The sequence below is a fragment of the Pseudopodoces humilis genome, chromosome 4, assembly GCF_049639895.1.
Source record: "Pseudopodoces humilis isolate 2021_Gansu_Grassland_sample_001 chromosome 4, ASM4963989v1, whole genome shotgun sequence".
NCBI lineage: Eukaryota > Metazoa > Chordata > Aves > Passeriformes > Paridae > Pseudopodoces > Pseudopodoces humilis.
Genome location: NC_142203.1, coordinates 52,082,794 through 52,226,972, shown reverse-complemented (window position 1 = coordinate 52,226,972; position 144,179 = coordinate 52,082,794). Strand labels below are relative to the sequence as shown.

Here is a 144,179-nt window from a genome sequence, read left to right as displayed (position 1 = left end):
ACATGCACTGTAGAGGAAACCTGGACAATTCAGGCTGAATTTTTGATTTCAATCCAGACAGACTGGTGTTCCCCTCATTTCTGTCATCTTTCATTCTTTATTTTGTTGCAGTCTCATGATTTTATGGGGTGAGAATCTGTGATTTTTATTTCCCCCAAGTAGGCTGCACATTGCAATATATCCCTGCATTGTTCACTTCAGGATTAGATTTCTCTTGAATCCTGCTTCTGGACACTTGTCCTGAACACCATACATGTCAATCTACTCCTCCGCCAAAAAACTTTGTGTGCATGATTTAAGATTGGCAGTGGTTCTCAATTTTGTCCTAGGGCCAACACATAGCATTGGCCTGCCTGATGACTTGAAATCCTGTCCCAGCCTCTCTCTTCATATCACCTCCTCAGTGACACCATTGGCTGCGGAAGAAGACCCAACATCTCTGAGTTTGGTGCAAGGAGAGATAGAGGTGCCTTTCTTTAAAAACTTTTAGTGAAGAATCATGATGGCACCAATTTTGGTGTGCCCTGTGGTAGACTTCTCTGAGAAGTGTATGGACTCTGATCTGTTACAGAATATGTTGGAAACCTCAGAAGTGGCTAGGGAAATCCAAGCAGAAGTCAATAATGAATATCAGATCACTCCTTCAGATCTGGCACTTTTTTTTTATTCCCTATGTACTTTTAAGACCTAAGGGCATTAATAAATTAAAGAAATATTGCAGTAATCCTGTCTGTTATTTGTCAGCAATCTGAAACTGCAGGTGAAAGGTATGATGGATGCCAAAATGAGTATGCAATGCATATTTGGCCTGGTTTTGCTATGCCAAGAACAAGGCTTATATGAATGAGTCACTGCAGTCACACAGCACCAGCAAAACCAACAGGGCAGCTGTTTGCATGCAACAGGGTGAGGGCCACAAGTCCTGATGTGCACACAGTTACACACAACTTTACACTGGTGAATGATTTCCTTAATTTTTATTACCTCTGCAACAGAGAGAATTCTCTTCCTTATTTCTTGTATGTTGTAAATATAAAGTTGCTTGCTATCTCTTAGCCCTGGCAGGATCCTGGCCTCCAGCAATAAATTAAACAAATAATTTATTGTAAGTCACTGTTTATTTTTAAGAATTCCAGTCACCTGTGAGCATCTGGTGTAACAGTCCATGTTTTATTAGTGTGTTCTAACTTTCTTTCACTTGGGTTTCAAAGTCCACTTGCTAGACAGAGTCAGCAAATCCCTTATTTCCACTGTCATAGGAACCCTACAATTTTTAGAACTCCACAGAAACGCTTGTGCTTGGAGAATGAGTATAGTTTTGTTAGTTAGTCAGTTTGTTTTGTTGGTGGTGGTTTTGTTTGCTTTGTTTTGTCCTGTTCTGTTTTTCCAGTGAGATATTTTACATATTCGGCCACAACATCTTGTCTTTATAGATGGCTCATTCACTTTTTCATTTGATATAAAGTCGTGATTGCTCTCTGTCCAGCTTTTCCTCCTCTCACTGGGACACAGTAGGGCAAGGAAACGCTGTGCAATACTGACACCTGCCAATATCTGTCTGAAGAGCATTAAGCAATTTACCAGCGTTTCCTCATGACCTGACCCTTCTGTACGGACAAAAATCCCCGTGACTTAATCAACAGTTTAAGAAGACAGGCAGAAATGTTAGAGTCTTCTATACTTTTCTCTTTTTTCCCCCCTTCAACTGGGGAAAATAAGTGCAAGGAAGTCTTCCAAACCAAAGAGAAATTTAGAATCATTGACGTTAAATACATATGTATCCAATCATTTTTGTGATATATTACTTTGCCTAATCATTAACTTAAAATGTCATATAAGAATTTGTAATCCACAGTAAATCATTTAGTAAGAATGATTTAAATGTACTTCTGGCTAATATAAAACAGTCTAGTTTCCACACTCGGTTGGCTGCCAAACATTGTTTAAGAAAGAGGGGAGTGTGTGATCCAAGTTGACATAAGTTATAGCAGATATAATGCTCCAATATAGTGGTGGTTTGCAGATTATTGCATTTAAGAGATAGGAAGAAGATGACATATTAAGTACTATGAAGATTGCCAGGCCTATTTTGTGCCTTAATTAGGATGCTTTGCAACTGTGTTTAATTCTTCTCAAAGTCTACTTAAAAATGCCTTTATGACTATCTTATCTGCAGTGGCATTGGAAAAGTGAAATGCTGGTTGATTTACTAACACAATAAGAAAATAAAGAGACTACTATTATGGTAGATACACAAAGTTGCTCTTTTCTGTGTGATGGTGGAGGAGTTAATGTTTAAAAAACAGTTGAACCTAGTATGCTCTGTGCTGAAGTTCAGAAGGAAACAAGGAGCAGTGAGAGGTGCCATGTCAAGTGGATGTGTGATTGAGGAGGATGACAGGGAATGGCCTTGGGCTTAAAGAAAAGTAGTATGTGACACACAGTAAACAGTAGTAAACAGAGAGGGGATGAAAGATACCTTATGCATTCACAAGTTCCTTAGTTTAGCTTTTTATTTGAAAGTAAAGGAGAAACCAGGGATATGTAAATACTGATTTTAGTATAGAGAACAGTCCCTTCTGTTAAACGCTTGCTATTCACAATTTGTAACAAATATATTATTTCTGCTGTCACAATCACAATCTTCTGGAAAATGGGACACTTGTGGATTGACTAGCATTTTCTATTTTTTATCTTTTTGTAAACTAAGATTATATTTTCCCCATGCTGGTGCAAAACGCTGGTGGCAGATCTGTTTAATTGCCACTACAACATGATGCAGCACAGCTAAAAAATTCTGTGATACTCTTTGTAGTCCAGCTGTAGCATCATGGATGAACTCTTTGAGTATTTACTTAGCTTTTTGAACAGTTTGTTTTTCCCTCCATGCTGCTCCCTCTACATGATTTCCAGTGCCTGAGGCTCTAACCTTGCTGGAACTTCTCCCTTTTGTAATGCAGTCGCAGAGACCAGCCATGTGGACAGGATATTTATGATCTCAGATCCCTCTGATGGATTGGAAAATGTCTATCTCGTGGTGCATGTCTGCAAATCACCCTGTCACAACTTTGCTTGTGTGAGGTTTGAGAGCACATTCCCAGCGGAGGAATGATACAGAACCCAGCTCATTCTGCAGTCACTGTGCAGTTCCTGCAGACATTCCCCCTGTGCCACCACCTCCGATGCTCTGTTTAAAAGTACATCATAGTCAAATGGGTGTAACTCCTTTAAACACTATGCAGTGAATAGAAAACTTTGCAAAAAAGTTTGCAAACTCGGGTGTTAATACAACAGAATTGGTGGGTTTACAGAAAAGCATATTTTAACAACATTAAGAAAACTGCATATGAGAGTATGGAAAGCAAGGCTATTCCTTAGGAAGTTAAAAATATCCATTTAATTAATATATTATAGAGCTCAAATGGCCACAAGTGAATAATGACTTTTAAATTAATATTTTTTTGAGTACTCAGCTATAAGAGCTTAGAACTATGTATTTTTAGAGTGTTATTGAGCATTTTCTGACAGTTTTGCTGCTTGTAGTAGAGGTACTAAAAAGCAGATGCCTCCTAGTGTTAGGATGCAGACAGCAAAGAGGGGAGGAGGCTTGTTAGAATTTTTCCAAGAGTAGGTGACTTTGAAGGGGGCAGGAAGGTTTTGTGCAGCAGGAAACAGGACAACCAGGCAATTAAAATTAAATTAAGATAAACAGTTTTGTGAGAACTATTTGACCTGACTCCTGCCATATCAATGACCAGCATCTGTACACCTAGTATTAACTTACCTTCTGCATGGTGCAGCATCTATTTATGTGGAGCTCTATCCCTCCTGCTTACAGGTCAGAAACCCCCAGCCAGCCTTACTTGATGTAAGGTTGTGTGTGACCATGGCTGGAGTAACAGAGCAGAGCCCTGGGGAAGAATACACAAACTTGAGTCCAGCTGCAAATACTATTAGTGCAGATCCAAAGGAGAGGACAGCAGAGGACAGACAGCCCTGCCCTTTTGGCATTTATGTGTCAGGTCAGACAAACTGGTGGATGTGAGCGCTACTCACACTGAGTGGGGAGGCTTGGCAATGACCTTGCTGGGGAGTCAATCATCTTTGGGGAGGAGTAAGTCACCTTTTCCCCTGCTCTGGGCACTGCACTGGCACCTGACCAGGTCACTTGCAAAGCTCCTGGATCACATACATCTTGGAGTGAGGACTTGGTGAGGTTTGGTGCCACTGCCTCTCCTCCCTCTCTTCTACCCTCTGCAGGTGATGATGCAGTAGAGGTCTCATCTTAGCTCAGCTAAAACTGGCCAGTAGGATCTCATAGGACCTTGAAGGTCAGGAGTAGGGCATTGTCTCTGTGACTGGAGACAGATGGTGTCTGCTGGGCATACCAGATTTACCTGCAGCAGAAGAGCAGAAATTGTTTTCTGCTCTGGTGCTTCAGCTCCCTCCAGGAGGATTCAGGTATTCAGGAGCCTTCTGTCTAGGAGTCAGGATCTGCAGCTATCTTCCACACCATTCCCTCATCACTATTTTTCAACAGTTCTTGGCTCAAAAGAAAGCCATCTAGGCAAGGCTCCTTCAAGGTCCCTCTGCCTGAAATTCTTGCCTGTCCTTTGTTACCATTTCCTTTAATCCTGTGTCTGAACCTGCCATAAGATCTAGCAGCAGAGGGCTGTCCTTCCATCCCAGTGCATCCTGTCGTGCTCCTGACTGCTTGGCCTGTTCCTATAGTTTGCACACCCCCAGCTGCAGGCAGGAAACCCTGCAAAATGGCACTCTGGGCCATAGATTTCCTTTGGCTACCTCCAAAAATCTTACCTGCTCAGCTGATAGCCTTGCTAGCTGTGTAGACATTCATGTGTAAGAGGAGCCACATCTGCATGTATGTACACCACCCTATCTTGTCTAAACAGCGACACCTCCTGATACCCAGGCTGCAGCTGCGTTAGTGGGTTACTATCCAATAAAGTTGTTGTTGTTGTTACACACAGTAAATGACCTCCCGAGGGCCACCCTTAACAAGAACCATGTCTGCTCCTGCGTTTCATTCAGTGCCAAGCACGCTGTCAGCACTTAACAGCTATTAATAATAACAGAAGGAATTACAAAGCTTCATGGGATAGAATAAAGCCTGCTTAAAGGCAGTTCTTTGAGGGCTGTCCTACATTGCTTGTATTCATACATCCAAATTGGATCTATTTAAGATGACAAAGTTAAAATTACCAGTGTAATGCAATTCTAAGTTTGAAGCTTTGCCAACCATTAACTGCTAAGACTATTTCTATAAACAAAGAGCACTTTCTAAAGGAACATTCACTTCAGCTTTTAACTGTGATTTCCTGGGGGAAACAGTTGTGTTGGTGAAAATTCAAATATGCAGTTTATTCATATGTTAATTAAAAAGTGTTTATAAAAGTAGTGAAGATTTCTGTTTTGGGTATTTTCTGGCAGCTATTTGATTAAAACTGGATTGAAGCATTCATCCTATTCTTCAGGTTCTGTAGCTGTCTGGAAAATGACAACAAATACCTGATATGAAAGTAATGATTTTTCAGATGCATTGCATCAGCCTGGTGTAACTGTGGGCAAGTAACATTATTTTAATTGGTTGCATCTATGGAACCATGGCTGAATTCATTCCAGTTTTCTTGATAATGAGCATCTTAGAAGTTTCTACAGAGAGCTGAAAAAACATACTCCTGTATGAAGCTTGAAAAGCAGTGTGTAATTTGTCACTTTTGAAACAGATGGGTTTCTTTCAGTTTTCTGTGGCAGGTCAGGCAAAGTTTACTCTCATGATGGTGAGAGAAAAGAGAGCTGGGTAATATAATATTCAGTTGTTGAAAGGTGTCAAATTAGGATTAGGTGGTTCTTTAGTAAGTGAAAGATGAAAAATTCAACTGCAAGATACAAGTTATTAAATACTTATATATATATAATTATTATTATTATTATTATAAAATGTATTGTGATGCCAATTAAATGAACAATGAAAATAATTTATCCTCTGATAATGAACAATAACATCAGTTTCTGAAAAATACCAATGGATACTTTTTCCTAGTATTTCCACTCTTGCTTTTCAGTCTTCAGTGACTTAATCACTGTGTCATTAGGTTAAATCAAGATGTGAGCATTTCAGGCATGTCCGCATGTGATTATCAATTACACTCAATCATACAACCCAAGATGTTCTAAATGGGCTCGTGACACGACTCTGCAATCACACACTTTCTTCTGACCTCATTGCTTGTGTATTTAACTTGACTAAAATATGTGTCCAGTGCAGCAGAGAAGAATACAAGCAGAGATCCTGTGCTACGTTTAGGAAGCTGCTATCACCTCTATGCCTTTGACAGTGAGCTCTTCAGGCTAGCCTACTTATCTTATATTTTCACATCGATTTTCATACACTATTGGAACAATAGCAACAATAGTAGCCAGAGAGAAAGTGTTATAGTCAGTTCTGTTTGCTGGATGTATAAAAGCACATGGTGAATCTGGCAACCACAACATTTTTGTTAGTTTTTTTATGGGGTCTAAGGATAATCTCTGATTTATGTTATGCTCTGTGACAGTTTAATGGTGTTGCTTGTTATGAAAAATTGGGGGACCTAATGCTCCCAACACCAATATAACCTACTAAGTGCCAGATAAAATGAGCCTGAATTCATTAAGTTACACCTGCACCAACAATACTTATGCTGATGTAGATTCTGACCTGATGATATTACAAGTGAATTATTGTCCAGTTAGATCACACGTACAGTTTTGGTTATGATGGCATGTTTATTCACATTAAGGTTTCACTACTTGTTTGGAAATAGGGATATAGTTTTGCAGCTAATTTGGATTTTTTTTCCTAAACAGATGGAGGAGAGGCTGGTTTTTGTGAAAATAACAGGAAGGTAACATAAAATACTTGAACATATACCATAAAAAAAAAACATTTCAGTAATGCTACCCTCTGGGTCACCACCTTGGTCTGTATGGCCAAGTAAACATAAAAGATTAACACATTTGTTGCTTGATTTTGATTAACTGTCAAGAGCAACACACAGAGCATGACCTGAGAAGGCAAAGGCATTAAAACAGATATCATAATATGTAAAAGGAGTTTATTTTTCCCCCCCTAACCATTACCTGGCTTTTTCTTTTCTGCCATGTTAAGTCTGTCTTTCCCGTCTTGACTTTTTCCTAACTTCCATTAAAAGCAAGGCCAAATCCTAACTAATTCTTACATGGACCTTGAACAATTTATGAGAGGGCTTGTGCAGTTGCCTACCGCAGCAGGAGTCGTGCAAATATTTTCCACTTTGATGCTCCCAGTGCTGCATTCTCTCATCAACTGGCACATTAGTCCAGTTCCCACTGACACAGCCTTACAGAAGCTGATTTTAAACAAACCATTCTGCTCTTTGCATGTGTGTACTGGGTTCATGTGTATCTATGTTTGCTCCTTTGGCAGCACAGTGCTGTCTGTAGGTGTCTTGATCTGTCTGTGTTTAGTCAGTGTGGAGGGCAGAAGGACAAAGCACCTGTCAGTCTGCAAAAGACCAAAACAACATAGAAAGCTCTACAATAGTGCACTGCTGGCACATTGCAAAACGCTCAAGTACCTCTGATTTGAGAGCAAAATCTGGGGAAGTGGAATAGAATAAGAATAAGAATATTGCCTTATCTGAACTGATACAGGAAAAATAATATTTATCTTCTTTTTATATTTTAGCAAAATAAGTAAGGTCACATATTGATGGATTATATATGTATATTTACAATAGTTTGTTTCTTTCTGTACATTTTCATGAAAGATTTTGCAGGGAACTGCTGTTTAGTGTCAAAAAAAGAATCCTACAGCACCTCTAGAGTTCAGAAGAGATTAATTTTTGCTGAAGTCAGTTTATTTTCTTCCCTCCCTTAAGAGTGCTGAAGCAGAGTGAGGTCAAATGGTTATCTAATGCATGTGTTTTTTGAAAAAGATAATGAAACAGTTTTCATGATGCAAGTCCTGTGGCAACTGCGGTCCTGCTCTACATAAATCCAGAAGGTGTCATGTTAAATGGTGAAAAACAAATGGTGACCAACAAAGATAGCAAAGAGGTGCAAATCGCAGCCTTCTCAAACTGCCAGCTTTTTTCTGGCCTCTGTGTGGGGCAAAGATCTGTCAGCTGACCATGGGGATGTGTGGCAGGTGCCTGGGGACAAAAGACAGTGTGACAAGTCAATTCTGCCTTGAATGCCAGTGTTGATTGTTTCTGGCTGGGTTTGGGCTGCAGAACAGAAGAAAAGAAGGGTACAAGAAGGGTACCCCAAGCAGCACCCATTACCATGGAAGCTACTGCCAGTTTCATGGTTAGAAGTTTAAAATTTACACCTCTTTGTTTTGAGTTTGGTTGTTTGTCAGTTTGTTTTGGAAATCATGACCTTGGACTACATTGTTGTTCTGTATTTCTTTAGGTATGTCTTCAGCTGACAGAGCATGAAGCTTTACCTTAGAGCTAAGCTCTTGAGCAGACTCACTGAACTGTAAATAAAGAGGACGCTGCAGCTATGCAAAACATGAAATTATCGAATCATCTGCCCAGGGCTGTTAAATAGCCTGCCCTGTTCCCTAAGAAGCAAGTACAGCATCTTACATATAGAGCAATGATTCAGCTGCAAAAAATAAACAAAATAAAATCTGGCATGACATAACCCAAACAAGAGAGCAATAATCTCATCCTAGGGTTTTATAAGAGAAGTACAGCAGCTAATCTGCTAAAACGTGTCCCTGGTGTTTGCTAAATAGCGTGTGTAGATATAATCAATTGCTCATTAGAGATGCCACACACGACACAGATACAAACAATCATGCCATTACTGATTTACCCTTGACCCTGTGCTGCTATCACATAAGGAATGAGGTACAAGACTACAAGAGCTAGTGAGTAATTTTCCCTGTTCCCCATGGGAAAACTTCTTCACCACTTTGCAATTATTATTCAGGAAGGCACAAACCTGCTACATCTCAAAATTAGACTACATGTGCCTTTGGAGGTGTCAACACTACTCTGTGAGGTCTCTCAAAGTAACCTGTCAGTACTGGGAAAGGCTCTCCCATGAGCTCACTGCTGTCAGAAAATTGAGAGAAGCCTCTCTGCTCTACAACGTGCAACTCCTGCAGCTGCTGCAAGTCATCCCATATCTGCGGGGCAACAAGTGTCTGTAAATCAGGTGCTATTGAAGAGACTCCCTACACTCCTCACCTGCTCTGTGGGGCTTTTCATCACATCATCACATCACACCACATCACAGGTGTGATATGAATAATTTCTATTGGATGAAGCTGTACCAGAAAATACACCATAGGAGAACAGTGTATTTCAACTGCTAATCAGCATCAAGTCCACTGGAGTAAGTCTGATATAAACCTCTCCACCATGCAGTGCATGTGGTCACCGGGTTCTCTGCACCTGTTGCTTCTCTTTCAGACCCTCTCCTGCTGAGCAGCGCTGCTCAGCTAATGCAGGCACAGCCCATGGGATTCCCACCTGGCTCTGCTGTATGCTTCTCTGACAGACACACTGATTCACATTGGGGATAGGGCAGCAACAGCGACGTTCAGCACGTCCTGCTGATGTCTATTCACCCTGACAGCTAAAGTGGAGCCAATAATGATACTTCCAGCAGGCACAGATTATCTTAGGTGCTGTGTACAAACAGCATGCCCTAGTTCTTTGCAAATGACCCTTGGATTCCCCCCTGCTCCTTCATGCAGACAGAAACTTGTCCCATTAGGTCACAGCCGTGAGGAGGTGACGGGGGTGCATGTAAATGTACTGTGTAGAGTCTACCCCCAAGCCGCAGTCCTTCCAGATGTCCCCACTCCTGCTGCGAGAGCGGGGATGGGTACCCTATTCTTCGGCGAATTCACTGGGTCTTTCACCACGAGTTTTTTGGGTTTTTTTTTCTATTTTCAACTCGGTTGTGAGAGAGCACGGCGTACTTGTCAACGGCGTTTTTAGTATTCTTAGCAAAGGACAAAAGCTTCGGCTCCCTGGGCTGAAATGCCAGGTGTCTCACAACGAGGGTACGCTTACAAACTGCCGGCTCTGCACTTCTGACACCCGTCGGGTCAGCGGGGGAACAGATCTCCTGAAACCCGCGCAGTTTTAACTCGGGCGGTCCGCACAGCACAGCATCTCCGCGTCTGCGCCCGGGCGGTCCCGGCGCCCTCTGGCGCTGCCGGCGCGGCGGGACAGCCGGGCAAGCTCCGCTCCTGCCCGGGGGGAGCCCCTCGGCCGCCGTCCGGCTGGGACACGGCCCCGAGGGAGCGGGGGCTCGGGGCTCCCCGCGGGTTGGAGGCTGCAGCCCCCTCCCCGCGGGGAGGGGCCGCCGCGCTGAGGGCCTGCTGTGTGCGTCACCAGCGCTCTCTGGAGAGGAAAGAGACCTACTTACAGGTTTATTATTTTTTTTTTTTTTCCCCGAGACCCAGATTTCCTAAATCCCCATCCAGTTTAAAAATAGCTCTTCGAGGGATTTCAGCGCCCCCGCCCTTGCGCGGTCTGCGCTGGCGAGCATCCCTCGCACGGGAGCACTGGGGTCAGGAACGGCGGCGGATGGTGAAATTGGGCTGCTGGGGGAAAGGGCTGCTAAAGCACAGCGAACCGAACCCTGCCGGTGCACTCCCGTACTGGTCGCAGATACGGCAGGGCCGGCGTTAAAAAGCAGACTTTGGATTTAATCTGAGATGAAATTCCCGCGCTGCACCATGTGGCTTTCAATGTCTGGAAATGGCTCCTTGATCTTAGAGAAGCTGCGTGCAGAGTTTTTACTGAGATGAATAGATCATGCTCAGTTTCTTGTCAATAGACATGTCTCTGCTCATTCCATAGGTTAACCAGTTTATGATCAAAATCTTAGAGAGTTATATAAGGAAAATCCCAAGAACCCACGGAGGGTTACATAGCTGAAAATGCATACAACATTCTATCACTACGACTAGAATGCAAGACACCTGAGACTACTAAACCCCCAATATTCTGCAGGTCTGCATTAGCACCGAAGGCAATGTGGGAGAAAGCAATTTTGCTTAAAGAGCACCATCTTAAACTAAAAATGGATTGAGCAAAATCTCAAATACAGTCTTCCAGGTGCTTTGTGAAGTTACATCAGTATAATCTAGAAGGGCTGTGACAGTTCACCCTGGTTGAAGACTTGGCCAAAAAGGTTGGTTCTTTCACTCATCATGGGGCAGAAAGAATTCTTAATGCTAAGAAGTGAATTCATGTGATGGTTACATCACATGTAAAACAAATCAACCAACCAAAAACTCCAAAATCCAAACAAAGAAAATACACACCCCCAGCAACCCCACCAAACCCTGAAGTTGAAAAGACTCCCATAGAATTCAGCAAGAATTCATCTGATGGCTAAAGATAATTTCAATATGTAGCTATTTAAATTTAATATTCAAACTTCTCTTTAAAGAGAAACTCAGGACTCTTCCAATTCTTTTTAGTGAATATAGTGTCACTAGAAGTAAACTTTAAAATCAATATGGAGTCCACAGCCAAGTTCAGCCTTCCGAGTTTTCTTCCATTTACTCCGTCAGTATTATTTGATGTAATAGAAATAAAGATATTATTACCTCATGACATTTAGGCTGGGGGGCAGGGGGCAGAGGGAGGGAGGGAGGGAGGGAAGAGCAGCAGGAAAAATATGTGGTGTCTGACTGAAGGAATTTTTTGTTGTGGGGGAGGGTGACTGGACAGAAATTTTGACCCTAGTCCTGCAACTGGATCCATCAAGCCTGACCTCTGTGCTACTGCAGTGCTTGCTGGAGTCAGCAGAACTACGTGCTAAGTGCAGGGCTCTGTCCATGTGGAACTAACTGGGGATTTGGGACCATTCTGTTTCCTACTGTGGAGGGAGGATGAGTTCACCTCTGTGTAAATTCCAGAAAAGGAGTAAGACACTTTCATAAGAGAAACTTGCATTTTTAGATCCTCTCTTCTCTCACTTAATTCCACAGAGATCATGCTGAACACAGCATGTCTCTCCTTCTCCAACTACCTGCTAACACCAGGCCAACACTGCTGAAAAACAGTGTGTCCCATATTCCTCTAATGAGAAAAACCTCCCACAAAGTTTGCAGTCACTGTTCAGTAGCTGCTGCTGCAGTTGCTAATCCAGCTTTGAGTCTGTTTAAATGAGTCCCAAATACGACTTCTGTCACAGTTTTGTCCATCACTGCAAAACACAGTGGTTGTTTTGTGTGCCCCCAAATGCTTTTTTTCTTGGCAGCCTCTAAGACAGCACAGGGAGGTGTGTACCTGCAGGTCTGTACAGCTGGACAATGTTCTGAATGCACATCTCCATCCAGAACTATGTCTCCTGATTGCTACAGGAGCTGCAGAAACTCTGAGACTTCCAGCTGTCAGGTACATCATGTTGGTGTGCAGCTGTCTGTGCTCAAGTGCCAGGCTTCTCCAGCCCCCAGGAATGAGATCAATCACATGGATGAAATCTGGCAAGAGCTGAGACAGCTGCATTGACAAATAAGAGAAAGTTGACACATTCCATAATGGACAGCTGCTTTTAGCTGTGCCAGGCTAGGAGACTGACCCACAGGCACAGCGCACCACTTGGTTACTTGGGACATTGACCATTGCCCTCCAGGGTGTTTTGTGTGGTGCCCACTCCAGCAGGTGAGAGCTGAGATCAACTTTTGGTTTGAGCCCTCTGAGGGAGATAAGCAAACCTAATGGGATCATCATAGGGAAATACTGGCTTGTCCAGCTCTGTCACACTTCTAGGCACATTCAAAAGCAGAACCTGAAATACATGTAGAAAAACAAACAAAAAAAAATTTAGAGACTCATAGCACAGTCATTGTCCTGGGGTTTAAAAAGCTCCTGAGCAAAGCTGTGTTGGATCCTCATTCTGGATTGCAAAATTTCAGAGCTAATACACTTCATCTTCTGTTAAATATAGTTGTAAATACATTTCACAGAATCACAGAATATTGTTAATTGGAAGGGACCTACAAGGATCAAGTTCAAATCTTAAGTGAATGGCCCATACACGGATCAAACCCACAGTCTTGGTGCTCAGCAACACCATTCTCTAGTCAAATCTGCTAATCTCAAATTGTTGTGGTTTCAATGTGTGGAAGCAAGCTGAACTTGAGCAAGAAAGTTTACCACAGCCCACAGTTGTCTAGATACTCTGGGGGCAACCTGCAGTCTGGGTTGTGTGCCAAAGACCCACATCCAGGTAAGAAGGGACCTCAGAGGTGTTTCACCACAGCCCTCCCACAGAGGGGGTGTGCAGCAGCTGTGATTGTCGAAGTCCTTAACAGTGGGAGGATCACACATCTCTGTTGAGGCTTCAGAAAAATGCCATTTCCTTTAGTGACATTAACCTCACAGTTATTAGGACTCCTGGTGGGAGATCATGCTTTGCCTCCCATCAGGCAGGGAAGGGAACTGAATTTGATGCATGCAGGATGTCTTAGAGATGTATGTCAAAGTGGGCAGAAGTCATAATTTGTATTCTCTGTTCTGAGATGCTGTGGTTCAAGCAGGATGCTGCAAAAAATGCCTACAGGACTGGGTTGTGCAACAGGACTGGGTTGTCCAGGTAAAGCAAGCTGAGGAAGTCTAATCTGTATACTGGAGTTACTAAAGAGTAAGCTCTTCTAAAGAATCAGACAAAATTAAAACAAAAAATGCATTTTCAAGGATCAGACACTTGAGGTTTCCCAAGCAGTCAAAAATTAAAATACATCAAGAAAAAAATCAAGTATTTTCTAAAGATCCTGAATGTCCAGGAGCAACCATGATCTTCCACAAACATCTTGTGCATTCACAGTTCCCACTATTTTCAGCAGGTCTGAAAATCAAGCTTCTTATTGGAGAATCCTAATATGGATTTAGATCCTTGAGTTTAATAGCTTTGCTATGAGTAGTTTTGCTACTAAATAATTAATAGCTGTGCTATTAAGCTGCATTACAAAGGGCTAATGAATTTTGACAGAGAAAAAGGAAGGGATCAGTTAAATATCTTCAGTGATAATGAACTGTGTATAAATACCAAGATCTTCCTCACACCGTCTTATCACACAAGTGTTTAAAGAAAATATTTTTTTTGATTCTTGCTGGCATCTCTTAGGATTGTTGTCCCTTGTCCTCGATGATTTTATGAAGACAAAGGGTATATTTCCTCATAACGTGGAGGTGACAAGTTATTACAGGCAAAGTCTTCCAGCCGTCCTGATGGTTCATCAGAACTGTCTTCTGACCTGAAAAGAGGAAGAGGAGCAGATGCAAAAAGAATTTATCAAACACAGAGCGTGTAAGTAATTTCAGTGTTTCATCCTCCCAGCCTTATCTAGGAAAAGTACTCCCTGGCTTCTTGAGAAAATGCTATGAGATGAAGTTTCACTGAGACTCAGCTGTTTGCTGTGTTTTTTCATGAAGTTTAAAAGTGTCAGGAGGTGACCTTTTTCTTCACCTAGCCTGTGCCTGTCACCCATATTGCTGAGGACAATGGGTCACTCAGCAGTTTTTCAAAAAGACTTTGATAAATGAACTAACAGTGTTGTAGAACTTGTGTTGCAGAAAGGATATAATTATGAGTAATTCCCATAATTAGAATATTTTTCCTTAGAGGAAAGAACTATATAAAATTATTTTGTGTACAATTTGAGCAGCTCCATACTGCTGTGCAACATGAGCAATACTGTTTATGCCTCAAAACTAGGAAAAGAGGAAAAGCTGGAAGGCTGTTACAGTGAGAGAGCAGCATGTTGTGACCAGGTGTACTCAGGAGGGAGAGTATCTGGAAACAAGCTGATTCTTGCATTGTTGCAGAAATGCTGATGAGTGCTGACTTGTGCGTTGTGATTGTGATTGAGTGGAAGCCTCGGGCTCTACATGATGTCTTTTTCTGGTCTTAAAAAATTGAGAGCCAGACGTGGTTAAGGGATAAGGGTTTTTTACCTTGGTATTTCAATAAGGATCCTTATGGGTGCACCATTTCCCCAAAGTGGATGTGCCGCGGTGCACACCCACGACAGATCGCCTATACAATTTATGGACCTTACAAATTAATTAACACAGATGCCCCAGTGGAAGGCCTGGATGAATGGTGTGATATTCCCCTGAGGAATTCCCCCCTGGATGGGCCAAGCCTCTAGATTACAGGATATGTTCTAGATAGTGCAGGGTTTTCTGGTTTCCTACTATGAGGCCTTTAGGATGTTTGGTCTCCTGGCCTAACAGAACACTAGTTATGCTAAATTATCAGATTTAAGAAATTACAGGTATGCGTGCTAAGAATACTAAGGATACATAAAAGGTATAAAAGGTATAAAAGAAAAGCCAAAAAATAATCTTGGCATCATACCCATAATAACGTAAAGGTGGTAAGAAAAACATAAGAAAACCTCAAACAGAAGTACATATATCTTAAAAAGTAACAAAAGATTTAGTTGACTGAAAATTGAAGGACATTTATAAAAGAATTTAAATTATATAAAAACACTTTCTAGTTTCCTCACTCAAGAAGAATTCCTAACAAAGACAAAAAAAGTCTGAGAAGGGTAATACCCTGAACTAGCTGTAGTTTCTTATGAAACCACACATAGTACTTAAAATATTCAGAAGCCTGTGTCCAAACAGACTAAGGCATTTCAGAAGACTTACCTCTGATTCCTGGAATTCTCTGCAGGATAAGTAGTGTAGCTCTCATCTCCAGTAAAAGCCAGGTTATCCAGGGTGTAGGCAGGGCAGCAGTGAGGAGAACCCATGGTGAGAACTGGCGAGGGGCTGGGGGGACCAGCACTGCAGCAGCTGAGCACTGGGTGAAGGTAGCCAGGACTCACAGCAGCACCTTCCTGGGACGGGTAGGGTGGGGGAATGTACTGTACCACTGTGGCACCATGGAAAGTTATAGGCTGGTTAATCCCAGTGAAGACAAAGGACTGTCCGCTTGCAGTCTGGTCAAGTTCCGATGTATTTTCCTCTCCTTCTTTACAGGGCTTGCACGTAAGCATGTTAAATTTACAAACAGCAATCAGAATAAAAGTCACTCCAACAGACAGGAGAATAGGCCCTAGTAACTGAGTCCACTCCAGGTGAGTAATGCCATCATATTTTATCCATCCCATCACAGTGAAAGTGATCCCCACGAGTCCCAAAAACACACCTGAAAAGAGCAGAGTGGTGCCAGCTTTATCCCCATCTGACACCAGGGCATCAGATCTGTTTGGCTGACAAGGAGTGACAGAAAAGACATTCAAGGAGAAATCTTCTACATTGTTGTTGTTTTGCTCCATTACTGAGTATACCGTATCTTCTCTCTCAAGAGAAAGGGGCTTGTAAAGGACTCGGCAGAGCATTTAAAGTCGAAGGTTCAGGTTAGTTATACAAGAACTTTGTGTGTGTATGGTTAACAGAGTCTATGCTTTGAAAGAATAAACTTTGCTTGGAAGAACAAAGGTCTGGGAAGTGAAGCCTGAAGCCATCCCTAAAGATTTCTTGAATTACCACCATCACTTCCGAAATGGATTCACCCCTGCATGACTGCCTGTCTTTTTGTGTTTCTTCTTTAATTTAGCACCCATGATACTGTTCTCATTCTGGATAGCAGAAAAAGCAAGCTGGAGGTATTGCAGCTTTTCCGTGGCCCTGCCTAGCTGATGGATCCAACATATGGACAGCATATGTTTAGTCAACAGCAGAGAGGAGATTCTTGCTCTCCACTTCCTGCTCCATTTTCTGCAGGGAAATTCCACATGCCATTGCAAGGAATACCTTTCCATGCTCTGAAGCTTGACATTTATAGTCGTGCCTGGACCTCTGTTGCAGCTCATTTTGCAGTTCATGGTTTAAAAAAAATATCAATGTAAGCTTTGATATTTTTCTGGGGCAACCACTAGGTGAGCAGGAGGATAAGTAGCAACAGGATGGTAAGAGCTAAAAAGACTGAGAGAGCTCTTGGCTGTGGGAGAAACGTTATTTCAAGACAGTCAAAGCTTTCCAGATGGTTGAAGACACCATAATTACGCTATAATTTCCCCTAAATTCTTGGGCATTTTTTGTTGTTGGTTTTAAGGTTTACAGAGAATAATACCCAAATTCCCTGAATAGCACATCACTGCAGGAATGAGAAAGCATCTCCTGTAATGCTAAACTTGACAGAGTGAGGAATCTTATCCTGTTCTCACAGGTACCTAAGATACTTCTTCATATCATATAATGAATTGTTCTGCTGAACTCATGTCTCATATATTAAACAGACCGATCATTGAATTTTGAAATTTTCTGTTTTCTAACAGCTTCAGACTAAAGTAATTGCTGCTGGAGGGTTCTGGTAGAGTGTCTTTGTATAATTCCCTCAGGAGGAAAGATCTCCAACTACTCTGTCTGTTCTGACTAGCATGGCAGGGTACACTACACACAGGACATTGATTACTGCTCAGGCAGTAGAACACATAATGCTATTTCCTGCTACTGGCAGCCCTGGGGAAGCAAGCTTATCCTGAGATTTATAAGACCAGCAATGGCTCTAGAACTAGAAAATTTACCTTTCAGACTGCTTCTTCAAAGTCAGTAAAAGTGCCTTTAGTCTACTGTGCATTCACATCACACTGTGTGACAACAGCTCTCTCCTGGAAAGGGCTATTCACCAGGTTTGGCACCTTCAGAACTGATGCTGAATGCAATTGCAGATGTCTTTCCTATTTTTTGGCGCATAGACCTTGAGGAATATTAGTGCTGGATTCCTTAAAAAAACAGCTGTGAAGCTTCCAAATTCAGCATTGTTAAGTCGCCCCTGTTACCCAGGGAGTCAAAAAATTTTCTGAGAAATACACTCAAGATCAGCCTTTCCCACCACACTAAGTCAGGTTAGGATTCTCTGCACCTCTTGAGCAGAGATCAGTCCCACACAATGCACTGGTTTTGTATGCTGACAACTAAACTAGAAAGTGCTCAAATACTAGATAAACTGTCCTTGCATTGGTAATTACAGCCAAAGTCTAAGTCACCTTTAACCTTACATTTGTTAAACTTCATGTAATGAACTGTTACTACTCTTTATAAGTCACGTTTTTCCATACCATGAATCATCCTTGCCACTGCTGAATCTTTCAGACTTTCCAACATCCTTTTAAAAGCAGCACTATATTATAACAGCTGTCTAGCTAATAGTTTATACAGATGTAGTATCACCTTGCTTCTTTCATTCATTCAAGAACTCTGCAACTGCTATTTGCAATCGGATCGTGCTGGAGCACTTCCTCAATCCCATAGAATGGTCCTTAGATCCTGTCTGGAATCGGAATTTTCCAAGTTGGGTGTTATGTAATCCCACAGCTCTCTCTTTGCCTCTGGTCTAGGACATGACTTCATGATTGTTGAACAAGTGCACAGTAGAGCTGGAGAATACAGGCTCCTTTTTTTCTTTCCAAAGCTACATGCCACTTGAACTTTTAAAACAGGATGGAAAACACTCTTCATTTGGTGTGCTAGGATCTACATTAAAATTACTCCTGGCCCTGTAAACTGTTCCCTCTCTGTAAGACAGTTTCCTCTATGTCTCCCTACATTTCTCCAATTTTTTACCCAGAGTGGTAATGCTGCAGTCAGGCAGCTGTCAAGGTCTTAAGACATGACTGGATCACACTGATTTTTTTAAGACCAGTGCATTTCTTTGCCAGTAAGTTGTGTTCTGGGGACTCATTTAAAAATGTCAATTTAATAAATACATCCCTTTTACCTGGTATGACTCCTAAGCAAAAGAGTTTTGTGAAACCAAGGAAAGATGGACAAAGTGAGGTTTTTCAGAATGAGTGCTGTTTTCAGATCTCAATAAAGTTTTGTTCCCATATGCTTCAGACTTACCCTTGAACACAAGCACTGCCACCGCTTTGCTTTCTGTTCCTCCACCTAATTTTCTATTACCAGTGCAGACTTCCCCTGCAGTGCTTGTTGCTGGAAGCAGGTGCTCTGCAACCCCCCTCAGCTCTCTAACCTGTTTGAAGAGTCATGCTAGTGAACACTGACAGGCCATTCCTTAACCCTTTTTTTCTTTTCCTTATGTTACCTATTCTTACACAGTCGTTCACATTATCAGCCTGTTGTAGGAAGGTTTTATTTTCTTAAACGCCAGTTATACAAGCAGGGACTTAGAGAAAGAACATGCAAAAGAAATTGCACAACACATGGTATTGCACATTGATTAGCTTTAAAATGAATAAATGCAACTTACCACTCCATAATGTAGGGGGATTAAGAAGCCAGTGAGTTTAGTTAGTGGGACCTGTCCCTAGAGAAAGGTAACTGCACATGGCATCATTAATGGAAAACATGAATTACATGTGTAAGAGCAATGCATGAAGAACCACTGTGAGTGGGCTTTTCAGCCCTGCACTATTGCACTGCCACCCCTGAACAACTGCACTGCCAGCCTCAAAGCAGAAATAAATTGTGAGGAGCAGGTTCAGCCAGCTGCCCACAACTGCATTTACCAGCAAGGTGGCTTTATATGCTCTGGAGAATGTTGTCTTGTGAGCAGGCACACCAAAATTAAGGTTTGTCCATGCCTAATTGTTGAGATGCATGCGTGATGGAGGAGCACTGATCCTCCAGATGAAATCTGCCATGCTCACTGCAGAAATGTGGAGGTATTGGCACTACAAGTCATGACTCTGAAGTGATAGGATGGAAAAGGGATAAATTGATACAGCAACACAAACCATAAAGGGCAAAGAAGGGGTAGGTGCAATGCACCAAGTGCTGCTATCACAAAAACATAGCAGCATTGCAAAGATCTGTGCAAGAGTTAACTTCATTTTTTTTAGCTGCTGTTGATGCAGGAAGGAAGGCTTTTCCTAGAGAAAAGGCATTCATTTATATTTTTGTGAATCCCTCTCATATGCAAAGGATTGCAGTGTTGCAGTTAGAAGCGGAGCAAGGTCAGCAAAGGTAGCAAGGAAGAGAGAACTTCACTTAGAGAGGGCAAGTAACCCTTACCTCCCACTTTGCCTGTTTAAGTAAGTGTGAATCAGTAACCAACTTGATTTGCTCCCTAGCATTTATATGTCAAACACTTAAGTTAACCTTAGGGCAGAAAGAGGGTTATAGCACCATTAGTGGGACAGTAAAGTATCTCACTTCCTCAATAAAAATGCTATTCTGTATTATTTTAAGCTACTTTTACAGTTTTACAAGGTGTTGCTTCCTTTCTAATACAGACATTTCACTCCTACTCCCCACATCAAAAATTCCTCCTTCTAATGCTGTTCATCCAGTGATAGCCTTCAGTGGAGAGGGCAGACCTGCTAGCCTCTTATATTTTCTGACCTTGCTGCAACAGATTTCAACAACACAGTAAGCAAATACTGTTGCACTGGCCATGTTAACTACTTCAGTGCTGAGTAGCTCATGGAGATGCACTCAGTGTTCAAGTACTGATTTTCTAAGACAAAAATAAAGGATGCTAATACAACTGTAAACTGATCTATTTCCTAAGCATCTTCTCAAAATTACACAGAGATAAATTCCATTTTCAATCCTTGTTTTCAGTGTTAACACCTATCCTTCCCAGGAAACTCAAATGCTGAATCTGAAGTCAGGTCAGCAGCTCTCTGAACCAGTTTCTGTGAAGACTGCTTTTTTAGAAATAAAGTGATCCACACTGAAGACTCTGTAGTAGATGATCAAAATACAATAACCTTGAAGGAAAACAAGATTATGTTTCTGTTACAGAGAATTCAGATGAATCAATGTATTCTGCTTGATTTGTCTGGTCTCTTGGGTCCATCTTGGAAACAACTGACTGAGCAAATTGAAGGCAGCAGAAAAGGCTGATACTTTTTCAGTTCACCACCAGATACAACTGCTTTCTTTTTTCAAGATGGTGAAGTGCTTCCAGAGTTGTTTAAACATGTTTTGATATTAAGCCTTTTCAGAAAATACAACAGCATAAAGATAACATGGGTTTTGTTGCATGGGATCTTTCCAGTAAAATATGCTAGCTTCTGTTCATGTTATACAACAGAAGGATAAACTGAGAGATAAACAGGCTCCTTAGACATATGCAAAGCTTTGTATGGACAAATCATGCATGGTAGTGGGGCCCATTGTTTAAATAGTAGAAGCAAAAGCTTAAAAAAATAATCACAAAGGTGGCAAACTATAGCTTGTATTGCAGATTGCATATATGGAGAAACATCCTTGAAAGATTCACTGGGTAAAAAGCATATGAGAGAAAAAATGACAAAATGCCTACTGGCTTTTGTGGTTTCCCTTTTATCATACAGACATTTCCCATGGCTGAGTCATGCCAGTTTAATCAGCTCCTACACACTAAATCCCCCTCTGTGCCACGTTTGCTCATTACTCTGCGTGCATAAGCCCCTCAGCTCTATTGCTGGCTAAATATACTTCCCTTGCTGGCTGGTTTGTTTTTGTGTGCCTGCACAAAGAGCTGTTCTAGCATAACTGAGGGAATGACACTGAATGGAAATAAATGGCAAATGCAGGAGCTCCTAAGCTTCTCTCTAAAGCAGTCAGCAGGTGAGAGGCATGTTCATAGAAAGCTGACAAAGCAATCACCTTTCCGTAGGCACAGGAGGGAATTTAAGCTCTTAATTCATAGTTTTGCGTTGTTACAGCCAAGTTCTCTGAAATTAAGCATGGTACACCTACAAGTGGAGGTGTAACTCAGGTCCCAAAAGCACACAGGTGTTCAGAGACTCAGCTGAACAATTCAGAAATAAGTTTTATTGCTGGCAAATTCACCAGGCTGAAGCAAGACCAAAGTGTAGCCCTGCCACTTTTCTGGGCACAGAATCCGGTCTGTTTTTCTCAAACAGCAGTCAGAGCAAATTGTAAAATGTCAAAGATTAGCAGCAATTCAATTCCTCCCAATTATCTTCACCTACTACAAGCTAATCCTTCAGTTTGGGAACAGGTGCAAACAAACAGAATTAGAACCTCCATCCACTACCACTACCCTGGAGTTGCAGCAGGATGGGTGAGCTAAGAGGGTTGTGTCTCTGAAGGGTCTGTCAAGCGCTGTGTCAGTTAAACCCATTTACTGCATGGGGTTTCCATGAAACTGTCTCTCGTGCATCTGCTGATAAGTAGTGTCTGCACCTCAAAGATACCATTGCTTTGCGGTGCTCACTCCCACACAATAAGCACTCCTTCTGTAATCCATGAATGATGATATAAACCAGCAGAATAATCCCTCTGAAACCAGTCATTACCACAGTTAAACTGTTAGCCTATTAACTATCCTCAGGGCTGCCTTTGGGCTCTTAACTGCAGCTAAAACTGATTTTCATAGGGATTATACTTACATAAGGACCAGAGATAGTCTAAATATGAAGTGTTTGTTATCAGGCAGACAAAAAGGTAGCCATTGAAGCTCTTCATAGCATCTTTGGTACCAGCACTAACATCCCTGTATGTGAATGCTCCCCGAGTTCTTGTAAAGGCCATAACTTTGCAAACAAGTATTTTCCACAAAAGACATGCAAAAATTGAAATAAAAACACTTCCTAATTATTTCTTTCTTTGAAATTCCAAACAGATTTAATTAAAATAATCAAAAAAGTTGGTTTCTACTTAGTGGCTTCATTATAAAAAGAACAGCTATAAATAGAAACTGAAACTGTAACAGAACAAGATGAGTGTTTAATGAATGTTCTTGCAGTGAACTCCCTTCGGACTACTTTAGCAGAGGCCCAGCCTTCTCTAGTATTTCTTGAAATCCAAGCTCACTGTTTATTCTTTCTGATGAAAAAATTAGACACAGCCAACATTATTGCTTTTATTATAAAATGTAAATAAATTCAAAAATTGTAAATCTCTGTGTACATTTTAATTAAAAATTAAGTGAACTGACAGTCCTTTATGAGCTGGTGTCAGATGTGGCTAATGAAATAGATGAAAAAGATGAGGAAGAAGATGGCAAATATTCATTATTTGTTATTGATGCTTTTTCTTCATATTTTGGTGGTGATTCAGAAGAAAGGTATAGCATTGGTAAAATATCTGAAGGTGAGTTGCTTCCAGAAATTGTATATATGGATTCATAGTCTCTAACAGCAACTGTTCTTTCGTCATCAGCAAGCTGCGCTCTATAAAACACAAAACTATGTATTAGCACAATTAATTTATCTACAGTGAGTGAAATTTGACTTGATTTACATAAACATACATGTATGCACACACTTCCTAAAAATCCCTGAATCAAAGAACTTGCATAAGCATTAGGATTCTTTGGGCTACATTATGACTCATGAAAATTCTGTAATTTCAGAGGGGAAGAGCAAAACAAGTTCCCTTCTACCTTTCACCAGTCACAGCCTGGCTTATGGGTATTAGGTGCTTCTGGCTGGGCTGTTTCACAATCTTACTAAATCTTCTTCTGATCCTTAGCTTCTAAAGATCTTCCCTTTTGTAATGTATCACATACACAGTTCCCATCCCTCATGTACGACAGTTACTTAGATTTAGAACTGCATAAAAAAAAATCGCAATCCCTAGCCTTTTGATATCTTACATGAAAAGCAATCAAACTTTTTTTAGGCATTCCATGACAGACATAAGGAGTCATATTCTCACTCAAAGCTGGAAAAACAAAAACGACTGGACATAACCAGACTGCAAAGTTCCCAGTGACATTCAAGGTGAGCAGCCAAGTATTTCCTGTCCTCCCCTAGCCATCATAGCTGTATCAAAATTGGTTGAACCCACATTGTTCTGCTACATTGCTCATCTCATCTGGGAGCTGGCCCGCAGCATATTGCTTCAGCTGCTTCCCAAGGAAAGGAAAGAACTCCTTGCTCCTCATGATTCACTCCCAGAGCTGACTCATGCTTTTGTACATACATCTGTATCAATATCAATACTGAGTGAGGACCTCAAAAACAGAGCACAGTCACCTCATCTTCAATGCTGTTACTGGTCTGTGAGGGTTTTCAAAGGAGAGAGAAATACTACAAGACAAATGCTCAGGTGTTATGCAGCAGATTTCAGGAAAAATGCAAGCAATTCTAGGATGAGACCATGACTCAGCTTACTAATAGACCTCTCATCCAGCACAGGCTCCAGCACAGTGCTTGCTGACAACACTGAGCAGTGGATCAACGAGGCAAATCAGTTTTGTCCAGTAGCCACCAACATATAAAGTGTGTGTCCCCTGCTACATTTGGGATCTTCAACCTCAGTTCACTGTTATGAATGAGGCCATTGCTTCTCTTCCATGAAGGTGCACAGGAAGCAGTTGACACAAGTCAAGATGCCCTGACTGCCAGCAACTGCTGAGCCATGAGAGAGAGGGATTGAGTGAAACACCCAGAGGTGGCGTCAGCTCAGCAGGTCTCTGTGAGGACGCTGGGAAGCATGGAAGGGAAACAGCTAGAGCATCCCCATCAGAAAACACCACAGGGTGAGGTCAGGCATTTTGGTTTCTGTATCCAACCAAGCCTGAGGTGTTTTATCCACTCCACTATATACTATCCCAACAAACTGCCTCTTTATATACATATGTTCACAAGACAAATCCACACAGGCATTAAACCATATCCACATGATTTTCCAACAGTTCCAGGGATGGTGACTCCATCACTTTCCAGAGCAGCCTGTTCCAATTCTTTACATACCTTCTCACAAAAAAACCCCTTCCTAATAGCTAAGATAAACCTTTCCTGGCACAGCTTGAGGCCAGGAGCTCTTGTCCAGTCACTTGTTATCTAGCAAAAGAGGCCAATACCCATCTTGCCACAACCTCCTTTCCAACAACTGAGAACAATAAGATCAAGCCTCCTTTTCCCCAGAATGAAAAACTCCAGCTGCCTCAGTGACACCTCACTTGACATCTGCTTCAGATCCTTCAGCAGCTGTACTGACCTTTTGTCACACTCCAGAACCTCTGTGTCCTTCTCATTGAGAAGAACCCAAAACTGAACCACAGATTCACAGAACAGCCTGTGTTGGAAGGGATGTTAAAGATCATCTATTTCCAACCTCCCATGCCTTGGACAGGGACATCTTTCACTAGACCAGGTTGCTCAGACACCCATCCAATCTGGCATTAAACAATTTTCTGGATGGGACATCTACAACTACTCTGGGTGACCTGTTCCAGTGTCTCACCACTCTTACAGTAACTAAATTCTTCCTAATATCTATTGTAAAATTGGTTTCAGTTTGAAATTGATTCCCCTTGTCCTGTCACTACATGCTCTTATAAAAAGTCCCTCTCCATCTTTCTTGTAAGCTCCCTTCAGGTATTGGAAGACTGCAATTAGCTCACCCTGAAGCCTTCTCTTTCATAAGCCCAACAAGCCCAATTCTCCTAGCCTTTCCTCACAGGAGAGGTACTCCAGACCTCTGTCATCTTAGTGGCCTCCTCTGGACTTGCTAAAACATCTTTATATCCTTCCTGTGCAGGGACCCCAGAGCTGATGCAGCACTGCAGTGGGGTCTCAGCAGAGCAGAGCAGAGGGGCAGAATCCCCTCCCTGGCCCTGCTGCCCACGCTGCTCTGGATGCAGCCCAGACACGTTTGGCTCTCTGGGCTGGGAGTGCCCATGGCTGGGTCATGTCCAGTCTCCCAACCACCAGCACCCCCAAGCCCCTCTGGGTAGGGCTGCTGTGATCTGTTCACCACAGCCTGGGCTGAAACCAGTGTTGCCCTGACCCAGCTTTAGCACCTTGCACGTGGCCTTGTTAAAACACATGAGATTACCATAGACTCACTTCTCCATCTTGTCAGGGTCCCTCTGGATAGCATCCCATACTTCAAGTCTGACAACTACACCACTCAGCTTGGAGTCATCTGCAAATCCATTCACATATGTCATTAATGAAGATATTTAATAACACTGGTCTGAATATGGACCCCTGAAGGACACCGCTTGTCACTGAAGTCCATTGGGACTCTGAACCATTGACCACTACTCTCTGGATGTGATGTCAAACCAATTCCTCATCCACCAGACAGTCCACCCATTGAATCCATCTCTCTCCAATCAAGAGAGAAGGTTGTTGTGGGGGATTGTGCCAAAGGCTTTACAGTAAAATGACAGATAAATGACATCTGTAACCCTTCCCTTGTCCACTGCTGCACACAGTCACCACATCATAGAAAGCCACTGGGTTGATCAGGCAGGACCTGCCCTTGGTGCAGCTGTGTCATCTGTCCTGAATCACCTCCCTGTCCTACGTGTGCACAGCTCTAGGGGCATCTGTTCCATGATCTTCCCAGGCAGAGGTGAGGCTGACAGGCCAGTATTTCTCAGTATTCCTCTTTTCTAACCTTCATAAAGGTGGGTACAATGTTTTTCCCTTTTTCCAGTCTCCTGGGATTTGCTCTGACTGCCATGACTTTTCAAATATCATGAAGAGTGGCTTGGCAACTACATCTAACTGACATCTACTGACCACATCTAGGGACAACTCCCTCAGGACTCTGGGATGCAGCTCATTGGGTGTCAGAGACTTATGTACATTCCAGTTCCTCAGACAGCCATGAACCTGGTCTCTTACAGTGGGAGAGACTTTGCTCCCCCAGTCCCCATCCTGCTGTCCATCTACCCCTGAGTGGGAAAAGAGACATTTAAGACAGAGGCAAAAAAGTTGTTAAGTACCTCAGCTTCTCATCCACCGTCACCATTTTTCCAGCATTCTTCATTGGGGGATATCCTTTATTTGATCTTCCATTTCTAGTCAATGTACTGTACCTGTAGAAGCCCTTCCTGTTATTCTTTGTGTCCCTTGCTGGGTTCAGTTCCAGATTTGCCTCGAGCTTTCTCCCTACACAATGGTTCTTCATCTCTAAACTCTTCCTAGGTCACCTGTCCTGGTTTCCACTGCCTGTGCATTTGCTTCTTTCCCTTAATTTTGACCAGCAAGTTCCTACTCAGCCATGCCGGTCTCTTGCCCTCCTTGTCCGATTTCTTGCTCCTGGGGATTGCCAGCTCTTGTGCTCTATAGAAGAGCTCCTTAAAGATCTGCCAGCTCTCTTCTACTCCCTTGTTCCTGAGACAGACTGACTAGATTCCCAGAGGACTGAAATTCTGCTTTCCTAAAGTTCAAGAGCCAGACTTCTACTCCTTACCCAACCCCTATCCCTCAGCCCTGCACACTTCACAAATGCACAACCCCTGCAGCCCAGGCTGCCTCCAGTCTTGGTGTCCCGGTTAGCTCACCTGCACTGGTGACCAACAGATCCTATAAAACATTCCCTCAGCAGGGCTGTCTGTCACCTGGGTCAGGATATTATCCTCCACACACTCCAGGAGTCTCCTGGATTGCCTACAGCCCTCCAAGCTACTTTCCCAACAGCTGCTGGGGTGGTTGAGCTGCCCCTGCAGGACAAGATCCTGTGGGCTCAATGCCTCCTGTGGCTGGAGCAGGAAGGTCTGGTCAATGGGCTCCTCTTGGTCAGGCAGCTGTAGCAGACCCCAGCCACAGGGTTCCCTTTGCTGCCTCAGTCTCTACTCCTACCCACAGGCTTTCCACCTAAACTAAGACACACCTGCTCGTGGTATTCTGCAGGGACTGCTCTTCACATTCAACCCACCTCTTGCTGTAAAAAGCAATCCCTCACCCCCTGTCTCTTCTGAACAGCCTGAAGCCACTATAAGTCACATTCCAGAAAAAGGATTCATTCCCACAAAGGAATAGCAACAAGGTCATAGGTCTTCCAGCAGCACAGTGGCTTCCAACTGTTCCAGTTTGTGCCCATGCTGTGTGCATTGGTGTAAAGGCACCTTAGCTGAGATGCTGGCCATGTTGCCTTCCTAGAGGAACATCCCTTAGTTCTTTGAGATAGCTCTCCAATGTTTCCTTCCTGGCTTCTCTCACCTTAGAAGCTCTTGGCTCAACTGCTAAGACTGCAAGTGTGTTCCAGTGTGGCCAGAACACTCCAAATTCAGAAGCAGAGGACCCTTGCAAGCATCTTGTCCTTCTAATCTTTGCCTCCCATCCCACAGTTTTCCAGGAACGAGCCACTTACTGTCCCACTCCCCTTGAACATTTAGGTGCCCTGGTCCCGCTGGTCGCGCTATTGTTGATAGAAGCCTGGATGCAGCTGACTGCCTTGGCCACCTGGGCACACTGATGGCTCATGTTCAGGCGCTGTTGGCCACCATTCCGAGGTCCTTTCCTGCCAGACAACTTTCCAGACACTCATCAACAATGGCAGTGATGGTGCTTCCAACTGTTACCAAACAGGGTATATTTCTGTCTACACAGAAGATGTAGAAGGGGAACATGTTGGAAAATTCTGTTAACTTTAGCGTAGTAAGTATATTCATGGTTAATGCTTATTTTGTCCCATACAGTGCTTAGTACAAATACCAGAGACAACGTGACCTTGAGTTAATTCCCTAATCTGTGACTAATAAGTCTTTTTCCAGTTAATGCTTCCTTGGTAAGAGAAATACATTATGACTTGATGACTGATTTGAGATTCTCTCAAGGAGACATCAGAAGATCTGGAACCATATCCAAACAAGTCCATGGAAATAATTAGCATATATGCATGTATTCAAGAATGTGATGAATATATGTGATAGTTTCAGGAATATAAACAGATCTGTTAGGTTACTGAGCATACATGCTTTGTGGAGAATTCCATGCCTCCAGCACTGTTAATAAACTGATGTTGGCTTTGTAACCTAACAAATTGGTTGGAGAGTTTATTTCCCAGTTTTCAGTGACACAATGATGCATGCAGAGTCCAGTGAATAAAGGTCATTAAATGATAGCCCCACATAGCTTATTGACTCACAGCTCAAACCCAGGCTCATGTAGGACTATTCTAAAGATATTATATCAAGTCATTTCTGAACCATTAAGGGCCTGAAAGTAAGTTAGCAACTCTAGACATGTTACACCTAGCTCTTCTGGCCAGACCTAGCTCTGCCTTCTAGTATGTGGCCCTTGCAGTGACCTTTTTTACCATCAAGTTACCACCCACAGGGGATAAATAACCCCACTACTTGTCACGGCACAGACAAATCTTTGGTAAGCTGGCAGCTCCTGACCCCTGAGCTTGGTGGTGTCAATATCAGGCAATTCTGTCATAATTCATGTATGTAAGGTACAAGATCTTGAAATGAAACTGGCTTTGCAGCCTCCCTAATCAGCATGCTGGAGCCTTCTGTGATATCAAGGAATCTTTTAACCTTGACACATGGCCACAGCAGGAACAAGGCAGACCAGCACAGCAGGTCTCACTTCCTCAAGGCAGAGGTAAGGGACATGGGAGAAATGAATACATTGGCAGATAAAGTAACATTCCAGGGTCTGTGGGTAGGTGTCATATAATACTTGCTGCTCTGTTTCTACAGAGGCTCCTAAAATCTGGCAATATGGATATCATTTCACTACCACACTGCTGTCAGTGCCACCTTCTCTTGGACAATCTCTGGAAGAAATTTATTAAGGACCATTGATTTAAGAACCTCAGAAGTTATGTCCAGTCATAATAATAACAATTTAATCCTCATAAAGAACATTCCGCAGTTTGTAGTTCCCCTAGTATACTACAACATTCTAATGCCAATTCAAGTAAAGTATCTGAAGTAAGTTGAGTTATTAATGAGAAAACTTTGTCATGGCAAGTAGTTCATTCACAGTGATTATATAATAACATGGTCTTGGACATCTAAAGAAATATCTCAGATTTCTAAAGTGAGAGATGAACACAGTCTTACCCATCACTGAAGATAGAGTGGTATGGCGGAGGATTTTCACTTGTAGGTAAAACACTTGACAAAAGACAATGTGTCACAGCTGGTGACATAGGGTCAGCAAAATATGGAGGTGGTGGGGGTGGGAATAACATCACAGCATCACCTAGAGGAAAGTACACCAATTAGAAAAGAACTACCTCTGAAGAACTGAGCGCCTCTGGTTATACTAACAGCAGCCTATAATTTTTACTTGCCTAGCTTTTAAGATAAATGATCCCACATACAGAATTGATACATTCTGGGCTGTTGGAGCAGGTTGGAGCTACATTCAAAACCTAAATAATCCCAAAATAAAGATGCAGCATATTTATAAATGAAGGATTTCATTTAGACAATACAGCTGACAAGGAGGAGTATTTATCTAGCTAAGAGACACAAATATGGTTGGCTGTCTACAAGAATCAGAAGTGTAAAGCACACAGTTACTGTTGGAACATTTTAAGGATAGGAGAGTATTTAGTTTCCCTCCCAAATGTAAAACAGGTCATTCTGAGTTTCTCCATAAGTACTGCAGTGCTATAATGGGAGTCATTAATGGCTCTGAGGACTGATTTTGTGTGCCGTGACAGTTTCCCTACTGAGTTACTTGTAGCTTAAGGCACACTAATCGTGTCTACTGATACACAGTTCACTACGGCAATATATTGTACAGCAAAAGAATCTACCAATTACCACTCTGTAACTGAAGAGTTTAAAACTTGTAATTTTATCTCTGACTGGTTGAGGATGTGGCCACAATTTAAAAAATACAGTACATTGGTTACAAATCAGAATCTTCTGTTTAAGGACTCAAGGCTAAAATAAATCTTAAATATAGTCATACAAGTCTGTGATCTGCATCAATTACAGTGTTTGAGAACAGAACCGGGGTTAGACTCATTTGTCTCAGGTTCTGTTGCTTTACACAGTCAGACCTTTCTGTCTGTGCCAAAGAGAGATTCTGCCTTTTTGGTAAAGGAAACTGAACTGACCATACAGAAAGCATATGAGACAAAGTAATATTATCCTATTTCGGCTGTCTTGACATGGCAGAACTGACATGCTTAGAGCTCAAATAAGTGATATCCAGATGTAAATTATCAGTGGAAAAAACCCCCACTAATTCCCAGTGTAAAGTTCCAACATTTTTTACTCACCTACTGTAACCTGAAAAGATTCAGGGCTCTGAGGATGTTCTTCACTTTCACAGGATTCTTGGTTGAGATTTAAGTTTTGCTTCTTTTTAACATGAGCTATCACGAAGAAACACAACCCAGTGAGCACAATCAAAGGTCCCATGATTTGAAGTGACAGGAATCCACAGCCCTGGAGGTCCATGTCAGAAGTGCCAGTGTGGTTGAGCTGTATCGTATGCCAGCCAGGGCTGCAACCAGGAACCCAAATGCCCAGGATGCTAATTAACATTCCACTAGTTAAAAACAGGAATCCAAATATGAGAAACTGGGCAAACTGGCAGTTCCCACGACAAAACACAAGGCTGTACACCTGCTCATTTTGCAATTGTCTTTGTCTTATATACATCCTGGCCCTTGATCGTGCCAGTAAAACACAAACCAGTCCAGTTACAGCCAACACTGGCCCAGCAGCCTTAAGGACCTCGTTACAGTCACTGAAGCTTCCAGATGGACATGACTGGAGAATAAAGACTGAAAGAAGGAATCCAGCACACAGCAACACAGCTCCAAAAACAAAAAGGAAAAAAATAAGTTTCCCATGTTGTCCATTACTTCCTTCACCTCCTGGTGCAGGAACAGCCACTGGATACATTACAACAGAATCTCCTCAAGATGGGTTGTTAGAATTAAATGGCAGCAAATTACCACCTGTGAACATGAAAATACACAAACTAAAAGAAGAAAAAAACCCATCAAGAATAGCTACATTAAATTTCTTACTTTCATATTTGTTACTCAGCCTTTATTGTATATGCTCCTGTATTTTCTGTTTTGCAGTATCTCCACTATGGATTACAGGGCTTGCTCAAGTTTGCTGATGTTAAATGCTTATGAAAAGACAGAACTTGCTTTACAGTTCAACTTAGACCAACTGTAATTGCTGTTGCACAGCTAAATTAATTGTTTCTTTAGAGAAATAGTCTTACTATTAAAAGGACACTATTTTGAAAGTTTGAATATTTGGAATGAGGACAGATTAGCTTTCCCTTTCAAAAGAGAAAGCTATGGGAAATTTCTGTGCTGAACCACAGGAAGTGACAGCTTGTGAGAGATAGTACTTTAATGCAAATGAGCAGTGACTAGTGGACTTCTTAACCAGGTAAATTTTCTATTACATGCCTTCTCAAAGCATACAAATCTTGCTTCTCTTTCCACAGGTAGTAAAGACCTTTCTGTTACTTTAAATGAGCCTCCTGTCCTAGGCTGCTGCAAAAGCAAGTACTGAGAAGATTTTTGATTCCGTTCTGAAATGACAAAGACAGAAAATAAAAAAAAACAAAAAGAAGAAAATTAAAAAAACCCAACATTCTAAAGGCCAGTTCAAGTCTCACTGATTTCCTAGTTAAAGTTGGTAAGCATAGTGCTCCTACATTTCCTTTCAACTCGCCCTCCTTCTGAATACTTTGTCTTTGCTCAAAAGATCTTTAAAAAGGAATTAATGAAGGTGGCTCCCAGAAGGATTCTGAGCCCACAAGACTCTAGATTCAGAAGTGAAAAAGAAGAAAACAGAAAACAGTTTTGAGGCCAATAACAGTCCAAATGGTAGTATGGATAACAAATCAGGTGGATGTGCATTTAGTGGGGCATGGGAAGCCTAACTGAAAGCCAGGACACTGCTCCAGTCAGTGAGCTCTAGTACAAAAAAAAAAAAATAAACTGTGCTGTTACCTACAAGGAAGTTTCTGCTACTCTGACACTCTGGCCCACAGAACCAGACGGATACCAGCCACCAGATGGTGACTAGCAACCATGGAGATCTTGGCTAACATCCATCAAAAGCCAACCTGAAATGCAGGGGAAGTTCAGACTATGGAAAATAACAAGTCTCATGGATAGATCACGAGAAAGGTGTTTCCTACCAAGTGTAGGAAAGTACTGGAAGTGTAGGAAGTACTGAAGCATGCTTGTGCTGCAGTGTTTTGACTCTGCCCTCTTGCCCTCATGAGCAGCTTCCCAACACAGACAATTTAACCTGTGTCTTGGATATATAAGACCAATATATAGGGACTGGCGGAGTTAGTCATGGATGGAAGCAGAGAATCAGCTTAGTACTGCTGCTTGTTAGTTAACCTTCAGCCTTTTCTCTACCAGCTTCTACTGTCCTGCTAGTAATTCAGATGACTGGAAGATAAAAGATCAAATTAGATTGGATCCTCTTTACATATGCCTCTGGTACACTTATTCCACAAGAAAACAAGGTATATGTGATTTCTGGAAGCAAATTGTTGAACATGTGTCAGCTACAAGTAAGACAAGGTTTGTGTCACTCCCCAGTAACTGCAGTGCCCCACTGGGACAAAAATAAAACACAACCATAGAACCCACTAGTGACTCAAACAATTATTAAACACATATTTATCTGCAATGCAAGGTATTGAGTCACTACTCAGCCATTTTTACGAGTAGAACCCAATTAAAGAACGGGCTGAACAGATCCACAAATGATGAAGTTATTACACGTTTAACTGCTGAACATCAAACCAGGCCCCCCAAAAGCACAGGAGAAAGCAGGGTGCATCATACGGTAAAAGGCACAATAATCACAAGATCTGAGCAGCATGAAACACAGCAAGAAGGCCACTGCAGGAAGCAACTAAGTCTCTTAGCTGGCCATCTTGAACACCAAAACTGAGGGAACGCCCCTTAATGCATTCCATTACTGTGCAAGGTAGTTACCTTGCAAACTGTGACTGCTAAGTGGTTCTTCAGTGTTTTGAATTCAGTTTACTGAGAACCCTTTACTAAGATTGGTTTGAAAAACTGCTAACTACTGGTCCCTTGGGAGAAGAGTCAGATTTACTCTGGGAGAAAAAAAAGCTATAGAGAGCACAAAAGATAGGACAGCATGTCACACACAAAAAAATTTAAAAAAATTAAAAAAAATGAATGTATCCTGATCGATTTCAAACTGAACACCTTTAGCTCAGCACACTTTCAATGCTGCATGAGCTGAAGTCAGTCTGAAGGCTCTACTGGGCAGAAAAAAATGCACTGAGATGGTCACTTCTTTGATATCAGTGGACTTTGCTAAATTAATAAAATTATTTCTCATAACTGCATATGCCCTATTCTCATAAATTATTTGAGCTGGCTCAGGTGTCCTGACTGTCCTAGCTATCACCTTATGACACTGACTTACCAAATAAGCAAAGCTGAGTAAAACACCTCTGAAACACACAAACACATAAATAAATACATATAAATAAATAAATCCCCCACCAACACTCTAGAGAGAACTCTTGCAGGATTCTTTTTTGCAGAACTCTGAACTCCTTCTTTCCCTCTAGAAAAGAAAACATGGACTTAAATACACGCAAATTAGAACAAAGTAAAATAATGTGAAGGCAAAAAAAATATAAATTCAAATATATATCCATTACAAAAAAAGGTCTGGAGATGTGTCCTACTTACTCCAACACAGTGTCTGCTTCTTTTCTACCAATCTTGTTGTTATGAGATTAAGCTAAAACACACATTAGAAATTAAGCATGTACATATTTTCTTCATTCTTTCAGGCCACAAAAGAAGGAACACTCAGAACAGTCTGTTGTGCTTTGAAGACAAAAGCCATAGATTTTATGCTGGAAAATCCAAGGGAATTTCAATTTATATTACCATTAAATTTTACCAAAAAACCAAAAGCAAGATCAAATTTATTTCTTGTGTTTCAAGAAAAAGTATTTTAACAAAGAGGCAAGTCTTTTATTGTCTATGTGCTTGAAATACTTCCACCAGATCTCATATCTCCATAGGCATATTGATGTAAAGGAATTCTCCCTTCATATTAAACTCAAGTCTGAAAGCAGACATGGAAATAACAGGTCAGAAACCATTAAAACATAATCCAGTAGAGTAGAGGTTGTTAAGTATGTTGGGAAGAGCAAACTAGAAACACAGCTTATAAAGGAAGTCTGGTTATAAGCTCAACCTAAATGATATAGAGCTTTACCTTTTTGTAAATCAGGCCTATGCCAGGTACATAGAACCAGAAATAGCTTTGCAATTTCTTGTAATTTTTCTGTGTAACACTTGTATTACAACTTTCATATTATGGACAACTCCAAGAATTTAAAAAAAAAAATCCTACAATTCTTCTTGAGCCTTCAGAGTTCACATTTTCCAAGATTCCCACTGCAAACACCAGGGTTATGAATTTACTCACCCTTACTCATAAGAAATTTGATAGCTTCGTGCAGACATCATGAATTCAGGAACAGAATTAGAAGAAAAGTATTGGAAGAATTAAAACATTGCCTCCCTCTGTTTTATCCTTCCCAAGGTAGGTCCCATTCCCCTTCTTTTTGCTTACGAAAGTACACAAATCATTTAATGCAGAAGTTTCAGGTCTAGTCTGTGTTATTTAAAAACTATAATACTCTGTCAGTTGTAGTCCACAATGGAAATCCTGTTAGAATTCATAAGCCATCCTTTACAAGGACTTCAATTTTTCCATTTTTTCACCTGTGTTTTGAACTACTACCAGGAAGTTGCCACTACCATTGTGCAATTATTTTTGTGATACTTTTTTCCCCCAGGTTTCAAATAAAATCATGACTTATTGGTCAAGCTACTTGCAAGGAAAAATGCTCTCAACTTCATTCAGTTTAATTTCCATATCAAAACATGAATTTTTGATACCCCTGAATTTTCTGCTTTGCTCGTATCTGCTTCTGTACCCACACCATTTTCTGTTCTTCATTAAATCCCAGCTTCCCCCTGTACTGGACTCTTAACCTGGCATTCAGAGACACTCATACATGAGTACAGCTGGTTGAACTAAACTGTAATGCGCAACCTTCTTTCCAACACTCCTCCCCCCCATGGTGTTTTTAACTTATTTGAAGAGCTAGTGGGAAATGTCAACAGGATGTACTTTCAATTTTCTACTTTTAAGAAACAAAACTATAAGCAGTAACAAGTTCTGAGATGCTAAATACATGCAATTTATGCACATATGTAGTTGCTAATTAGTACCTGACAGTGCTCTTATCTCACAGAACATAAGACTCAGATATTGTAAAAGACTTCAAGATTTAGACAAGCGTATAAAGATTCCTAAGCTGGGAGTGGATGCCACAAGAACTCTGCCCATATGGGTCAACAAAATTATTGTTTCAGCCTACAGTATAGGAAAAGTAATGCTGTGGTGTTATTTATGATCATTGCAGGTGGGCAGAAGCTACTTGGAGAAGAATTGGAATGCAGCTGCAGTAGGAAATTCCACAAAGTGGGATGAATCCTGCCACCCTCCAGAGATACGTGCACCAGAGATCCTTCTCACTACAAATCAGCAGTCAGGGTTTCTGACGGTGCCACAGAACTGCATTCTGCAAAGCTGCCAATTCCAGTCCCTGCAGGCTACAAGAACAAAGCAGCTGCAGCAAAAGATGGCCCACAAATGTTCCTCACTCACTTAACCAGGAAGAATACTGACACAACAGTTGGACAGGAAGACCCCAACAGTCTGTTTGAAAAGTGAGGAGCTTGCAAAGCAAAGCTTAGTAACCCACTGACTGGATGCCATTCAGGCAACTAGGACAGCACCTAGATGCAAAAATGAGCTCTGAAGGGTCCCATGCTTGTTGGTGGGATGCTTTTTACGTGAGACACTAGTGGCACACAAGAGCTGTGGCAAAGAATATTCTGAAGAACGGCAGGGAGACTAGGGAGAAAGCAGACACATACAGTTAACACCAGAGCTGATGTTTTTCAAACAGCTAACACATGACAGACCAGCTTCTGGAAATTCACAGTAAGGTCTGTTCTAGGGTGCTGACATATCTCAAAGCAGCAAAAGGCACAAGACAAAAAGACTTACAGTTCTTTGACCACAGGACAGGCCATAGTAACCATCAGGGAAACGTAAGGCTGCAAAAGCTACCTAAAGCCATCCTGTCCCAGTTTCCTGAGGCTGGCCTGGGGCATTAAGCCAGACAATTTAATGGACAAGCAATTAAGCTCTACTCCGTCTAGGAAAAGCAGCATTCCATAGCACACTCCTCCTCATGCACCAGTCCATCAGGCATAGTCTATTCTAAGTCACTTAGTTTTCTAAGTCACAGTAAGGACTTCAGGAAGATGGACCATGCCCCAAAAGCTGCCATGCATCACACCGGTGCAAGGAGCAACGCAGGGCAACCTCTCCACCACCTCTCCGTGACGGAGCAGCACCTGAACCTCCTCACCTGTGCCGTCCCAGCTGTACACCAGCATCAGCCACGAGAGCACTGCATGCCAGAATAACTGCAGAAGCCCCTTCAGAGATATTCCATCCTCCCTCAGGGCTGGCGTAGAGGTCGCAGTGTGGAAGCGGTGTGGAGAGCGGTGGGCTCTCCAGGGAGAAGACAGGCCACTTACACCCCGGATAATTCTCACACACACTGGATAAGGGCGAAAACACGGGAATGGCGGCGGCTGAGGGGAGAGGCGGCGCGGCCCCGCCCGCCGGCGGCGGCCCCTGGGGGGGGCAGCTGCAGGACGAGCCCCCCGCCGCGCCGCCCCTCACCCCCGCGGGCCCGGCCGGGGCCGCCCGCTCGCTCTCTGCCTCCCAGCCGCCCGTCACGGCTGCACAGCCGCAAGGCCCCGCGGCCGCCCGGTCGGAAAGGGGCTCCAGGCACCCGCCCCTTACCTGCGGCGCGAAGGACGCAGCGGCGGGGCAGGCGCCGCTATTTAAGCACCTGCGGCCGGCGGCGCGGCACAGGGCCGGGCCAGGCCCAGCCGAGCAGCCCCGGGGGAGCGCGGGCGCGGCGGCACCGCCCCGCCTGTGGCCAGCGCCCCGCCCGGCCGAGGCCCCAGCCGGGCCGGCCCGCAGCTCCCGGCGGCACCGGGGCGGGGCGGGTGCCTCGCTGCCGTGCCGGGAGAGAGGAGAGATCCTGGCCGATGCGCAGGGTGTCGGTGCAGCCCGCAGGGCACGGCAACTCTGGAGTCGGGGGTACGTGGCCGAAGTCAAGTGTGCCCCTGAAATACGAGCGGTTTCGAGGTGAGGCAGGTGAGCAGTCCCTCTCAGGATGCTAGTGCCACCTCTCCCATTTCACAGAATCACAGAATATTCTGAGTTAAAAGGAACCCGTAAGGAAAATTGGGTGCACCTCTCCAGTGAATGGCCCATACACGCATTGAACCCACAGCCTTGGGCTCTATTTCAGGAGCCCTTTGTGTTGTCGTCTCTTAACAACACTTGCCTTACTCCACACGCTTGGGAACTTGTTAGTCAACCTAAAGACAGGCTGAGCCTAGATGTGACAGATCTCCCTCAGTGGTGAGCCACTTTAGCTGGTGGAAATGGAAGAAGATGGTTTCTTGCCAGATACAGGCAGTGGAAGGACAAAGAAGCTGGCTTTGGTAAAGAAGCTGAGACGAGGGTTGTGAGGTGCAAGGAGCAGCTGTGTGAGTAGACAAGGAGCCAGGGAAGAAAGATCAAGTTGAGCCATTTTTAAGTGCTGTAGCAGTGGCAGGACCAGGACAATGTGACTGCAGTTTGCCCAGCTGGTTAGCAGCAGCCTGGTAGCCAGTGAAGTGGGGGTGAATCTGTTTGGGTTTATGTGAATCAAGAGAAGGAAGAGCCAGAATAGGGTTGGAGTGATGCTGGGAAAATAGATGGCAAGAGGAAAAGAGAGTGAGTAGTCTTGCTTGACAGAGAGATGCTTTGGTTAGACAGTACAGTTGGGTGAAAATTCTATGTTGCTTCTCATAGGCAATCTGCATTTGGGTAAAGAGCAAGGGAAATTTGGAACTGATTGAATAGCCAATGAGTGTATGAAAATATACGTTGGGTGTAGGAAGGAGCTTGTAATGGAGTAGCAGGCTTCAAGGTTTCCAGAACTGTAGACCCTTTGGTTTCTCAACTGTTTTGTCCTGGCTCAGCTACCATTGACTGGAAGGGCTTCAGTTGTATAACACTCACAATATTACTGTGAAGGGTCTCATGGTAAGGAGACTGGGAAGTAACAATTCCTATATTCTATGAAAAGGGAAATATTCCAGTGAAGAATTTGGGAAAAAAAATCTGAAGACAGCAAAAGAAAATGAGCTGCGCTTGTTTAAAAACACAAGCTGAAAATTAATTCTTGCCAATAGAATCAGACTATTTTATGAAGTCTGACAACAGTGACACAAGGAAATTTAGTTATGTTTATATGTCAGTTTTCTAATACCTGATTCTGGTTCTATTGTTTTTTCAACATAGAGTTTAAAGAATTAATAAAAACACTTATATAGTGCACATTTTTTATGAAGTGTTTTGTTAGACTAAGCTTTCTTCGGTTCTCTGATACTAGTAAATTATTGGCCCACTGCTGTGATATATGTTCTCTTTTCCTGTTACATAGATAGTTTTTTATTTTATGTAAATACCTCTTGTACCAAACCTAACATGTCAAGAATTTCACTTAAAAAAAAAAAGTCAGTCATAACAGTTAACAAGCTTGTATCTACCTAAAAATTATTTCTGTCTACAAAGCCTGTCATCAGCTTTTCCCCTCCATCCACCACTTGGGTTTCTTGTAGTCTTGGGCTTAAGGACTTGACCTCCATAATGAAAGAAGGGATTAAAAGATTGAAAGATTCTTCAGTTTTTGAGATTCTGACTCAGCTGGTTTGAGTTTTCAATTCGTTAAGTGGCTGTTGATTCCTGCCATGGGACTGCAGTCATAAAACTGTAATCTTGAGCCATATACTGTGATTTAAGATAAGAATTATTTTTTAACTGTATTTTTTTTAACTTTTAAAATAGTACCTGTTGAACTACAACTAATGTATATTTTAAGTGCACACCGTAAGTGGTAGTATTTGGCAAAAACGGAGCCATACTGGTTTTTACTATACAGGAAAGTACTGAGAGAGTTTTTTATGTTTAGACTGGATATAGTTGTATGACAGAAGTTTCTGGATGTTAGTGCTAGTAGAGAAAATAAAGTATTTTTGACTGTCATGGAAAACAATGCTAGAGCTATGAAAAAATGCAGTGGATTCACAGCTGGAGTATGACAGGGAACCCAGAGCTATCAGAAAGTCACTGCTTTTGAAATCGTTTCTTGGTTTACAGTCAATAATACTTATGAAGACACTGACAAAATTACCATTTGAGATGATGAGCAGAGAAATGTAATTGCTTATGATTTATTGATCGGGAATTAGGCTATTTTGATGGAAGCCACTACTTATAGCAATAATCTGATGAAATATAAATGAAAGTTACTAACTTTGCATTCATCTTATTTTTTTTTTTTTTTAATTAAGCAAACTTGTTTATAAATGCCAAAGACAGTTGGTTTGAATTGTTTGCCTAAAGATGATGAACTCTAGAAACAGGGGCACAAATGTAAGACTAAATGCTGGTCACTTCTAGATTAGTATTCCACTGTGTGGAAGAGATGTTGGTATGTTGTGTGCAATATAAGATGGGTCAATAAAACCACAGCTGTTATAATTAGACATGTGGCATACTGGATGTGCTGAGACTGTGCTTCAGCTCAAAACATTAAGTACAATCTGCAGAATATTTTCAGAAGCTTGAAAACCCACTGAGAGATTCCAGATTTTTCTAAACTGTCCTAATGAAAATGTAGCCATCATAGACATACCTAGTATTTATAATTCACAGCTTAAATCAAGGCTGATGCTACTTGCTTTGTTTCAATGACAGCTGACCCTGTGTTGGTGTACTTTGAAGGAGGAGCTGCTAAGGAGTGCATGGAGGAAATGCATGGTAAATCTAACTTTTTAATCGCTACTTGCTTGCTGTGATGGTATCTAAATGAGATAATGATGCAGAAGTCAAGAGTCCCACAGCTCTCCAGTTCCCACCAAGTTGTGTGCAGGCAGTTCACATTAAGAAGTTGATGTGCACAGAAAGTGCAAAGCTCAACTGAATAACGAACTGTGTGTTTTGGTTTATTTAGGTTCTGGTAGACTCAAAGTAGCTATACTTAGAAATACAAATCTATAAAATGTTTATTTTATTAAAATTGTCAATTTATAGGCATAGAAATGACAAAACCATTGCTGCCAACATTCGTTAAGCTTTGGAACCAAACTTAATTAATCCTGAAATAGTTATTCTGTGTAGTCCAGCAGATAGCTCCAAAAGAACCACAGGAAAGAGTATGTTGCTGCCTCTACTATAAGGGAGGATAAATGGGGGACTGACACCCTCCCCACAAAACAGCCGCTACCTGTGTCTTTGTACTCTCATGTAGTGCATCCTAGTGAGCTGTGATGATGCCTTCTCAGGAGCAACAGAGAAAGACACAAGAAGACCAAGCTGACTGCTCTCTTCAGAGCCTGGTCATGCCAGGAGTGTCCATGACTTGGCTGACGGTCACCATCTCCTCCTAATAAGTCATCTTTCCCAACCTCTTTGCTCCACACATCTAAAAGTGTGTGAATGAAACGGACTTGTTCAGTATTTTTCTTAGTAAATCACAGAACCACAGAACCAGAATGGTTTGGGTTGGAAGGAACCTTTAAAGTTCATCTATCCTAGCCTCCCTATAATGAGCAGGGTCATCTCCAACTAGATCAGGTTGCTCAGAGCCCTGTCACATCTGACTGTGAATGGTTCCATGTATGGGGCAGCTACCACTGCTCTGGACAACCTGTTCCAGTGCTGTATCACCATCACCAATAAATAGCTCTTCCTTAAACCTACTCTACATCTACCCATAGTTCACTTTAAAACCATTACCCTTCATCCTATTGCAACAGGCCCTGCTGAAAGGTCTATACCCATTTGTCTTATAAGCCCCCTGTAAGTATTGAAAGGAAGCGAGAGAGAAGAGATTAAAAATTAATGAAATTCAGAGAGGTTATGCATTAACCCTCATAAAAATCAAATAGCTGTGTTTTTTCCAGGAGAGGTAGATCCATATCTCAAATCTGTATCTTAATGTGTTGGGTTTGTTCATTGTGCTTGCATTTGTTTTTTAAGAGAAAGGCATGACAGCTATTTCAGTTGGTGGCACTGGAAACAGATAAGCTTTATCACTGTGCTGTGATGACACTGGGATGAGGAAGTGAGCCTAAGGCAATGTGCTGCACCCCTCAGAACAGGGGTCTGGGGCAGACAGTCTTCCTGGGCTGAAGGCTATGCTGCTTCTCACAATCAGGAATTGAATCCTGCAGAAGGGCAGCTCAGTCATGCGGAGGAGGAAAGGAAAGAGGAATGCAAAAGTCTTCTATTACTTCTCATCCAGTGCATGTAGAGATGCAGTCTGAACTTGAGGAACTACTTCCATGTGTTAGAAGGGCATTTTTGAAATCTTAAAACACATGTAATTTTCTGTTCAAGGTTTTATCATAGGTGCCCTTATTTAAAAGGACTACAAGACCAGTAGGTTGGATATACACTTAACCAGGAAAAAAATGCCCATTGATTGTGTGCATATGTGTGATATTGACTGAGTTCCCTTAGCTTTTAAATGTACATGAGTAAGCATCACAAGTTCAGGAGAAAGTACAAGAAAGACATTGAGGTGCTGGAGCATGTCGAAAGAAGGACAAAAAGGCTGATTAAGGGGTCTGGAGCAGAACTCCTGTGAGGAGCAGCTGAGCAAGCTGGTGTTGTTTAGTCTGGGGAGAAGGAGACCTTATCACTCTCTACAGCTGCCTGAAAGGAGTGAGGAGGTGGTGGTTGATGTCTTCTCCTGGGTGATAAGCAATAGGACAAGAGGAAAAAGTCTTGACTTGTTACAGGGGAAATTTAGTTTAGATATCAAGAAATACTTCTTCACCAAAAGGGTTGCCAAGCCTTGGAATGATCTGCTTAAGAAAATGGTGGGGAAACCATCCCTGCAGGAAATTTAAAGATATGCAGACATGGCACTTGGGACATGATTTAATGGTTGACTTGCCAGTGCTGGCTTATTGGTTGGACTTGACCATAAGTCTTTTCCAGTTCTGTGATTCTGTGGCTCCAGGGACTGATTGTTCATTTCTAGGCTATAAGGTTAGACTGCTTACTTTGTGTGACCTGGGACATTTGTATTTTGGTTTACTAGAAATCTGCATCCAGATGTTTTTGTACTCCCACCCAAATCTGTTTTACAGAGCTGTAGATGCTGGTTTTGTGCTTGCCCAAATTACAGCATAGTTTAAATAAAAGTGAGACCTTGAATTCTCGGACTAAGAACAGGTCCCAACTGAGAGGTGAGGATTTGTTTTCAAGCATACAATGAGATCTATAGTTTTGATTTTTGCACTACCAAAAATGATTGAGTGGTTAAAATGTGCTGGTTTACATCTATCTTAGTGAAAGGATCAATGTTTATACAAGAGACATAGTCACCCTCTACCATCAGTGTGCTATATCAGACCGAAGAATGCTGTACTTGGCCCTCTTGGATAGTCACAACACATTGAATAGAAAATAATATCTCTTGAATAGAAAATAATCTCTATCAAAGTAGAGAGCAGAACTTTATGAGGTTGTGCACCAAACATTATTGGCTTGATAAATATTTGGTTCACTTCCTGGCTGGAGGTCCTGCATGCACCAAAGGTGCTCTGCAATTCTCCTCCTCAGCTGGACAGGGAAGAGAGGATATAACAATTCTCCTGGATTGACATAAGGACAGGGAGAGACCATTTATTTATTGCTGTCATTGGCAAAGCACACTTGACTCGGGGAAATTAACTGAATTTATTACCACTCAAAATCAGAGCAGAGCAATGAGAAGTAAAACAAGTCTTAAAACCACTTTCCCCTCAGGCTCTGTCTCCTCACAGCAGTGCAGAGATGGGGGATGAGGGTTACAATCACACTTTGTTCCTGCCCGTCAGGTAGAGGAGTCCTTCTCCCGCTCCCACAGGGGATCCTTCCTACAGGAGACAGTTCTCTGTGAACTTATGAAATGTGGGTCCCTCTTCCACCGGGTGCAGTTCTTCAAGGCCAGGCTGCTCCAGTGTGGGTTCTCCACAGGGTCACAAGTCCTTCCATGACTATGGATCTCAAGTTCCTCCATTCTTCCATGGCTGCAACTTTATCTGTGCAATAATTTTTTTAGTTTTTCTTCTTAAATATGTGACCCTAGAGGTTCTGCCACAGTCAGTGATGGCCTTGGCCTTGTCCAGTAGCAGGTCCATCTTGGAGCTGGCTGGCATTGGCTCTATAGAGCATGGGGAGACCTGACAACTTTTTTTTCTGACAACAGTGCTTTTGCCATTCATGGAATACTGTTTTTCTACCTAGGTTCATATCAGCTGAGATGAAGTAACTCCTTAGACTGACAGAAGAAATAGACTCAAATCACTGGTGTTCTATTCCACTGGTTTTGGAAGTCCCACAGCTTTTTGTTCAATAGCCTCCATATTGATTTTAAAAGAGGGTAAATAATAGCAAGATTAATGTGTCTAGGTCTGCATTTAACATGTTAGTGCTTTCTTTAAAAATTAAAAAAAGAAATAAAGATTTTTATCTTTCTCATGGCTAGTACATTCACACATGATTATAAATGCAGTATGTTATTTTGATTGGATTATTTTGGTTTTTTTTTTTGTATGGGGGGGCTTGTCTAAGCTGATTTTTTGGTGATATTTTGCTTACTTTATCTATTTATTTTGCTGTTATAGATGATGAGAATTCATTTCCATGCAGTCTCAAAGTTTGTTTTCTCTAATGGAGTAATTCATCATCACAGAAGTAAGCAGATTATTGTTTCTTCTGAGTGTTGCAGGTGCATGTCTGTGCATGGATGTATCCAGGAAGCTGAAAGCCTTTCTTTAGCTAACAGTACCTATGGGATGCTGCTGCCACACACCTAAGCTACCTGCTTCCCAATGTTAAAATATATTAAATGTCTGTGTGGCACTACAGGTTGTTGAATTCTCTCAAACTCAAGATTTATCTTATTTATTCAGGAAACTTTTAGCCAGAAGTAATTTCTGAAAGCCTTGAGACAAAGGGAGAGATTTGAGATTTGAGAGATGAGAAGATTGGTCTATGTGCCGTGACAAATTTCTGAGTATTGATCATATCTTTTTTTCTGACAAATGGTCCATTTCCCTTTTTACACTATACTCCAAACAGGGAATCGCTAATACATCTTGGATTATCCGAGGAAAGATTTCAGAAACATAAGAAGGTGCCTAGGACACTGCTCCACCAAGGTTTGTGTCTTCTCTGCACAGAACATGACTATATTATAGTATGTAGAATTCAGTTTTGTGATAGAGCTCTTACTGAAGGTGTAAGAACATTTGACTTGGTCCATAATATGTGCCTGAATCACATCAGACATCTTACTTGTCTTTAAGGGTCTCATCTGCACACTTTTCACAAGATCTAGTGCTGGATGGCTTTTTAAGGATAGTTCAGGAAAGTTCTTAGTTATCCCAAAGGGATGTTCTTTTCTCCCTACTTATTTGATACTATAACATTCTCCTGCTCTTTTGGATGATAGTGAAGTGGCTAAGAATTGCTCTTGAGACCTAGCTTATTTTTTTGTCCTCCAGCCTTCTGTCATTTGCAAAGCTTCAGGTTTTTTAACATCAGTAACTGGAAAAATATTAGATATTATGAAGTCTGCAGGAGTCTACCAGAATGGTGTTTAAAGTTGATTCTCTCTTCAGTTACATCTTAAGACTAATTTTTAAATTATGTTTTGCATTGCTCTAGTTATAAACCCAATGTTACGCACTTCTAAATCAGGCATCTTACATAAATCCTTTTTTTCCTTTGACCCTATTATTCTTCTGATCCAGATTTTAATCCTAAATTAGTTTAAGACCTTTATTTGGTACATCCATGATTGACACTAATTATCTTAAATTTTTTTTTTTTCATTTTCTCACCAAGTTCCATATTACAGTTATTTGGATTGACACTTTTTTTTCCCCCCCTATAATGGTGTTATCTTTCTTTTAATCTTCTAATCCTTTCCAGTATTTGAGAATCACTGATATAAAAATTAATGATCCATAGTATGGCATATTGAACTTCCTAATTGGATGTTGTTTATCTGATATGCTGGTTTAAAAATATTTAGTTTTAGTAGATGATGTATTAATATCTCTCTTTAGATATTCTTGGATTGCAAAGTATTTTCACCATGTGACTACATGATCTAGATAGCCTTTAAGAGATGTGGCAAAAAATTTACTGAATGCTTTTCTTTCTCACTCTTTTTGTTTTTACAATTCTGGCATTTCCAGCTAGTATGGATCCCATAACACAGTAGAAGTTAAACATTTTTGTTGTTTTTTTGCAGCAAACACCTATTTATCACCCTCAGTCAAACTATCTCCATGGATTTTTCTACCCCTGTGTTTAATTTTCTTTTCTTACCAATCTTGTATATAATCCTGAATAATTTCAGGATTTAAAGCCACTTTTAAGAGAAGCTTTTCCTTAAATCATTGGAACCAGCTGCTTTTAGTTCCCTTCTCTGACTGTGATTTAGTGAACTGGTGGCCTGGGCTGGTGATGTTGCTGTCTAAATTGCGAGATCTTATTCCCTATCCCATCTCTACTCCTATGTCAGGAATCCCTATTTGCCAGATCCTCCTGCAAGTACAGTTGGCTTAATTTAGAACTGAATTTTCTTGTTTTCTGGCTTTGACTTATGTTTGGTTGGTAAACTGAGTCACAAGCAGATATGTACAGAGGTGGTACAAAGCTGATACAAGTGGTGTTGAGTGAAGATGAGTAGCTTGGCCCATGCCTTTTGACAATATTTAGCTATTGAAGAAACTGGCTCATCAAGAAGTAGTGGAAACCAGTTGGGTTGTGTTCAATTACAGCAGACATCTCAATCAAGGGATTACGCTTTATGAGCTTTTTGGATTATGCTTTATGAGCATATCCAAAAATCTAAAAGTTGACCATTTGTAGTAGCACCTGGCCCTACCCCTTGAACCTGATTACTAACAACAAATGCAATCAAGTAATTCTGACTTGGTTGTCACTAATGTTTGGTTGTGTGGTTCATGTAGGCAATTTGAGGTATCATTTATGATTCTTTGTCAACTGCATCAGAGAGCATTTCATTTATGCTTATTTATTTTCACAACTGCTATGCTCCCACCCCCACTTTTGAGCTCATTCTAGCACTAAAAATGAATTGCCCGTAATCTGCTGAAGCCAGCAAGTGTGGCAGCTTCTGCAGAGTCTAGGATCTTCCTGGAAGAAAACATGTTGCTGTACCAGAGCACTGAATTTTTTAATTCAGGCAAGTGTTCAAAGGGGTTCTCCAAGGTGGCTAATAGAAGACCACATGAAAGTGAACAGTATCTCTGTAAATCAAGGTGTAAGCAGACTGTAAGTAGTTCCAAAATAATCTCTACCAGCAGCTGTGTGTTTTTCTGATTTTTTTCATGAGGCTTACATCAGTTTCTTCACCATAGAAATAATCCCACATTATTTTTAACATGTTCCTCACCTTGACCCGATTGCTACTACTACTGTAGTTGGGTTATGGAGATGACAGTGGAGTATACGCTAACAGTATTCTGTATAGATCCAGTAACATCTATGGAGAACAATGAAAGACATACATGATGTGATCTGATACTCATTTGAATTATTACTTGCAAATATCTGGTTAGATATGATTGTGTATCTGTTGTAAATATACAATTCACTTGTGTTTAAGTATAGATAGTGGCAACAATAACCATTAAAATACCTACCTTGCTGGGAGAGAGACAAAGAAGGACTTCCTAAGCTTTAATGGAAGTACAGAGCAAGTATGGAACACTTTTAAATGTTGAAGAGAATAGAAGATCCTTTAACTAAAGGCAAGTGTCCAAAAGAGACGTAAACAAGAATTTTAAAACAATTGTATAACCAATCTTTGACTGAACAGATAAAATACTGTTCCTTACAAACACCAACCAAGGTCTTGACAATATTCTATTGCTTTTACAATTCCAGAAAAAAACCAACTGCTAAGACCACAGAATGGAGTAGCAGAAGATTACAAGTTACCGCCAAGCTTTTACAGGTTTGATGCAGAAATCTGTCTTCTGTTCAGAATCTGTTGTGTTTAGCACCATATGCTGTGAATACTTTACAGCTTCTGTGAAGAGGACATAGCAGATACTGCTGCTGCTTGTCATACAAACAAGGTCTTTTTGCTCCACATACTAAAATAATGGCAACAGTAGACTGTTGTCAGTAGTTAAAATAGTGAACATATCTTCTACAAATACCTTTACTGATGACCTGCACAGAAGGTATAGCTAAGTCTATGTTCCTGGGCCCAGAAGGACTCTTAACAGGTAAAACTCAGAACATTTTTTTGCTTATAAACTGATGCTGAGGTAACAGTTACCACTTCAAGAATAGTGTAACACTTCTTTGAAAGCTTGTTTTACAACTTGTGACAACAGCTGGTTTTTCCTAACCTTCAGTAGCATGAAAAGCCAGACACTGCACTGTTGCTACCTACATGAGGGATGAACTCCTTCCTGTAACACATATGGTTTCACATTTGTTTATCAAAACCATGTTACTGTAGGACTGTTTTGAGCTGAAGAATCACTTGGAGGAATGACTAGAAAATGCTATTTGCCAAAAATGTCTTGAATTCTAATGCATGTTTTTGTGGCATCCCTTGGGCAGCAGCTGGCAAAAGCACTGCCACCTTAAGCAATCTGGAAAGGACATAGCTGAGGAAAATTAGGGTACTGGTTCCATATTTCTCTCACTGGGAAACTTACTGTTTCCTGTAAGCAAAGGCTGGTAATTAGGCGTGTGCAGTAGTGACAAGTTTTAGGTCATAGCTAAGACAGGAGACATCCTCCATGTTCTCCCATCATTTTAAAGATACAGCTTCTATTTAGTTTGATGGTCTTCTCAAGTATCTTGCAAAATGCCAAGAAATTAGCTCTAATGGCCCATCATCCTGAATTTTTTTTGTGTTTTCTCCTCTGTGAGAAAGCTGTGGGAAATACATATTCTTCCCCTTAATCTGTAGAGAATACTTGTGCCCACATTCATTTTTCCCTGTAATTTCCTTATTCTATCTCCTGTGAGTGTAGTGTTTGCTCTATACTACCTCTATACTGTCTAAAAAAATTATGCCAGACTAACAATGGCTCTCTGAAGCCTGAGTTTCTTGTGCTAGATGTACAAGATGCAGTTTTTACATTGAGAAATTTTCTGCATTTTAATCCTGAAATAAAAATGTATTTTTTCTGTAATCCCACTAGAAACAGACATCCAGTCTACTGTTTCTAATCAAGTGACTCAGAGCATGGAACTTTGATATTCAGCAGGGAAAAAGGTGTGATAGTACTCGGCCCACCCATGGGAATAGACTGGTGAGACTTCAGAGGGATGTCAGCTGCAGAGATGACAGATCACAGACTACAAGACTCCTCCTGTACTCAGGTACCTGAGCACTTAAGAGTGTGCTGTCAGTCTAGGGACTGCTCAGATGTAAAAAGGGATTCACGTACACAGGCCAAGGGTTTCTCACCTGTGAAGGAGAAACATGTGTTGAATAATGAGGTCAGGTGTTTAAGGGCTGAAAGTTCTGCCATCTGTCTCTGATTCTCTGACTAAATCCATAGTCCTGTAAGGTGCCAGAGAAAGAGAATTCAACACAGGTGGAAGGTAAACAACAGTTTTTGAGCTTACACTGTTGGGTTTTGGTTTTCTTCCATCCCACTTTGCATTTGTGCATCCTACCTGAACACAATGTCATCAGTACTAACACTGGGTCAGCCTTAATGTTTCTGTATTAGTGATGACTATTTATATAATCTACCAATGACAAGAGTGGGAAACAGAAGGGAAGGCTGTGGATATTGTAAAGGAACTTACCAAATAGCAAAGTAGGAGGGGGCATCTGGACGGGAGAATCAGCAGTTACAAAAATGGGCTGCTTCCTTAACCAGGATGGAGTAAGATTTGAGTCATTGCTGAACACATTACCACTGCTAACTTTCTGAAGCATAAACTCAGAACAGGAGTTCAAGGAGACAGGTTGGGACATGATAAAAGGAAAAGTTAAATAATTAGAGTAGTGAAATTGGCATGATTTATGGCTTATGATTATTAACTTTTTAAAAAAAACCTCTTAAGTAATAATAACTCTTAAGTAATAATAATAAAAATAATATAACTCTTAAGTAATAATTAATTATTTTTAGTAGTAATATTTTAAGTAATAAAATAATAATAATAATTAAAAATAAGTTACAGAACAAGACCTTTAAAAATAAATTCAGCTGAGACAATGGCAAACAAAAAAAATATTTTAGATTACAGTAATTAAAATAGTAATCCCAGATTTAAAAACAAAAACAATCTATTCAAAGGAAATAAAAAAAAAGCATTAACAGAAAATGCAGAATTAGAGTATTAAATGTTCAGTAAGTAATCCAGAAGAGGCCTATGATGTTTTAAGATTATTTTATTCTTTGTAGACTGTATGCCTTATATTGGTTATTGAATGAACTAAGGGAGAATCCAAAAATCAACATGTCAGTAAACATGGAGGTCATGAGCTGAGAAGGATTACTTACTGGTGTAATAATATGTAAAATTAAAGATAAAAATTATGCTTTCAGTTGAAAGTCTTTGAAATCAATCCAGTCAGGGGTACCTCAACAGTAGATATGTTAACTGATGCTTTACTAAACTGAACTGTTCACTAACTTTGAACTGTTTTTAGCTTATGCTATGCTTGGAGGAATTACTGCGTTTTTTTCTTGCATGCTTCTTAAGTATAATTTCCATTTCATAACAAATGAAAAGCAAACCAATTATCTAGCAATTGCAAAACTAAAGATAGACATCTTAACATCTGTGTATCTTAAGCTTTGCAAACTTACAAGACTTGAAATGTAATCCTTTTTGCCATGATGTAAGACCTTCCTTTTTAGTTAAACAGCAAGACTTACCACATATGTAACCCGCATACTGTTCCAGTTCATAATCAAATACCTTAGCTCCTTCAAATACCCTACATAAATGTTATTTGGCAGCAGTAGAGATAGGTTTCCCTGAAAAACTACCTGATTGTATACTTAGATAATCACAAACCTGCTTGGACAGTAATGATCCAGTTTGCAGCAGTTGTGAGCAGTACGTGGGTACAAGTCAAGAGTTAACAGACATGCCAGAGCAGCCTCTGTCAGGTATATTACACTTTAAGTTCAATGAATACTAGAAGAACTGAGCAGCTCCTTTTTAAATCCCTAACCAATAAAGGAGATGCTGGGGGAGCAGGAAGCAAATGACACTTTAGCTCCAAGGCCTGTTCTTTGGCCAGTGTTGAAGACCAGACTACTGTGTTAGATTGACCATTCAGTCTGAACACTAAGCACTTGTGTTCTTCATTCCTGCCTGCCAGGAGAAGATAAGAATAAAGCCCTTGGACTACTGCTTTCCTGCATGACAAGAATGGTACCTCTATTGCAGCCATATCCAACCAGTTGAGAAAGTGAATTTAATAAGTCATTACTTACTAAACTTCTACAGGTCTTGGGATTAGTAGGAAACAGATTCAAAAACATTTGTTCAGTTTCAACTTCTATTCCGTGCTCAAAGCTTAGAAGGACTGAACGATACAAACTGCTGAAGAAGTACTAAATTGTCTACTCTTTTTGACTGGTGGAACATTAGAAATTAGAAAGAATTACTTTAATCTTGTCATTAATTCTTCTGCACACAAAACAAGATACAGGCTTATTAACGAAGACGTAATGTACAGAATTTGATAGCACTACAGACAGCATATCTACAAGTCAAGATTTTTCTCAAATATATCCACAGTTTTGCCTAATCTAATTTATTAGTGAAGCAAATCAATTCAGTAAAGACATAGGGCACTACGGACACCTCAGTTTAGTAAAGATGAAAGGTTTTGGAGAAATCATCTTTCTATCCACCTTCTCTGTGATGATTTTAAATACACGAAAGAGTTCATAATGATCACTATCCTTTATCACTTAAAAATCAATCTTTTCAAATGCTCAATACAGGCATGGTTTCGCTCTGTTACCTTATTGCTTAGAAGAACTTTGGAACTCAACTGCAAAAGTACAGGCAATATAAATCAGCATTTAAATTATATATTACATGTTTATTATGGGTGCAAATTTTTGAAATTTACATTTTATGAAAATTCAGATTATTTACAATTTTTGAAAGATAAACTTGTATGCTCTAATTTACAGTCTAGCATAGTAACAATTCATACAAATTCAGATCCTTTAGAGTTGTGTTTACAAATTAATTTTCTTAGGAGGCAGCTACGAGTGATATTGCTGTATACACAAGCAAGAACCAGCTTGCTACATACTTTTTTTATTCAAAATCAGATAACTACATGTACTTATTACATTGTTTTTGAGTTTCTTTACAAAATGTCTATATAAACTTGTATGGCTTCAAAATTGTAACCTGCACCCAATGCAAATGTGTGAAAAACACCTGAATGAAGGCTAGTTTAAAAGTGCTGAAACATTAACTACTTCATTTGACTTAGAAATTAATGTAATACTTGATTAAAAATGGCAATAATAGGTTTGGGTTTCCATTAATAAAATATTGTTGTGTTAATCAGTTTGATTGTAAAGCAGGTTACAATTAAAATTCCAATAAAAAGACTAACATTTTATGAGTTGTAAATTTACCGTCAATAAGATTAGCAAAATATAGGAGCCAAATACACTCTTCCAATCAAATCTGCAGTACAATATGTTCTTAGTACTAAAAATGAAAATCTCTCTGGCAAAAGTGTTAAGCGTACATGACGATTTATGCAGCTTCTACAAAGGCATAATTTCATGTAAAGCTTCAGCAGTCCAATTCATTACTGGCTTTGCATGAATTAACTCAAGCATGTTTTTCTGTTTTAATAGAGAATTTGAAATAGATAGATGGTACGCTAAATGTTCACTTGAAATTGCCACATGCAGGTTATTGAACTATTTTGCCCCAATGCTTATGATTTCAACATTACAAAAAAAACCAACTTGGTAATACAAATACATAGAAAATTTTCTAAATTACTGACTTGCTTTAAAAAATTGTTACTGATGTGTCACATCCCTGTGCTTAGGCTGTAGCAAGCAGATTAGATTACAATACAAATATTAAAATCGTAGCTATAAAAAAAATGAACATATGACAGGATTTGTCATCCTGCAGCCATAAAATATCCTTTTAAAATGCCTCCTGAAGTACTATGTGTACATTCACATCACACATCCCCAAAAGCACTCAAAGTCTGAAGACTTATAGCCAAAGCAAACAGTAACACTGTTTACTTTTAGAAGTTTGTTTTTCCTACCTTCACTGATTTTTCAGATTCTCCTCTTTGGTGACATTCAAATTACTTAATAAAAGAGTTTCTGAGTCCTGCAAGATGCAGCTCCCTTTACTAAAGCCACATTTAATTGCAATTATTCCTTGAGGAAGTAATTCAGTGTTTTAAATTTATTTTAATACAAACTACAGTTTTTGCCAACCTGCCTTCTAAATAAATTGCAGTGAAAATAATTTTTATAAACCTGTGTGTGTAATACAAACACCATGCTTTTTTGATCAAGAGCCAAACTTTGAAAAAGGAAGTGAGGCACGTAACAAATTGAATAGGCACAGGCTTTTTTGAAAGGCACGAATGTTATGCAATTAATATAAAAATAAATTAAATCTACTGCATTAACTCAAACAATCACAAGGCCCAAAAAATTTTACTAACTGCAGAAGTAAATTTCTGCTGTGTTTTGCAATTTGTAGCACATTGCACTTAGTGAAAAAAAAAACCCTACATAAAACAACTTACATTTTAATAATATCTGATACATGGACATCAAGTTACTTTTACACATCTCTAACTCAGCTGGTCTTGTGGTATGAATGGAAAGAAGAACTACATGGGACTTAGACTCTGCTATCTTTATGAACTGTCAATTAAAAGCTGTTATTAAAGAATCTGAAAAATGAGTACTATTTATGAAAAGCTCAAATATTTCTTACTAGCTCTCCTACATTTTAGTTTTAATGTTTACAGTACAACATAAAATTTCATACTTCCATTACAACTGTGGATTACTATTTTGACCTCATCTATATAAAGTTATTAAATTTTCAACAAATTTTCCCAAGTATTGCAGTTGATCATTTACAGACAGTGTTGAAGTTAACTTCAGTGCTATTGTAAATTAATAAAAAGTTTTCAAAATGACTCTTAAAAGTGCATTTACTTTCTGTAGTTTAGCCTCAAAGTAGGTCAATATTTTGGAAAAATTAATGCATGTTAAAATAGTGTTTGAAAAGTAGAGCTGGCAGAGTGTGTTTCTTGCACTCCTGATCTGATGATTTTCACAGGTACATCAACAGTCTGCCATATACCGTCCTGAAAAACAAAGGTAAGATTTTTGCAGTTAGTAGATAAACCAGATTTTGTCAATATTTTCCTTGAAGCAGTCTGAATAACTATGGAAAACAAAACTGACTTGCCAGAAGTCTTTCAATAAAGAGTCAACTGTTTATACATCACTCATTTGAACAGTTTCATTTTTTAGAATTTAATACTAATTAATTTGAATATTTAAGCGTGTCAGTGTCTTACCAGTGGCAAATCTCTTCTTAAGAAGGGAAAGCCTATAGCCAGTGCCTACGAGTTCCACATCTGCTCCTGAAAGGGTGCTTCCTTCACTGATGAATTGCACTGCAAGTGTTGCGGGTTTACTGGGTCCTCCTGAAAGCTCAAATTTTGCCCTGAGGGATCCAGAACCTATAAAAACAACAAAACTGAGAAGCTGATTGTTTTGCAAGAACAAAATGATTTCCCCAAATTTTTAGTAGTAAGAAGTGAAACTAATATAGTGACCTTTCAGATCTATTCGCAGTGGCAGTCCTATATACTTTCAAAAGAGGTAAGTGTACAAGTCTGTTTTTTCCAACAGTCTCTTTAAGACAATGACTAATGAATTACTTAAAGAGAAACGGTATAATTCCTGCAAGATTATCCAAAATGTGGGTATCAGCCTGGTAATCACTACTTATCTGATCGGTCCCTATAATCATTTATGCTTACTGGTCCCTACCTATCTTGTGGCAGATGGTATCTGATTGATAGATAGGAGATACTATTTACTTTTCACTAGCAGATTTGAAATCACATCAGAACATTTAAGAGTTGTCACGATCTGTCTGGATGAAAGTACATGAACAAAAACATTGGAAGAAATGCAGTTCTACAGTAATGTACCCAGAGAAAAGAAATTACTATGTTTCTATTAAAGACAAAGTCTGATTAAATACTTCTTACAAATTTCAGTTGATTTTTTCAGACAGTGGTGAAGTGGCATCACTTGGATACTGTTATAAAGCAGTAATAGTTCAAAGTTACTTTAAGTACATTTCTGTAGGCAATGAAATGCATTTTCAAAATTCCCACATTGCTACTACTTTCTAGTTTTAAAACAGGTCTTTTCTTGTTCTTGCAAAATGTGCTGGTAAAATGAGATTTAAATTAAAATTAATGGAATAATTTTACTTTAAAACAACTTGCTAATCCTATCAATAAGAGCTGATAAATTACAAGGAAAGGTAGTAACTGAAATGATAATACAGAGGTAAAAGCAGGAACCAAAAGAAATTATTTCACACAGTGGCTTGTTCTTGATAAATTTAGCTTAAGATCAATTTATTTTTTTCAGTAGGTCTGCCTTATTTCTGTAAACTGGAAATTCTTTCTACTCTAGTATGGACACTCATATTCAAGTGCTTTGAAAGTTTGTTCTGTGTTTTATCTCTCTCCAGCTGAGAGATCGCAAAATGTGTTGCACCATAAAAAAAACCCCAAAAATTTTATCATGCTGTCCACCAGGAAAAAAGACTTGAAGACACTTGTCCTGACATTGACAGTGTTTGTGCAACCGCTCCCTTTGCTTTTGTAAGTGCTAGATCAGCACAGTTGCTGATGTAAGTTCCTCCTGAACTGAGAGTACTATGCATGTTTACACGCAAAGAAAAGGGGAGGAAAAGATGGAGGGAAGAGAAGGAATACAGCAGAAGCAGTGGGATATGTGCAAGTCTGCTGCCAACACACAAGATGCAAACTGTATCACTAGCAGCCAGTTCTGTGCTGTTCTGCAGATGTACAGTTCCTCTTCATCTGGCTGCATTTTTGTTTCAGTATGATTTTTCCTTTTAAAAAAAGCCAGAGTTTGAAAAGGGAAAATAAAAAAAAGGAGTTCTAATGCAATGTAGTTGTAGACAAATAGCAAAGAACTGTGAGGTTAGCAAAGGACATTGTACACCAGACTAGAGTAATCACCTGTTTGTTTGAACAATAACCACAACTTTGCAGCCTTTGCAGGAATAGAAGTTGTATTGTCTTTTCATGCTTGTGGTTTCTGTATGAAACCAGTCATATTTACAGGCAAATCTGTGATTTCACAATCCCCTTCACTAAATTCTTAACACGACTAAAGGTCTTTCCTTTACATTTGTAGTTCATTTCTCCACAGAGGCTTTGAGGATGAGATGCTTTTGCTGCGGTACTGCTTCAGAAAAATATTGCACCTGTAGAGACTGCAGGGGTCATGACATCAACTACAGCTCAGAGAAAGGCACTGGGCAGAAGACAACTATTGGTACCTTACACAATATTGTATAAATTACCACTCCGAGTAGATGTGCATAAATTAAATGTTTTCCTGGAGTCATTATGGTCAAAACCAAGACTCAAAATGTTGGTCAAGAATAATATGTCTAAGCTCAGAACTTTTGGATTTTTTTATTTTTTTTTAGACCCCCAGTTCTTCCACTTACCTCCTTCTAATGTATTTAAATTACCTGTGTATGGAAAGACATAGATATTAAACCTATTTTCATTTGAGTAACTTCTCACTTCCAAATAACATGAATGCAGTAATATCCTATCCCATTTAAACTCTATTTTAGAGCAATTAACTGTTTTTAGGGTAATTCATTATTTTCTCTTGTATAGCTAATAATTAAATTTATATTTTGACATTTCAGTCATAATGGAATCTCTCAGGAGGCAATTAATTGAGAAGAAGGTGAACTAGTATACAGGATACAGCATGAGAAATATGTAAAAAGGAATTATAGGGCTTAGAGGCTAAAATGATCACCTCCTTACTGTTAAACATTTTCTGTACAAGAAAGCAAAACAGAGGAGTTCAACTTGCCTCCATTCTCAGACTTCTCTGAAATGTTAGATATTTTCCAACATGCTTTCATCTGGTCTGCATTCCTGTAAGAGAATGGTAGGTTAGTTAAAAGCACTGGTTTTAGAACTTCATTTCTCTTGATTTACACTAGTATATTACAGACATCTCTAAATGGAAGTCTATAAAAATATTTGCACATTTTAAGGTAAGTCTGTGGAAAACTACAGGAGATAAAGAAGAAAAGAGAAGGGTGTGTCTGCATCATTCCAGAGCAGTGATCTCAGAAGAACCCACTCCCTTACACATTTTATGCCATAATTTTTTACACATTTAACACTATCCTGTGCCCCCCACCTATGGCTCCAAAATTCAAACCCCTATGCAGTCTTAAAGGTAAGTTACTCTAGCAGCAGTCTGGAAGCTATGTCTTGATGCTTCGTGAGGATGGTAGAATGGCAAGCAATGTTGATCGTTCTCCCCTAAGTCAGAGTCCTGGGAGCATGAATTTTATTCCATTTCCATTCTAGTAAAACTAATTGGCTCAGTGACACTCTGTTCAAGCTAACTTCAGACACTGTAAAGGGGCATAAGTGGGTACCAAGAGTGTCTAAGCTGACAGGGCATTTTAACTCCTGGAGGACTTTCTAGCAGTTGCATCAAAGGAAAGTCAACAACTTAAAGCTGTGAGCAGCATGAAGTGCTGATAGGTTTGAAATTGCTCTTGGCATTGACAGAGCAGGACTGAAATGCTCACATAAGTAGCACATATAGTAGCATTTACTTACATGAAGTCACATGTAAAGCTCTTTCTTTCCTGAAAAAAGAGCAAAGCCCGACCACCCAATCCACTTGATGGAACAGGTAGTGCATCACAAGTACTACACCTGTCTTGGACATAACTAATTTATTTTTTTTTCCCCTTTGGTCAGCTTGCCAGGCTCAAAATTCTGGGTCTTGGAAGTTGCCTAAGTGAATCCACTAATGCAAATGTCCCTAAGCCTTCCCAGCTAATGCTAAGTATTTTGGGTGGGTGTTCCTACTTTCACTCTGGTTTCATTACAGATGGTTTGTGGAAGAAGCATGGGCAGAGAGAGACTGGCTTCACCACAGTGCAGTTGTGTTGTTCAGACAGGACACTGAACATGTTCAGAATAACCTTAAGATTTGGTTAAAAGTACTGTTTCCTTGAAATACCAAGTCAAGAAGGATTCAGTCCTGTAAGGATTTTTTTTCCACTTGAACTTATATTTTATTACTATGTTGTCCAATAAACACCTGTAATTGTATTGCCTCCAGACACACCAGAATCTACCCAGTAAATGGATCATGTTTCTTTTTCTTTTAAACCCTGCTTTGTAAGGTAAACTGATCTATAAGATACAATGTTAACAAAGCCTACCTTCCTTCAACTAGGTGTTCTTTGCCCTGCTCACATTAAAAGGATAATTTTGGGAATAAATGGTCCAGGATTTATGTTACAGCTTGGCAAGTATGTACATGCTGCACAGGCACAGTGATTGAATTCTGCTCACCTTTTGCTCTGTTACTACTCTGTCTAGTCCCACTGCCCTTTACTTGTTTCCACAAACTTGTAACATAATTTCCTGCTATCTATGTCACACTTTGAAATGCTACTGTAAATACAGGCTCAGAAGGTGGTGGCAGGTAGCTCTTAGTTTAATAACCTGCATGACACTTGAATTGAGAGACAGTGCTACCTGGCTTATGGACACCTCCGTTACTCAGTTATAGAGGTTTGTTTTAAGACTATTTCCATTAGAAGGTAATTTTTAAGTTAGAACAAACAGGAAATAATTTTAAGAACTGCCTGCTACTTTTTCCATATAATCCCATTACAAGAATACATTGTTACACACGCAGAGAAAATATTTTTTAACCATTTCAAATTACTGTATTAAAATTGTCTATTCGTTTGGACAGAAGAACATTGGAAAATTCATAAAAGCTCATATTATTACACAGTTGGGATAGGTACTCATTGACTGTTTCCATTTATGTGAATTGGCTGCACATGATCTATTTTAGACCACAAAATGTCTAGACATCTGATAGTATACATTTTTCTATTTCTTCCTGTGAAAATTTTCAGGCTATGACACTAAAGAATACACTGAAATAAATCTGAAAAAATACTGAAAGTAATTATTATTACCATTTTGCAGGTGGAAGTGACTGCATGTTTATTACTCCTCCATCTACTGGTACCACAACCTGGACATTAGACAGCATACTAGGCACGTTCATAGACTCTGGATTGTATTTATAATCCACTCGCACTTCAGTAGTGCTAGCATCACATTTCCAGTAAGTTGCAAGGTTCAAGGGAGTGGACTGTATGCCATTTGAAGACACCTGTAAAAGAATAAGCCATTGAAAACAACTTAATTAAAATATCCACCTTTTGGGAAGAATTAGGGGATGATGGTAATTAATATAAGTCTCTGTGCTGACAAAATATCAAGAGAAATATTGACCCCTGAGTCCTTAATCGCAGAATTTTGAAGACTACTGCCTAAAGGAATTCCTGTTATTTTAATTTTAAATTAAAATACTTAAAGGAAAAGTTTAAACTCCCTCTGGCCTATGAGGCTCCTTCCTGCTCTTTTATAACTTTTTGTTTGTAAGCTTTGTTTTTGTTGTGTTCTGCCTTATGCAAGACACATGCTTGCAGAAAAATTACTTCATCCTTCGCAGTTGTGTGCTGTGCCAATTCAGCTGCCCAACCAGCCAGCACCAGAGACCACCTGTCATTATGGGACAGGCAGCTGGCAGAATAGCTCTTACCTCTAATGCTAATAAAGCATTATTTTCCGGTTGCAGGAAGGTTGAATGCTGCTTCTGTAGCTGAGCTAATTCTAGTGCGCCGATGCATCTCAACCACCTTCTCAATCTATTTGAGGAACCTCCTGTGTCCTGGTGCACACTCTTGCCTTTTTTTGTCAGTCCAAAACCCTTTTTATCTGGGCTTCCATGTGACAATCCCACATTTTTACAAGAATACACAGTACTCATTTCAGAAAACCAAATATGTTTTTCCTTCCATTTTTCTCAAGAATTCTGTGTTCCTAACATGCTTTTTGCAGGTTCAGTATGCCAGGATTTTAAACCATACTAGGCAGATGTGGAAACTAGAGGTATGTAGCTGCACTGGCAGGTAATTTTCAGGGTTTTTTTGCTGTGCATACAGTTGTCTCAGATGTTCAGACATTTCAAGGCAGGCCTAGAAAGTCCCTGTTCTCTCTTTGAGGTGAGTATGTCTTGAATATTCAAGAAGACTTTTTAACAGCTAGAACATCATCTTGCTGATGCACAGAATGGCTGAAGTTGACAGAGACCTCCTGGAGGCTGTCTGGTCCAACCCTCCAGTTCATGCAGGGCCATCTCTAGAAGGCTGCCTAAGCTCCAGACAACATTTGAACGTTTCCAAGAATGGAGATTCCACTACCTGTCTAGGCAACCTGTGCCCAGTGCTCAGCCACTGTCACAAGAAAAAAAAAGTGGTTCTAGCTGTTCAGAGGGACTCTCCTGTGATTCAGTATGTGTCCATTGCCTCTGATTCTGTCACTTTTCACTTTTTCAAGCAGTGAAAACAGCTTGGCTCTTTCCTCTCTGTGCCCCTCTCAGGTATTTTTACATATTGATGAGATTTCCCTGAACCTTCCCTCTTCCAGGCTTAGAAGTCCCAGCTCTCACAGGCTTCCTTCATGGGAAAGATACTCCAGTCCCATCATCATCTTTGTGGCCCTTTGCTGAACTCTATCCAGTCTCACTTGCAATGAGCAACTCAGAACTGAACACAGCACCTAGATGTGGTGTCACCAGTGTTGAGGGGAAGGATCCCCACCCTTCACTTAGTAGCAATACTTTTGCCTAATGAAGCTCAGGAGACCATCCAGGAGACCATCTATGGCCTTTGCAGCATGAGCAGTGAGTTGTTTGGCTCATGTTCAACATGGTAACCCACAGGACCCTCAAGTCCTTTTCTGCCAGGATAGTGACTCCCCAAGTGCACTTCTAGTTGAACTTCATGAGGTTCCTCTCAGCCCATTTCTGTAGCCTGTTGAGCCCCCTTAGGAGGGCAGAATGACCCTCTGATTTATTCAGAGGGCCTATCCCCATTTGGTATCATCAGCAAACTTCCAAGGGCACAGACTGTCCCATCATTCAGATCATTATTGAAGCTATTAAACTGTAAAATCAGTATGTCCTGTGGGGGTCAGTTCACCTCAGTGTTTGCTCATCCAGCCTGTTCTTCACCAGCTTCTTTATACGGATTCTGTGGCAGATGGTGTTGAAAGGCATGCTCAAGTCTGAGCAGACAATATCTACTGCTCTGCCCTCATCCACAGGGGCAGTCATATCACCATAGAAGTTTGTCAGCTTGGTCAAGCATTACTTATGCTCAGTAAATCCATTCTGACTACTTCTGCTCTATCACATTAGAGAAATCAGAATGTCATACATCTCAGATAGAATCACAGACTGGTTTGGGTTGGGAGAGACCTTAAAAATCAGAGTTCCAACCCAACCTCATCAGGAGCACAGACAACTTTCACTAGACCTGGTTGCTCATAGCCCTACCCAGTGTGGCCTTGAACACTGCCAGGGATACACGGGGCATACACAACTTCTCTGGGCAACTTGTGCCAGTGACTCACCGCCCTCTGAACAAATAATTTTTCTTAATATCTAATTTAAACCTACTCTCAACTGCAAACCAGAACCATGCATTAAAATTCATCAGTGATAGCATCCAAAACTTAGGCAACTGAAAAATCGAAGAGTACAAGTACAAACTACAAGAGGTATTCATCAGATCTTTTAAAGGAGAGTTTGATTTTGCTGACAAATATAAAAAAAAGCAGTGTTTGAAAATTGCTTATGGGATTGGGCTGAAGCATTAGCAAGCTGAAACAAGCCCTGTATCTTAAGGAATGACATGAAGCATAGCAGGAACATGCTAAGCCTGGGCAGAGTCTATGCATTTTAAGTAGAGACATACCCAGAACTGGTCTAGATGAAGGATGAAAGTTCACCTCTATGCTGGCAGACAAAGAATAATTCTTTTAATTTTTGGGTATATATCATATCTGCTGGAATTCCTTAAAAACTACAAAAGGATAAAAGTATTTACCTGATACTTTAAAACATCCACATTGTAATAGGATGCAGATGGATTCTGCTCTGATAATTTCTTGAGGTAGACAGTTATAGCTTGCATGTTCATCCAAAAGTCCTTAGTACTGGAGTCACTTTGTGACTGATCACTACAAAGAAAGATCATTAATTAGGGGTGAAATATTAGACAACTCATTCAAGAATACTAGATATTTTAACTTTTTTTTGCAAAGTACGCTTTTTCAGTATAATTCACTTTGTCAGATACAAACATCTAACATTTCAGTTATAAACTGTCAAATCAAACAGTGATTAAACTTAATTTTGTATGAATTATTTTGAATTTTGTATTAATTACATTAATTATGAACTAAAGAAATTAAATAGAAAATAATACATGCATGTGGTTTATTATTTCAGTAATTAAAAAAATACAGCATTTAAAAACATTTAGCTTAGTGTTCAAATAATTTCTCTAAGAAATGAAACAGAAACTGCTCAGCTGAATGGGATTTCTGCTAAAAAATTCCAGCTTTTCTATTTTTTAAAAAAACAGTATCTCCAAGCACAATTTCAACAATTATCCTACTCAATCAGCAACCTCTTTTTCCTAAATTCTTCCAAGCATGCTGCTACCCATCTGAGAGATAGTTATGTAAAGAGTCTGATTAGTGTAATGATTCATCTTTAAAATACACTAGTACACGGCAAATGAGAATACATGAATCTCCTACTACTTGTTTTCCATTTATGCCTACTGTTTCATCATTTAGTTTTACCATTATTACTACTGTGTAAAGAAATTATTTATGAAATACATATGAAAATAGACACATTTACAAATTGTTTTTTATCATTCCTGTTATACTGAGCACAAGTTCTAAGTCCAGTAATCATTGAGATTTTTAATAGTAGCAGTGGAGAGAACTAAGCTGAACAAAATTAATTCAGAAAATTAATTATATATAATTAAATCAACCAGATTGCAAAGAATTCTGATTTACATACACAACAACCCATACTTTACAAAATTATGTAGCTTACAATTATGTTAAAAAAAAATACAAAACCTGTATACAAGTTGTGCATTTGGAAGAATCTGCTCTAGTTTGCTTGTGTTTTTCACCCTGAAGCAGAGCACAGCAGGAGATGGGTTGCTGGTGAAGACTTTAATAATCCCGCTTGGGAATGATATTGTCATATCACCAGTAATCTTCACAATACATCTAGAAGAAAATTAAGAAATCAGCTTCATTGCAATTCATTAACTGCCTAGTTCTAATACTACTTTTAAAGCAACCACTGTAATTTCACAATCTTATTAACTGAATTAAAAATAGAAAAATCAATCTCAAATGATGGTAATGTGACTATGTACTGTCACTTTCAGTTTGGAAGTAAGATGAAATAAGAAAAAAAACTTTAACTGCTTAAGCATACAGTAGTCTTGGATATTTTTCAAGCTTTGAAAATATGGCATGGCTCTGTCTAGGCAAGGCCTAAATAGAACAGCAATGGATGTGAGAGGGAATTAAGTGCTTTCAGCTGGACAAAACTACATGTAACACCTTCCTGACAATGATAAAAATCCTTGTCATTCTTAGTGCTCTCACTGAACACATTTTTGTAAAGCAGGTATATATGAACTCCTGGCATTACAGAGCAACAAGCCACATTTATACCCGGGGAAAAAAACCCCTTTGAATTCCCCTTCCAATGCATACTCATTCCCCTCCCCCAGTATGAAAAGCAGACCCAGTGTCTTTTCTTACTGTAACTCAATACATTCAATACAATTCACTATTTAACTAACTTTGTGGGATCTGCTCCTTTAAAGTAGGCGTTAACAGATTCAGTAAGAGCTACTGCAACAGGCAAGGTGTCCTGGTTTCCAAGGCTGACAGGGCTGGGACCACGTGAAACACCTAGAATACATACAGTGTATAGATTTAATTTTCAAAAAGCTTAGTAGATTTCAGAATGATTGACTACATCTGTAATTTTCACAAGAGTTTACACCAACATCACAGTTCATCTGAAGTATTACCTGTGTGTAGAAATACATAAACATAGTACAGTACAATCATACCACCAAAATGCTGTTGAGCAGCCTAAGAGCACAGGTATGACTATTGGCATGACCTTATGTAAACAGACACAAGGAAATACATGAGACAGAGGAAAACTGCATCAAAATGGCTACTGGTAGGGGTGAAGTCAACAGACCCAAAGCAAATTGACTAGAATGCTTTAAAAATAAATCCCTACTGTATGCTTTTGTATGGAAAAATGCATGATAAAATGGTCACAGAAATATATAGAATTCACTTACAGTAAAAATTAATTTAAACACAAATTCATCAATACTACCCCACATAAGTGAACTGTTGAACATTTTTTTAACTTTTACAGCCAAGAAACATTGCAATTCCCAAGCACAAATTCTTGGAGAAGTCTTCACTCTTGTGCCATCACAACACAATTCCAATATAGAGCTATAAAAATCAATGAAGCCCTCCCTCATGCTAAGGCTTTTTGAGATGTGCAAATACAATTGATGAAACAGGTTGTCATGAGATTTCATTTTTCACAAATTTTCTACATATGTATGGAATACAAAAGACAATATTGGAAGTTTCTTCTTTTTTTCTTAGTGCAGCAGTGTAGTAGATAGCATCTTATTATGTTTTTTGTACCATGAAGAAATGGTTTGTATCACATAGTATTACTTATCACAAAGGAGGTACAGTCTTTATCTTTTCATGAGCAAATTGAAAAATTTCTCTTTCATACCATAAAACAGAGATCAAATGCTTCTGTATAATATTGCCCATGGCAAATTAAACCTACTTACTCTAAGTGTCTGTTCTTTCTGAGCTCTTTCAGAATTAAAAAGGAAGCTGGGGCCTTGCTCTTCACAGAGCACCTAATATATCATTTTAGACCTTAAATTAAGAAGTAAGTAAACAAAGTAGTGACAGAAAGATAGCAAATACAGGAGTTGGTCTAATTCCCCTACCTTGTACCTCTCTCTCCATTGCAGTTTCTCATACAAGGTAGGAAAATGTTCAGAATGCTTCTCAATACCATGAAAACATTTGTGCAACACTTAGGCCTCCTTAGAGCCAAAAGATCTAGTCAAAAGTGTTGAAAACCAAAAATTCTTAAATGAACTAATTATTATGACTCTGGCTAAAAACAACTGATTTATTAAATTTTTTCAGTATGAACAGCAGGTTGTTTTTCTTTATTCTTTCAGACAATACATGGATCATGATTCCAAAGTTTTCTCTCTCCCTGAAAACTACCAACAAAAGCTGTGATTCTCAATAGTGTCAGGAATCCAGAAATCACTTTTCAAGAGGCAAATGTGCAATAAAATAATGAGTTATAAATTACTAGAAATTCTATTTGGTGAAATACTGAACTCTAGAATTATTCTTCACTAAGGACAAAGTGTACACTCAATTAATGTGGCACTACAGTTGCTGAGCGGATTTAATTTCTTTTTCTGCCAAATTACTAAGGAACAACAAACAACTGTAGAGCAGACACGATTGCCTTGTTTAGAGGTGTATCAATTATTTTGAAATCTTTTACTTAATGGATTTATGTACATTTTAATAGCAATATTTCAAAAATTATTCAGAGTAATGCAAACATATTTATTACAGTCCTATTGGTAAAAGACAAATACCGTTTGCTTGACTGAAAAGTGAAATTTATTAGAAATAATAACACTATTTACTTTTTTTTAGGGAACACAAATACATATGTATATATATTTCTCTGAGACCTATTTGGGGAACTACAAATGAGATCACTTCTCTCTTCTTTACTCTGCTCCCATGTGCTTTGAGTACAATACTTGGTGGTGTCTCATAAAGAGAGAGACTCTTCAATTCACTTTTCAATTGTAGGAAGGTTTTGAATTGAAAGATCATTGTCTATTGCATTTAAATGAAACAAAACATTGCAAGAAAACAAAATATTTCAAGCAAAAATATATGTTAAAAATTAATATTGAAAAAATACTTTGCAAACTAAATTAAGGCTAAAGCATAAAAAAGCACTCAATTAAGCATGCCTTGAAGTTCACTTGGAAAAAGAATCAGAGTCAATTCTCCATTAATCAGAACAAATGGGTTAAAGGGAACACTGGATTATGCAAAAGGCAAAAGATACAGAATGTATTGCAAAGTATATCCTCATACCCCAAAGTATTTCAGCTTTTTGAACTGCCCTTCCTATTTTCCCAGGACTATTATTCATACAGTCAATGCAGATGGAACTGGACTTACTTATTTTTCCTAGGCCAGAATAATCACCATGTGAAATCTCTGTATCGGCACACACCTCGTTACCTCCTGCCTCATCTCATTACTTCATTCTGCCACCATTTCCAACAACACACATACACCTATCTCCCCAGAGCTAAGGATATTAGTGCTCTTGACCCCAATTTTTGGCTCCTTGACAACAGAGCTGACATCTGAGGATATGAGCCTGGATAGACTCTGGCAACCAAAATATCGTGTTTCTGTGATGCTTCTCAGCATTTGTGAAAGTGGTAGACACCGAACTGTAAGAGCTAAGGCTGGGTAGAACTTAGTAGCTTTGCTTCTGCACAGGGTGGAAGCAACTCCACTGCAGAACTCCCACTAGGTGTTGCACAGATGCTCTTCTGAGCTGATGAGCCTGACTGAGGAATCTTTGGCATCAATAACATTAGAAGATAATTGAATGGTAATTCAATAAATTGATTTAATTTGTGACTAAAGATGCAATGGTGCTCAGGAATGAAACAGTTCAATACTGCTAAATAAACAAGTTTAAATGTCTTAAGCCCTGCCCTTCCCAAACTAAGAAAAAATCCCAACTAACTAAAAGAACCCCAATGTCTCCTTTTAACTTACGATAATCAAATATCAAAACTGAAGTGCCTTCCTTTAAAAAACAAGAGGAAACCTTCTGAGATTAGTGGCAACACATGAAGACTAATTTCCTTTTAATCTTAATCTTTCTTATTTAATTGTTTTGCTTTTACTGCTTAGCTTATATTCTTAACTAACTTGAAGAAAAAGATGCATTAGATTTATTTTTTGGAAACTGAAATTTTGGAACAACAAACAAAATTAAAAGAACATAAAAGAACTCAATTTTGTGAACATTTGTATTCATTCAAATTTTTCAGTATCCCTAAGTATTTCTGCATCTCTGCAATAACATCCTCTGAATAAATATATGATAACATGTTGTACTTGATGGATATACAAGCATACTATTCATGGAATGTTAACTCTGAATAATATTTCCCTAAAGAAAATTATTGTTATGCCAAGTGATGCAATAACTGAATTTATTTTCTATCTAATTTAATCTACTTTCCTGTGTCTCAGTGTCATTTAGAAGCAGACATTGCAAAGGATGCTTGAAGTACCTAGACTTGCATATGAAACAACTAACTCCAACAAATGGTTCTTGCAACAGGTGCAACCTACTGGCTGAGTTGTCCTGTTTCTCAAGTAAGAAAATGGTTAATTAAACTTACCAACTGTAGGTGTGTTTGCTGCACTGAGGGAAGCAGAAGAGGATATAGAAGAAATGCTCTCTGCACGTGCTAAAGGAGCTGCTGGAGGTGGACTTGAGTTAGAGGTCAATGGAGGGCTGAATGGCCTAGGCTGAATAAAAGACATCACAAGAATATAATATAAAGTCGTTTTAAAGATGAAAAAATACAATGTAAATAGAAAAGTTCTTATTTCATGCCTCAATGAATTTCATAATATTTCTCCTAGTTTTTAATGTAAAACAGAGAACCTGCATTTTCCATTGGAGTAAATTCCATTATTTCATAGATTATAGTTTTTTTTGACAGAGTAGTCAAGTCTAATGTATTTGATTATGCAACAGCCTGTCAATAATAATAATAGAACACAGTATCAGAAATTAAGACTACAGCCCTGTGTATGTGTATGCAAACATAGATTTAGAGAGCTAAAGCAGAGCAACTAATGAATTAGGAAGTGAGAGCAGCAGAGGGCAACTAAAATACTTGTGACTGGAGTACATGAGCAAGACAGGAACAGGCTGTAGGACCAGGGAAAGCCCAGAGAAAAGAAGCCTAAGAAGGGATTTATTAGCAGTCTCCTAGGTAAAAAGGGGCACGCAAACAAGTAGTCAGGCTCTTCTAAGAGCTACAAGAACTACAGTGAAGAAATGCCAGCTGGACTTTGGGAAAAAATCCTTCTTGCAACCTTGTAGTAAAATCCTGAGACAGGCTGCCAGATTGGCAGACTGTAAAGTCTCCCACACTGGAGATTTTCAAAACTCAGCACATGTCTGAGCAACCTAATACAATTTTGAAGTCAGTCCTTTTTTCACCAGGTTGGCCTAGAGAACTTAAAAATCTCTTTCACTCTTATCCATCTCTGGATGGTTTTAGGATAAACTTAACCGTTAAGGTAATTAACTAATGATCATGCTGGGATTAACCTATCTGAAAGGTACTGAAACCCCCAAAGCATCATTTTGGCAGGATAACTGTGAGATCCCACAAAATAAGGGGCTAATGTTTATGTTTTAAACACTGATAGCTGCATGGCAGCCAAGGATTGATGGTAATAACAGACAAAGACTGTTGATAATGATCAAGGACTGTTGATAATAACCAAGGATTGTTGGTACTAATAGACAAGGCCTGCTGGTAATAACCAAGATCGTTGTTAATAACCAAGGACTGTTGGTACTAACAGACAAGGTCTGCTGATAATAATCAAGGATTGTTGGTAATAACAAACTGCAAAAGAACAAGATTTAGCTGGAGAAGGTGCTATGCAGTGGTAGGCAGCATTTTTCCATGACAAACATCCTGTTCTGACTCCTGCAGATAAGCACAAGTACAGGTACAGCTCAAGTGCAGGAATGAAGCAGAGAAGTGAGCATCAACTATAGGGGAGGATCAAGGCCACTCAGGACTCCCAGAGCCCTCTGAGTGAATTCCAGAAAGGTCTGAAAGAACGAACTGTGCATGATAACTAATTTGCATAGAAAACAGGAAACTAAGCTCCAGGGTGGGGAAAACCTGTGCATAAGAAGGTACTCCTAATAAGCCTAGGTGACACCTCCAGGACACTCCATCAGCTGAATTGACACTGGAACCAGGATTGGTGATCTTTTTCTTTCTCTTCCTGTTTATTTCATATATTCCTTTGTCTCTTTCTTTTGTATTCTACCTCTTTATCTATAACCCACTGTCATATGCAAACATAGTAGGTCAGGGACATACCAATTTCCATGCCAAATGCATAATTTAATAGTAACACTTTGTAAGTTTTGTGGACTCTCTGACTTTAGTCATTCCATTCAACCACTAGCATTTGTGAATCTTGGGTGTTTCTTCCTCCCTAGGTATGGGATGTCTAACTTCTTTTGCCCCCATTCTATTGCACTTGCTGGCTTTGATAGAGACTATGAGAACTGTAAAAAGAGTAAACATATAACAAAGACAACTGACAGCCTTCTGACAGATAATAGTAAGTTTCAAAAGCAACAGTATAAAATGAATGTAGCTTTGTTCAGGATCATACTTTATAGCAGAACAGTACCAGATAAATTGTTCCATTTAATTATGATGACATGAAGAACAGATTCCTTGGGCTAAGAGCAATTTCTACAATGCTGTATTTGAAAGAGAAAATAATTTCAGAATGAACTCAGCTCTGATCCTACAGAAAAGCAAAGGAGTTTGAAAATATTTTGTCAGTTTTGTCAAAGCAAAAGATGAGAATTTTGTTTGTACCAAGAATATGGTAAAAGTATCTTGTTACTTTGAAAGACAATACAAGGATTTTACCACAGGAACATTTTTTCCAAGTCAGGAAGTCAAATGAAACCTGCAGAATACTAATGTTTACAGAGGAAATTAGGCATGGCCTAGTCTGATAGGCTGTTGGTTATTTGCATTCTTTACCACATTCCTTATCAGCAGGTGAACCTGCACTGCAGGCACATGCAGACAAGTGTGCACCCTCTCACTATCTTTACAGGCAACTGCTGTGGTCTACCACCTCCCTTCTCCACAAACCAGCACCAAGTGCAGGGAGAAGTCACAACAGGGCTATTTCTTTCAAGATTCAACTGAAAAAAACCCCAATTCATTTCCCAAAGCTTTGGTGATATCCCTAAATCAAGGGAGGTTTGTTAATAACTTCACTAGTATTTTGCATTTTGAAAAGTTTGATCTTATGCATGCACCACCTTTCATTGTCAAATTACTGTTTTGCTCAATTAAGAACACTCAGCTGATGCAAAAATTATGGTTGTACATTTGTACTTGTGCTAATAATTATTTGTTGTAATAAGATAGTTATCATAAACTATTAGCATACCTGCTTATGTGATTACTTGACCATTGGCTAGAAAGTAACTCCGCTGTAACAGTGTAAATGAATGGCGTGTCTGAAATCAAGTCAAAAAAATAAGAAAAATCAATACGTACTATTTCATTAATCCCACTAAGTTTCCCAGTAGGCAGCTTTGGTCTTGAAGCAGGCCTTGGAGGGGGTACTATGGTGCCCACAGAAAGAGGAGTGGTGGGCCTTGCTGAAAGAAAGCAAAGTAAAGAAAATATTAGAAAGATCATACTGAATACAAATAATTATTTACTTGAGTAGGCTACCTGGAAGTGATGTTTCTACTTGAGGTTCCTACTGTACAAGTGCCATGTCTTAAGAGTTACCATAAATCATAAGTGCTTTTAAAATATGCCATGTTTTTAATATATGCCATGTGATACCCTGAAAAGTGCATCTAAAAATATAATCATGGGCTTTCCATTGCTCTCAAGTGATTTCATAGCAACCACTCTTGGAAGCTTGTATGTAGAAAGAATTGGTTTTGCAAATGCAATTACTTAATCTCTGAGATCTCAATGCTGTCTGACATCTCACAAAAATACATTCCCATTTCTAGAAAAGCATAGTTAAGAGAAAGCAATGTCTTTTAAATTAATAATTTGAATTTTCTTCTTATTTCAAGCTGAATATTTACTTCACTGTCCCAACTGGTATTAACAAGCAGTTTAGTACATTCTAAATAAGAAGGTTAATTAATTTTAACATCAGTTGAGCAACAATAACAACAAAAAGAAAAATGAATCCAAAGCTTGCTTTTTGAAGTCAGTTATTAGCAAAGAGCAGTACAGAATGCATGCTTGGCATACCCTTATTTGTATGAGCATAAGAAGACACTAAACTATAGTCCAGTAGTGCTGAAGATGATGCAGAAGATATTTCAGCAGCAGTGCCAGTTTCTTCAATGAATAATTGTTCATGGCATATAGAGTTATTGAAAAGGTCACTTTGATCCTCAGAAGCACAGCTGTTGATAGAATTCCCAAGCAAAGCAGGAGAGGCAAGGCAGGCATTTTCAGTTTTAAAATGCAATCTTTGGGGCTCCTTCTTGTCTGTGCTTGTGTGTCTAATTGTAAGAAGTTCATCAGCAAAGGAAATCCACTGACTCTGAGACCACGAAAAACTGGATAAAGTACTGGTAATCCCTGATGGCGCTGCTGTAACACCATATTTGCACAAAGTGCTAATGGTAAAGCCTGGTGAGGATGGGCTTATAGACCCAGAATTTGTCTGGTGTCCAAGCAAAGAGTGAGATATTCTACACCCAGGCAAATCAGTGGTAGATGAGGAGGAGCTCCTATTGTGCTCTGTTAGGGTAGCTGAAGGAAAAGGGAAGAATTGAAAGTAGGACCAACAATGAAAAGATAAAAATTTCAATATTCAAAAAAAGTATTCAATATCCACTGCACAAGGATTACTAGTCAGCATGAAAATAACGGCTCTACTAAGGTAACCTCCCCAACTCACAAAGAGAAGAAAGGAAAAAATCCAGTCACACTTCATATGTACTTCATTCATACTGCAAACCATGTCACTTTCCATTGTTTAATATGTAATAAAAAAATGATTATGTATCTCTCCACTTAAGGCTACATTTCTCAAAACTTTCCTTACTCCTCTGACTTCCTACCTCTTGTGATTTAATTTTTTCTCATCTTTGTCTTTTCCTTCTTGCATCCTACTCCATTTTTGGTTCCTCTCTCCAGCTTTTTGCTTTTAATTTCCTTCAAAGTTATTTAATCAAACCTATCATGTTCCCTCCAAATACTTCGATCCTCTTAGTCCTAACATTTGTAATAGGAAGATTCAACAGCTTTGGCTTTCAGGTGAATGAATGAAGACAATGGAGTCACAAGATCCGGTCTGATAGTTATTTTGTCTGTGTCAATCTGTGTCTAGTGAGTAACAATATGGATGAGGCATCATGCACCTCAGGTTTTTTTTCCTCTCTCATCCTATAGTATTCTGACTGCTGAAAAAAGGAGTTTTCCACAACTATTCCCTGCACTTGCTGTTGCCTGTTGTCTAGATGACAATAGAAGCAGAAAATACAAGGTTAGTCAACTCTCAACATCTTGCAGACTGGCAGAGCTAGAAGCAACAACAGTGACAACCAAAATAAAAAAAAAGACAGAAACACATTTAAAAGTTCAGTTCAAAAGTACAGTTTTCCTCTCCACAGTGGTCCTTTTGCCATAAACAAATACATTCTCTAAGTCCAGCTAAACACTAAGAATTTTAACACAGCTTTCTCTTTCTAGCAGATATTTTAACTATCATTCAAAGACTTTAAAATACTATTATAAATCCTATTTTAAAACAATGTGGAGATGTTAAGAACTATTTTAAAAATACACATGGATGAAAATAAGGAAGATAACTAATAGAAGCATTTTTAAAATATCAAGAGCTTGCTAAAAAATGTCTGTTGTTTGTTCAAGATAACAAAGTTAGCTTAAACTTCTAATAAAGTGGGATTATTCATGGATGACTGACATGATTACTTCCGTGCTGCATAAACCACTTTCTGCTCAGATACCAAGGTAGTTTAAGTGTTCAATGATTAACACAGTTATAAAACCATAGTTAAACAATAGTTAAACAAATGTTTAAACTGTAAGGGACATATACTGTATTCCACAGAAATAATGTATGTAATTTAAATTTTGGATTGAGATTTTCAAGATCTTTAAGCACCAGCTTACTACTAACCTTCAAGCTGAAGATAAAACATTGCATTCAAGGAAAATACAATCAGATAAATTAAGTATTTTTAAAAAACTTTGAGCACTACCTTGCAAGTTAGCAAGCATTAGAACTCAATTTAAACAACATGACCTACATTGATCCAATTTTTTTTTTCCCCAAATGTATTAGAAATTTGTTATACTTTGGAACACTTACTTTCTATTTAATTTTACAGATTATTTCACAAATGTAAATATTTTAGTTAACTCCTAGAAAAACAATCCTTGAAATGATTATTTATTGGATAAAGTTTGCCAAGGCACAGAGGTATCTAAACTTAATTTATGCCCACAAGACCCTCTATTGCACCAATTTCAATGAAATGCAGGGCTCTGTGTACAATCCTGATGGGTATGAGGACTGGGGTAGATGACGCCCTCCCAGATACAGCTACAGAGAATATTATGGATCTCTGTCATTTTTCATCAGCCAGAGACTACTTTCTCCACAGTTCTGCTGCCATGAGGAGCTGTATCATGATTTCCTAACCTGCTGTCACCTCCCATCCAGGCACAGCAATAAACACCCTATAAAATAAAATAAAATACAGCTACAACCACCAGCACAACAAGTTAAGTATCCTCTGCCTTTCTCTGCAGACTCCTACACAAGACCAAAGCTCACAGTTTCTTTTCAGAATATCCCTGTAATCTCTCTAGAATATATTCTTAAACGTGCTACCACACACATGGTGGATTCACTTGCCAATACTACCGGCTGACTATGCAAGCCAGGATAAGAAAATGGTGATGAATTCTGTAAGCCAGATTTGTTAAAACTGTGACCTTTAAAGAACACAAATTTGTAGTGAAAGACAAAATTCTATTTAAAATATGAAGTGTTATAAAGCAATGTTATTGATGCTAAAAGAACATTACTTAAGCCAAGAAATAACACCAGTTTTTCAGAATTCTCCTATGTAATCTTCCTTATTGCTCTTCAATCTGCATGATCAAGTACAGAAGAAAACTGCTAGAAAGCCAAAATCATTAACAAAGAAGTGAGGATTATTTTTGGAATACAAATATATCCGTGAACACGCTTCCTTTCTAAGGTTTGTGGGAGGAGAAAAGTGTCTATGTTAAGAGAAAATTAAAATGTTGGAGTAAAGACACAAAGTAGGTAGACTGAAAAGAACTATGGAATTATTTTTCGCAAAGACTGGATTTCAGGAAAGCCTGCCAATGTCCTACCAACACTGACATCCTACAACCCAAAATTCCCATGCAACATGTACTGTCTCCCTCTACCTCCCATATGCCACACCATCCTTTTCCTTGCAATATCCCTGATTTCAGGATCTCAGCTTAATTCGTGTCTCAGTCCTGTCATTTTTATCCACCTGCCCTTGGATTATGCCTTCATATCTCCTAACAGAATCATGCCTAACAGAATCATGCCTTCCTACAGGAAACAAGTTCCTCACAGTGAAGTTCTGCAATGCCTTTGTACTACATAGCCCAACTGACTTTCCTAGAAAGAAGAAATCCATCCCTATTCATTGTGCAAGCTCAGCTTGTCTCACTGTTGCTGCAACAACCTCCGTTTAATCTCCCAGACTTACCAGCTGAATAAAAAGGATTACATTCTAGATGGTGAGCAATTCCTCAGTAAGTATGAGAAGGCAATAAAAAAGGCAGGAGCAAGTGGGAATTTTCCTAAAGTGTCTAGCACTCCCTCTTCCTCTCTAGCTTGAAAGCCTTATATACTTATATACTATCTCAGTTCTGTAATACTTCAAAGACGGTACACTGTTTTATAAAATTCTATCATTTATGCATCAAAGCATGTCTCCTTGCAACAACTGAAAAAAAGGTGAACACTACCATCAAATATTTTACCATAAGAAAATATTTGACTACCATCAAATATTTTACCTGAGGAGGATGAGGATGCCAAAGAAGCTGAAGAGGAAGATTCAAGAGAAGTGCTGAAGAGTGGATCCCATGCCAGGAAGTCATTGTTCCCCTTTCTATATTAAGAGTTAAAATTGGAATAGAAATGAAAGATTTATGCATTCAAAAATAGTAGTTTGATAATGTATAATTATAATAATCACAGAATAGTTTGGCTTTGAAAGAATCTTTAAAAATTCTGTTCCAGCCACACTGACATCCACTAGACCAGCTTGTTTAAAGCCCCTTCCAGACTTGCCTTGAACACTTCCAGAGACAGGCCATCCAGAACTTCTTTGGGTAGCCAGTTTCCACCTCTCACCAGAACTCACAAAATAAAGAATTTCTCCCATATATTTAATCTAAAACTACTCTCAGTTTAAAGCCATTCCTCCTAGTCCAATCACTACATAAACCTTGTAAAAAGTCCCTCAATAATTTAATAATACCATTTGACAAATTAGTCTATATTAGTCTTTGCATCTAAAAAGAAAAGAATTAGTCAAAAGTTGCAGGTCAAAGAACTGATTTACACATGAGGAGATTGTCTTAGCAAACACCTTGGTGAAAGTTTGTGTGTGAACATACTCAATAATGTCAGCTGAATAACTGTAGTTTTTGAGACCCACATCTTCATATTCATTTATTTCAGGGTATATGCACATAAGCAATGTATGCAGCTCAGTATAAATTTGGGGCCTTCTTAAACACTTTGTCATGGACAACTCTTGGATAGAAACCAAATCTGTCCTTATCAAAAACATTGTGTAACCACGTAATTGTAAACATTAACTGAGACTGATGACAATAAATCAGATGTATTAGAAGGGGTAAGCAAATGGAAATATCCATTGATACACTTAGTCTTATAATGCAATAGAGGTACAACTTAAAATAGGACTCAGCTGTCATTTCCAATGAACTCATGAGTATTACAAAAATAAGAAAAAAATTCCTGCAAAACAGCATTTGATAGAATTTTGAATTTGAACTTACTCAGTAGTTGGAGCAGGAAGTTTTGGTTTTGTTAACTCTTCGCCTAAGAAAAAGATACAGTAATATCACTAAAAGTGTGAAATATAATATGAAAATTTCATTTTCATTATAAAAAGAGTTAATATTAATGCTGGCAATTCAAAGCAAATTACTATTAAAATGGAAAAAAAAGAAAACATATTATTTCAAATGACTTAGGTTTAGATATTCCTGAAATCTGAGAAGACTACATATAGACCAATGCACTTCATAAGGAAGTGTTGTTTACTTGAAACATCCTCCTCGACTTATACATTTTGCATCAATACTGTTCTTCAGCAAATCTGGCCTGGTTTCCCACTGGCAAAAAAAAAAACCAAACCAAACCCTGAATAATAGAAGCTCATGCTCTATCCTCTTTGTCAGTATTTTACATCATACACTTGGTGTGCTTTGCTGGTTCATGGATCATACTAAACTTGAGCAGTGAAAGGGTTTCAGGAATTTGCACAGGAGATTTTTCCATGGGGTAACCCCTTTGGCATCTGGATGTGTTCATCATTACTGTCAGATACAGGTTCATCTGGTCCCCAGAACAGGGAACAGCCAAATACATAGATAAGGAAGAGTTATATAAAACTAATAAGAGAAACATTTTGTTCCATTTAAAATACATATATTTAAGAACTTAATGTCTCCACCAATCAAAAAAAGATATTTGTTTTCATTCTATGTTAAAAAACTAACAGGGTAAAAGATTCACACTTACTTGATGAATTTTGATTCATTTGTGCCTGAAACAGGAAAAAAAAAAATTACGATTAGGTTCTTCTACTGTGAAATAAACCACTTAATAGTTAAGAGTTCTTATTTCCACTCAACTCCCTCTGAGATATTTTTTTTTCAATGACAGGCAAAAACATCATGAGCTTTTGGAAGACCATGGAACATGAGCCCAGACAGAGCAATCAGCACCTCTGCCATACCAGTATGAAAATGCAGGAATAAATACTATGGAGCTGACAAAAGGAGCAGCATTTTTTATTCTCTTTACTGTCTGGGACAGAAAATTAAACAGTCTATATCTAGCACACAGTATAGATGAAACAAAACATTCCTCCTGCTTTTTCCAACATGTCCCCTCACATACTACACTTACTTAATTTTAACTACAAATACAAATAAAAAGCCATTCTCTACTTACAGGACTGTGCCTCTGCTTTCAAAATGTGGTGAGGGGAAAAAGAGAAAAAATATTATTTTAGTATGTTATGTGCAGTATTTTCTTTAAAGTCTGAATACTGTACTAGCATACCCTAATATTAATTATCATCTGGTGGTATAAAGGATTATACCATGAATTGGCAGGATACATGTAACATTTACAGTGCAGCTTTATTGATGCACCCTCATTATATGATTTGTTTTAAAAGACTTGTATGTTATTGAAAACTAATTAGCAAATTATGTTAAAAGCCATGCTTGGCTAACTCAGATGTAATTGAATGTCTTGTGGTGGCCAAGACCACAAATACAAGAGCTGAGCACTCCAAAGACTCATAAGAAAGTTTAATTATGAGAAAAGTACTTAATGTTATACTGCAACAGAAAAGTGCAATCTAAACCTATTAGAACAGAAAGTGTACCAAAAATGACCTAGTGCACAAGAAATAAGTTATTGAACCTAGAATAAATTCTGAACACTAAAATGTATGCTTACAGTACAGTTTCTTTACCACTTTTCTACACATTAAAAATACAAGGAAAAAAAAAATTACAGATATTGCTGGAGAAAGAGTGATGTTTCCTATGGATACTTTTAATTCATCCAAAGTAGGCATAGTGTATTGAGAGGTGTTATTTGGCTGGACAGGTTTTATTTCCACATGGAACCTCCTGGGTTCATCATCTTCAGAGTCAGAATCACTGGATGAATAGAAATGGTTCTCTTTGGTATGTTTTTGTCAGTTAAGGTGGAAATACCTCAAAGTCATCTGCTTAATCTACTTCATAATTTTGGTCCACAAAATGCTCATATTAAGTGAACTCTTTGTGCACTTACATACATCCACAGTCCAAAATTCACAATTCAGAGTTAAAATTTATGGGTTTATTCCATTTATCTTCAGAATGATGATTCTGTTTGGAATCTAAGAAAAGCTCTGAAAGGCCCAAGCTAAATCTTAAAAACAGTATTTGTTTTGGCATGAAAAATTTGAAAATTTCCCTCTACAGAAAACAAAATTTTCTACCACCTGGAAGAAGTGTACATTTTCTCTATGCCACCTCTGTTATTTTCACCTGAAAATATGACAGACATTTGCATTAAATTCCTTCAGACTATATCCAACAAAGTTTTAAACCTGAACCCTAAAGACATTCCAATTCCCTTTCAGCTGAAAGGATCTGAAAGTTGTGGTGAGGAAAAAGCCAAATATCTTAATCTTATGCCTATCTCTTCCTTCAAAATAAAGCACTTATAATAAAGGTTTCAAAGACAAGTAATTCTAATTTCATCAAGAGATTTCTTGTCTTGAAAGTTATCACTGACCTTCAAGATTCATTTCCTACAAATGAGACAGTTATTGTGTTTTGCCAATACAGAATTAAGTCAGACTTATTAAGATTGACTGTCATTATAATAAAACAATGATATAATTGTTTTATACATATATAATATTAAATAGTTGTTTATAAGGTTATTTAATTATAATAAAACATCCTCCAACAAATTATCTCATGACTTCCCATCAACAGAATAAATTTCTAAAGGCTAAGGGAGCAAAAGAGAAAGGGAGCTGATAAGTTCCTGAAGCCGCTCAAGATTTTCAGAAGCTGAAGTACTATCTAATGACAGATGGCAAATCATGGATATTTTTCATTGAATGTGTGCCTCTTCTATTGCTTCACAACAAAAAAGAGATAATTTAAAAAAAGGATGTTCAGATGAATCATTCATCATAAGCACAAATGTTGCTCACTTCTCTCTCACTTTCAGAAATACATGCAAAGCATGAAATAATACTCCTCTTAGAACTGGATAAAAGTCTGTCATTTTATAGAAATTTTGTAAACAGGAGATAACACCAACTGCTTTTATTGTTACAGAACTTTTCCATGTGGGCATTAGAGATATATTCTGCAAAGCTGATGATTACAAAGAAGTTATGATGATGAACTGGCCACTGTAATGAGCTGTTAGCTGCTTTAAGGTTTTTGTAATTTAAGGTAATGATATAGTCTAAATTCACCTTTTATCTGCAGTACCCAGAAAATTCAGTGAATACATTTTCAAAAATTACCTACCTTGCTAGCATACTAGGCTTACTTAGATCTATGGTGACTATTCCCAGCTCTTAAGTAGATTTTTCCTCTGTGGTGGTTAGGAAAAAAGTGGACAAGAATTTTCCTCCACACCAACAGGGGAATGGCAGAGAAAAATCTTGAGTCTCCATAAAAATGACTCAGAGCAAAATCTATTCTGTATATGAAAGCTATTATTAAAAAGACAATAAAAGCTAAAAGCACCAATTGGATACAGCACGTGATATAATGACTTCATTAAGTAACAGAAATTCTATTTCTACACTGCTCTAATGCTACCAAAAAAATGGGAGGGTGCAGGTATAGAACAGATAACCATTCAATATGCTTTAAAAAGTTTGCAAACTTTATTTTAGAAACATTCTGAGAGCTTTTCAAGAAGAGAAATCTGCATTGGATCTGGCTATTTTTTTGCTTTTTATTTTTACTGTCCTTTTAAAGTTCCCAAGAGATCTGATTTAATCTAATCTTTAACATTTACACAAACACATCCAAGAAAAAGTTTGGTTCATTTTACAAAAGTTATTAATGCAAGAATACAAGATTGCAACATAGGCATTAACTCTTCAGTCAGTACTTCTCTCCAAAGAATTGTAGTAACATCAAATAACATGGCACAACAATAGTAAAAAGGATATCCTGTGTTGCTTCTGGTTTAATGCTGTATCCTTCATCATCTACATCAGGAAAGTTCTAAAAACAACAAAAAAATCATGCTATTATTAAATAACTAAAAAATTATGTCATTCTTGCATCAGATCATTGACAAATTAAAATTACAACAAGTCATGAAAGTTATTTTTATTCAACATTATTACAGTTATCTGAAGATATAATCTGTCATTCAGAAGTTGTGTGGCAAGATACCTCAGCACAAAATGTAAAAAAGAAGCTCTAAATTTCCTGTGGAAACTGACAAGTTTGAAATGCATCTTCTTTTACTGATCAATCACTAAATAACTACTAATTGATTAATTACTAGTCAATTACTCTATCAAAAAATATTGACAGAACATTATCAACATTATTGTAGCTTCAGTACTGAGTTAAATTAGGCTACAATTCTCTTGGCCCCAGAAAAATTTTCTAATTTTTACTACTCTCAACTAAGTCACAAGATCTTCTGATGGTGCAGAGACAAAACTTTCCTAAGCACTGGTCGATATTCAAGTATGTAAGCCAAAGCACAGCTTGCAAATTCCACTCCCCCTAGAACAGGCAGCATGCTTGCACTGCTTCTTCAGAAAAGAATATCCACATCACAGGTGCTCAAAGTTTTATTCCCAAGTTTTCCTTCACACATCTCCATTATATGCTATCCTGAATTTCAAAGCCAATAAGCATCTGAGAACTTAAGACAAGTTTTGTTTTTCTGTCCTTGCAGGCAATTTAACAGAAATAGAAAAGAATTATGTTAAAATAACTTAGACAACTCAGCTAAGTATGTAGTTTTATTAAAAAAACCTGTGGGGCAGAGAGAGACAAGTCTCCAAGATAATCTAAATTTTAAAAATGTACAAAACCCCCACATCACACATGTTACATATACAGGATAAACATGGACTCATAGATACTTTCCCCACTCAGAACCAAAAAAAATTCACTAACAACTTCGTATGCATAGGCAGTGTATGTGAACTGCTTAATGTCTCAGTAAGTTTATCACAAAAACCCACACAGACATCTTCAAAATGCAGTGATTTCAACAATATATAATAAAAATTATAACATGTATATATATAAAAATTATTTTTTTCTAGTGTAGCAACAGTTTATTCTATCAGAAAGTAGGTACTGGGAACCAATTTGACCAACAGATATGTATACACAGTATGGCCAAAATTTGCTAGAAGTCAAGAGTTAGAACAAAATTACTTATGCTGATGATTTCAAGTGGATAAGAAAGGAACCTCATGACTTCAGATAAAATTTGAAGCCAAGTTTAAAGTTTGTATCTCTGAATAGCTTTTGAAATACAGAATACAAACATTAAAATTATTAAAATGTACTTATCCTTCTGTATCTTTTACAGATCTCACAAATGGGATGTCTGATAATTCACTAAGAAAAAGTCTCCTCTGTACAGCTCCCTAAATTTAACACTTCTGAAATAAATGGAATTTACACATAGCTCAAACTTTCTGCTAAGAAAAGTGTAAGAAATACAGTCCTGTACAGATGTAAGACTATACCAAATTAAATACCGCATCAAACTAAGGGCAAAAAACAATATTTAAACTCTCTAACCTTAAAATATAGACATATAAATGCAATTTCTTGAAACACTGGCAAGATCTAGACTTCACTGCTATTTGATTAATAAATAAATAATTACAACAACAAAAAAGTAATAAGAGTACAATCATACAGTACAATACTTTAGCTCTACTCACTCAAATCAGGATTCTTAGCTATGCTTGACCTTAAGATGGCCTTGTTTTTATACCAAAAACCACTAACGAAACTTGACATCAAAGTAAACACAACAAAAATATATAGCAACAGGGTAAGTATACTTCTGTGTAATACTACAAATTCTGAATTCTGAAATTAATTTAGTTTTCACACCAGGTAATTTTCCATAGATCAGGATTATTCATGGTTAATATGAATTGAAAATCAATAAAAAAATCTTTAAATATACAACATTTACTTTTTCTTACAACTGGGCCATATATGTAAAGGATACTATTACTATTACTGGGTTGACACAGCATGCACAACATAGCTAGCAAAACTGACTATTTTGATATAAAATTATAAGAGAACTTAGTTTGTAGAAGTTATTTTCATTGTATTATTTTTAGTTTACTGAAGAGTAAACTCTAGGATTAAGAAAGCACCAAAATTGTAAAGTATTTAATGTTCTTTCTTAATACTTTCATTATACTTATTTCTGATACTGATAATATACTTGAATCACCTTTCCCTCAGAAACAGCCCTTTAGCATGCAGTCTGTTTTCACAACTTCATGTACGTAACAGAGATGGATATTTTACACTTAAGTTTTGAGCCCAGGAGAAGAAAATTTCTTCCTTCTCTTTCAGCTAGTCTATGTTACCACTTCTTTTCAAACCCTGTATAGAAAACCTTATTTATATTTTTTCCTGTATGTAAAATTTAAACACATGTAATTTCAAACATTCTGACTCTAAATACTATATATACACATAAATAATTTGCTTTGTATTTCCAGCCAATTTATGATCATTGTTAACACGTACTTTAATTAACTAGATACTGAATTTATATTTTTGTGTAAACCAACATAAAAAATGGGTAGAAGAGATACCTGATATACCTTTGCATAGTCAAAGGCAAATGGTGTCACACAGAAGCAAAATGGCACCTCACAATCTTACAAGTTAAGTAGTAATTTCAAAACACTGTTCTCAATATGTTCTCAAATGGTTGAACTGGTCACTGTTCTGCTTTCTGAAATATCAACATTTCATTTGCAAATCTACATGTAATAACAGTGGTAGATAACACAGCAACCTGAGAGACACATACTCATTAATCTGATGTTAATGAAGGCATTTACATCTATTTGATTAAATTTTACTCCCTTTTCCACACTCATACAATTACAGAACAATATATTATGTCATGGATAACAGTGTCTCTTAAGCATCAGGCACATAACATAGATAAGACCTGATTTGCCTACCATGCTGATCAGAGGTTAAGTTCATTACCTACATGTCAACATGTATAATTTTCGAACTTCAACACACAAGATGATGATCTTTGCAAACTTTGGCCTTTGGGAAAAGTTATTATAAATACGTTGGGGACAGAGGTCTGCTTTAGTCCCCTACACAAACATGTGGTCTTTGCAGTCAAAAAACTCCCAACAACATCATTATGCATGTGAATTGAACTCTACAGAAGCAACTTGAAAGGTGGACTTCCAGGAAGCCCTTCTGAGGTTCTGTTAAGCAAGTAAACATGTAGCTATAAAAGCCACAGTTTTCACTGTGTTTTCTGATGCAATGCATTAATTGATATCTTATATAGCTTTAAACATAAAGTGCCAGAAACTTGCCGTATACTTTTGCCTTTGCCTTGGCATATTCTACAAGCTTTCTGGGGCTAATAATTTTTCGAAGAATTAAACATAAAGCCTTGATAAATAAAGCAATATTTCCTGTGTATGAAGCTTGAGGACCAAGCATTCTATTGACAAAACACATTTTTTTAGTTTTGGTGAATAACTGATTTTAGTTTCCTTGCACTGTCCCATCTGACATCCAAAGGTGATTGAAGAAGTCACACCATTACCATTTCATTAGTGTCTCTGGGCTACTTAAAAAGCACAAGGGAGGAATGCATGGAACACTGCAGCCTAACTACTTCATTTGGCCCTTCCTCTGAAACATTAATGCTACTGACAGGCTGGTCATCAGTCAAGAAGCAAAGAACCTTCACTATGCTCCAGTTTGATTTCTTTATATTTTCTCTTCTCCTGAGATAACTACAGTGGTTATGAAAGCTCTTTATGAAGTTTTCCTGAGGGTATGCTTCAAGATGCAGTGCAGCTGAACAGTTCACTATTTTCTTCTGCTGGAACTCAACTCGCATCCCATAATCCGGATGAGGACTCTAAGTAAGCAGCTGAAGCTCATAGGCTGGAACAAGAGAACAAAAAGCCTCTCCACTTTTGAGATATTTGAGATGTAAATTTGACTCTGGCATATCCTTAGGTTAAGACTGAGGCATAATATTGGCCTCCTCTACTTAGGGTGCCTATTAACCCAAGAGACACAGAAGAAGAGAGTAGACAGTCAGTTTTTCCTATTGTTAGAAATGCAGAAAGAAAAAAAAAATGGGTATTCAAAGTACTCCTGTGTTGTGCTGATAGAAAGCCTTGTCCTCGACATCAGCTATTTGAAATATCCCAGAATAAAATGCTGTAAAATGCAAATATGGAAAAATACTTGAATTTCACTAAATACTAGGTTATACTTGTGCTCCACTTCTCAGAATTTGATGGTTCCAAGTTCAACCAGTCCCCAACAATAAAAGTAGTCTGTAATTCTATATAACTGTAATTATGCTACAGTCACATGTGAAGAGGTTAATGAAAAGTTTTGGATGCCTTGATATGTGTTTGCATTTCAGTTTCCCATGAAAAAAAAAAAACTTTCACCGTTACATTCTGTACATCTATGATTCCCTTCTTAATTACTTTTCAACTTACTGGAGAATTTCAAATGGATTTGACAGAGAGAATAGAGAACTCAGAGATAATTACATTACTACAGTCTTCATGAAAACAGGCAGTGAAGTAGAAGAAGCATCCCATCCAAGGGAAGGGTTGCAATCCCAATTCAGACCTTACTGGACACAAGTGGAACCTTGTAAATGTTTCCCAGGAATAAAAGTTTCTTTTAGATCTCCTATCTTCCTAGAGAGCATCTCTAGAGATGCAGACTCATGGGAAACAAGACATTTCAGCCTTTAGAAAAACATTCTAAGGCAAAACCCCCATACAGAGTCAGTCTTCAGCTGCTATCTCTTTCCAGTGCATGCATTTTCTACTACAAACTTTCCACTTTTCTCAATTATCAAGGTCTACCTCAATGGAAGTTACACCATAGATGGACATATAAAAAAACTCAGGAATTTTAAATTCTTTAGATACTGGCACCTATATTTAAACTGAGACTGGTTATTGAAGTGGTCAACCTTATTAACAAATACCGTATCTCAGTCCATAGCTGTCTACTAATGAGCATGTGAAAACCTTTTACAGCAGTTACAAAAAATACTTACAGGAATTAACATTCTATTAATTTATTTTCCAGTATATATAATCTGGCAGCTACAAAAAGGATGAGCATAAGCAAATCTGTCTTACCATGGATAAATTTGAGAGCATCTGTTTTGGGACAAAACACATTTTTGACCCATCTCACCATTTGTTTTGGGAAACAGAGAATACAAATTTGATAGACTGCATCACACATTTTGCACTAGTGAGAAGGCACTCATGGTATTGACTACATAGTATGTTCAAAGATCCACAGCAGCATAAAGAATTGGTAGATATGTATATAAATCAGTTCTTACTACATCCTTAACTTGAAAATTTGCAGGGTTTTTTACCTTGGTGCCTATATTTATATACAATTGAAGAGTGGTTATCTTTTACCTTCCTTTCACAAAATTAAAACTCTTGAAAAATAAACATAAGCCAATTTTCAAAAAATGATCACATAATCATGTATATACCACACAGGTTTTCTGTGAGTGACCAAAACTGACAAAACAATAACTGGGACATGTTAAGTTGAATTTTCTGAGGTCTGTTCCTCAGTATTTCCTAGCAAATAAAAAACTAATTATAATTGCCTTAATTTATTTTATTTAATAATAGTTTTCCACATTCAATTTCTTGAAATGCATAATTTATTGCAAATATCCATACAAAATAGATCCTCCTAGAGTTAATAGAGACTGTTTAAAGTATTTAGATCAGGTTTGATAAGTTAAACAGACAGGAAATACAGAAGTAAAAGCCAAGAAAAATTAAAAACATTTGAAATGAGACCTTTCAGAAGAGGACTCCAACCTTACAACATAAAAGCACTTTGGATTGCTTGTTTGTAAGGGGTGAAATGAATCTCATATAATTTTTTCACTAGAATTAGAGTTATGGCTTCTACTTTTACAGCATTCTATCACTAGATAGAATACTACTGTTGCTTGAAACAAGCAAGCAGAAATCATAGACCAAATTTTAAATTCCAAATGCAGTCATAAAATGCTGAGCAGGCAAAAAAACCCCAAAACAACAGTATTAACAATTAACCTAGATGATCACGTGGTGTGCCTCATGTAGCCAGAAGGAATTCCAAACCAATTTATAGTAGAATTTTTTAACTAATTGCTTTCAAAAAACATGGAGACCAAAATAAGCAAAGAAAATAAACATTGAAAGTCAAATCCAGTTGGGGTTCACTCCAATGACTCAACCTGAATGGTCAAATGATTTTACTTCCATGAGAAGACTGATAATTATAAGGATACTTCTATAGTTACTTCCTTTAAAAAATACCAAAAGAAAGAAATTAGCTGTAAGTCATGATGACTGCACAATATAAAAGAAATGACTTGGCAAGAATTACACACCTGTTCTTACACATATAGTTCTGTTATTTGGCAAAACTTACTTTTCCACATTTAGAAGGATAGTTCTATTAGATGTTTCAATTAAGTTTCTCAAAACAAGTTTTAATATTAGATGCTAAAACCTCCTAGATATCAAATAAAAATAAGAAAATCCACAAAATAAATGAACTTGAAAACTTAAATTGTGTAATGTAATTGGCACCTAAATGAATGAACTAAAACCAAATCACTTAGATTACACTGTAATTTTTTCCCAAATAGAGCTATAGGGAGTTAAATCTTTGTTATATATTAATTCAAGAGAACATATATGTTTGCATAAGAAGAAAAGACTAAATTAAGGCAATAAAAAATCATTAACATATTCAATTTAATTTGAAGTGGTCATTTACCATTGAATTGACTAAAAAAAATTATAAGACATTTCACAGATCTAACTAACAGTAATGAAAATTAAACCATTAGTAAAGTGCATCTAGAAATGCTGCATTTAAAGCTATATTTTAAACAGTATATTCCTACACTCTATTGCCAGCGCTAAAGGAGAACCCAATCAATATTGGAGGATAGATATAGAAGGATTTCTCAAAAGAAACAGTAATAAGCAGAGGAATATGATGATGCAAAGTTGAGTCCACAATACACGAAATATTTTTCTTTCTTAGAACCTATTAGCCAAGAAATTCAAACTGTTAGCTGAAAAATAAAGTAACATATATTTGCGGTAAAAACACCTTGCTTAAAATCTAAAATTGTTAAGAAACAAAAATGTATTATTGACACTTTTTTGTACATACTGCTGAAAACCATATATTGCACAAAATTAATACTTCAAGTATGCTATGAAAATACTAAATTGTCTATCAGATAAATTATGTATTGAAGAGACAGTATGAAACTTAAGTTCCATCATATTGTAGGGCTTTATAGTATTAGCATATGGATTTATTTTGGAAATGTCTACTTACAACTGAGTCTGCATCTGGACACTCCCTATTAAAAAAAAAAGTAAAGAAAATTTACAATTATAAAATGCACAACTTATTTTATTCACAAAATTTTTCCTTCAATATTTTCTATAAATTTAAAACAGTGCATTTGACCCTTTTGTCTCTCAGATTCTTGAAATTTTTACTTTAAATAATCCACATTCAACTGAATGAGATTTAAATAACAGCTGACAGTTTATGCTCAAAACACTGCAGAAGAAAATCTTAAAAGAAATCATGAAAAATCAAACTCACATGTTAGTGAAAAGAATTAAAAATAATAACAAAAAAATCAAGGAAAGTGAGGACTACCACACTGTGTCCTGGGTGAATATACTTTAAGTTTCAGGTCTTCATGGTTGGTGTGCAATAAGTAGAAGTCATCAATCCTAATGAAATAGTCAACCTGCAAGTGAAAAATGTTTTGGACAAAAACCAGTTCACAAAGAAATTAAGATTTTCTTCAGAGGAATTCAGAGCTTCCTCTTTTAGAGTTTCATTCTGAGTTCATGTTTGTCACATGCAGTTGCAGTCAAGTACTAGAAAATGGTGAACAAAATACCCTCCTAAAAAAGTATTTTAAAAAAACCAAAAGCTATCTATAGAAGGGCAGTGGTTGCAAGCACATTATTCACAAGTGTTAAAATTCTCCACTGCAACTTCAATTTGAGCAGTAACACTTAAAATTAGGAATGACACTGATTCTCTCTGAAGTCTTCAAAAAGCAGAAGCAATTACATTTACAGAATGTGGGAATATATGAGTAGCATACAAGTCCTTTCTAATTCGTACCTTGACAAATGGTGAAGCTGTAACTGAACAAGAGCGTTTTTGTATCAGTAATCTGAACATCCTAAAATGCATGTATTAAAAAAAGAACATGGATAAAGAAAAATAAAATCTGAAAAGATTAAAAAGAAAGATTATAAAGAAAAATTGCAATCTGAAACATCTTCTGTGAAAAAACAAATGGGTAAAAGGCAAAAAACTTAAGTTTTTTACTACAGTGCATTAAAAACAGTTGCAAAAAACTTGCTTACATGGAAGCATTAATACAAAATTCAGTACAGTACGTTAAGGATACGACACTGAGATTAAGGATTCCATCTTCTCTGAAAGGTCTCACACAAAAGAGGATATATATGACCAAATTTCTACTTGTTTTACATCTTTCATAGCAATAGAGCTGTTCTGAAAGATATTTTACTGCTTGAAAAGACAAAGTATATTCTTCCTTTGAGAGATGTGGTTTCAAAAAGTGTCCGTAGGCACACAAGACAGCCTGAGGTACATAAAAGTTGAGAAATGTGAAATATGAGGCAAATAAAAGAATAAAATTCAGCCCACAATGAAGGTTTCCAATATTTATGAGCTAGAAGATCTCAAACAGAAATGGCAGATCTAGTATCATTCAGAGGAGTACTAAAGGCATCTCTCAGGATCTGTTCTATAGACGCAATGAAAACACAGCAGTTTACAAATGTTGGTGAGGTGGAAAATGAGGACATCAGGCTACAGACAAAAGTACTTTTAAATCACTAGATTTATGATCACTCTTTTAAAATTAAAGAACTGGCTCATGCTTCTGCTGTAAGGGAATATTTCAGAAAATTGAGATTTTATAAGGGATTTTAAGGATTGTAGACATAAACTAGACAAAAACATGCAAAGCAATGATTAGAAGTGAAATCCTTGGGTAAACTATAGCAATATGTAACAGAATGCACCCTGTATGGTATTTCCCTGAATTAAAACAATTACTAGACACACCACGGGTTCAGGCATCAACAGTTTAAAGACTGTCTTGACAAACTGAAAAGCCTACTATCTACGAGAGTTTTTCTAGATGTGGAAAGCCTGCCCTACATAAGCTAAACAAGCTTACAGATTAATAAAACACAAGACCAAGGGAGGACTTGACTTCTTTGTGCATAGAAGTTTCGGTTTTATTATTTTAAGACAGTTTTATCATTTCCAAGTCCATAACAGAGTCATCAGATGAAGATTAGATCAGACAAAATACAGACTAGCAATCTTTATGTATAGAGATCATAAAAGAAGTATTAAAATATATTATGTAACACATAATGAATCCTGTTATTTATTTGTGATGTTCTAGTTCATTTAGTAGTTATAGTTTAATGGAAGAATTTCTATAAAAGCCTATGGCACATATTACATAGGAGATGGATATCATACCATTATACATGTTTCTTTCTGATCTCAGAATCTAGTCTCTTGTAGAGTGTGTGAATATAGAAACAAAATACTATTAGTACCTGCTGTTCTTAAGTCATGAATTTTTCATCAATACTTTTTAAAAAAGATACCAGTAAAATACTTTTAAAAGTAATTTTTAAAAGTATTTATGCAGATGTTGCCTCTGGGAATATTTCTGTATTGTCAAGTTTGTCAAATTGTAAGCTATCTTCTTGAGAAAATACATGTGGAGATTATGAAAAAAATACAGTGACCATAAAGACTAATATAGATACTGTGACCAATTCACCTTAGAACTGTTATTCAAAATCACTTTTTGCAGAGATTTAACTCCTGGGAGACTGAGCACACGCAAAGATTAGAGCAAAGGGTATATTTGAGACAACAGCCCTGAGCTAGAATGACCTTGTTTGAGAACGGAGTGTGCTCATGATATACTGCACTTTTCTGTCCTTCGACAGTATATGCAGAAGTTCTTTTAACAGAAGAATAACAGAAGTGTCAATTCTTCAAATACAGCCATCTGGTATTTTTACCACATACAGACATACTTTTTAGGATTAATGTGAGTTACATTATTTACAATGCTAAAATGTAGAAGAATGGAAAACATCTATTCACAGGAAAGAAGGAAACATTATTGACTACTATGAATACATTTACATTATTTTTTGTTATTTATCTTAAAATCCTTGGTCACAAAAATTGTAAATAACTGTGATGTTTTTGTATTCATTGTGTTCCTTTAAACAGCTGCTATAAACCCTTTTTTTTTTTGTTTAAATATTGGCTAATTTTTATCCCCATTACTAGTTTTCATTAAAGACAAGGCTTCAGGGTGGAAATATACTTACACAGATTCAGTATCTTTTTCTTTTTTCATTATTCCTGATAAACCAAAAGGCTTCCTTTTCCGTGGTTTTATTCCTATGAAACAAACACTTTTCATTTATAGCTCCAAGAAATAAATGAATATTTAGCAATGTCAAACACAGATGCATATGAATGACAATGTTTTAAATGCTGCCACAGGTATGCAGTGGAGATGGGTATGGAGCCAAACTAAGGGAACATTATTCCAATTTGCTTTAAGTAAAATACCAATTAAAAAAAAGAAATCAAAATAGGGTTCAACTCATTAGTAATAAAATCCTTAAAAAACTGATTTGGATCTCCAAGTTGGGTATACAGACTGTGTTTGTTTAATAGACAGTTTTGAGGAAGAGGGCTCTGCTCACAAAAACTTAACAGAAGCTGTTGCTCCAGGTCATCCTGAATAGCCATGAGTGAGAAACTGAACATTGCCTTTCCCAGCCACTGCACTTCAATACCCTGTTGTTATTTCCCTGTGTGTTCCCAGGAGCTGCAAGCTCCTCTTTCCTCAAAAGTAGGACCTTGGTTCTGTGAAAAACAAGATTGATTCTTGGCTTTCCAGCTGAGGTGAGTTCATGATTTCCCAGTGTTGTATCCACCTCCAAGAGTGGTTCTCACTGAGTTTGGAATTACATTTCTCCCCTTTTGTTTCTTCCCTGCTTTTAGCACTGGATACATATAGCTACAGTACTGAAAAAAGTTTGCTTTCATTCCCATTTAATGTACTAAAACTAAAATACACTTATATATTCCCTCAGACTTACTGCCACATCTGCTTCTTCACAATGTTTTCTGAGGCAAAGCAGGCTGCCAATCTAAGTGCAAGCATCTGATTCAACTAGTCTACAATTTGGTTTTAATGCATGATAGTACTGACAGCATGCTTTTGAGCATAGCAGTAGAAATAATTTGGTTTCCAAAATTAAACCTCTGTCAGTTCAAGCACTTTATTATATTTACCTTTACAAAAATACATTACACAGTGAATAAGAAAACTCTCCACTCCTAGAAATTGTCAGTAACTCCAAAATTCTCAAATCAGATAGCTGTAGAGTCAGTAATATATACTGAGGCACATAAATTGCTCCAAGATTATTTTTAAATGTCTTTTTTTTTCCTAAATGGCCTTTCTTTTTTTTCCTGTGCATATTTTTTTTCTCTTGCTGCACCAAAACAATGGCAAATGGAGTATGAAAATAATTTCTGAACATGGATCTTATCTGCTTCAGTCAGAAGAGGTTTTAAGTCTCAGCTGAAGTCTTGGCAACTTAAAAGTTTTTGGGTGATATACTGTTGACTCCTCTGTCCCACAAGTAAAGATGTATCTTATGGAGAGAAAGAAGTCCTTAACCACTTAAAACAACCCCCTAAGCAAAATAAGCTGCACCAACGAAGACAGATTTTGCAACCACAACACAATATTAGGCTTAGTTTAACTGACACAATAACAATGGGAAGAGCCCAGGCCATGTTTTGACACTTGTAAATTAAGCTACAACACATTCATAAGTGAATCAAATCCAAACTTTTGCAAAGACAAAGCCTTAGCCAAAGTATACTTACAAGAAACATGCAAATTATCTGACCTTTATGCATTAGTCTTATAAAAGATTTATACTTACTGTCACTGAAGTTTGTTTCTCAAAAGGAAAGCTGCATTTTAGTCTACTGGAGCACTTTAAAGTTACATAGATTCACACACTGAGTACCCTTTGCTTCACAGTTCAGGTCCTTATTCACAGCATTCCTGTGTAAATAACTAAGCTATGGCAACTTACCTTCAGCTACACTGGATGTGTTACATTCTTCAAACTCAATAGGGCCTTAAAGAAATGACAATGAAGACAAACATCAGGTCAAATTTAATCTATTTTAATATGAGACATTATTTAATTACTGAAAATAAGAGATAATTTAATTTTTAATTACAAATGTTGGTAGCAACTGAAAGGCATCATTACTCTGCCAGTGGCCACAGATACTGCAAAATCATATGTAAAGCAGTGTTTTTCTATTTCACAGTGAAAAATTAAAATACTAGACATCATCTAACTACATTTGCCTATATCTATTTTGTGTCCTCATTCAAAATTGCATCCATATTATAGCATCAGTGTAAGGTTTCCAGTTTATCCTCTTTTAATGAACAGGAGTTGTATAAGTAAAAATTTAAAAGGAGAAGCTATAGCCCTAATTTTGAAAGTCACACTTTTGCTAATTCTGCATTACTAGTTCTAGTGTTTCCTCTCCATAGCCAATTGCTTACACAGTTAGAAGTGGCACTTAAAACCTTAAACACAGCAATAAAGAAGATAATTTTTTCAAAGAAGTCATTAGGACCAACAGGACAAAAAACAAAACAACAAAAAAAGCAACAACAACAAAAAAGAAAACAAAACAAAACCAACAAGAAGCAGAGAATTACTGGTTAGGTTCTGGAACTAAAGAAATTCCTCATATTCCGTTATTACATTTGCCACAAATTAAGAGTCAGTTCCCATTGCAAATTTATGTCCTAAGCTTCATTTATTCAGTTTGGTCAGGTCTAGAATTTAATCCCACTATGAGACATTTTAAGGAGCAAGCATACAGAAAACAGGGTGAGCTTCTGTAGGATCTTGTTCAGGGAATGATAATCATACCAGCACTTGGGAAAGTGCTATGCAAACTGAGAGCACATGCAGGCAAGCACTCTTTTTTCCAGCCCATGTTGGATTATCTTATATATCTTATATAATTATCTTATATATATATATTATCTTATATATCTGTAGCTGTATCTACAGAAGAAAAAGTTTAGCATGCTATCACTGTGCCATAGGGGTTATTACTTACCTTTCTGCAAACATTTTGATAGCATGCACACAATTTTATATACAGATATATTACAGTTAAGACAGGGGGCAAAAATACTTCTAATGACTTCTTTTTTTTTAATTATAATATGCTCAATGTACTGATTTATATTTACTGTAATTAAGGCTGAGTTTGCAAATTTTTCCCAATCAGTAAAAATAAATCGAAGGGTTTGTAAAACAGCAGGATCCAAATTTTGGACTAAAATCCATCAATATTTCACTTATCATAACGTAATTATTTGGCCTCCAAATGATGCTCTTGAAAGCAGAATATTAAAAGACAAATCTCTAGTGGCAGTCTTAGCAGCTGTTTAAATTTCAATTAGGAAATTACTTCAAATGCAAGTCTAATTTTTCAATATAGCAAGACAAGATGCAAATTCCTAATTGTTATCTTAATCTGTTACATGTCATAAATACATGTGCATTTTAAGATGGTCTTCCAATCCTTTCTCTTTTCTCACTAAAATTTCACTTCCTTTCTTCTCTCACTAAATCAACAGTAAAACAAAGTCAGCATGTTCCAAAAAGAAGCAAACCTGGACGTCTTGCAAAACAAAAGAACAGGAAAACAAAAATCCAGGAAAACTGATTTTTAGAACCGTACATGTCTACATCTCTATGCTGATTAATCAACATTTTATTTTACAAAATTAAACTCTATTATTCAAAGGCTATTAAGGAAGACATTAATAAAAATACCACAAAATGTAGAAGCTGAAAAACACAACAGTTAGTTTTTCAGAACTACACTTCAGACCATATGTTTTGCATCACTTGCTAATGATTCAACTACTTCTATTTCTTGCTTCTATACATATTCTCATTTCCCTAGGAAAAATTTTTACAAAGACAAAACAATGAGAAACACTCATCTGCAAAACAAAAGAAAACTGTAAACACTAAGACTTAAATATATTTTCAGAGGAATAAAATAGGCTTTGTCAGAATTCCACCCCTTTCCAGCTACTAAGAGTGATCCCTGAATTTTGAGACTTTTACACTAATGATTAAAAGAAATAAAGAAGGCTCAAGTATAGTTCATCCATATTTCAGATCAGTATCTTAACTTCCACTTCTAAAATAAGCAGAAAGGAAAGCTTTTTTTTAACAAGACATCCAAGCACCTCTATTTTTTTCCATTATGCTTGCCTAAAACACTTGCCTTTAAAGGTGAATTTTTTACACCTTGTAAGAATTCTTATTTAAAAATACATTCTTCCTTACTACAGAAACACACAGATATTGTGTGAACCAGTTACAATTCACAAACCTATTTTGGTCAAAGCTTACCTTTCCTACTTAAATTTGTATAGGGTCCTTCTTCCTTTGTAATTTCAGAAATCCATGTCTGTGGCTGTCTCTAATTAACTCAGCTGGTTAGGGCATGGTGCTAGTAACACCGAGGTTGTAGGTTCAGTCCTTATACAGGCTATTCACTTAGGAGTTGGACTTGATGATCCTTGTGGGTGCCATCCAACCAAGAATATTTTGTGCAAAAGTTTGCCCTTTTGAATGGAGCAGAGTGAAATTTGTAACAGTTTTAAATTTTCTGAAAAGTTTTGTCCTGTTACTTCAGACCTCCCAAGAGTTCTGCTTCCTATATGTTTGCCATAAAGAGTACCATATTTTGCCTTGGGGAAAGTACTTTTAAATCAAAGTAACATTTCAGAAATAGACATTTCCTGTGGCACTCTAATTTAGAAAACAGGATAGCTGTGAGAAGCTTTCAACAGCCTGCATAACAGCTGGAATCTCCTCTGGACAGATGTCTTTGAGTCCAAAGAGGTGATAATACTGTTGTCCAGCCAGAACTGTGTGTTTTCACCACACTGTTCTCTGCTAGAACCAGCTGCAGTCTCCTAGTCAGCCAGAAGACCTTAGGCACACATACTGTTATGGGAGCATAGCATCAGTAAGGAATTCATACAGTTCCTTAAGAAGATTTCCAGCATTGCCCAGTGTCCTGTTCCATTTGCTCCACAGAAACAAAAGCAGCTGCACTAGCACTGCAAAAAATTCCCCAAATCTCTAAAAAAATCCCAACTCAGAAAGCTTTCTCCTCTGCAACACCATAATGTCTATCTGATTCCTTAATCAGAAGTCAAGAAGAAGCCAGAAGTTGCTATTATCAAGAACTACCAGTGGATTGGCATTAATGGAGATTGCCAGAGAGATGTAATACACAAATGGAAGTCAAAGCATGCAAACCTATGTCCCTGTCCCAGTATCTCAATAACATTTGTAACAACTGAACTAAAGGTGGATGCATTTCCTCTATGAGGCAAAAAGTTTTTTGAACAGACTCATGCCCAATGATTGTAGTGTAGACAAAGGCTCAACACCAACAAAGGACTTCAGCTCAAAATCTGGATGATTACAATGGGTAAAATTTTTGATGTAAGTAAACACATTCACTGCCCATTGCAACATTCAAAGAAAGAAAAGCAGATGCTTCACATTGAAGAAGTAGTCTTGATGTTTGGGATAGAAGTAATTCCCTGAAGCAGTCTCTAGAGTCCATGCCATGTGGTAGTCTAAAGGCACTGAAAGAACACTCTAAGTGCTGCCATACTGCAGTACAGGTGATAATGGTGTTAACACTGCTATTTGGCAGTACTGCTATAAAAGCATTGAAATTTCCTTTGCTCTTTTTCTCTTAACAAGACAATAATGTAAATTGAGACAGAAACCTATTCTCAAGCATTCATATGAACACAAAAACAAATTCTAAAACTACAGCATTACTGTAAAAATCAAAAAGACATTTCAAGACATTTTTCAGAAAGAAGTTATACTGAGATCTAGTCCAATATTTGCAAAGGTCTCTGATTTAGTGTTCTGTTGCAAGGAGAGCACAACTTTCAAAAGTCTACTCTGCCTGCTTAGAAGTATTATTAAATTAATCCCTATACTGGTAATGTTTGCTTTAACACCTCAAATACCTCTACATAGATTTGCACATATTTTCTACTGTAGACACACAAAATAGAAAAAAAATAAATAAATACAGTGTATAAATGAAGGTTAGTTAGCCTTTGTAACAGGAAGAGATATGATATTTAGTGGGATTTCAGTCACTTAAGAATATATACCTAGCTATGTGGATGCTAATGAGAAATGTAGTATTCTACAAAGCAGGCATCAAAAATCAGTAAGCTCCTCTAAGAGTACATAAAAATTCCCAGCAAGCATCACTGCAAGCTGCCCTGAGTTTTTAAATGCTCACAGTAATCTATCAGCTGGGACAGATAAAGACAAGAAGAGAAAGCAAATGGAGTATAGCTTCACAAACACATGGAGACAGACAGCTTCTCATTGAGAAAAAACTAAAGCAAATACACCAGGATCAGGTCAGTTCTTAGGCTCTTGAAAATAAAGCAGCTTTGGTTTGCTGGAACAGAAAAAGTAATTTCTGTAAATGTTTTTTTTTAAATTTAGTTCATCTCAAAATTTACAAGAAGTGACACTTGCATAAATTAAGCATCAGTGAGTGAGTGTGCATCTCAGGATGCATCTCCTAGACATGTAATATTTCTCTTGTTACAAGTGGCATGTAAGTGTATGAGCTTTCATGCCACTAAAGACAGAGTATATAGCTAAAAATAAGAAGATAATGTTCTTATTAACAGACAAATGAAAAAGATGTCTACTATATTATAGAATCTCCTACATATTTAGCTCATATCTATGGGAACAGTACTTTCAGAGTATTTTCAAGGCAACTACAGAAACTATAACCACTATCTTATACCTGCTACTTGTAAAAAACCAAAGGACAAAACCTCTCTCCACAAAATCCTAGATACAGGTTTTCTGTCTGTAGGACTTTTACATAAAGCCTCTGTGAGAGAGACATTGGACAAATGTTTTGCTAATGTCAAAACAATAAAATAATTCCCACTTTCCTCAATTGAGAGGAAACAAAAAAAGATTTTACTGTTTGGATTCTTAAATAAACAAGTCAAATGCAAAAGTCAACCAATATTACTAGTAAGGAAAGCATAATATTATGTCATACCCTGAAAAAGTGCCCCCAGTAAGTATATCAATGAACTGGAAAATCCCACAGAGCTAAAAAGTTAAACAAATCAAGAAGTCAACAAATCAAGTAAGAACTGCTTTACATTTACATCTGCTTTTGTCTGCTTTCTAGCTTAAGGGGGACATGCATGACAGAAAGAAACATTATATTGGTATTAACTGCATGTAATTCTCAGTAACTGGAAACACTCAGACCCTCAGAACACTGCTCAAAACAGCCTTTCCCTGCAACCTGAGGAATCAGTTTACATACATGCATGCACATATATAAACATTAACATATCTGTTTCAAGCAAAATCTATTCAATACTCCATAAATCTGTACCTGTAGTTACAAATACAATAACAAACCATATTCTTGTTTTCAATAAAAACAAAAGTTTGTCTCTGAGTGTAAATCATGCATGAAAGGAGGACATTTTTTTTTAAACTGCATATGCTTCACATGCTGCCTCAAATGGCAAAGCTTTGCGTGCCTGGCTCAGTGCCAGTTGACAGCTCAGCTGGATATCAATGCACATTCTGACCCCCCTTGCAGCATGTCACTTCTGAATTGTTTCCGCAGTAGAAAGTTTATTCAACCTCTCTCTCAAATTCAGTGGACCGACCATCATTCTGCTATTTAATCATAGCAGAACAGGTTATTTTTCTGACAGCACTAAAGCCAGACAGCAGTTCCTAATGAACAGCTTGATACAAGTGGAATTTCGACTGTTTTAGCCTCAATTAATTCTGCTGTCAAAACAAATGACTGCTTTTAGTGTTTAGATGTCAAGCTGCATCGCAAAGGTCAATTTTGTATGTACACAAACATATAAGCAATCTTTTTCTTGCTATCATCTGATCCTGTGACATTTTTAGCAAAAAAATTCAGGCTTTCAAATTCAGAAGCCAGGAAGCCCAAATATATTTTGTCATTAGTGTTTCTAATACTAACTTTCCATTTTTACTACTTGTTCATACATGAGAAATTATTTTAAAAAACAGTAAGAATTTTTTTTTCCTAGAAAAGGACTTCTTAATCTACGTTTTTAAGAAAGAAGAAAAAGCAAATTAAAGCATATCTTATTTGGAGGAATGCAGAGTAAAGATGAACAGCTGTTTTCTTTGAGATAAATTTCATACATGTGATACAGTTATCATGCTAGTACCAAACTGCTACAAGCAAATCTTGATTTATGGATTTGGTCAGCTTTTCTTTGCCAAAAAGAGGATAAGGGACAAAAACCAAAACTGGCCTGCTAACAGGTTGGTCTGACAGAAAACACTGAAATAATACTGGTAAAACCTTATCCTTTAATCTAACTTCATAAATACAGTTCCACCACACCAATCACTGAATTTCTAGCTACTCTTTGTTACCTTTGTATCCTCAGAGTGATGTATCAGCCTAGCTGATACATAGCCTCTACAGATGTTGAATACTTGACCAAATTTTCCTTTATAAAAAAAAACATGTTAAAAAAAACCCTACAGCACAGTAATAGTATTCAATTAAGGAAGAAAAAAGAAAAGTTGGAGGTGATAGTGGCATCAGAAATAATGACAATTATGAGTAGCAACGTATGTAAGCACTTCCTTTGAAAGAATTTTTTCAGATGAAGAAATTAACATATGAAGAGAGCATTTAAACAAATAATCAATTTCAGCCCTGATTCTGTTACTAGACTTCCAGCCCTGCACTCAGTTCACCACATCAAAGGAAACATTATCCATCTCAGGCTTTTCCGGTACTCTGGGTACAAAGCATGTGAATACAGCAAGTACATTATACTCAGGGGACACTATTTCTATGTGGCTTACAGAGCAAAAACAAAGCAGAAATGGATCATAATCTGAGTAGCCTTAAAATAAGTATTGTCAATTAAGATGTTTATCATCAGAAGGAAAGACCAGATTTTTTTCCTCTAAAATAACATCAGTTACAAAATATTTTTCAATTCTCTGATTATGTAAGAATTTTCAAAAGAGACATGAAACATGTACCAAGGGCAATGATTCAAGGTGGAGATCCATTTAGGCTGCAACACCTGAGTATGACAACAAATACTGCAAGTTTCAGCTATGATCTATGAAAGTGTGAGGTCTGTGAGCAGAAAAAAATGTCAGCTAATATACCAATCTGCAGAGCATTATGACCCCTTTTCTCATCCTTTTCTACTCCTGCTTTTGCTTCAGCTTCACCCTATGTTTTCTCTCTGACTGCATAAACAGGATGAGAGATATGGCTGGTTTTAAATATTCACAAGCTAAATGGCAGGCCAACATACAGAATACATACAAATACATACTCAGCTGTCTGCTGATTCTCCAAATGAGTAGTAGTTTGGATGCTTCTTTCTCCAGCAACCTCCTAATTTCTACACTCTCTTTTTCCATCAAATTGTGTAGAAAGTAGCACTCTTGTGAAAATTGTAGGAGAGATGTGCTAAAAGTACTAAGCAACTGCATAATTTTTGTCTATAAATATATGTATCTGTAACAAATAGCTCTGCCTGTCTACATGGTACATGATGCATCTGCTGAAGACAGACCATGCAAGTATGCAGTGATGAAAGAAATGCATAGACACATCCACTTTTAAGAAGATTCAGTTAAGATTCTGGAACACTAGGCACTGTAAATATGTCAAGTTATACCCACATATTCAAAGACAGCTTCAAAGAATCACATCTTTTTTAGCAGTCACACATTCTCCCTGTGAACTAAGAGAGGTATGTTATCTTACTGAAGTTCTGAAACCAAGCCCATTAAATCATCAGAGGTTAAGATGTTTAGTGTGACCCTAAGGAGCAAAAATAGGATAATATATTTTATAGTATCCAGAATTTTCAGACAAAAAGATCTTTTTTCCATTAAAAAACAAAGAACATTTCCTACCTTAAAAAAAAACAACCATACCTCAAATAAATAAGTTCAAAATAGCAAAACTTTGCTAAATATTAGTAACATATAAGGTTATATATTTATATAAGTATAGTACAGGTCTTATTTACTTTATCAGCATACAAAGCATCTCAGTATGTTTTTTTTCTATTTTCAGGTGTTTTAAATTTATTCAAATTTTCTGGTCATAGTAGAATCTGCCATGCATCCTACTGCATTTTCTGATGACTATCACCTACTTACTTTATTCTTCCTATTTAAGTTACTTAAATGAACACTGCTTTGCTCCCACAGTCCCAAAAAACTCTTTTAAATGTCAGGCTGCAACTGATTTGTTTGCCAGTAGGAAGAAAATTTAACAATTTTATATTATTTAGCAATTATTATATTTTTTATTAGTAACAGTTCTTTATCTTGCTGACTCTTTCAGATCATTCACAATCTAGCCTTTGCCCTGTTATGTCTACTGATGTTGTCCAAGATATTTTTATCAATGCTATGATTCTTCCACTTGCTTTAAAATATTTTTTCAATAAGACTTGCTCCTTTATAACTCTCCAGAGCACTAAAAATCAGTAAATTGCATTCTAAAACAAGTTTACAGCTTAGATATATGTAATTATTAAAAATCTATGCTGGCAGATCAGACTAAAAGCCCACAGAAGCTTTGGCAGTTTTCTGGAAGGACCAAATTTTTGCAGGCAAAATAAAATGGATATCAAGGACAACAATTAAGATACATTTGTTGGTACAGCTTTTTAGCCTGTAGCTCCTCATTGAAAACAGCTCTACAGCATAAGACCTTAAAGACTTTTCTATCTGCCATAAGCCCAGCTTCTCACAAAAATCCTCAAAAACATTCATGCTTAATTTCTTCCATTAACTTCTGAAATACAGCAGTAGTCTGCCCTCCTTTACAAAGAATACTTTGCTGAATACCTTGGACACTGTCAGTGTTGATAAACTAAGCTCATTCCTCAGTCAGCCTTGTGTATAGAACTATATGTGGACACAGTCTTTGAGAAATTATGACACTTCAAACTATTTGTGCATTTAACCACTAGCATCAGCAGCACTAAAGTATTCACAGTATTTAAAGAAAATACAAAGAAAATAATTTATAAGAACATAAAATAAATACTTGCTTTGTTACCCTTCCCTGTGGAAAAGAGGCTCAAAGATGTCCTGCAGAGCTGTTCAAAATTAAGTATTAGCCATTTTCAGTGTTTATTTCCATCTACTTTGTAGCTTGTTTAGTGTCCTAGAAAAGTATTTTTATATGTACTGTAAGCTACTAGGTTATCAAACAAACTCGTGGAAAAAAAGAAAAGCCACACCCAGCAGTTTAAAATATTTTTTTTAAAAGCAGAGTTATTTAACTACATAAAATGCTAGTAAGCTTTAATTAAAGCAAACTTCAATAATCAGTGGGCCTTGTTTTGCCTCTCAAAATCTGGGAAAGGATTTACTTGTTTCTAAAAATTTTTAGGAGTAATACATTTATCCTTAACCCTCATTTTCCCCCCACTGCTTAATCTTGTTCATTTGGTTCATTTCTGCATTAGATACAAAACAAAGTTTAACAACAGCCTAACTTAATAAGACTATTAAAATGGAGCGAGCACTACTGCACATTAACACTATCAGCACTACTTTTCAGCTCTGGTGCAGCTTAGACACTCTCACATTTGCTTTGGAAAAAACACATAGGCAGTACTTTTCATGGACATTTACAACTAAAATGCTCACAACAGGCAATTACAAAAGGCCTAAAAGCATGTGATAAATTCACACCAAACTTTGCACTAATGCCACTGTCAACAGCCAGCCACATGAAATATTATTCTAATCAAATAATAAATTGAATTCACAGAATTAGAAATCAATTGAATTAAAGGCTAGGTGAAATTTGGAGGTTAGATGCTTATTAAACTCAAAACTTTAATGCTTCACGATCTCTCCTAACAGGCAGAGCTCCCGAATGTTTTTCCTCAGAACAGAAAAGGATCACCAGCACACTAAGAAAGATGCCAGATTACTTTTTTTCTGGTATGTGCTACCTTGTGAAAGAGTAGTGATCCTGACATTACAGCAGTCCTAATTCACTTTAAGTTGGTACACTAAAATGTATCAATTTAGTCTACTTCATACCATTTCCAGAAAATAATTTAGGATTTTTTTGTCATTTTGAAATTATGTTTCTACTTGACATGCATCACCTTACTCTTTTCCATGACTAGAGTTACCTGGAACCTTGAGACTATTTCTTCTTCATGGGCAAATAAAGTAAATAGTTTTTCATCAGCTCCAAAAATCAACAGATGAAACATTTTTTAAAATCAGAATTACTGACTATTGACCAAATTCTCAATTTTTGCATTTGGTAGAGGGAAGAAACAGAACAGGAAAATTACATCTGTCCTTTCTGAATCTGGTTATCTGTAGTAGCACCATTTTATTACAAATATTCAAACTCTATTTTTAATATATAAATGACAAGAGAAACAAAAGCCAAATACTTTGCTATAAGAAAAAGAGCCAGTGATGGCTGACCAAAAGCAACTGCTGATAATAACCATTATCAACTACTACTGTCATTTAATCCAAAGAGTAGATGAATTGCAGGCATGAATTTTCAGTATTTTTAAAAATGCAAACCTCTTTAATGCCCTGTAAAAAGTTCAAATTTATTGAATGGATAATGAAAGGAGAAAAGAAGTATTTTTATGGGAAAGGAGAGCAAAGATTATGGCTTTCTATTTTTTTATCTGCATTACAATAAAATTCTTGATTTCATTTTAAACATTTTTTAAGAAAAAGGGCAAAAATAGAGGAACAAACCACCAATGGCCACTAACAATGATACCACAACATTCAATTAATGAAGACAAAGGCATTCTACAATGGGATTACATCACTGGTGGATAAGGGAAGAGCAACTGATGTCATCTACCTGGACTTCTGCAAAGCATTTGACACTGTTTTGCATGATACCTGGGTCTGTAAACTGGAGAGACGCATTACTTGGACCACTTGGTGGATAGAATTGGCTGGATGGTTGCATTCAAAGAGTTGCCATCAAAAGTTCCATGTTCAAGTGGAATACAGTGACATGTGATGTTCCTCAGGGGACAGTGTTGGGACTGGTATTGTTTAACATCTCTGTCAGTGATATGGACAGTTGGGACCACCCTCAGCAAGTCTGACAATGATACCAAACTGTGTGGCATGGTGGATACACCAGAGAGAAGGAATGCCATCCAGATGGACCTAGAACAGGCCTAAGAGATGGGTCTGTGCAAACCTCTGGAAATTCAAAAAGACCAGCTGCAGGATTCTGGGTCAGGGCAATCCCAAGCACAAATACAGGCTGGGCAGAGAATGGGTTGAGAGTAACCTTCCAAAAGAAAGATGTGGTGATGTTTGTGGATAAGCAGCTTACTGTGACCCAGACATGGGCACTCACAGCCCAAAACCCCAATTGTATCCTGAACTGCATCCAAAGCAGTGTGGGCAGTTGACAAGAGGAGATTCTGTCCCTCTGCTCCACTCAGGTGGAGCACTCACCTCCATCCAGCTCTGGCTTCCCCAGCACAAGATGTTACCCTGCTGAATTGACTCCAGAGGAGGACTGCTACATTGATCAGTGGGTCTGGAGCACCTGTCCTGTAAGGAAAAGCTGAGAGAGCTGGGGCTGTTCAGCCTGAAGAAGAGAAGGTTCCAGGGAGAATTTAGAGCACCTTCCAGTACTTACAGTGGGCCTACAAGAAAAGTTGGAGAGGGCCTTTTCACAATGGCATGTAGTGATAGGAAGAAGGGAATGACCTTAACATGCAGGAGGACAGGTTTAGATTAAATACGAGAATGAAATTCTTTACTGTGGGGATGTTGGAATGGGTTGCCCAGAGAGGCATCTCTGAAAGTGTTCAAGGCCAGGCTGGATGGAGCCTTCTGGGTGAAACATGTAGTGGACAAAAACTAATACAGGAACAAGCACTCACATTAGTTCCCCACATATGAGAAGAGGACATAGTAATTCAGTAACTAAAATTAAAAATTACTCCTTATCAACAACAGATATATAGGCATTCACTAACCTCTTAAAAGACATTTGATATTAACCTGACAATTTCAGATATAAAATCTAAAAAGAACATGAGCTTAAACTTCCTAGCACCTTCTATGTCTTGTGCACCAACATTGCACACTGGAACAAACCAATTTTTTAATAGATTAATAGAAGATTCAATATCTAGAGCTAGTGCTCATTGATATCTCATTAATCTGGAATAAGATTACTCTGATATCACTTCCATTATTGATTTAAATATACTCTAGAAGAAAAGCAGATATTTTCTGCTATACAATAAATTAATTTTCCAAGGAATATGAAGCAACAGGCTATAGCAAATAGGAAACTAATCAACCAGAAATTGGCAAATTTTGATGAACATTGCTGGATTATATGACTAAAGCATCTTCCAACTGATGGTATAAAATCTGCTATTAAACCTAACACCAGGAATGTTTCATAGAATCCTAGAATGGTTTGGGTTGGAAGGGACCTTTAAAGCTCATCTAGTCCAACCTCCCTCCAATGATCAGAGATATCTTTGACAACATCAGGTTGCTCAGAGTCCAGTCAAACACAACCATGAATGGTTTCATGGATGGGAAAATTACCACTTCTTTAGGAAGCCTGTTTCAGTGTTTCACCACCCTCATCATAAAAAACACCTTACTTATATCTAGTCTGAATTTATTCTCTTTTAGTTTAAAAATAGTACTCCTTGCCATGTCACTACAGGCCCTATTTCCATGTCACCATCTTTCCTATAAGGCCATTTTAAATTCTGGAAGGCCACCATCAGTACGCTCTCCCTGGAGCATACTGTTCTCCAGGCTGTATGGTGTCAACTCTCTCAGCCTGCCCTCATAGGAGAGGTGCATTAATGAAGTTAGTGTCTCTCCTCTGGACTCCCTCCAACATGTCCATGTCCTTCCTGTGCTGGGACCCCAGAGCTGATACAGCCCTGCAGGTGGGGTCTCAGCAGAGCAGAGGGGCAGAATCCCCTCCCTGGCCCTGCTGCCCACGCTGCTCTGGATGCAGCCCAGGACACGTTTGGCTCTCTGGGCTGGGAGTGCCCATGGCTGGGTCATGTCCAGCCTCTCACTCACCAGCACCCCCAAGCCCCTCTGGGCAGGGCTGCTGTGATCTGTCCATCCCCCAGCCTGGGCTGAAACCAGGGCTGCTCTGACACAGGTGCAGCACCTCGCCCTTCGAATCATGAGATTCCCATGGGCCCATTCCTTGACCTCATCCTGGTTCCTCCAGATGTTAGAGGCAGTTCAGGGAACACATTAAATTCTGATCTGAAGCCTTACTGGTCCTGCCAGCTTTGTTTTTCACTGATTCACACTAAGTGACTTTCTTTTCAGGTGAAATTAAAGATTTGCAACTGGATGTAAGTGGTTTAGTCATTTGTTTCATTTTTTTAACACTAAATGGAAGGCAGAAAACAAAAATCATAATTTCTTCAACAACTGTTGTGTTATTTAAGCCCCTAAATTCTAAACTGATTTAATAGCGAAAAAATTAAAACAAATTCAGTGAGAAGCACGTTATAAAGCTGACTAGGTAAGTTTTTTAGGTAGCAGTGCAAGAAGAGCCATTGTAAAGAAGCTCCTGAGTAAATTTAAAACCTCTCACAAAGCATTACTGTTTGAAAGAAAACCTGTTACTTGTACAAGAAAAAGTACATGTACTAGATGCCCCTGTGCATAACAACTCCAGGTGATAGAAATTAGCCACCAGAGGGAGCCCATATAATCTGATAAAACAGACATCACTGTAAAGATACATTTCAGATACACAATAAACTCTACTGTAAATGGTTTGCAGTTCTCCATAATAAAACAGCCTTCATCAGTACTTCATTTCAGATTCATTCTTATTTTTACAGATATAAATAAAAGCAAGCGAACTCTAATGTGCAGAATTATAAATAGGTAGAATATACTGAAATAAATTAAAATAATATGTTATGCATTGCCTTTTTAGTTTATTTTATCTGGAAGTACCCACCATGTCACTGATCATAGTAACCCACAAATAAAACGGATGAAAGAAGGCCTACATAGTCCTGGGGAATTTTAAAGTATTGCCTTTAATCATATCACAAACAACAGTGGCATCTAGAAGACAGTTTTTCTGTATTTGTTTTGTAAGCCAAGTCAGCATTATTTTTTTACATTGAATATTTATATTTTTCTGAGGAGCCATCTCCCTCTTCAGCCTAATTAATAAATACATCCCATAGACTTTCAACATTTGCTCCATGATTTAAAATATCTTTTCATTGTGAACCATTCTCAGATGCAAAAAAGCAGGGATTTAATCAAGAAAAAGCGGTCCTTAACAGTGGATGTTTCCTTTTCATTCTTAGAAGGCTGATACCTCACTTTGTCTTCCAAACCTTTCTAACTATCAAAGTTTTATGATTCTAAGTTAACAAAATAAATATTTTAGAAGCAGTAAGCATAATTAACATCTTTAGTGGTCTGTTGCTAGTCTTTAAACTCCAAACTACTCCAAACTTAAACCTCCAAACTACTTTTGCTGCTGAATTTGACTATGCTTTCTCCCTGCACCATTTCTGCTTGATAAAGTTGATATCAATACAACAATTTAATACTGTTAAAGAAAATTTAAGGTCCATACATTACACACTACATGTGCTACTGTTCCTTAAAATATTTTGCTAAACTTTCTGAGAATACTTTGAAGAAGTATTTATTTTTTTATGCCACAGATGGGATTTGAAGAATTATAAAGAAGCAAGTAAGTATAAAATGTGTGTAATTTCTCCATTAAATTAAAAAGTGAAATATTACTTTTCTAAAATTTCAATGTTGTCTGGCAAGACCCACACTAACAGCATGGATGACCTGAAGTGCACAATGTTCTAGGACAAATTAGTAGGAGTCTTTGTAACCCAGGCAGTCAGAATCTTAAATGCAAGATTGAGATCCCTAGCCATGACATCTTGGCAACAGCTAATCAAAGACATCTGAACACCAAATTTTCACATCTTTGTCCTGTTTCAGACCAACTGACCTTGATACCCTGAAGTTTATACATTTTCTTTTCTGATCTTTACTGAAAATTGACAAATACACAGGAAACTTTCAAAAATTGTTCCATATGTAATCTTACCTCATCCCACTTGGACATCAGCATTAGAGGATCACAGAAAGAATATGAAACAATGTTATATTAAAAACACCTCACAGACACATTGCAAGACACCTAATAATATTTAACAATTTATTACAAATTTTCATTATCTACTCTGGTATGTACATTCTTGCGGGAAAGAAAACATCTTTGTGTGCCTCTACTACAAGACAGAGATGCTAGTGAGGACACCCAGGGCTGAAGGAAATAATACTAATTCCTATTTACTAGGAATTTACTAGGTATTTAGATACCTAGTGACTTTAATATTTGTGCCAATATTAAAGTAATACGATATAGGCAGTACTGTGAGAACATCTTTTTACGCCAGTCCAGGAAAGTCTTATCACACCCAACCAGCAGTACCTTCAGAAAGCACTATTCAATTTGCTTCTTACTAAAGAAGCAATACACATTATTGTATATTAAAATACATTTTATAAAAAAATAGACATTGCATATCTATTAAAATGATAATTTGGTAACCTGAAGAAACTGACGCAACTCTTCCAATACTTCAATAAGCAGCTTTATAGACACCTGCTCTGAACATGTTTATATTGAATAAAATTCTGAAATACAATTTATGCAGAATCACAGTTTGTACAAGAAACACATAACAGACAACATATAGTTTGTACAAGGAACTACAGCTTCTTGACCAATTTCCCTGATGTTTCAGGAAACAGCATAGTTTAGGAGAACAGACATACAAACTACCAAGCTTTATGAACACAAATAATACATGCACATAATGAACCCTGCATTATCAATTTCTATTACCCATTTAGTATCAAAGTTAATGAATACTAAGAACTTGAACATAGGTTAAAAATACAGCACATTAACAAATACGGGTTTAACCTTTCATTAGGAATGGAAATTTCCAGCCTTAAAGCTAACATTTCCTGCTCTGTTAATCTCTTACCAGGTCTTTCCTTGCCAGTTCCTTTTGACTCAGCAAATTTCTGTATTAAACTCTCAACTGTAGTATTTGTCATATTATTAATAAACTCTTCATGCACCTTCAAAAAAAAAAGAATGCAATTAACTTTAAAAAGTAGGTTTTTTTATAGTTAAGGTTCAAAAATCTTCCCTCTAAAATACATTACAGGACTTAGAGAAATCAACAGATATTTTTTATCTAGGAAATCTTGTTCTTTGCTGTAGCGTTAGCAAGTGTGGGTACAATACAGACAAAAAAATGAAATCACAGCTCTAGGTTTTATTTCTATTTTTTCCATGTTAAACAACTTGTGTATACATAATTTTCTGAGTTTGTCAGCAACATATCCCACTATCATGTCAGGAAGACAAGCAGTTTTTTCACCCAGTGTCAGTTTAGGGTGTGAACTGTTACTACTGTATTATCACAACTCCCACCTGCTTGAGTAAAAAGCATTACTGTTGTAATAGTTTTGATATAACAACATGTTGTTTTGGTCTGACAACATGCTGTTAATAAGTTTTTCCAACAAGGATGATGCTCATATCCTTTAGAAATAAACAGCATAACCCTTGTGATGATCACTTATTAAAGCAGAAAACCTCAATACTAAAATGTTAGCAAACTAAGTGACAATTTAAAAATAAAAAAATTAAGGGCTGTTTATAAAGATTATTAATTAAACCAACTTCCATCTAAAAAAAAGATATTATAGAAGTTTCTGTTCTTAAATTTCATTTGCTCATAGAATCCAAGAATATAAAATACTTGGAAACTTCTCAGAGTGATATAATTTCTAGTTCCAATTAAAAAAGTAGTAGCCTAATTCTGTGTGAAATGAGGGTTAAATTAATATCCAGGAAACAGAATTTAGAAATACACAAAAAATTCTTCAACTTTCAAATTCTTCAAATTGTCCAAATACTTCATTTTCTGTGAAGACAAAATTTATCTAGTCTTATTCTGTAAATTTTGTGACACTGAACTTAAAAATGCAACAGGAAGCCATGGAAATTTGAGATTATGATGAATTTCACAAAGTAATAAATAATTCATTTAATAGTTAAGGAAAAACATAAAGCATGATCCAAATATAGTATAAAAATACCTCTCCTATTTGTAAATGAATTTCTTTTATGGTATCTGACAATGACTGTATAATCTCTTTCATACGAAGAAGGTGCATTTCTTCTATGTCTTGAAATTTCTGCAAACAAATATGAGCAATTAATCATAATGAAAATATTTCCTGAAACACTAAATCTTAAATTTCAATAATTAAATACACTAAAATGAAAAAAAGAACAAAAAAGCCGCTTTTTTTCTCCACATCTTAAGCATAATAATTACATTTAAGAAAGTAAGGCACAGAATTCAGCGAGTTATGAAATAATGCACTTTAGAAAGAAAGCTATCCTTTCAGAATGATTACTGAACTTTTTTTACTTACTTTTTGAACTTTCATCTAACCCTTCAAAAAAAATCTGTTCTATTTCTACTGAAAGAAAATATTTTTAGAAGGTGTTCAAATTTTCTCTTTTCTCCATTACTGAAGAGTCTTGTTTTTTCATCTAAACCAAGAAATCTTATTTCTGGATCTGTTTTGCACTTCCTTTTTAGAACACTCTTGTAAACATACACACTCTTTCTCTCTAGTTAAATCTATGTTCTTTGCTTCTTCAAAAATTATTTGTTTGATTTTTAAAGTCATACATAATTTTTACAGTTTCTTCCTTTTTACCCAGGCTGTCAGCTGACAGTCATTTTAAAATCACTTCCGAAGTTTTCAATGGCCCCTTCCTGGCCAAAATCAGAACTAAAAATGTTCTCATCCTCCCCAACAGTAAACCATAACAGTCTTGAAATCTTTGTTTACTTCTGCTCTTTCCTAGTTCTCTGCCTATTTCTGTAACTGCCCTTTCAAGTGTGTCCAAACTTTGGTGCACCACTTAATCCTCTTTCCAATTTGCACAGGGCTCTGTGAAGATCCCCATCTTGTACCTCCTGCAACTCTGATTCACAAACGTGACTCCATACATATAAGACAAACATTTCTACCTTCTTAGACCCTCAATTTCCTGCCATACTTACATACCTCTGTAGGTATCATCACTCAAGGAGATTAAAATTATTTTCTTTTTCTTCACCAGCCTTCCTCTTAATTACAGAAGATACTGTTGTACTCTGTAGCCTACCCCATGATTTTACTTCTTTTACTGGACATCGTAAAACAGATTGAAGCTAAACCAACTGATTTTGCACTGAAACAAATGAAAATACTCATATCCCTCACTTGTTTAATTTTCAGAACTAATCAGCATATTTTCAAGTGAAATGTATGCTGAATTAAGTTAATAGAGGGTGTGCTTCACACAGAAGTGGGCATCCATATATTCATGGATATTATTTTTCCTATCACATCATCTTTAAAGTAGCCATTGTGCAACCAAACTGTGGATGCAGCTACACCATTATACTTTAAATGAATTCCACACACATATCTTTAATTGGCAGAATGGCAATTTTAATTTCCAATATGGATAGATGTGGAAAGTTTACAAATGTCCATTATAACATTAAGTGAAAATTTATATTTTAAGTAAAAGGATAGCTACAGTTTAGGAACAAAGGATATTTAGCCAAATGTAGTTTAAAATGTAGCAAGAACTGGCATATGCATTGATACAGAGAACCTGAAATCTTCCAGAATATAGTCTTTTAAAAATCCCCAGAAACAAACAGCTGTAACAGCTTTTCATAACTTCAGGTAAATCCTGGGTAGATATTTTAACAAACTGGAACTTCAGTGCTTTGATGGAATAATAATGAAAAGCCACAATGGATCCCAATATTAAAATTCCATTGAGTAAGTTCAGGGTGCCCAGCAATTCATAGGATTTTCCACATAAACACAATGCATATACAATACTTCCAAAAGTTCATTTTGCTTTCTTCCAAAAATTTCTTCAAAATGTCTTCTAGAGTGCCAGTACACCCCTGTGTCATTGAAGGACAGTGCTATTACAACATACGTAGCCAGTGTTTGCCCTTCAAACAAATCAATTTCCAAAAGGACGAGTTTTTGAAATTCTCAATTTCATATGGCTCCAGAAATTAAATAGAATACATTAACTGACTTCAAAGGTAATTTGAAGGTTCATTGAATGCAACACTTACCTGTGCTGTTTCTGTCATTTTCAGTTCAAAATCAGATTTAAATGCAGCATACTTCTCCACATACAGTTTGTAAGTATCTGTTGCTTTTTTAGTTTTAACTGCTGCCTACAGGTCAATACAAAAATGTGTAAAATGTCACAAATACAAGCTTTTAAAGTCATTATTAAAAGAAAGCCTAGGATGATCTCTAAAAATTATCCAGGGGCATACCAAAACAGAGAAGTATCATAACAAAATTTCAACACCAAATATCTCAGATAAGAGCAATTTTACTATACATAAATCATATACAAGTGTAACAAATTAACTCAATTAAATCCCTTCTCCTTATAAGCAATGAAAATTTTATAAAACTATTTATAATAAAACTGATTTTGAAATAAATGTTTTAGTGCTGAAGATAAATCATTAAATCTTGTCAAATATGAACAACAAATTTATATTTGCAACAACAAAGTAGGAAATAAAGAAGGGTTAGACTACAGAGCAAATAGTTATAAATGCATTGGAATAATCCATGCTAAAAAAATGTGACAGAGAAGTTGTCTTAGAAATTAAGAAAGAAACTCAAAAGTATGCAAATTACATCAATGGATTAGCAGATATTTGAAAGTGAAGCTAATGCAAAATGTAGTGAAGGGCGGATTTAGGCAGGTCAGTGTTATTATTAATAGGCCTTTAGAGATTTATACTTTTCCTTATTTGTTGCTAATAAACCAAAATCTTCCTTCTGCGAGTGAAGTAAAACACAAAACAAAATACAGGAAAATCTCAGTATTACATGGAGAACAAAACTGAATTAAGACTGATTGTAGTAGAGAAAAAGTTATTTTCAAAGTTTACAGCACGATGCATGAGATGAAGTCGTTCAAACCTTTGATAATCTATTTCCAGGTTAAATGCCAATAAAAATCATCTTGAACACCATTTTCTTTCCTAGCTTCTTTATTGAACATGCTTACTATCTCTCTGAAATTTCCCATCAGTTGTAACATAGAAGTATTTCTGAATTGTTCATGACATCAGTAAAGAGAATTGTGTATTCTCTATTTGTTCTAGCTGAGTAGCCCTACTTCTACTTTCAAATAAATTTAATCTGTTTAACAAAAACTATTTTTTATTTACAATGATTTGTAAAGCTGACTGCTATCTATAATTTCAATTAATTAAGAGATGCCCTCTGGCAAGAGGGAGAGAGACAGATTCCGCAATTTCAATCATGAGTTACAATATACCAGATACATATTAACACCTCAAATAAATAGGAACCAAAGCTAGTTGTTTGCCCAGTGTAACACCCAGTTACAAAGAAAGCCTAGGCAGATCTTAGTCACAAAGTCTTCTAAACTCAGCATAATAGCATAACAGCGTGAAAGTACTTAATGTAACAAGAACATGGATTATTCAGAAAAGTTGTATCAAATGTATCAGTTTATTATCCTGAATTTTACTTTATGATTCTCACTCTTACACATTTAAACAGAAGAATCACTGAGAAGCGCACAGTTTTATCATGTTTCCCAACTGTCATTTACTATGCTGAAAATAAAACATGCTCCATGAAATCTTGATTTGAAAATTAAGACTGCTTTGAAGTTGATTTCAAATTTAATCACTGAAATGGAAGAAAATGTCAAGCTAAAAAATGTAGAAATGGGTTCCTTTTTGGTAAAACATTTTTAATTGAACCCTATGTGCAAGGGACTTTGACAAAACAAAAACATTCTCCATCTCCCATCATGTTTAATGATATTTATGCCAGTATTACATGCTGAAAAGTGATCAAAATACAAAGTACTCAGCAGGACAGAAAAAATTATAAAACATATGGACACTGTATGATTAACTAGTAATCTCTTCTGAAAATATAATGTGACTACTCCCAGATACAGAAATTGCTAGAACTGTATTTACCAGATTTACAGTATGTGATCAGATTTACAGTATGTGAAAGAATAAGGATCAGTCAACTATTTTTTGTTAAGTCACTATAGAAAGAGAAGTTTACATATCAGAGAACAACAGGAAATTATTACACAAGTTAATATTAACTTTCAGCTGCAATGAGACTTGTAAGGCCTCAGATACCTCCTTAGATTCTTCAATAAAGTATCTCTCCAAACATTTGGCTTTGTGATAAACTCTGTACACTGTGTACACTGGTACAGATCCCTTGCTTGCTGAGAAAAAAGTTAATCTGTGATTTTGCCAGTAAATAGTTTTCATGTTGCACTGAAATACTATTTCTGTTCTAACACTGAATCTATTTTCTACCAAAGCAAAAATAAATACAAAGTTTGGTCATTCTGTTTACAAAATTGCAAGTGTAAACTTGAATAGAGGCATGACTGAAGAGATGTGACAGTGTCAGCTACTTGTTCCCACTGGAAACATATTTTATGTACTTGCAGAGCAATCAATTATGACATAATTGAATCTTCTAAGGAAGATGCATAAAACAGTAAAAAAATTGCACTCCTCCTATAGTGCTTCCTTTTTCTCCCTTCTCATACAGATATGCTGAGTAGTTTCTTGTTTCCAAACGAAAAAAGATAATGCTACATCTTAAAAAGCCTTCCCTCAAGTCAATCTTTCCTACTGAAACTCTACTTACAAGAATTCAGAAAAATTATACTTTGAATACACTGGCAGGAGAATATCTGCCAACACACATCTGGTTCATCTCTACAATCCAGCATGAACTGTCATTTGAGACAGAAAAAAGGTAGATTTGTAACAAAGTAAAACAATTGAAACATAGTCAACAGAATCACTTTTGTGCCCAGTGATAGAACCAGAGTCAATGGGCACTAACAGAAAACACAAAAGGTTCCCTCCCTCTGAACACCAGGAAGCACCTCTTTCCTGTGAAGGTGATGGAGACCTGGCACAAGTTGCCCAGAGCGTCCATGGAATCTCCATCCTTGAAGATACTAAAAAGCTGTCTTCATGAGGTCTTGAGTAACTGGCTTGAGATGGCCCTGCTTGAGCAACTTTCAGAGGTCCCTGTCAACCCCACAAGCTGATTGATTCTGTGGATGGATCAACCCCTCCACCGTAACCCAAGGACAGTACTAAATACACCACAAGACGCTCATCCCTTGAGTCTCTGGTTCATGAGATTGGAATCTCTTAAAACAGCAGTAAAAGTGTTGATATCCTTTTCTTTATTCAACAGACTTCAAATACTCATGTACTCAGCTACTTTGTCTCATTGCAGGGATAACACAATTACTCCTGAGTTCAGTAACAAGGGCACTGAGTATTCACTTAAGGAAATGTATTCAAAAACATGAGATTCTGAAACAATAGGGCACAATTTCTGTTAAAACCACTACACTAAACTATCATTGATGCAGGTATTAACAAAGTGAAGAATTAGAACTACAGTACAATAAGAACAGACAAGGAAGTAAGTGTAAATAAAACATATCTAAGTATTAATGATATGTATATTGCAAATTACTCACAACTTTTAACTATGTTTAATTCTTTCTGGGCATTCAACTTACTAATACAAGGTGAACATACAAGACAACTATTAATACAAATAAAGTAAGATGTGACAGAGCTACCTTTTCAATTTCTCTCTGTGTTGCTCCTTCCTTTTTCAAGCGTTCTTGTTCCACACACTTTGCATTGTAGTTTTCTTTTGATTTCTGCAAGGCCTGAGTGATACTTTGAATATTTTGCACTGCTTCCAAAGTTCCTGAAACATCTTCTTTAGTCTGCCAAATATCACATGGTTGTCAAAACCAAACCATTTTAATTTTAGTGTTAAAAAGTCATTGGACATACATAACAAAAAGAATTAATAACCTTTTTATAAGCTTTGATCTGTTCATCTCCATACTTGTGAACTTCTTTTATTAGCTCTTGTAACCTCCGCACAAGATCCAAGTGACAACTTGCTAGTTTTTCTGTTGAGGTTTTGAAAACATCCCAAACTGGCGCAAATGTCCTGGATTGAGGAAAATAATGTTAATCTGGGTTTTTTTTTCCTTCAGTTGACAACTTTTTTAGTAGTGCTAAAGAATAATCAGTAAATTTACAGTTCATGTCTCCTCCCAAATTTTAAACAAACAAAAAAACCAACAACTGCCATAAATTCTTATTAAATATGTTCCAAATGTACCTGGCATCCCACCTACTATTTTTTCCATGTTTTATGTTCTACTTGTATTGACTCTAATAAGTAAAACACAGCAAATTGTATTTAATACTATGATGAGCACACAATAATGCCAAGTGTCAAGACAGTGCAAGAAAAGCTTAAAATAATTTAACATGTAGTAAGTACTACTGTGTATACACCTGAACAGTGAACAAATCAGGAATTTCTTGGTTAGTTACATTTCTAGTTGTCTTACATCATTACAACCACAAAATGGAGGAAAAAAAATATTGGCAAAGATGGTTCGCCAATAAAAGGGATTTACTGATTAATAAAAATGAAAAAAGAGGCAGGATAATTTCTCATATTCATTTTTCTGTGCAGAATGGACCTTCTCCAGGTATTCCAAAGATATACTTCTGCCTTGCCATTCTGGCTAATGCTGCTAAAAATCAATACTAACCATAGGCTTTAAAGCTCTTATGTTCAAAGGTTCTGTATCTGCTTGCTAGTTTAAAGAGCAGCAACAACTATTATCAAATTATCCACTAATGAAAACTCCCCACATTTCTAGATTACGTTGCAATAAATTAACAAAAAACCCCTAATTTTTCTCAGAAGTCTAAGTCTAAGTTTTCATTGGCCTAATCTTCCTAATGCAAAAGCATCCGTTAATCATTCCAGTTTTTAAAAACATACCCTATGTATAAAACTTCCATTTAACTATGGAATAAATCTATGGAAAAGTGTTATTCTGAACATCTCTGAGAACAGACAACACTCCAAAAACCAGAAATAATGTAAATAAATAAATTCTCTGCCACATTTGCAGGCCATATGTTCTCTCTTCAAAATAATTTCCATAGCTTGAGAGGATGTAATAGAAGTCACTATGTCTGAAAATAACTCAGCTTTAAACACAGAGGAAAAGACAGTTTATCCATGTTTGAGCTTTGGTCTTTTTATTCAGTTTCAAAGAACTGCGCTTTCTCTTTGTCATAGCTGCACAAATTTTTGCATAGTTACTAAAGACCTATCATTTTTAAAGGTGGCAAAGTTATACTAACCTTCAACATCATCAATAAAACATTCAGAATCCAACTTGATTCTTACCAGGTACTTACATTCACTTATTCTCTCTTATGTACACTTACTTACCCAAGTTGTGTGTAATTGCTTGCTGATTTGGCTAGTTTTGTCATTGACCTTGAATATGTCTCCTCTATTGTAGCCCTGCCAAAGAAACCATCAAAAGCATAATCAAAAATTTGAAGGTATGAAGACTGAACAGTCATTCAAAAGGTACAAAACAGAAGGCTTTTTACATGAGCTAAAAATTACTCCATTTAAATGATCTCTCAAAAACTACACAAAAAAATCACATTGTACATTTAAAAAAATAATCTAAGAATCCTGTGACAAAGGGGACTGCAGGAGCAAAACAAATAAAATCCAGGAAGTGAAAGTTGAAAAAGACAATTCCTTCCTCTCTATTTGCTGTTCTCAACTGCCATTAATATCCCTTAGTAACAGACAGAACAAAGCATCATAACAACCATCCATCCAGCACTGTCTAAGCAGGAGAGTATTACACAGCAACAAAATAAAATCTATTTGTAATGAAAACTTTACAATAAACAAACAATATTTTCTGAGCAATCACACTAAACAAAATGAGGTCTTGTTTAGTCTTCTTGTTAGGCTGTTTTTCCTTTAAGTTCTTCACACGGTGATATTTGAGTTTGGAAACTACACAAAGTGTTCTTATATTTTCCTCCACTTGAACACACAATTTCACTTGTCTTTTAAAGATGCAAAATCCAAGGGTTGGCACAGATTTTCTCCTCAGAGTCTCTGCAGGGGCATTTGCCATGGAATCAACTATTACAGCAGTGACTCCCAGCAAGTCCTTCCATATTAATCTTCCTAACACTCCTATTATTAAAGAGTATTTTAATTTTTCACCCTAAACAAATATTCATTGCGTAGTGTCAACTCAGATGTAGAAGAATGCTAGATTTGAGTAAATGTTGTAATTGGCTTTTCTTGAAAAGCTTGGAGCAATTTCTTTCCTGCTGTGTAATACCTTCACATAGGACACAAGAGAAGAAAAAAAGGAAGATGAAGAATTCATCCCCCTTGCAAATTATACCATGACTATAACCAGAGACAGAAGTTTTTATTTTTCCTGTAGTGCAACAGTTTACAAAAAGAATTGTCTTGTAAAAATATGAAAACAAAGTAGGGGTATTCACCTGAAACACAGGAACATGTGTTAAAACCTACTAAACTTCCAAAACAACTTTACAGTTAGTTAGCTGGAAATCTATATGGAGGAGATTGAAATGCAACATGCAACAAATTAATTTAATTTTGAATATCATCTACTTCAAAGTTATTCACCATAAAAGGAAGTCAATTATCTTTATTCTCCTTCCACATATGATCATATCTTTGATGATAAGAAAAAGTTCAACTTCCCAAGGCTTGGAAATCCTGCACACTGCACAACAGCAAGGACACATGCTCCAAACATAGACTATTTTTTTTTAAATTACCATGATTAACAATATATTTTGACTAATCATCCATATCGTCTATTGAAGTTTTCTAGATTTTACAACTTAGTGCCTTATTTTGCCTCTTTAAATACAAGAATTTTGACCAAAATCCACATCTCTTTTCTTTGAACGAATTCACAGCATACTTCCATGAACTATCTTCACTAAACTGAAGTTCTGCAATTCACCGCAGAGTACTAACATACATCAGTTAAAAACACCAAGAACCAAAAGATGACCAGTTAGTACATTTGTCCTATCACCTAACTTTGCAGAGGACTCTCTTGTACAGGTAACAGACTATAATTCTCTTAGTAAATTAATTTTCACCCTTTTGAACACGTCTTTGCCTGGGATCTGCTAAACATTTAAAAGTTAAATGGAAATATATATTGCTAGTTTCATGTGACCTAGAAGATTCTTTCTATGATGCTTACAGGCAACGGGTGCAGAAAAACATTAGAAAGACACCTGGAGAAAAAACCAACACATTCCTGTATCTATTTCTTTCCTAGAAAAGCAGAATGATTTCTTAGATATAAAAAGTTTCAATTTTAAATGCACACAAACACATGACAGTTCACCTACAAAATCTTCCCCATATATAAAGAAAAAACAACTATGCAGGCAGCTCAATCTTCCTATTTCCACTTCTTCAAAAACCAAAACTTTCTACATGCTTTATCAATGAAGCATGACATTTATTCAAGGCCAGGTTGGATGGGGCATTGAGCAATCTGGTCTCGTGAACAATGTCTCTGACCACAGCACGGGCAGTTGGAACTCGCCGATCTTTATGATCCCTTCTAACCCAAACCATCCTATGATTTGATGATTTTAAGAACTGGTGTCTAATCTTTCAGCAGATAGATAACCTGTTACACTCAAGATTTACCAACATTAAGCAGACTGCCTACCAGAAAACTCACTCCTTCAGATGACAAATTTCTCAGCCACAGATCCAACTGGCTCTCAGTTCTTTTAGTACATGATCAATAACAAATACTCAAGAACAAAACTGAAAAAGTGAAAATTGTATTGGTATTGACTCACTGAACACAGACAAGGAGGAAAACTTCTGCTCCTTTCAGGATATCAAGTAGGAACAGCAGATACAGCATAGAAATACTATTCCAAATGAATACATTTCAAATGCTTGTTTTTCTTAGAGAAAAAGACTTTACAATCTCAGAATGTTCTTACAGAAATTTTGAAATATTTTTAAAATATAAATGCTTAAGAGAACAATAATTTGAAAATTTATTCCATATCTTACACATTTTTTCATTGCCATTTCTAGGACTGGAGAAAAGGAAACAATATTTTTCCCCAATTAGGCTACTCACAACTAAAACACTGCTCTGAGCAGCACAAGTAACAGAGATGGACTTCACACAGACATGTGTCCTTTGTGCCCTAAGCAGTCTGTTAATCCAAATGCACTGACCCATCTATTCTTTCCATGCAAAATCACTTCACAAAAAGTATATTTTCTGGCTAGACTGGAGACTCTAGCAAGCCCAGCTGACCAGATGACTGCTCTACCTAGAAAGGGTAAGTACCCCAACTTGTTTAAAGTGTTACCACCAACTCAGATCTGTCTCTACCTATTCAACAGTTTTCAGTTTTCACACTTATGAATCCACTTCTGAAAAAAAAAAAAAAAAAAAAAGACAGAAAAAGGCCAATATGTAAAAAGCAATGAAAGAACAGATTTGAAATTCAAATTTATGTAAAATCAGTTTTCATAGGGAAGAGTTCAGAAAATCAGGTACACAAGAGTCAAGGCATAAAAACACTAGATCTAGATAGCTCCTAATACATGTTGCTCATCCACTTAACATATTTCCAGCAGAACACAGTACTGTAAAATAATATTCAGACTATAATCTGCAGAATGAGGAGAACAGATAACTGTGTGCAACATCTCTTAACTTTGCACTTAACAAATGAGCAAAATTGATCACAGACAAGACAACTGAACCATTGCAAAATACAGCTCAAGTACTGCCCAATCCAACTTCTTTTAAGACCAAGAATTTTGCCCATGTGAAAAAATGTGTTCTACTGAACCATTTTTATTTCACAGGAAGCTGAATGACATCCCACAGTAACTTCACAACATCAGCAAAGGGCTTCACTGCATGCATATGGACTCAAATATTTTAATTAAAGTAAGGACACCATATATTTGAAGTCTCTCTATACCAATTGCAGCCTGGCTTATTGAGATGCAGCTGAAAAACAGGGTTGAGGAATACATAAGGGAACTTTCATATCCTGATGGAAGAAAGTCACTGGAAAGGACTGAATTTAGTGCAGCTGATCTGCATCATTGACATGGGCAACTTCCCCTTAAGGAACAATTCTGCAGCTTTGTCAAGCAAATTGCAATATATCACTCAGATTCTGTCTTAGTGAGAACTTAATGAGAACGGAATTTTTTTTAAAGAACTTATAAAAAATGCTGTAAGATGGCTGCATATCTCTTTGGCACATCCTGATCCACACATAGGAAAAAACACTTATTGAACTCTCATGGAGGATAAGGTTCCAAAGAAACTATGGAAAAAGGTCCAAAGATTTTCTTTATTGACTGCAAAGGCACATAATTTAAAAGTTATTTAAAAATAATTATTTAATTTTAAAATTATTTAAATTAAAAATTCAATTTGCAGAAGCTTATAAATAGAAAAAAACCCAGAATGCCATATTCTTTTTACTTGGGATTTAGTGTAGAAAGAACTGTAAAGTTTTACTTTATATTTTTATTTTTATATTTATACTTTATATTTACTGTAAAGTTTAACTTTTATAATAAAGCAAAGAAACCAAGTCAGATACAGCAGCAAGTTGTTTTTTACCCATTTACTTAAGACCTTTCATCTTATGACCAATATGAATAAAATGGAGCATGCACAAAGAATACAACATAAAGGAGACAAAAAGCAGAGAGAGTGACAGAGTTTCTCATCTAAATATAAAAGTAAATCTAAACACAAAGGATGTAAAACCAATAAATTTCAATGTATCCAGGTAAGGTACAGCTTAGGTCCATGATGTGCTGGTATGCTGGTATAAATTGAATGATTTCAAAAACTAAAGAAGCTTTCAAAGGAAGGATTCAGGAACTCACACAGATAACAAAAGGAAAATATTAAAGTGCAAAATATTTTAAAATTATTATTAAATAAAGTAAATTATTAATAAACTATTAAATTAAATTTAATTATTAGTGAAATACTAAAAGTGCAAGTTTGTGAAGCATTAAGCATTTATACTAAATGTGAACAGTGTGACATCCCTCTGCTCAACCCATCTCAGGAGTTCACCAGACCTAGCTTCATAATGCATTCTCCAAAACTGAGGACTTGTAAAACAGAAGATTCCTTGGGTTGTGCAGTCTTTCCAAAAGGAGACATCACATTTGGACTCTGGAACACACCCATTTCTACTTAGTGAAACATTTTTTTTATTTTCTCCAATTCATTTTGAAATGAATGACACTAAAGTTAGTGCAATGGAGTGTCTGTCAGATCTGTGGTGGTTAGATTTTTTTGAAATTTGAAAGTACTTTTAAAACTGAGATCTATTGGAGGCCAAAACTAATATTTTGAAGAATAATTCCAGTTTTTTTGACAGCTCCTACTACAAGAAGCCAGCATTGAAATAGGTCCTCAATTAACACCTTGGAACTGTGTCATCTAGTGTCAGTAACTGAGGAAAGACAAAATTCTGAAGCAGGCATGCAGGTAATTTTGCTCAGAAGGGAAACACATATGTTCAATGTAGCAGCAGCAGTGTTCTTTCACAAAGAACTAAATGCAGCACTAGGTCACTTGTTTTGGAAGTTGTCATATTTTCATATTTCAGTTCTGTTCCTTCCATCCAATATAGAATCCAGTATAGAAGAACCTGTGTTATTTTCTGCATATTATTTTCTTGTCCCTATGTATCACTCTCTTTAACAAACCTAGTATTTTAGCTTCTGAAAGTATATTTTTTTTAAAATTTATACTAGCAATTGCTAAAGCCTAATTCCTAATCTATAGTAAGAACTTTGCAAGACTGATAATTTTTGCAACTTTAAATTATAATATTTCTTCCAACCAAAATGAAAAATTTGGATTAATTTAAATAAACTGCTGGACATCTAATATGGCACTTCTAGATTTTTACTTTCATCCTTTAATTGAAACCTGAGAAATTAGAAGCTTGTTATTAATTGATTTTTAAGAGTTCCTATTCAGTTCTAAGCAAATGGAATAACTATAGAAACTCCTGTAGAATATGAGAGGTATATTAAAATGATAATTGAGTTTTGGTAATTTAATTTTGCTTACATATTTTGCACGTTACTGTTAAATGCAATGACAAACAACAAAACCCATAAATACTATATTAAAAATATAGGATGAATACTTACCTTTCTCTAATAAAATCTGCTAAGTCCTTAGTTGACAAATGTCCGTGTTTCATATTGTGATAAAGGACATCAAAGCCATTGTTCCTTTCTCCCTAAAGATAAACAGAAAGTAGTACTATGAAACACAACATGCTGAACCTATGCATTTTAATAACTGCTTTTCATTTTAATCACTTCATCAGGAAGTTAATTATTTCTAATGCTCTGTTTTTTAGCAATTGCTGTTAGTTCCCATGAATCCCATACGTGTAAACTAAACTAAAATCACCTCAGCTGTTACCACTACCTATTATACATTCCTAGGCTGTTGCAGACTTCTAGAGGACTTACATTTTTTTCACTTCCCATCATATTAAACACATACTAAATACTGTACTCTCTTTTTATCCTCTCATATTTTTCATAGTTTTACATGAACTAAAATTCAGTTAGGATTACTTGATAGTCTACTTCCCAATCCTTCACACTTCATTTTCCTTCCCCTGTATTTTGTAAAGCTAGCTAAATAAAAAATAAAATCTCTAATCTTATCCTTCTCACTAGTAGCTTCTCTTTGTCTATCTTTAAGTTTAGTTTTAAGATGTTTTCCAGTGAGTAAGGCACACCCCACTATTAAAACTGAGACCCTGCAAGGACTGACTAACAAACTCAGCCAGCTTATGACCTCTGGCACTCTGATGAACTTCCTCCTGACAGCAAAAAGCAAAAACAGAAATGTAAAGAAGACAAAGCACAGCATAATAGCACAGCTACTATAAAAGTTTTCCTGTCAGACTATCCATTCCCCTCCTCCCTCACAAAAGCTTCAGATCCATAATGTTGCTTCTACATAAGGTGTAAAGTGTGCTCTCAGGAAAACTGCAGACATGTTCGGCAGGGAAAGAAGAACAGGATGTGATAGCATAGAATAGAATAGACTATTTCAGCCTGAAGGAATCTACAGCAATCATTTAGCCTGACTGATTGAGCACTTTGGGGATGACCAAAAATTAAATCATGGTGTTAAATGGCATTGTCCAAATGTCTCCTAAATACTGACAGGGTCAGGGCATTTATTACCATCTCTAGGAAGCCAGCACATTCCAGTGTCTGACCACCTTCCCAGAGTAAATAAATCCTTCCTAGTGTCCCATCTAAACCTTCCCCGGCACAGTTTTCAACCATTCTTGCATGTCTTATCCTTAGCTCCCAGGGAGGTAAATTGCCCTCACAATTTTCCCTGCTCAGGAAGCTGTAGAGAGCAGTGAGGTCACCCCTCAGTCTCCTTTTCTCCAAACCAGACAAGCTCAAAGTCCTTAGTGGCTCCACACAGGACATGTCCTCCAGCAGTCTCAACAGCCTTGTCCTCTTCTGGATACACTGAAATAGCTTCACATCCTTCTTAAAATCCTAGACTTTTAACAAAGACAGCTCTATACTGTGAGTGAGAAAAGCCTGAGAATTTGGTCTTATAGCCCTCCTTTCTGCCTATTCAGTTCTGCAAAAATTTGTTTATGTAGCCATAAAGCAAACCTTATCAGGGAAATTATACAACTGAAAAATAAAGCTGGCAAACAAAAACAAGAATCACTGATCTGGATCACTGCAAGGACACAAACAAGCTACATCGCTCAGCAGAAGAGGGTGGGGCTAGGAGGAGAAGGCATGTAGGGATCTGCCATCTTAAATAAGGCGAAGCAGTCATGGGTGGATGGAAAAACTTCACAGCAGCTGTGTTAAGTCCACTTCCACTAAGTTTCGAGTTGCCTTAAAGGACACCACACAGAGACACATACATTTACAAATAATAAATAACTGAAGGCAATTTGATACAGATTACTAGCCAGGATTATTTGCTTTACTTCTTCCAGCTTTGGGAAAAACAAAGCAAAAGGAAAAAAACACCTATAAAATCATCGTTTCCATGGCTGCAGTGAGCTATAACCTGAAAAAGTGCACCAAAATTTGGATTAGTTTGGTACAAGTGCCATTACAATCTGTTAAAAGTACAAGCAAAACTAAACAAAACACATGAAAATACACCAAACTCTAAAAGGACTCTCCACAGAGCAAGGCTTTTACAAACTTGAAAAGTAAAAGAAAGATAAGAACTTAGTAGAACCAATTAGTAGAAAATGCAACTTTATTTAAATGTTGTCCTACTCAAGTACCAGTCTAAATATTTTCTTTCCACTTTCACACATATCTAAACATTTTTCTTTGCAGTTTAAAGCCCACGATAACTTTGAATACTGGTGCACTAACTTATTAACTTTATGTAGCTACTTAATATAAACCCTAATGTCACTGCATTATAATTAAGACCTCACTGGTATTTTCAACTAGAATACAGAATATAATTCTTATTTAATTTCTCCAAAGTTGTTACTGTACTCAAACTTACAAACACTTACAAATAAGTGTTAGGCATTTCTTCCTGAAAAACTAATAAAATTCTCCTTTGTGAAATGTTCTTTAAGGTGTTTCTTCCAGCTAAAACAACATGTTATCAAAATGAGCTGAACATAGGCTGCTTCTAAACATTATTGAAGCTTTTAAAGGGGCCTTTTCTACACTAGAGTTCCATAAATTTCCTGCCAGTTTAGAAATGCAGGAAGGGTAGCACTCTCATGACCCAGTCTCTGGCTGCAGCCTTCCTGATAAACCATCAGAAATGTAACCAGGGAAATCTTTAGAGAATTGAATGAGCCTGAACAACCAGCTGCCATCATTATCTTGTTCTCTAACTATAACTGAAGGTTACTGCAAAGTAAATTATTTTTCCACTTAAATTAGGCTTTCTAATCAGTCCTATTCTTTTTCCTGACTTCACAATGAATAGTAGAAAGCATGACAGAGAAACAGAACAGATACTTTCCTCAATGGAGACCCCTGAAAGCCTCATCTCTTAAACACTATCAATAGTTATCAGAAGTTAAGAATCTACATGCAAAATACATTAAAGTTTAAATAAAGCAGCAAGTCAAAAGCAGGCTTACAGATTTGAGGGCCTATGTAGCTTAAATCTGGCACAACTAAAAGGTATGTCTTCACTTGTAAATCTAATGTGAAGTATAACCTGTATTACCCATATCAAGCTCTATCTAAAAGCACGAACATCCAGACTTCAAAACCCTTCACATGACCAACAGTTCTGATGACTAAACTGATGACATTCTGCTCATGTTTGGAGACATATGTGTACCTAAACCAAATTAAGTATGGGGTCTCAATTCAGAGAGAAATTATTTTTCTGCTTTAGAAAAAGCTATACAGCCCTTCCACAACTTCTCCATTCAGTAGTTACATTTATGAAAAGCAGCAATCAGAGTTAAGGCTGTGTATTTAGCATAATGAGACAGACGTATGTGGTAGCAAGGAGGAAAAGCTATTCAATTTACTACAGTCAACATGCACATATGCCATCCACACTGTTTGTGTCATTTTTTCTCAACATTTCTCCTTCCCACACATACTATATAGAATTCTGTACATGGAAATTATGTGTCTTATACACTTTTTCTTCATTGGGTGTTTTTACTGGTTCCTTCCTAGAGACAACAGTAATAGTTGTGATCACTGGAAGACCAGTACTGGCCTACTTAAAAATAAATTAATGCAGCATCTAGTAGAGAGAACTGATGAAACCTTCCACTCCCATTCATAAGCAGTTACCATCCACTGGTAGAACAGACAGTGAAGCCAGATGCAGATTCTTCTACAAGTTGCATAGAGGAGAAAGACAAATCTTCTGTAGTCATGTATAACATCAGGCTCTAGGTAATAGACTTCCAGATCAGTTTGAAAGACTGTTCTGAGTATCATTTTGTAGGTAAACCACCATCTGTTGAGGGTGGTCCTGTCACTACTCAATAGAAAACAAATGTAAAATTGTGTAAGAGAATGCAAAATGTAAGTAGTCCTCTCCCATACAGGCACTATTTAATTACTCTGAAGCCCATTGGCAGTTTTCTCTTTTTTACTCAGAGCTACCAAAACTCTCTACAGAAGATGCTGTTCATTCTGAGATTTCCTTTTCTATACTACCTGAGTAAGAAAGCTCTTCTGTATCTAGAACACAGATGTCCCCTGATAGCAAGCCATTAGAGAAAGCAAGACAAGTAAACACTTAATTAAGCCTACAATGAAGCCTTACTGACCAACTCTGTACACAAAACAAATTAAGTCACGAAAAGCAAGAACAACGAGTCATTCCATTTCCTTTTATCAAGAACTAGTTGCAAGGATTTCCTCATGGAAATGAAAGTAGCCCTGTCAGCAAGTGTGTAGTCAGAAATCAGCATTTCCATGACTTGTGCCTAACAGGAAACAGATTACAGGAACTCTATGGTACTGAACTACTTAAAATACTTCAAGTTTTATGAATAAGTTTGTTGCAAGAAAAATAATTCTGAATTTAAAATCTGCATTTAGAAAAATAGCCATAAATTGCTGGGCAATCTGCAGCAGCATTTATTTTCTATATTTCCAATCAAATTGTTTGAGTGCAAGCAGTCTCCTTTGGATTAAAATTGTTCAACACTAACATCTATTAGTGTAAAAAGGTTACACTCTTACAGCTCTTTCTATTTACCCAGTACATATAAATGGCTATATTATGGTGAGTCTGACTGGTCAGACAATAAATTCAGGAATACATAAACTCATTTTAGATGTTCTGACAAATACTGTTGTCATGTTCTTTAAACTGTAATCCTTGTTGCAGTTTCAAATAAATGTCTGTCATGCTTTCTCCTTAGGAAATAATTTAATGGGTCCTGAATACATAAAAATACTCATGTGATTAATATTATGGTGTTACATTTTTGAAAGTTATCTCTCAGTAAGTTTCAATTTCTTGTGTCTTAAAGAGCTGTAGAAAATTGACAGCATTGAAATATTAAAGAGAAGCAGTCACCTGATGCTTACACAGGTAATCCATCTTCTTCAGTTCTGAAAGTTTTGAGAAGATTGGACACAAAAAACAACCTGTCAAGTATAATTTCCACCTTCCCATTTCATCATATTAAATAAAGATCAGCTCCAGAGAAGCTTTATGCATATGAGGAAGGACAGATATTTCCCACCATATATATGTGACTAAAAATATTTTTAATGAACAGATGGAAGTCTGCCAACTCATGGTAGATGCACACATAGAGAGAGGATACTAAGCAAGTATTGCACAACAGCTCTCCTGAAACAGAGCATCTAGATGTATGTCCAGCAGCAGAGCAGTACTACATAAACATTTGAATGTAATTCCAGATTCAATTCCAATTGTCAGAGTGGCAAGTCTCCGTGCCATTCATATACCCACAAGTTCATAAGACAATACAACTTACTCTTAACAGAGCAAGTTTCTTCACAAAGCTACAGTTATTAAACTGGGATACCGCCAACATTTATGCCCCAAGTATTTGAAAACAACAAAAAGGAATTTTCAACACAGCCATTCTCAAAAGCTACAAGTAAAGCAATCAATTAAAAAAAATTAAAAATTGTCAAACCCAACTTAAATATATGTTTTTATATGCCAGAACTTCCAGAGTTACCAAGCACAGAGTTGCACAGAAACCAGTGTCAGTTATTCATAAAACTTCCAGTAGTTCAATCAAATTAATTTTAAACAATTCAGAAACAACCACTGACTGGTTTGGAAGGGGCTTATTTTTACTAATTTGTAAGTAGTTATTCTTTTAAACTAAGTCATAAGAATCAGCTGCACTGGTCAGTTTAAATGCAACATCAATGTTTAAGCAATGTTTTCTATTAAGAAAATAAAACAATGATAAAGAACACTTTCTATACTCCTATACCAGTAACAGCGTACTCAAAGTGACAAAATGTAGCTCTTTTTAAAGAAAATGGTTTATGATAGTGTTACCTTTAAATTATGACATTGTTTTGATGCAGCACATACACAGCAGCAAGCATACAATGGTTTATGACACTCCGAATTAGGTGTTGAGAATGTTTGGACATGTGACTTGAATGCCTAAAACTCAGTCATAAGAATCAAAGCCACTTATAGCCTGTACTACTAGTTCATAACTTTTGACAACCAAAAAAATCCTCCTGACTTGGAAAATTGTTTTAGAATGCCATACTGCATTAGCAGACCCTTACATTTTTCAAGGTGATAGTAAATTTTAAAGTGACAGTAGAGGTCTCTGTACTTCAGCTTTACACATCCTGAAAACAGTCTTATTTATCTCTCATAGACCTCTTACAGACCACTGAAGAGATAGCAGGCTCATCCAATTTTCTAACAACAAAACCAAAATGTGCAATTATCTAAAGACTTTCAAAAGCAGTGCAAGAGGAAAGCCTCAGGAAAATTTTCAAGACTTGCAACAAAGAAGATAAGATTTGTTTTGTTTACATGAGCACAATTAGGAAGACAGCAGCTTAAATAGTGTGTAAGAAATTGATACACTCATACACATGTCACTCTCTTTTCTAGAGAAATCATTTAAGTCCCTTAAGTTTCTGATATCTTTTCCTATTATGTACAGAAAATAAGTAAATCAAGGGAGAGCACCATACAGCTTAAGATCCAGATTTTCATTTCCAATGCACAATTTCAGCTGCAAGTTTATGGCAGGATCTATGTCAAATAATTAAATATTAATTATGTTTTGGATACATTTTCAAATCAGTCCTTTAAAAAGCATAACTATCCTATTCCATATTTCCAAAAGTATTTTGTCTGGGGTTACCTAAAAGGGCAAGGAAGAAATACAGGATGATCCTTCTGAAGTTCTACATACTACCACCTTCCTTTCTCCTTACAAAATTCTCTTCATTATTTTTAGTCATTATGCATTCAGTGCATTTTCACATTATCTTCTAATTCCCATCTTAACTTTCTCACCACAATTCAGAACCTACATAGATTGTTTCCCAAGTCTTCCAAAGCAGTAGCAATTCTGAACAATAACCTATTCTGAAATGTTAGTGCAAATGAAATGACTAATGATTCAAAATGCACAAACCTATAATTTATGACTAGTTCTGAGGATATACAGAAACACAACACTTTCAGATTTTCCAAATCCATCATTACAGTAATCTTGAAAAATATTCACCCCCAGCAGTAAAGAAGGAGTATTCCCTATTTCTTTTAATTTTACTTCTATACAAAATAAAACCCTGTCTATGGTATTATAAAAATTTCTTGGTCAAATTTTGCATGATCCTGTCTAATGTCTTTGTCATCACCTCAAGACAAACATGAACAAACTTCTTGTCCTACCTTTTGTGATTTCTGGACCTGTGACAAGAACCTGTACTAATAGAAAGAATCATCCACATCTTGGCACTCATTGATAACTCACACTAGTGGTTTTGGTAACAAAGCTATAGGTGGAGACTCTATGAAGCAGAAAGAGAGAATGGGAATTTGGGGTAGATGTCTACTACCTCATATTTGCTGGAAGCATTTGTGAAGACACAGACATGGAAACAGAATGCATGGGAATGGCCCACTATCTTCACCGATTTAAGGGACTTACAAACAAAACAAAACACAACTGATCAGACAGTTAAATGAACATACCACAGCACATAACAAAGTCTAATAGAAAAGTTCAATTTCAGTTGTGATAGTTGAATAAACAAGTTCTGATTTGCTTTAATCTTAGGAGAAGATAGAAGCTTTTCCAATGAAAACATATCTTTTTACATAATTTTTATTCTTATTTTTATGAAAGGAAAAATTGTACCATGTTTGGATAATACTGATCTCACATACTTCAAATTAAGCAGATTTGTATGCCAAGAGAGCAAATGTAGTATCTTGGGTCATTAAATTTTAATACTATGTTGAAAGCAAACAAGGCAAAACTAAACACAAGACTGCAAACAAAACACAAACTTGAGCTATGCTTATATTCAAGAATAGTGTAATTGTGAAATTAGTTTTTTCCCAAACTTTAGGCATAACTGCTGCTTACAACTAAAAAAGCAGGCGTCTAAAAGATATTTTGTCTCTTTTTCACCTCAGTCTCAAGCAATAACAATTGCTTAAGAAACATTGCAATGTTTCCGCTACTACTTGGTAGAGAGGCACAGAAAAAAAAAAAAAAAAAAAAATCCAATAAGTAGCAACTTTGTAAACAGTCCGGTTTCTACGAGAACAATTTTGTTTCAAACTAGCAAAGGTCACGACGAAAACTAGCTGCATTTCACACGAACATCAACCCAAAGCCATTATTTAACTTTTTATCCATATATATCTACCCACTTAAAAACACAGATATCTGCGCAGAGATGACGAATAAGATCGCGTGTCCAAAGCAAGCAGGAAAGCCTGTTGTTTCCCTAAGCCGGCTGCTACTCCTCATGGACCTACACGGAGGGTCTACCTCCTCACGGGCACACGGAGACGAGATACGGGTACAAAAGCGCGGAGCGCCGAGACGCTCTGCCTTTGCTTGAGATACTGCTACAGCCCGTGCTGTTCTCCCGTACAGCACCAAGACCCACTACAGCCCAAGTCACCCCCAGGCACCGCGCTGACTAAGAGTGCCAGACCCCATTGCACAGAGTGGCGTCCGCGCATCCCTCGGCCCAGCGCCCGCGGCAACCCCTATCCTACCCCATACCACCCCATCCCTCTTCCCGCCGTCTCTCCGCAGCGGAGCCCGAGCACGGCCGCGCGGGCAGGGCCGGCGGTCCCCTTGCCTTGCCGCGGGCTGCCAAGTACCCTGCTCACCGCGGCCCAGCCCGCCGCGGCGGGCGCAGCGGACACGAACCCCCCACGGCAAGGCCCCGGCCCAGTCCCCGAGGGTGGCGTAAGAGCCGACACTGCTCCCGCAGCGGGGACCGCGGCTGCTCTGCGCCGCGCCCTGCCCGTTCCGCCCGCAGCGCGGCGTCACCGGCCCGCCCGGCGCTGCCCTACCCAAAAGCTCTCCACGAAGTACGCCATCCTTCCTCCTCCGTCGCCCCGGCCACCGGCGAGCCCGGCCGCGGCCGCCGCAGCCGCCGGGACGCGACGGAGGAAACGGGCGCCGTCGCCGCGGCCCGCCCCTCCCGTGACGGAGCGGCCACCGACACCGCTCCCGCCCCGGCCCGGCCCCGCGCCTGCGCTCGGCCGCCGGCGCCGATGCGCAGGCGCGGCAGCACCGGGGGCGACGGGCGCTCTCTGGCGGGCACGGCGGGAGGCACGGGTCCGCGGCGGAGCGGGCGTGGCTGCAGAGGGCGGGCTCGGAAAGCTCGGGTAAAACCCTGCGAGCGTCAGTGAGCACCGGGGAATGGGCACGCTCAGCGCCATGGAGGAGACGAGATTCCTGCTGCTGGAAGGTTCTTCACACAGCGGATGGCTGGGCACTGGAACAGACTCCCCAGGGAAGTCACAGCACCAAGCCTGACGGAGTTCAAAGTGTTTGGACAACATTCTCGAGAAAACAGTGCGATTCTTAGGAATGTCCTTTACGGGGTTATGAGTTGGCCTCGATAATCCTTGTGCCCCTTCCAACTCAGAATATTCTGTGATTCTGTGAAGTGGCTTCACAACTAAGTCTCATTCCAGACAAGTTGGGTAAGGTCATTGGAAGCAGGTGATGATGACTAGTCCTGCAGGGAATTCTGCTGATAAAGCAGAATAGCTTGCCCTCCTAACAGCATTGTCCTAAAGGATTTTACACTTCCAGTGGCATGCTCCTAATAAAGATGCCTCTCATCTAAAGCCAAAGGGTCTGGAGAAACTAATTCAGGTCTTCACCATCTTCAACAACAGTCTGCAGTCTGTAGTCTATCAGTTTGTAGATCCTTCACTGACAGTATAGAGTACTAGCCAGCAGGGGTGATGGCAATTATTGGCCCAGAACACAAGACCACCCAAGTGCCACCTGTGGTCAGGCTGTACCTGGAGTGCTCCTTTTCCATACATATAGTATTTGTGGCATTCAGCACCACCACAGTCTTTCTGTGACTCCAGAGAGTTCCTGTTCTATGTTAATATGGTGATTCCTTGCCCAAGACAGCAGATAGCTTTTCATTATCAACTAAAAATAGAGGGCCAGGTCTAAGCAGCAATGTGAAGGGCCGCAGCTCAATGCCCTGTGCAAACGTGGTAAGTGCTTTATCCCAACTTGACCTGTAGTTTTGTCAGCACAAAGTTTTATCCAAATCAGAAAAAGTAAGAATCTGATATTATCAGCTGGGTGTTCAAGGAGCTCCCTTCCCCTTTATGGAAACTCTATTAGTTCTGGTGTGAAAAACCTCACTTTCTTTCCTGTTGACACTAAAGGTTTCCGTACTTTGTTCTGTATGTTATTAGGTAAGGCATAGAGCAGAACATTCAAGTCATCCCTCAGAACCTGATGAATTCATCAACTTGTATCAAATTTATGCTGAGCAAAGACTTCCATGAAATATAATGGTTAGGCAAAGTGTAGTTCGGAAGTTTACAAAGCTACAGAATTTCATCTACCCTTACTAGAGATATTTTCACAGAAGATGAGCAGTATCATTCAGAAATGGTATTACAGTTATTGGTCAGTGATGGTAGTTTTAAGTCCACCGCTTCAGTAGCTCCACAATGAGTTTAGAAGTTCCTTTCTTTCTGGCAATGTTCTCACAAAATTCCAGTATGCCAAGCTTGATAACTTGATGCTGAGAAAACTCCTGTATCTTCTCCATAGTACAGATTTCTTTAAAACTCCCAAGACTACTGGATCCCTCCTCTTTTGATAAGAGAAGCATGTGTACTGTCATTTAAGCAGTAATAGCATGCTATAGTGTTGCAGATAGGTAAAACTTTACAAAAGGAAGGTCTTGTAAAATCATGGCTCACTCCTGTTACTTTGGCTAAGTAGAAAAGGATGCTGGGAGTGACTCAGCTAAATTAGGGGAAAAAAACCAAGTTATATAACCATCACATGTTCACATCATGGTGTATGGTGGGTGGTTGGATGATGTTGTATTTTAGAAGTATCTAACTGATACAAGCCTAACTGTTTTAAAAGGTCTGGTTTTTTGCAATAAAGGAGTTCCCTTTTGCACCTGCCCAGGGACTCTGCATCACTCTGCTTCATAACATTATAGAACTATATTTGAAGAAAACCACCTTAGCCTTCTTTCTACTTAAGTAAGCAGTATGTATTATGATCTGATCTGGAAAAAAAATACATTATTATAGAACATTCTGCAGTGTGCATTGCAATCTGTAAGGATGTACACCAGGACAAACAATAGATAAACGCTGCATGAGCAGAGCTGATGCTTTCTATTTCATTGCAGATAGAAATAAAAATCTGTCCCTTTCACAGGGACAGGTAGAAATCTCAGGATCACTTCTACAATTCAGAGAAAAGTTCCTATGTTCCATATTTTCAAAGCTATACAGCTCTCCCTTATGTGCTGCTATACTAGATGGCTACAGTTCTTCAGCAACCTACCACGACAGAAAAAATCAAACCCATGCTCATGTTTTCCTTTCCACATAAATTTGAGTGAAATGCACAATATTAATGTTAAGGCATGCTCCAAGATAGATACAGTTATACAGAAAAAAAATTCAATATGGATCATGATCAGGATTGAGATTACATTTCAAGATTTTCCTACATAAATAAATCCATAATGGATTACTGAACACAAAGCCCCTGTCTTGGGTTGAATTTATGATGCTTGCATCCCCAGTTGCCTGGTTTATGTTACATATTAAGTTCTGCACCTTTAAGACTGGCTCTGAGAGTGCAGGGGGGAAGAAGAAGCCGCAGTTTGTGTTGAGGAAAAACACTCCCCCACATCCTGCTCCTGGACTGTGGTGTCTGCAGCATGGACAGACAGCAGGACAAAGCTCTCCTTTGCTGTTAGTTAGTTTTTAGCTAGCTGAGGCAGGAGTTCGCAGGACTGTTTTTCTCCCCCTTTTTCTTGGATCTGTGCAAACCTGCTGTGGACTGAACACCCAGCCAAACCCCGGGAGCTCACGCCTGTGGCCCACCGGGGCCTGGGCCTCAGCACTTTCCAGGGCCAGAGGGACTGATAAGGGACTGAGTGAGCTGAGCTACAACACATGAAAAGGACTTTTTCTGGATTTGCCATCTCATCGAACAGCAAGAGGTTTTGAAGTTTAATATGATTCAATTTCTGTTAAATAAACAGGGTTTTTTCCACTTTTCTCCAAGGAAATATTTTTCCTGAACCAGCTGGGGGAAGGGCCATTTGAATTTGTCTTCTGGAGGGACCCCATTTGGAGGTTCTTTCCCAAATTTGCCCTAAACCAGGACAGTGCCTTATTCTGGAAGTCCTGGACCTGCGCGTTAGTGAAGTCTTTGAGAGTATTTTGTAATAGTGTCATTTATAGTTCTTTAATATTTTCTTCCTTAGCTATTGGCTGCCAAGGAAAGGATACTAGGTTAGGTAGACTGTCCCAGTACAGTCATTGTTTTGTCTTCCTCCTGTAATGGAGGCAGAGAAAAAGGGACATTATTTTGAAAGCCATAAAAACACAGTGTGTCCTGTATAATAAAACAAGAATTCCTTGCATATTTTCAGCAGTGTTCACAGAAGATCAAAATAGTTTTCTGGATTGCTGATTTTTTAATAGTTTAAAAAAGCAGTTCATCTCATCATCCACATGAATGTAAGGTTAAAGAACCATCAGAACAAACCTCACTGGAAGGGTATGAAGAACTAGCTATATGAGTTCTCTAGTTATATTTTGTCTTGGTTTTAAAGAATTTAAAAAGAAAAACTCTGGAATAAGTTGGTTCTCCTTACAGGCTTAACCAACTCTTTTCCACCAATAAGGAACAAATATGAGAAGGCTTAAGTGAAAAAATAATATTTCACTAACAATAAGAACAGCAACAGGAAAAGAATAACAGTAATCAAGTACTAGATACAATATTGCTACATCTCACAAGATGCCACCTCTCCAAGATGGCTCTCCCCAGTCAAGCATGTCTCATGCACAGAGAAAAGAGTGCCAGTGCTCCCTTTGCTCACTGCTCTGCTTATCTCCCTGGTGGCTGGAGCTCCAACTAATATTATCTGGATCACAGGGCTAGAACTTATGGAGGGACTTCGCTTTTCTCTTGCAGGAGATGGCAGGGCAGGCAAGGCAGGACAGCTGGGCTGGAGTGGCTCATGGTCTTCTCAGCCAGGAGCTGCTGGTGGACTTTGTCCTGAGGCAAACCAAGACCACTAACTGCAGCCTCTCTGAGATGAGTGAAAAACAAACCCAAAAGGGAACCCAAACCTGAAAAGCCTGTGTCCAAACTACCTCGGCTCTATAGCAAGAAGCCAAGAGCCAAATCAAATAGCCAGAGTGAGAGCTCTGCCTCAGCAAAAATTAAAAGCCCAGCAATGCAAAAATTAGGTGACCAAAGAGGCTGAGCTACTTGCAAGAGCTGACTTTAAAAATGCCCTTAGTACAATCTGCACCAGTTCCATTTCCAACTGCAGGATCTTAAAGAGACACTAATGATTTTTGGGCACAGATAGATATGAAATACAATAATGTTTTGGGTTATTTATGGCAGAAAATAATGCTGTTTTTGGAAAAAAAGTATGTTATTTGGCACTAATATGGGTCAAATACATGTCAAAGAAGGCATGTAGATCAGTTACCCTTTCAGAAAAACATCCCTGATTTTGCAGTTTGCTATATGCATCTCCTCATACCCATTCTCTTGTATTTCCAGCTTCTGGTTTTATAAGTGTTAATATTAACTCGTTTTCAACAGACAAAAAGATTGTACTTTGGTTTTACTTACAGCAACTAAGTTAATTTGTTTTATATCTAAGCCATCTCAAAATGAATTATAAACTCTAGGTAAAATAACTGTATTCAATTACCAGTGAAATCCTTAACACATGAATGTACAATTGAATGTATTAATTTTAAGGTCTTTTAAAAAAAGAATCCAAACAATTACCAAAATAACACCATTTATTATATACCTTTTTGTCATAATTACTTGCCAAAGAGCTAGCTGACATTTAAAGTTCCTTATAAATTAAGAGAGTTAAGAAACATTCAGGTAAAATACGCACTCTAAGACTACACTTTAAAGAGGATCTGAAGAAGCAGATGGAGATATTTTATATATAACATACTACACTGAGAATATGCCTTGAAAAATACGCTTGCTTTCTTTATTGTCTTTTCTAAAAGAACTACTAATAAATCCATAGGTGGATTTGGAATATTAGAAGCAGCAGAAGGGGATATAAAAAGCCAGAGCTGTTTACCACTGTGGTGGAGAACAAAAGATGAGGTGAAGACAAAGTGAATTGTTAGCTAAGTGCTTTTCAAGAGTTGTTTCAGTTTGGTGACTACTGTCAGGTTACCTCGTAGGACTTAAAACCCACCAGGATTATGTTCTAACCAAGCAATGGTACCTGCATAGTTGCAGACAATACCAAGAAGTTCAATAATTCACAGGCTTATGACCTGCACATTACCTTCATTACTATACATTTACTGCAACCTTTTTGTACAGAAACTGTAACAAAATCCTATAGGCAGAAGGTTAGAGCTGGTAAAGCTTAGGGAAAAAAATCTGGAAAAAGAGATTGTAAAGTTAGCAGCAAATACAGCTAACTTGAAATAATTTATCCAAAGGGAAATCTCCCAGATAACCTTAATACAGGCTAAACCCTTTTCTGAAATACATGCATTAACTGAAAATGTAGTCTGATTAGAGAACACTGCTGAGATTATAAACGACATCACATTTTGGGTAGGATGGGTGTTTCTAAAATTATTTCTAAGTGTAAGATGAACAAAAACATTTCTTGACATAGTCATAGCCATGTTATTACAGTAAGAGATCAACTGAATTTCTTTAAATTTGGCGCAGTATTTCATCAAAGTTATTTCAAATTTAGGAATAATATACATGTTCTGTTGAAGATTTGCAGCAACTTTTAATGTCACTGTTTTCTACATCCTTGGAATTATGGATTCCATTAGGCTGTATCATCTGACTCACTGTATAGTTATGCCTCTGCATGCTTCTATTCATCTGGACACCAAGATGGATTGCATCCCATTCATTAATTCAATAACTTAAGTTATGAAGCCAACAGCATTGCTTCGCAGTGAGTCACTTGGTGTTAATGGTATGCCTTTATAACTCTTCTGCCAAAAGAATGTCTCACCAAATCAACCATCAATCAAATGAAGGGCTCAGAAAGTGTTAGTAAACATTAGCAACAACCAGAATATCTGAGTGGCTGTAGATCCCATTTTAACTTCTTGTCCCATTTCAGTCCTGCATGAAAAATTCTGGGAGATTTCTAATATATTCAGGAGGTGTATTACTACAGTAACACCATACTGAAGTTTTAAAGCTATATTCTGTGTAAGATAGGAAAATAACAGGATAAATTGTTATGCTGCTGTACCCTAAGGAGTACATTCGATGGTTAGTTGAATTCCTACTATTGACACCATAATATTTTTATTATATACATGCCTACTTACCTAAATGTCAATGAACTTGGAGGAGCAGCTTATTGGCAGTCAACTAGTAAAAATAACCTAAATTAAAAAAAGACTAAAGTATTTAACATGCTGATATTCAATGACAAGTGATGAAACATGAAGTATTCCGAAGAGCAAGCTCTGACTTTATTACTAGTTAGTATCAAAGTGCACCATAGTACATCACCTACTGTGGTGGTGTTCTGATCACAAAGATCTTCTCCACTCTTGTTATAATATACAACAGAAAAGGAAATTGGTGTGAAGCCAAGCTAGTAAGATTATGTGGTATCTCAAGGAAGTGTTCTTAGGACAGCATATATAAGAATAGATGGTGCTTGTGTTCTTAATAAACCAAAGACAGCTTTTTAGTACTATACTAACAGAAGAGCAACTGGTTGGGATTGAGTCCATGCAAGGCAGTAAATGAAATAATGAAAGATATTGGTCTGGACATGTATTTTAGCTGCCTAGGTAGGAAGTAGCTATTGAAATATTGTGAAAGAAGTGAAATGATTTGGCTGTACAAGTCCTTAATTAGGACTGAATATTGAAAATCACAGTATCACTATGAATAGGATGGTCAGTGAATGGCTTGCATTTGGGCAAAAGTATTGCTATGTGAAAATGATTCTTACCTTAGATTCTTAACATCCACAGATTGAAACACTAATGCCTACTAATGGCAGTCATCAGCTCTAGCAAATGGAAAAAACATGTCAACTTCAGTGTCCTTGTCACATCAATAAAACTTTTAAAGTCCAATTACTTCTGAAGATGCACAGTAACAATTTTGGAAGGCCTCCTGTCTGCTCACATAGAAGATATTTGAGGTTTATTTTTTGTTTTTTCGTGGTGTTCTTTGTGTTTGTTTGTTTGCTTGTTTTAAAGGTACAAGAGTAGCCAAGATGCTACAAGGGTGTTAATTAAAGTAACTAAACTCTGGGTTATTGCATCAGGGAATTGTCTGTGTTAAATGCTGTCTTTGTATGGGATGAGAAACAGTTACCTGAGTTGAATGCTTGCAACACAATGAGAGCTATAGTCTAACGTTCCATCTGGTTTTGGCCCAATGATGACAACAGGTTTGCAAGGACAAGGAAGATGGAGATAAACAAAACAATATGGCAGAGTACTACAAGAGAAAGTGATTCAACTGTCATACTGCCTTATGCTAAGATATGTAAAGAATTTTAAAAAATGAATACTTGAATTTTTAGTTTGTCATGTGGCTAATCTGATCTTCCAAAGCTAGAAGGAAAAAGTGCATAGAATTACACACGTGATTCCAATATGTTTATTTGAGCATGTACATTTCAGAACGAAAAACATATATGCAAGATAATGACCATCAATATGTTAAGGACAAAAAAACCCCCACCATGTAAAATGACTCAAAACCTTGATTTAAAACAATGGTTTTGTTAAAAAAGACACTGAAAGATCTGTTTCTAGAAGAAAAATACATTAAACTTTAGTTGTAAAACGATTTTGCACTTTTTTGGGGTGGTTTTGTTTACAAGCAAAATCCCTTTTTCAATGGTATCCTTCACTATGTTGTGAGTTTTTGAAGTATAGAACCCTTTACTTTCTATACCTGTAAAGTCACAGAAACTTCTCAGTAAGTCAACATAAATGTAAAGCTAAAAAATAGCTTAAGAAAACTGTTAATTAAACATACACTAACCTGTACTTAACAATAAATCCAGGGTAAAAGGAGAGGTAAATAAATCTCACTTCCCTTTGTGTACTTTTATCACAGAAATAAAATTATATTTAGCATTTCTATTAAGCACAGAAGGTGCAGAGAGAAATAATGGAAAATTTTAAAATATTGGCATAAATTACAGTAACACTGCATTAGTTATGCATCCAAATTAACCTGTATGCTTTAAACACAGAAGGGCTTCAAGTTCCCCTGCATATTTAACACAGGAAATTTATGACCATTCACTTTGCCAAGGGGCACTAAGAAAAGGAAAAAATAAATTGTCAGTTTAACAACATTATATTTCCATTTTTAATATATATTTTAAGTATGGAAATACATATTTCCATATATTTCAAAATTATAAATTAAGATCTGAAAAGTAATATTTATACCTGAAGACACCTATATCTGTAAACAAAAGCGTATATAACAAATATCTCTATTTTAATTTTCACAATTCAAAATGAAGTCTGGAAGACAAAGAGTTAATGATTGGAAAAAAAAAAAAAACGCTGAAAAACTGTGACTCAAAAATAATTCTTATATGCCCATACTAATAAATCTATCTATTGGTACATGCACAGCACAATTAGATCTGTTTTCCTTAAATTGGATGGATTATAGGAAAATACTTAATTTTAAGTCTGTGATTATTCAGATTAACATTTGGATGTCTTTTGAGAGGTTTCAATGGTCTACACTGCTCATTTTATGCAGAACAAGGGTAAATGGCTGTGAAAGATCAGTCCCTTATAATGCAGTATGTTTCTCTGTGAATCATTCTGAGATAACAAAAGCTACCAGCAACTACTCTGTGAGCACTTAACATACATAAATTTTCTGCACACTATGCCTACTGAAATGCTTCTTCATTCAAGTACAACTTTAAACATCCTTTTTTTTTAAATAAATACGATAATGTACAATTACAGTTCCATCCTTTGCACCATTCCACAAGCTTTGCAACATTCATTTCCCTTCCTCAGACCCAAAATTAGAGGCCATAGCTTAAAATCAGGCTTTGAACTGATAGTAGAAGACTTGAACAAAACTACTAACAGCAGTACGCTGTCAGAACATAAGGTGAGTGGGAATGTCTATTTGAAAGAAAGCTAAACTTCCCCAATCCCCTCCCACACAGCCACTGATGTATTCAGGCACCAGGAACTGGTATTTCTGCTAAGCAGCTGGTCTCTACACTGCTGTTCCATGGCCTTCTCTTATTTCTGGAAATGGAAGTCCTCATTAAGCAGAGTTTCAGCGAACTATGAAGCAATTAGTTTCTACTATAAATTTCATTATAGCAGGTATTTATATCTATGCATTTTATTGCTATATTACACAGTCAGTCAATAGCATGTAGGCAATTTAGACCATGACGTATGTCTAGCACAGATTGCTTATATAGTGTAATGACTAAGTTCAACAGATAATCAACTGTTAAATAATGGAAGTGAACATTAAATGTTCAGCTTCACATGAGTGAATTGAAATAAACTGTTGTTTCATATTTTAGCTACTTCTAAACTATAGAACCTTCTAAAGTTCTGTAAGGACAGCTCTTTAAATAGTTTGTATTACCACAATCCCATGAAAGCTAGATAAAATTAGACTAAGACCACTGCAAATTTTGGTTCAAGATCTTGAATAACTTTAATTTATTTCTAGTTTACTCATTGTTTAATTATTCACATTATTGATAACCCAGGAAATAAGCTCAAAATTTTTCTCCCCTTTCCCATTTGGTCAGACTCAGCAAGTATCAACTGTTTCAAGAAACAGTTATTGTAACATTTCTCAGTAGTAAAGCAGTTACCAGTTATCACCCAACAGGTTATAAATTCAATACACCTAACCCTCCTTTTTTATACATTGATCTGCCCTCAAGCAGCATGAAGTATCTAAAGTAAACTGACATTTAACTGTCCAAAGACAATTCTTTCAGATAAATTAAAATCCTTACTTCAGATTCCAGCATCTACATGTGTGAATCAGGAGAGTGCACTACTGGGTCAGTCAAAACATAAATTGAACAATAAATTTTAATCATTCATCAAAAATTGGAATGCAACATCTATATTTCAACAACTTTATTAACATAGTCAAGCAGTGATTAACATTCACATCTATTATGTCACATCATACAAATGTAAATACAAAATTACTACAGTACAATATATATTCTCTGCATGATCCAAAATATTTGGTGGCCCCAAAAACTCTTTTAAAATTCAGCAGCTTATCAAAAATTAAAACCATATTCTATTTAAAATGAAGTTCTGTTAGCACATAGGCAGACTTCAAGAAGTATCACTCAATTTAGTACAGTTTGAGAGGTTGCAGGAGGATATGTTTGAAGGAAACATTCCAACATTGTGGCAGATACAGAAACATAAGATTTAAAGCTTTCAAGCAAAACTTATACAACCTAAGTTGTCAGCAGAAAGATCTGGTCACCTTTCATTTAGAACTATTTTGTGTACTTCATCCAATTTAAAATTTTAGAAGTCTCTAGTATCACTAAGTCAGACAATGAACAACATAACTATCTACCTCTTTCCACAAAAAAAGATATTACACTGCAGATTTCAACAGCCAAATAAACCTCCTTATGCCAATCTTTTTATTCTCATTGCTGTCCTCACAAAAAACACCCAAACCTTCTTAATTTTGTTGCTCACCCGAAGTAAGGAAATAGATACCTAAAGAGAAAGTAGCACAACAAAGTAAGTTTATAGAAAAATGATACTATACTGTAAGTGTTGAATTCTTTGCAATGTGGATTTGGCTTACTTAAAGCATACTGTAACACCACACAGGGATTCATCCTATAGAGCCATTTCAAACTTCCCTCATTTATGTACATTCAAGCAAGTATCACTATTTTAGCAGAATATACAAGGCAAGCAAGAAGAGTACTTGCCTCAGTTCCCCATTTAAAACTGGCCTGCTCCAACCGTTAAGTGCAAAGAGCAAGCATCAGTGGCAGACAAAATACAGCTTCTACTAGAGAATACATAGAAGACTATGGAGACAAATCATCCTGGAGAACACACAGGTGAGTGATATATATAGCTACTGAACAAGCTTTATTTATTTAAGGTGAGGTTATATAATATTATAACAAATATGTGTGCAAACTACATCAGCATCTATCTGAGATTAACTGCAGGAAGTTTTGCCATTTCACTGTAGAGCTTAACCCTTATCTAAGATAAAAAGTCACACTTTAGACCCTATAAAAGCTTTATGCATCTATCATCCTCATGAAAGACATAGTATGGAAGCAATTAGTTAAATTACACCTTCTTTCCTTGAAAAAATCTGAAACAAAGTATTTTCAATTTAATGTTGCATTTAAAGCATTTTAAAACAAATATTTCAGTTGTTTGAATATGGATGCATTCTCCTTAAGGGAAGAACGCTTTTGCACGTTAACTGTTAATACATTCAATATGAATAATACAGGTGAAGCAAAAGTCATTATCGTCCCACAGTAGATGGTTAATTTAGAGTAAGTTTAAGACAAGAGGAGCTGCCTAAATGAAATACGTAAACGGATAAAATTACAACACATTTTTATTAGCATGTGTTCTGAACAAAACGGGTACAAGAGTATTCACCTGAGATAAAGCTAGTATTTGAATATTTCTAAGTAGAATGAGTTTTGCTTGAGGAAAGCCACTTGAAGTTTAAAATATACATTTTACTATTATACAATATATGCAGTTTAAGTAATTAAGACTGATGCCAAACATAAAAGTCCTAAAAAAAGAAATCACAGTGTGTATCAATATTATTAGTTACAAAATGTATGCTACTTTTTTAATTTAACTTTTTTAAAAATTATAATGATTACAAATTTTAACCTATTCTTCTAAAAGTGATCTGAGTACAAGCTTCAAGTAGCAATGAACCAAAGCATAAGAATTAGCTTCTTACAATTTAAATATATACATACTCACTGATTGAGAAAAGAATCAAGCTTTGGAAAAAAAAAATACAAAACTGATTACTTTTGCTTGCACTGGTTAAAATA

The 144,179-nt window shown here is 37.4% G+C and overlaps 3 protein-coding genes across 8 annotated transcripts; all 3 read right to left on the bottom strand.

Moving 5' to 3' along the window:
* Positions 1–14,181: 14,181 nt before the first annotated feature.
* TMEM174 (transmembrane protein 174) lies at positions 14,182–16,327 on the bottom strand. Its single transcript, XM_005522718.2, has 2 exons — positions 15,690–16,327; positions 14,182–14,284 (listed from the first exon to the last, which is right to left on the bottom strand). The coding sequence occupies exons 1-2, from the start codon at positions 16,319–16,321 to the stop codon at positions 14,182–14,184; spliced, it is 735 nt and encodes a 244-aa protein (XP_005522775.1). The 5' UTR covers positions 16,322–16,327.
* Positions 16,328–22,724: 6,397 nt separating this feature from the next.
* Positions 22,725–37,690, bottom strand: TMEM171 (transmembrane protein 171). Of its 5 annotated transcripts, none has more exons than XM_014252224.2 (5): positions 37,570–37,690; positions 37,127–37,321; positions 30,903–31,589; positions 29,728–29,869; positions 22,725–23,137 (listed from the first exon to the last, which is right to left on the bottom strand). In XM_014252224.2, exons 3-5 carry the CDS (start codon positions 31,531–31,533, stop codon positions 22,909–22,911), a joined length of 1,002 nt encoding a protein of 333 aa, XP_014107699.1. In that variant the 5' UTR covers positions 31,534–31,589; positions 37,127–37,321; positions 37,570–37,690; the 3' UTR covers positions 22,725–22,908. The 5 variants fall into 5 exon arrangements, with proteins under 5 accessions (XP_014107699.1, XP_087910635.1, XP_087910636.1 ...); XM_088054509.1 differs by having other exon boundaries at positions 30,903–31,445; XM_088054510.1 differs by having other exon boundaries at positions 30,903–30,998.
* Positions 37,691–51,949: 14,259 nt separating this feature from the next.
* FCHO2 (FCH and mu domain containing endocytic adaptor 2) lies at positions 51,950–131,983 on the bottom strand. Of its 2 annotated transcripts, XM_014252278.2 has the most exons (27): positions 131,890–131,983; positions 123,006–123,097; positions 117,177–117,251; positions 115,724–115,865; positions 115,480–115,632; positions 111,905–112,009; positions 109,836–109,934; positions 108,710–108,806; positions 92,535–92,579; positions 90,738–90,810; positions 87,643–87,667; positions 80,175–80,229; positions 77,991–78,169; positions 77,417–77,431; positions 76,982–77,006; positions 76,234–76,276; positions 75,220–75,314; positions 71,404–71,913; positions 70,681–70,784; positions 67,732–67,861; positions 63,994–64,105; positions 63,251–63,406; positions 62,197–62,329; positions 59,215–59,414; positions 57,060–57,124; positions 54,467–54,631; positions 51,950–54,250 (listed from the first exon to the last, which is right to left on the bottom strand). In XM_014252278.2, exons 1-27 carry the CDS (start codon positions 131,914–131,916, stop codon positions 54,228–54,230), a joined length of 2,943 nt encoding a protein of 980 aa, XP_014107753.1. In that variant the 5' UTR covers positions 131,917–131,983; the 3' UTR covers positions 51,950–54,227. The 2 variants fall into 2 exon arrangements, with proteins under 2 accessions (XP_014107753.1, XP_014107754.1); XM_014252279.2 differs by lacking the exon at positions 71,404–71,913.
* Positions 131,984–144,179: the final 12,196 nt, after the last annotated feature.

Coding starts and splice junctions, on each gene's coding strand:
- FCHO2 (XM_014252278.2), bottom strand. CDS start 131,916: ATGGCGTACTTCGTGGAGAGCTTTTGG. Junction 90,811..92,534: donor CACATCCAGTGTAGCTGAAG/GTAAGTTGCCAT, acceptor TTTGTTTCATAG/GAATAAAACCACGGAAAAGG. Junction 67,862..70,680: donor TTAGTGGGATTAATGAAATA/GTACGTATTGAT, acceptor TCTTTTATTCAG/CCTAGGCCATTCAGCCCTCC.
- TMEM174 (XM_005522718.2), bottom strand. CDS start 16,321: ATGGAGCAAAACAACAACAATGTAGAAGATTTCTCCTTGAATGTCTTT. Junction 14,285..15,689: donor GAGAATTCCAGGAATCAGAG/GTAAGTCTTCTG, acceptor TCCTCTTTTCAG/GTCAGAAGACAGTTCTGATG.
- TMEM171 (XM_014252224.2), bottom strand. CDS start 31,533: ATGTATCCAGTGGCTGTTCCTGCACCAGGAGGTGAAGGAAGTAATGGA. Junction 29,870..30,902: donor ATCTTTTCAGGTTACAGTAG/GTGAGTAAAAAA, acceptor ACTTTCCTCTAG/GTGATGCTGTGATGTTATTC. Junction 23,138..29,727: donor CACTCTATCTTCAGTGATGG/GTAAGACTGTGT, acceptor TGTGTTTTATAG/AGCGCAGCTTGCTGATGACG.